The sequence below is a fragment of the Microtus oregoni genome, unplaced genomic scaffold, assembly GCF_018167655.1.
Source record: "Microtus oregoni isolate MIOR12 unplaced genomic scaffold, Mior012 000030F_ref0000283, whole genome shotgun sequence".
Lineage (NCBI taxonomy): Eukaryota > Metazoa > Chordata > Mammalia > Rodentia > Cricetidae > Microtus > Microtus oregoni.
Genome location: NW_024543089.1, coordinates 24,181,406 through 24,325,584, shown reverse-complemented (window position 1 = coordinate 24,325,584; position 144,179 = coordinate 24,181,406). Strand labels below are relative to the sequence as shown.

Below are 144,179 nucleotides of genomic sequence, written 5' to 3'. Positions count from 1 at the left end.
GTTGCTACACACAGAACGTAGGGACTTTTTTTTTTTAACAGAACTACTTTAAAGGGACAGCAGCCATGGGTTTTGAGAAAGAGAAACGGCACCATACAAATGTTCTTGATAAAGAACTTCAGTGCACCAAACGCCCAACTAATCTTGTTATCTGAGGGACCGGCTTTGTCATATGCTTGATAGGCTGGTAACTACCGTTGGAGAGAAAAGCAAATTAATTCCATAAGTTCAAAGGAAGCAGCTGTCGGTAAACATAGCAGTCATTTCGATCAGTAAACTCACTGGAGCAAGTCAGTCTGGAGACTTTGAGGATGCCTCTGTCGATGAAGAGCAAATGAAGCTAAACTGTTTCATCACGCTTCGTTTCTCCTGGAACTATTTCGAGAAACTTTTGGTTGGCAAATACCCAGGATGTTAGAACGTCCCTCAAAGAATGACAAATAGGAAGGGAAGTTTAAGACTTTCAGCAGACTGTAACGAAATGTCACAATTAATTAAAATAGCATTTAAACATGCATTTGTTTAAAACTAATTTACAAGCATACGTCATTATGGGTTTAACTGAAGTACTGCATGCTTGGATGTTCTAGTCAAACATTTTCAGTAGCCACAGTGGTGTATGAGTCATCAAAGCCAGTTCTAAAGCCTCATAATGCTCAGAGTGAGGGGGTGGCCATCTCCTTAGTACCTCTCTTAGAACTGGCTGTACAACACTCTATTTCAGCACTCCAAAAATAGCTAGTCCAGAAGATTCATTGCTCGCTAATATCTTCTATACTTGTGGGCTTGTTGTTATTGTTGTTTGTTTAAGTGAAGTCATAACTGCATGGTTTTAGACATCATCAAGGAGAAGGTTTATGGATCTTGGGAGACTGCCTGGTATCTCTGTAGGGAGTATGTCAAGTTCAGTGTGCCTCCAACTATATTCCTTATCTTCTTTGACAAGCATTTTACACTGATATTGATTTCTATTATGCCACAAAACCTTAAACCCTTAAACCTTGGAATTTGCCATCCCTCTTGCACACCTGTCCTCTGTTCTGCTCAGTTATACTCTGATCCTTCTCGCTCTTACCGCAACACCTTTTTTTCATGCCTAAATTTCCTGTTCCACTTCTCATGCCAGTGTCCCGGAAACGGGTGCTCTGCCATCATCTCTTGTACAAAGTATTGAAGTCATTTCCTAAGAATACCTCACATAGGAGAGCTGTTAGCTCTCTATCAAGGTCCCGCTTATTCTATGCCATTATTATATCTTTCTTTCTTTTTTTTTTTTTTTTTTTTTTTTGGTTTTCCGAGACAGGGTTTCTCTGTGGTTTTGGAGCCTGTCCTGGAACTAGCTCTGTAGACCAGGCTGGTCTCGAACTCACAGAGATCCGCCTGCCTCTGCCTCTGCCTCCCAAGTGCTGGGATTAAAGGCGTGTGCCACCACTGCCCGGCTATTATATCTTTCTTAATGAAAAAAATTGGGAGCATATCCATTTTAAATGTGATAAGTTTCATAAAGATGTGTCCTACTTGTGTATGTCTGTACGCGTTCATATGTATGCAGGGCCCTGTGTGCTCTTACGTGTGGACACTAAGGTTAGCATTAGATGTCTTTATCAGTTCCCATCATATTGTTTTACTAAACCTGGGCTTATAATTCAGCTAGCCTGGCACTGTATAGCAGTTTCCCCTGAGACTGGTACAGGCTTTGCTCACTAAGACAGTTTGCAACTCTCTCTGGTCAAGTGTTTCTGGGTGTGATTAGAAACTAAGTCAGTGGACCTCAGGTGATGGGCAGCCCTGCCGAGAGCAGATGGGCACTCTTGGACCTGCTGGGGGCCTGGATAGAATGAAAAACAAAGGGAGGAGGAACCCCCTCTTGTCCACTCCTCACCATTAGAGATGAAGTCCTCCTTACTCTGCCCTCAGACTGAGCGATAGAACTTTCTCTCTGAGGTCGTGTATGTGCAGGTGGCAGACCAAGAGGATCTCTGCACAGCTGTGTCATCTAATTTCTCCTAAGAAATTGTCCAGCCGTTCTGTCTCTCTGGAGACCTTTGACTCAAATCATAACTACGGTGCAACAGCAATTTCTGTCTTATTTTTTAGAGTGGCGTAATAATCAGTAAGATCTCTTCAAATTTTATACTGTATAATTACATGATGAAATGCATTATTTATATTAAATATTTTAATTAAAAACATTTCAATTGCAAAGGTAAATTGTCACTGAAATCACAAGTAGACTACAAACAAATACCGATTTGTGATCCACATAAAATATGAGTAGCACCATTAACTTATAAAATCTACTTATATAATTATATTAAAAATACAGTTTTAAGTTCTGAAGCCAAGTCTGAATGCAGTTACAATAATCACACAGAGGATTGTCTGCACTAATAATCATCTGCCATTTAAAAGATGCATTAAGCAGTGCTACATTACAAACCATTGGAAGGTCCACCCCATACTGATATAGCATAATAAAACCCATAACTGGAATACTTGACCACATTACTGAACTATAACCTTGACACTCAAGCACATGGTCCCTTTGTAGCTGACACTAGCCTTGAACTTCTGATCCTTTTCACTGGTAGCCCCTTTGAAGAAGAGACCAAGAAGACTTTCCATGAAGAACAGAAGACTTCCTGACCTGGGGCAATGGTTTGATGTTCTGTCTCCTTCTAATACCAATTAATTAGAAATGGTACCCAGAAAACAAACTCTCCATGTTCAGCAATATGTGTTCTCTCTCCCTTCCTCCTTCTCTCTCTCTCTCTCTCTCTCTCTCTCTCTCTCTCTCTCTCACACACACACACACACACACACACACACAAACACACACACGAAGACATCTGAGTCACTACAGGAATAAAAGTCAGAAGAGGTATTTGTATTTCAAATAGATATTTGCCAACCATAAACATTTATGTGTCCTAAAAATTCTTTGCCCCACACCTATCTTCTCTAGTTATAAAGTTATTCATATTTAACTTATTAGCAGCAAGGTTATTTTTGATGTGCAAAAATCCTGGTTGTCCTTATTGCATAACATAAAATGGTATTACAGAACTGCATTTCAGCAACATCTTTACCGTCACCAGCAACATATTAATGTGGAGGGAATGAGGCAAGTACAGAGAACAGTCATCAGAAAAGGGAAGTGCTGCTGCAGAAGAGTGCTTGCTTGCCCAATTGCCTGAGAGTTTAGTTTCAATATTTAACAGGAGAAAGAGGATAGGGTGGAGCAGTGGGGGTCAGGGAAACTAGACACATAGGGATAGAAAATGAATAGCCATTCAATAACCCTCCCCCGTGCATCCCACAGAAATCCTTTGACCTCTCCTTAGTGGTGATTAAAATACCCTTTTGAAGCCACAAGATCAACTATTAGCTTTCACTGTGGGTGTCACATGGGTCCTCCTTCCCAGTTCTCTTTCTGAACACACACAGCTCCTCCCTCTTCTGCCCCAGAATGGAAGCTTCATCATAACCATAGTTAACCCTTATCATGGACCTATCATTCAAAACAGACTGGGGTGGGGGAGTTGAGGGTGAATAGCATGAGGTCCTAGTAAGTAAAGACTTCTGCTGCCAGGTCTGAGGACCCAAGTTTGATCCCGGATATCACATTGGAAGGAGAGAAATCACTTTTAAAAGTTGTTCTCTGACCTACACACACACACACACACACACACAAATTATTAATTTTAAAACGGTTAAGAAAACAGAACTTGAGGTGTCTTGTGTTTTGTTTTGTGGTGCAATGCTGGGGTTGAACCATGGGCCTTGCTATACCAGCAAGAGCTCTGAAGCTAAGTGGCAAGCCGTTGAGACAGAATTTTGGAAACCATTACAATCTTCGGGAACTTTCAGAACTATGTATTTTCCCATTGGTTGACCACTAGGAAGCCAACCCTATGTCATGGACACAAAACACTCAGAGAACACTCTTGGCCACAAGATGTCAGTAAATTTCCACATTCTACTGTAAAATGTTGCCAGAGGGGGATCTTCCATCCAAAAGATCCTGAGAGGTATCAGGTTCTGAGCAAGCAAAGGAGAAAGGGCTTATGGTTCTTTTTACAAATAAATTTAAAAAAAGATGCGACCAACAAAGAAGGGATGTAAATGCAAAGGAGAAGCCATTTGCAATACCATTTTGTGCTATCTGGACCTTTGCAAATTGGTTTCCAGTAAAATGAAGTCTAGCCATGTTTAAATGAGATTAAAATTAATAATTTAAAGTTTATACTTGAAAGTAGAGGAACTAGAATTTTTATCAAAATCCTCAGAAAACTAATAACATATGAGTATGAATAAATCCAGCAATTGGAGCTAATTTACTTTAGATAATAAAACATGTCTGCTCAATCAAAAATGACTATGAAAACTCTATGTTAGTCAATCTTTAAACTTACCTTAATATTTAGTCTTTAATTTTACATATTGCTTAGCTAATCTATATTCATATTAAGCATTCGTACTATATTATATGCATCCTGAAAAACTATTTATTGGCATAATAAACTTCTATGTGAAATTTAAATGTTTACAAATTAAAATGAATAAAAATAACTGGAGTTTCTCCAAGTTTGAAATTGATAGCATATGCTGTATTATTTCAGGTAGATATCATTGTGCTAACAGCACTTCTTATTTCACTTTTTAGAGAATTTTTTTTTATTTCCAAGCACATTAGCATGCATCTTGGCATTTACAAAATCATCAATAACTCTGGCACCAGGAGGCATAAATTAAGGGTAAACATAATATTTTGGCAATGGCCACCAGGAAAGTATTATTTTACTTGAAACAATAAAATAGTGCTTGTTTTTTTCTACTTTTTTCTTTAATATTTTACTATTAGATTCCTTTTAAAAGGCAAGGTTGAAATGAGTGTCTATGCATTTACCACAAAACTCCTGCTGTGAACTATTTCAGAACACTTGTTTTATGATGCATCTCCCATAGAGCCTCACTGATGCCAAACATCAAGTCAATTGCAGATACTGGTAGATTTCTCTGAATAAAAACTATCAAAATAATTTCCTGGGGACAGTAGCTATATGTAGCTATTGCCCTAAATTTTTACAGAAGCAAAACAAATTCAACTCAACATAAGTGAATCTATGAGGAAAACATTAATTAGTCTTAATGAATCAGAGACTGCCAAATGACACTAACTGAAGACCGGGTGATCAGAAACTGCCAAATCTTCTGCAATTAGGAAATTTACTAACCAGAAAAGTCCCAACTAATTTTTCTGGTGACTTTAAAACTCCTGATATAGTTTAACCAGCCAAATATTTTTTTATCAGATTTCATGCATACCTCTGTTTTCTCTTTGAGCTCCTTCAGTGGACTCCAAGCCATCCGTATAGTTAGTGCTCCCTGATCCACAGATCTGTGGCCCCAACTAAATTCTATGCTGTCCAACATCATCTCTCTTATAATTAACTAGAATTCAACACTCATGTAAAATTTATAGACGCTACTTTGTTACTCATTTTTCCATAACTATGACAAGATACATGATACAACTAACTTGGGGAAGTGCTGCAGTTTCAGCAGTTAAAGCCACCATTTGGATGGCCTAGTGCACTGACCATGGGAGGGACAGAGCATTTATGATGGGAAGTAAATGACAAACCAAAGCTGTCACTGTGTGGACAGAGAAGAGAGAATTCACTTTTTTTTTCAATAGGACATCAAGCTTTACTGTGAAAATATACAACTGATGTCTGACTATTTACATTATTACATCTGTACAAGTTCGATGAAAAGGTTGCTTTGGATACACATATGAGGGATTCAACATTTCTTATATTCTCTTCTATTAAGCATTTTAACACTAACTTTGTGAAAATGTACTGACAAAACAGCAAACATTGGGGTACATCATCTACTCTTGGACTTACACTCAAAAGACCTACACATGACAAATATTAGTATAAATATATCCATAACCAATTATTGACATACAGGATAGGCTGGATAACAAGCAACATCTCAAGGGAATTTGAAAATATGAAAAACAAAACCAGCAACAACAATTGCTACCCTTTCACAGACACCCTTCCTCGAAAAGCATGATCACACACTGCATGATATTTAAATCAACAATGTAACACTTAGATGATGAGCATCTCATTCTCTATATTTCAGCATAAGAGTACCTATCACTAAGTAAAAGCACAATGGGAGAGGTAGAAGAGTCAGAGAAGGAACACAAAGACCACAAGATAAACTCTAATAACTTTTATAACAAAATCTTTCCTCTGAAACCCACTGAGCTGTGAATCCATACATGGATTAGCCCATTCGTGAGATCAAAGCTTTCTGAGGCCCTGAACTCTGGTCATTTTTTCATAGTAGATATTCGGAGATATTATTGAAGATCTAAGCCATAATATTCTGCCCCAGTTTAAAAATGCAAGGCACATTCAGTCCATCTCCAAGGGTTCTCATTGACTTAATAATTCCATCATTGCTCAAATTTCTGAAAGGAAACACGGGGCAACCTTTCCTTCCTTTAGTGTTTTTAACTTAAAAAGCCTTGCATTTTATTATAACATGTATACGTGTATGTCATTTCACTATGTTCTGTTTTTTTTTGGTTTTTTTTTTTTTTTGGTTTTTCGAGACAGGGTTTCTCTGTGGCTTTGGAGCCTGTCCTGGAACTAGCTCTGTAGACCAGGCTGGGCTCGAACTCACAGAGATCCGCCTGCCTCTGCCTCCCGAGTGCTGGGATTAAAGGCGTGCGCCACCATCGCCCGGCTCACTATGTTCTGTTTTAACCATCTCCAATGCCCCATATTCTGATATTCATTAAGTAGTCTCTACCTCCCACTAAGTAGTTTTACTCTCCTGTAATTTGCAACCCATTTATCTCCCGTCGTCTTTTATTCCCCTTCATCTTTCCTCCAGATCTTGAGATTTCTTCCCCATCTTATGGTCCCCTTTCTGCTCTTATGATATATACACACACTGAGGAATATGGAGAAAGATAAAAATAAAATGTAAATTGTGTATATGAAAGAAATTTTGGTATTTGTCTTTCTGAATATGGCTTACTTAACTTGATGTAATGATCTCCAGTTGCATCTGTTTTCCTGCAAATGTCATACATGATTTAATTTTTCTTTATGGCTGCATAACACTCCATTTTGTGTCTGCATACAAGTTTTCTTTATCCATTTATCTGTTTGTCAATATCGAAACCTATTCTGTTTCCTTAGTACTGTGAATAATGCAGAAATAAACATAGATAGGCAATATATCTGTGGTATGATGACTTAGAGTTTATTGGGTATTTATATCTAGGAGTAGAGTAACTTGGTCACGTAGTCATTATATTTTTAGTATTTTGAGGAATCTACACACTGACTTCCCTAATGACTTTATGAGTTTCCATTCCATAGTAATGTATGAGTTCCTCTTTCCTAACATATTTGTTAGAGCAACTTAACTATTAACTATGTAAATGTATAAAATAAAATAAAATAAAATAAAATAAAATAGAAGGTGGAGAAAAGGGTCAGAGGTTAAGAATACTGGCTGTTGTTCCAGAAGTCCTGAGATCAATTCCCAAAAACCAACCACATAGTGGCTCACAACTATCTGCAAAGAGATCTGGTGTCCCCTTCTGGCCTGCAGGTACATATATACATTCAGGCAGAACACTGTTTACATAAAAAATAAATAAATTTAAAAATAAAATAAAATAAAGAATTAACGATATAATGGCACTGGATAAACATCTCTGTTGGCGGAGTCTGTTTGTTCATTCCCAGCTGCTTAGATCTAAAATAACCACATAGAGGCACAGAGGCGGAGCGGCGGCGCGGCCGGACACACAGAGGCAGAGCGGCGGCGGCCAGACAAGGCGGAGCAGCGGCTGCCAGACACGGCGGAGCAACACCGCATACAGGAAGAGGCTTTCGGGGACCAGCGCAGCGGCAGACCCAAGCGGCTGGGACAGGCATGCAATAAGGAGAGCAGATCGCCCTACTACAATTGAATCAAAGAGGTAGGCCTTTGGTTGGCCAGGTCACTGGCACAAGGGGAGCCTGGTCTTGTCCTGAAGATCCTTCGGAGGGGTGAGAGGGTTCTTGGCCTGCAGCAGGAACCACGAAAGAGAGTGAGGGCATTTTGTAAGAGGAGCCCTTGGCCAGCAGGGAAACCTGATCCGGTTTTTAAAGGACCCATTGGATAGGATCAATAGGAGGAGATGGGCAGGCGCCAAGGCAAGAATTCACCCAATAATCCGAAAAACAACATGAAAACATCAGAACCCAATGATCTTACAACAGAAGTATTTGAACAACCTAACACAGAAGTGGAAAAAATTGACTTTATGAAGATAATAGAGTCCCTTAAACAACATGTAAAAAATGCCCTTATAGAAATGGATGAGAAGTATAACAAAAAGTTTGAAGAAATGAGTAAATACATACATGATACCCTGGGAAACCAAGAAAAAACCATCAAACAGGTAATGGAAACAGTTCAAGAATTGAAAACTGAAATGAAGGCAAAGAAGAAAATACAAACTGAGGACCAGCTGGATATGGAAAATCTAGGCCAATGAGCAGAGTCTACAGAAACAAGCATAATCAATAGAATACAAGAGCTAGAAGAAAGACTCTCAGATGCTGAGGACACCATAGAGAAAATAAACGAACAGATCAAAGAAAACAGCAAAGCCAACAAATTCTCAACACAAAACATTCAGGAACTATGGGACACAATAAAAAAACCAAACCTAAGAATAATAGGAATAGAAGAAGGAGAAGAGTCACAGCTCAAAGGCCCAGAAAATATTTTCAACAAAATTATGGAAGAAAACTTTCCCAAATTAAAGAAAGATATTCATTTAAATATTCAAGAAGCATACAGAACACCAAACAGACTGGATCAAAGAAAAACATCTCCTCCCCATATAATAATCAAAACACAAAATATACAGGTTAAAGAAAGAATATTAAGAGCTGCAAAAGAAAAAGGGCAAGTAACTTATAAAGGTAAACCGATCAGACTTACACCTGACTTCTCGATGGAAACTATGAAAGCCAGAAGGTCCTGGATAGAGGTTCTGCAGAAGCTAAGAGACCATGGATGCAAACCCAAACTACTATACCCAGCCAAGCTATCGTTCATTATCAATGGAGAAAACAAGACATTCCAGGATAAGAACAAATTTAAACAATACGTAGCCACAAATCCAGCCCTACAGAAAGTAATAGAAGGAAAATCGCAACCCAAGGAGTCCAACACTGCTAACACTGCCTACAATAACCCAGGCATCTAATGACCCTTCACGAGCACATCTCAAAGAAGGGAGACACACAATCTCTACTACCAAAAGCAATAAGAATAACCTGAGTAAACAACCACTGGTCATTAATATCACTTAATATTAATGGGCTCAATTCGCCTATAAAAAGGCACAGGCTAAAAGATTGGATACGAAAACAGGAACCAACATTCTGCTGTTTGCAAGAAACACATCTCAACCACAAAGACAGGCACCTACTCAGAGTAAAGGGTTGGGAAAGGGTGTTTCAAGCAAATGGTCCTAAGAAAAAAGCAGGTGTGGCCATACTAATTTCTAACAAAACTGACTTCAAACTAAAATCAATCAGAAGAGACCGAGACGGTCACTTTATACTCATAACAGGAACAATTCATCAGGAGGACGTCTCAATCCTGAATATATACACCCCCAATATAAAAGCACCTACATATGTAAAAGAAATATTACTAGAACTCAAGGCAGACATCAAACCACACACACTAGTAGTAGGAGACTTCAACACACCTCTCTCTCCAAGGGACAGGTCAATCAGACAGAAACCTAATAGAGAATTAAGAGAATTATTGGAGGTAATGAAGCAAATGGACTTAACAGACATCTATAGAACATTCCACCCAAATAGAAAAGAATATACCTTCTTCTCTGCAGCTCATGGAACCTTCTCAAAAATTGACCACATACTCGGAAACAAAGGAAACCTCCACAGATACAAAAAAATATCAGTGTCCACCTGTGTCTTATCAGATCATCACGGATTAAAGTTAGAAGGCAACAACCACGCTGCCCCCAAAAAACCGACAAACTCATGGAAACTGAAGAGTCAACTACTGAACCACACCTGGGTCAAGGAAGAAATCAAGAAAGAAATTAAAGTCTTCCTTGAATTTAATGAAAATAAAGGGACAACATACTCAAACCTATGGGACACAATGAAAGCAGTGCTAAGAGGAAAGTTCATAGCACTAAGTGCCCACTTAAAGAAAACGGAGAATGCATACATTGGGGACTTAAAAACACACCTGAAAGCTCTAGAAAAAAAAGAAGCAGACGCGCCCAGGAGAAGTAGAAGACTGGAAATAATAAAACTGAGGGCTGAAATCAACAAAATAGAAACACAGAAAACAGTCCAAAGAATCAATGAAACAAAAAGCTGGTTCTTGGAGAAAATCAACAAGATCGACAAACCCCTATCCAAACTAATTAAACGACAGAGAGAGAACACGCAAATAAATAAGATCAGAAATGAAAAGGGGGACATAACCACAGACACAGAGGAAATCCAGAGAATCATTAGATCTTACTACAAAAGGCTGTATGCCACAGAACTGGAAAATACAAAAGAAATGGACATTTTTTTAAATAAGTATCATATACCAAAGCTAAACCAAGACCAGGTGAATGATCTAAATAGACCGGTCTCTCGCGAAGAATTAGAAATGGTTATCAAAAATCTCCCTTCGAAAAAAAGCCCAGGACCAGATGGTTTCAATGCAGAATTCTACCAGAACATCCAAGAAGAACTAATACCTATACTCCTTAATGTATTTCACAATATAGAATCAGAAGAGTCATTGCCAAATTCCTTTTATGAAGCTACAGTTACCCTGATACCAAAACCACAAAAAGACCCAACCAAGAAAGAGAATTACAGACCGATCTCACTCATGAACATCGACGCAAAAATTTTCAATAAAATACTGGCAAACCGAATCCAAGAACACATAAGAAAAATTATCCATTATGATCAAGTAGGCTTCATCCCAGAGATGCAGGGCTGGTTCAACATACGCAAATCTATCAATGTAATCCACCATATAAATAAACTGAAAGAAAAAAACCATATGATCATTTCACTAGATGCTGAAAAAGCATTCGACAAAATTCAACACCCCTTTATGATAAAGGTCTTGGAGAGAATAGGGATACAAGGGTCCTACCTAAATATAATAAAAGCTATTTACAACAAGCCAACAGCTAACATTAAATTAAACGGAGAAAAACTCAAAGCCATCCCACTAAAATCAGGAACACGACAAGGATGTCCACTCTCTCCATACCTCTTCAATATAGTGCTTGAAATTCTAGCAATAGCAATAAGACAACATAAGGAGATCAAGGGGATTCGTATTGGAAATGAAGAAGTTAAGCTTTCGTTATTTGCAGATGATATGATAGTGTACATAAGCGACCCCAAAAATTCTACCAAAGAACTCCTACAGCTGATAAACAGCTTTAGTAATGTGGCAGGATACAAGATCAACTCCAAAAAATCAGTTGCCTTCCTATACACTAAGAGACAGATACTTCTGCTGTAGCCTGCCCAAACTTTGCCTGTAGACCACAACCTTGAGGTGATGCATAGATTAACAGAGATGGATTAGTTTAGGATATAAGAGCTAACTAGAAATTTGCTTATGCTATTGGCCAAACAGTATTGAAATTAATAAAGTTTCTATGTGGTTATTTTTTTTCTGCTTCATAATGAATTTTATTGGATCCAAAATATATTTAATGCAGATACCATATAATAAAATATAAACATCTAGATGAACTTATACATTTTTTTAAAAATTTATTTATTTATTAAGGATTTCTGCCTCGTCCCCACAACCGCTTCCCATTTCCCTCCCCCTCCCCCGATCAAGTCCCCCTCCCTCATCTGCTCGAAGAGCAATCAGGGTTCCCTGACCTGTGGGAAGCCCAAGGACTGTCCACCTCTATCCAGGTCTCGTAAGGTGAGCATTCAAACTGCCTAGGCTCCCACAAAGCCAGTACGTGCAGTAGGATCAAAAACCCACTGCAATTGTTCTTGAATTCTCAGTATTCCTCATTGTCTGCTATGTTCAGCTAGTCTGGATTTATCCCATGCTTTTTCAGACCTAGGCCAGCTGGACTTGGTGAGATCCCAATAGAACATCCCCATTGTCTTAGTGTGTGGGTGCACCCCTCGTGGTCCTGAGTTCCTTGCTCGTGCTCCGTCTCCTTCTGCTCCTGATTTGGACCTTGAGATTTCTGTCCGGTGCTCCCGTGTGGGTCTCTGTCTCTGTCTCCTTTCATCGCCTGATGAAGGTTAATATTCCTGAGGATGCCTATGTGTTTGTCTTTGGATTCACATTATTTAGCTTCTCTAGGAACATGAATTATAAGCTCAATGTCCTTTATTTATGGCTAGAAACCAAATATGAGTGAGTACATCCCATGTTCCTATTTTTGGGTCTGGCTTACCTCACTCAGGATAGTGTTTTCTATTTCCATCCATTTGTATGCAAAATTCAAGAAGTCCTTGTTTTTTACTGCTGAGTAATATTCTAATATGTATATATTCCATACTTTCTTCATCCATTCTTCCATTGAAGGGCATCTAGGTTGTTTCCACGTTCTGGCTATTACAAACAATGCTGCCATGAACATAGTTGAGCATATACTTTTGTTGTATGATAGGGCCTCTCTTGGGTATATTCCCAAGAGTGGTATTGCTGGATCCAGGGGTAGGTTGATCCCGAATTTCCCGAGAAACCGAAACACTGCTTTACAGAGTGGTTGCACAAGTTTGCATTCCCACCAGCAATGGGTGAATGTACCCCTTCCTCCAAAGCCTCTCCAGCAAAGGCTATCATTGGTGTTTTTAAATTTAGCCATTCTGACAGGTGTAAGATGATATCTCAAGGTTGTTTTGATTTGCATTTCCCTGGTTCCTAAGGAGGTTGAGCATGACCTTAATTGTCTTTTCGCCATTTGAACTTCTTCTGTTGAAAATTCTCTGTTCAGTTCAGTGCCCCATTTTTTAATTGGGTTAAAAAGCACTTTAAAGTCTAGTTTCTTGAGTTCTCTATATATTTTTAAGATCAGACCTTTGTCTGTTGCGGGGTTGGTGAAGATCTTCTCCCAGTCAGTAGGTTGCCTTTTTGTCTTAGTAACAGTGTCCTTTGCTTTACAGAAGCTACTCAGTTTTAGTAGGTCCCATTTATTCAATGTTGCCCTTAATGTCTATGCTGCTGGGGTTATACATAGGAAGCGATCTCCTGTGCCCATCTGTTGTAGGGTACTTCCCACTTTCTCTTCTATCAGGTTCAGTGTGTTTGGACTGATATTGAGGTCTTTAATCCATTTGGACTTGAGTTTTGTGCATGGTAATAGATATGTGTCTATTTTCATTCTTCTACAGGTTGGCATCCAGTTGTGCCAGCACCATTTGTTGAAGAAGCTCTCTTTTTCCATTTTATACTTTTCGCTCCTTTATCGAAAATGAGGTGTTCATAGGTTTGTGGGTTAAAATCTGGGTCTTCTATATGATTCCATTGGTCGACTTCTCTGTTTTTATGCCAGTACCACACTGTTTTCATTACTGTAACTCTGTAATAGAGTTTGAAGACAGGGATGGTAATGCCTCCAGAAGATTCTTTATTGTATAGGATTGTTTTCGCTATCCTGGGTTTTTTGTTATTCCATATAAAGTTGATTATTGTCCTCTCCAGATCTGTGAAGAATTTTGATGGGATCTTGATGCGGATTGCATTGAATCTATAAATTGTCTTTGGTAGAATTTCCATTTTTATTTTGTTGATCCTCCCAATCCAAGAGCAAGGGAGGTCTATCCATTTTCTGGTATCCTCTTCAGTTTCTTTCTTCAAAGACTTAAAGTTCTTGTCAAATAGATCTTTCACTTCCTTGGTTAGATTTACCCCAAGATACTTTATGCTGTTTGTGGCTATCGTGAATGGTGAAGCTTCTCTGATTTCCCTCTCTGCTTCCATATCCTTTGTGTATAAGAGGGCGACTGATTTTTTGGAGTTGATCTTGTATCCTGCCACATTACTAAAGGAGTTTGTCAGTTGTAAAAGTTCTTTGGTGGAGTTTTGGGGGTCGCTTATGTACACTATCATATCATCTGCAAATAACAAAAGTTTAACTTCTTCCTTTCCAATTCGAATCCCCTTGATCCCATTATGTTGTCTTATTGCTATTGCTAGAACTTCAAGCACTGTATTGAAGAGGTATGGAGAGAGTTGACAGCCTTGTCGTGTTCCTGAGTTTACTGGGATGGCTTTGAATTTCTCTCTGTTTAATTTGATGTTAGCTGTCGGCTTGCTGTATAAAGCTTTTATTATATTTAGGTATGACCCTTGTATCCCTAATCTCTCCAATACTTTTATCATAAATGGATGTTGAATTTTGTCAAATGATTTTCAGCATCTAATGAAATTATCATATGGTTCTTTTCTTTCAGTTTATTTATATGATGGATTACATTAATAGATTTTCATATGTTGAACCAGCCCTTCATCTCTGGAATGAAGCCTACTTGATCATAATGTATAATTTTTCAGATGTGTTCTTGGATTCAGTTTGCCAGTATATTGTTGAGGATTTTTGCATTGATATTCATGAGTGAGATTAGCCTGTAATTCTCTTTCCTGGTTGAGTCTTTATGTGGTTTTGGTATCGGTGTAACTGTAGCTTCATAAAATGAATTTGGCAATGTCTCTTCTGTTTCTATATTGTGAAATACATTAAAAAGTATAGGTATTAGCTCTTCTTGGAAGTTCTGGTAGAGTTCCACATTGAAACCATCTGGTCCTGGGCTTTTTTTGGGTAGGGAGGTTTTTGATAACAGCTTCTAATTCTTTGCGACTAACAGGTCTGTTTAGATTGTTCACCTGGTCCTTGTTTAAACTTGGTATATGGTATTTATCTAAAAAAGTGTCCATTTCCTTTACATTTTCCAGTTTTGTGGCATATAGGCTTTTGTAGTAAGATCTAATGATTCTCTGAATTTCCTCTGTGTCTGTGGTTATGTCCCCCTTTTCATTTCTGATCTTATTAATTTGCGTATTCTCTCGCTGCCATTTGATTAGTTTGGATAGGGGTTTATCAATCTTGTTGATTTTCTCCAGGAACCATTTTTTTTTTGATTCTTTGGATTGTTTTCTATGTTTCAATTTTGTTGATTTCAGCCCTCAGTTTGATTATTTCCAGTCTTCTACTCCTCCTAGGTGAGTCTGCTTCTTTTTTTTCAAAAGCTTTCATGTGGGCTGTTAAGTCTCCAATATGTGCTTTCTCTGTTTTCTTTAATCGGGCACTTAGTGCTATGAACTTTCCTATTAAGACTGCTTTCATAGTGTCCCATAAGTTCAAGTATGTTGTTTCTTTATTTTCATTGAATTCAAGGAAGACTTTAATTTCTTTCTTTATTTCTTCCTTAATCCAGGTATGGTTCAGTAGTTGACTGTTCAGTTTCCATGAGTTTGTAGGCTTTCTGGGGGTAGCATTGTTGTTGAATTCTAACTTTAATCCATGGTGATCTGATAAGACACAGGTGGTTACTAATATTTTTTGTAACTGTGGAAGTTAGCTTTGTTACCGAGTATGTGGTCAATTTTCGAGAAGATTCCATGAGCTGCAGAGAAGAAAGTATATTCTTTCCTCTTTGGATGGAATAATCTATAGATGTCTGTTAAGTCCATTTGCTTCATTACCACCATTAATTCTCTAATTTCTCTGTTAGGTTTCTGTCTGATTGACCTGTCCATTGGTGAGAGAGGAGTGTTGAAGTCTCCTAATATTAGTGTGTGTGGTTTGATGGCTGCCTTGAGTTTTAGTAATGTTTCTTTAATGTACGTGGGTGCTTTTATATTAGGGGCATAGATATTCAGGATTGAGACTTCATCCTGATGGATTGTTCCTGTTATGAGTATAAAATGTCCCTCTCCATCTCTTCTTATTGATTTAAGTTTGAAGTCAACTTTGTTAGAAATTAGTATGGCCACACCTGCTTGTTTCTTAGGTCCATTTGCTTGATAAGCCTTTTCCCAGCCCTTTACTCTGAGTAGGTGCCTGTCTTTGTGGTTGAGGTGTGTTTCTTGTAAACAGCAGAATGTTGGATTCTGTTTTCGTATCCAATCTCTTAGCCTGTGCCTTTTTATAGGTGAGTTGAGTCCATTGACATTAAGTGATATTAATGACCAGTGGTTGTCTACTCCGGTCACTTTTTTAGTAGTAGGTTTTGTGTGTTTCCCTTCTTTGAGTTGCGTGGGTGAAGGGTCTCTAGTTGTCTGAGTTATTGTGCTCATTGTTGGACTACTTGGTTAATGATTTTCCTTCTATTATTTTCTGTAAGGCTGGATTTGTGGCCACGTATTGTTTAAATTTGTTTTTATCCTGGAAAATTTTGTTTTCTCCATTTATAGTGAACTAAAGCCTGGCTGGGTCTAGTAGTCTGGGCTTGCATCCATGGTCTCTTTGTTTTTGCAGTACATCTATCCAAGACCTTCTGGCTTTCATGGTTTCCATGGAGAAGTCAGGTGTAAGTCTGATAGGTTTACCTTTATAAGTAACTTGGCCTTTTTCCTTTGCGGCTCTTAATATTCCTTCTTTATTCTTTATGCTTTGTGTTTTGGTGGCAAGGGGATTTTTTTTTTTTTTGATCCAGCCTATTCGGTGTTCTGTATGCTTCTTGAACCTTCATAGGTACATCTTTCTTCAGGTTGGGAAAGTTTTCTGCTATAATTTTATTAAGTATATTTTCTGGACCATTGAGCTGCACTTCTTCTCCTTCTTCTACTCCAATTATTCTTAGGTTTGGTCTTTTTATTGTGTCCCATATTTCCTGAATGTTTTGTGATGAGAGTTTGTTGGACTTGCTGTTTTCTTTGATCAGTGCATTTATTTTCTCTATGTTATCTTCAGAAATTGAGATTCTTTCTTCTATCTATTGTATTCTGCTGGTTATGCTTGCTTCTGTAGTCTCTATTCGTTTACCCACATTTTCCATGTCCAGCCGGCCCTCTGTTTGTGTTTTCTTCTTTGCCTCCATTTCAGTTTTCAAGTCTTGAACTGTTTCCATTATCTGCTTGATTGTTTTTCCTTGGTTTCCTAGGGTATCATTCACTGATTTACTGAAATCCTCAAACTTTCTGTTATACTTCTCATCCATTTCTATAAGGGCGTTTTTTATATGTTGTTTAAGGGCCTCTATCACTTTCATAAAGTCAGTTTTTTCTACTGCTTCTTGATTAAGGTGTTCATGTCCTCCTGTTGTGAGGTCGCTGGGTTCTGGTGGTTTCATGTTGTTTTTCAGATTGTTGGGTGATTTCTTGCATTGGTGCCTGCCCAACTTTTCCTCCGAATGCTCCCATATGGATCTTCGTTTACAGGATCAGGTCTTCTTTCCCACTGATGTACCTTCCCAGTGATTTCACTCCCCAGTGATGGTTCTCCTGGTGTCCAGATTGGATCTCTGTGCTGCTTGGGTTCCTCCAAACCAAGAGCCCACCCTGCTTGCTGCAGGCAGGCTATGGAGACAAAGGAACTACCGCCCCCCCCATGCCCTCCCGGTTCGGGTTCAATCTCAGTGCCCGATCAGGCTGAGGTGGAGGTGCTATGCCGCCAAAGAGGGGAGGGAGGGAGGAAGGGAGACAGGGGGTGGGGGGTTCTGGATGTAAGCTGGTCTGGGATAGGAAGAGAGAGGAGGTATCAGGCAGTACAGCCCCTGCAGGATGACCAGGAATTGTAGGAGGGATGAGGAACGTCTGAGTTCCCTGTTCCCGGCTGTCGCTGCACTCACTCACCCCAGTGATGTCTCTCCCGGTGCCCAGATTGAAACTCTGTGCTGCTTGGGTAGCTCGCAAACAAAGGGCTCACCCTGCTTGCTGCAGGCAGGCTATGGAGACAAAGGAACTACCACCCTCCCCTATGGCCATTTGAAATTCTTATGTTGAGAATTCTCTGTTTAGTTCAGTACACCATTTTTATTAGGTTATTTAGAATTGTAATGTCTAATTTTTCGAGTTGTTTGTATATTTTGGAGATCAGTTCTTTGTCTGATATGGTATTGTTGAAGATCTTTTCCCATTCATTAGGCTGCCTTTTTGTCTAATTGACTGTGTCCTTTGCTTTACAGAAGCTTCTCAGTTTCAGGAGGTCCCATTTATTTATTATTGCTGTTATTGTCTGTGGTACTGGGGTTATATTTAGGAAGTGGTCTCCTGGGCCTATGCATTGAAGACTACTTCCCATTTTCTCTTCTATCAGATTCAATGTGGTCATATTTATATTGAGGTCTTTAATCCATTTAGACTTGAGTTTTGTGCATGGTGATAGATATGGATCTATTTTCATTCTTCTACAGGATGATGTCCAGTTATGCCAGCACCATTTGTTAAAGATGCTTTCTTTTTTTCCACTTATAATTTTAGCTTCTTTGTCAAAAATCGGGTGTTCATAGGTGTGTGATTAATATCCAAATCTTCACTTTGAATCCTTTCATCACTGTCTCTGTTTTTATGCTAATACCAAGCTGTTGTCATTACTGTAGCTCTGTAATAAAGCTTGATGTCAGGGATGGTAATGCCACTGGAAGTTCCTTTATTGTATAGGATTGTTTTGGCTATCCTGGGCTTTTTGTTTTCCTTTTGAAATTGAATATTGTTCTTTAATCCATGGTAATCTGATAATACACAGGTGGTTACTAATATTTTTTTGTAACTGTGGAAGTTTGCTTTGTTACCGAGTATGCGGTCAATTTTCGAGAAGGTTCCATGAGCTGCAGAGAAGAAGGTATATTCTTTGCTATTTGGGTGGAATATTTTATAGATGTCTGTTAAGTTCAATTGATTCATTACCTCCATTAATTCTCTAATTTCTCTGTTAGGTTTCTGTCTGATTGACCTGTCCATTGGTGAGAGAGGAGTGTTAAAGTCTCCTACTATTAGTGTGTGCAGTTTGATGGCTGCCTTGAGTTTTAGTAATGTTTCTTTTACGTACGTGGGTGCTTTTATATTAGGGGCATAGATATTCAGGATTGAGACTTCATCCTGATGGATTGTTCCTGTTATGAGTATAAAATGTCCCTCTCCATCTCTTCTTATTGATTTAAGTTTGAAGTCAACTTTGTTAGAAATTAGTATGGCCACACCTGCTTGTTTCTTAGGTCCATTTGCTTGATAAGCCTTTTCCCAGCCCTTTACTCTGAGTAGGTGCCTGTCTTTGTGGTTGAGGTGTGTTTCTTGTAAACAGCAGAATGTTGGATCCTGTTTTCGTATCCAATCTCTTAGCCTGTGCCTTTTTATAGGTGAGTTGAGTCCATTGACATTAAGTGATATTAATGACCAGTGGTTGTCTACTCCGGTCACTTTTTTAGTAGTAGGTTTTGTGTGTTTCCCATCTTTGAGTTGCGCTGGTAAAGGGTCTCTAGATGTCTGAGTTATTGTGGTCATTGTTGGACTCCTTGATTAGTGATTTTCCTTCTATTACTTTCTGTAAGGCTGAATTTGTGGCTACGTATTGTTTATAAGTAACTTGGCCTTTTTCTTTTGCAGCTCTTAATATTCTTTCTTTATTCTGTATGCTTTGTGTTTTGATTATTATATGGCGAGAGGATTTTTTTTTTGATCCAGCCTATTCGGTGTTCTGTATGCTTCTTGAACCTTCATAGGTACATCTTTCTTCAGGTTGGGAAAGTTTCCTTCTATAATTTTATTAAATATATTTTCTGGACCGTTGAGCTGCACTTCTTCTCCTTCTTCTACTCCAATTATTCTTAGGTTTGGTCTTTTTATTGTGTCCCATATTTCCTGAATGTTTTGTGATGAGAGTTTGTTGGACTTGCTGTTTTCTTTGATCAGTGCATTTATTTTCTCTATGTTATCTTCAGAAATTGAGATTCTTTCTTCTATCTCTCATATTCTGCAGGTTATGCTTGTTTCTGTAGTCTCTATTTGTTTACCTAGATTTTCCATGTCCAGCCGGCCCTCTGTTTGTGTTTTCTTCTTTGCCTCCATTTCAGTTTTCAAGTCTTGAACCTTTTCAATTATCTGTTTGATTGTTTTTCCTTGGTTTCCTAAGTATCATTCACTGATTTATTCAATTCTTCAAACTTTCTGTTATACTTCTCATCCATTTCTATAAGGGCATTTTTTACATGCTGGTTAAGGGTGTCAATCACTTTCATAAAGTCAATTTTTTCTACTTCTTCTTGATTAAGCTGTTCATGTCCTCCTGATGTGAGGTCGTTGGGTTCTGGTGGTTTCATGTTGTTTTTCAGATTGTTGGGTGAATTCTTGCATTGGTGCCTGCCCATTTCTTCTTCTGAATGCTTCCCTATGGATCTTCTTTTACAGGATCAGGTTTCCTTGCCTACTGATGTACCTTCCCAATGATGGCTCTCCCCAGTGATGTCTCTCCTGGTGCCGAGATCAGATCTCTGTGCTGGTATAGGGAGGATGAGTAATGTCTGAGTCCCCTGTCCCAGGCTGCTGCCCGGGTCCCTAACTCACCCCAATGATGGCTCTCCTGGTGCCGAAATCAGATCTCCACTAGGTGGCCCTTGGAATTCGGCCCCAGCATCCCGAAGAGGGAAGGGAGGCAGAAAGGGGGAGGGTTCTGGATGCAAGCTGGGTGGGATAGGCAGAGAGAGGCACTATGCTGGGAGTATAGGCCCAGTAGTAAGCCCAGGAAGTATAGGGAGGATGAGTAACGTCTGAGTTCCCTGTCCTGGGCTGCTGTCGCGGGTCCCAAACTCACCCCAATGATGGCTCTCCTGGTGCTGAGATCAGATCTCCTCTGTTAGTTCTTTTATTTCTCTATTAAGTTTCTCTCTGGTTGACCTGTCCATTGGTGAGAGAGGAGTGTTGAAATCTACTACTATTAGAGTATGGGGTTTGTTGTATGATTTAAGTTTTAGTAATATTTCATTTACATGTGTGAGTGCTCTTGTATTAGGGGCATAGATATGCAACATTGAGACTTTATCTTGATGAATTGTTCTTGCAGTGAGTATAAAGTGTCCTTCTCCTTCTCTTTTGATTGATTTTAGTTTGAAATCAATTTTGTTAGATATTAGGATAGCCACACCTGCTTGTTTCTTAGGTCCATTTGATTGGAAAACCTTTTACCAACACTTTACTCTGAGGTAGTGTCTGTCTTTGAGGTTGAGGTGTGTTTCTTGTAAACAACAGAAGGATCCTGTTATCGTATGCATTCTCTTAGTCTGTGTCTTTTTATAGATAAATTGAGTCCATTGATATTAAGTGATGTTAATATCCAGTGGTTGTTACCTCTGGTTATTTTTCAGTAGTAGTGTTTGTGTGTTTCCTTTCTTTGGGTTATGGTGGTCAGGGGTTATCAGATGTTTGCATTATTGTGGGTGTAGTTAGCTTCCTTGGGTTGAGGTTTTCCTTAAACTACTTTCTGTAATGCTGGGTTTGTTGATACATATTGTTTAAATCTGTTTTTGTCATGGAATAGCTTGTTTTTTCCATCGATGGCAAATGAAAGCTTTGCTGGATATAGTAGTCTAGGCTTGCATCCATGGTCTTTTAGTGCCTTCAGCATATCTGTCCAGGACCTCCTCGTTTTAGTGGTTTCCATTGAGAAGTCAGGTGTAATTCTGTTAGGTTTACCTTTATATGTTACATGACCTTTTTCCTTTGCAGCTCTTAATATTCTTTCTTTGTTCTGTATGTTTTATGTTTTGATTATTATGACAAGGGGATGTTTTTATCCAGTCTATTTGGTTTTCTGTAATCTTCTTGTCCATTCATAGGGATATCCTTCTTTAGGTTGGGAAAGTTTTCTTCTATAATTTTGTTGAATATATTTTCTGTGCCTTTGAGATGGAGTCCTTCTCCTTCTTCTACCCCTATTATTCTTAGGTTTGGTCTTTTCATGGTGTCCCAGATTTCCTCAATGTTTTGTGTTGATTTAATGTTTTCTTTGACCAATCAGTCTATTTCCTCAAAAGTATCTTCAGTGCCTGAGATTCTTTCTTCTATCTCTTGTATTGGTTATACTTGTCTCTATAGTTCCTGTTCATTTACCCAGATTCCATATGCAGAGTTCCCTCAGTTTGTGTTTTCTTTATTAACTCTATTCAGCCTTCAAGTCTTGAATTGTTTTTTTCACCTGTTTGATTACGTTTTCTTGGCTTTCTTGGGTTTCTTTGAGGGATTTATTAATTTCTCCCAACTTTTTGTTTGTCTTCTCTTCCATTTCTTTAACGGAGTTTTTCACTTCCTCTTTAAAGGTCTCCATCATATTCATAAAGTTACATTTAAAGTTGTTTTCTTCTACTTCTTCTGGGTTAGGATGATCAAGTCTTCCTGTTGTGTGTCCGCTGGGTTTGGTGTTACCATGTTGCTTTTTAGGATGTTGGAGGAATTCTTGCATTGGCACCAACCCATCTCGTCCTTCAAATGAGGCTGGCAGTGTCTTGGCATCTTGGTCCAATCCTTGCTGTGGCTGTCTGAGTATTTAGGGGTTTTTCTTGGTGTACCTTCTTAGGTTCTTTCAGTATTGGAGCAAGATGTGTTTCAGGGTTCCATGGAGCTCACAGGTGAAAAGTCGTGTTTGGGGTGGAATGGGTTGCAGAATGGCCTAGACTCAGGAAAATTCCATGCTGGCTGGCTAGAAAAGCCATGTGAGTTGGGGTGGTACCCCTGGGTTTTGTCACACTGGGGAGATCATAGAGAGTGGGGCATCCAATTGTCCAGCCCTGTGGCTGCAGACTCACCTCTTAGGTCTCCTCGGTATTGGAGCAAGCTGTTTCAGGGTTCCAGGAAGTTCACAGGCAAACAAGCAGGTTTGGGAGTGTGGTGAGTTGGGGGATAGCCCAGCCACAGGAAAACTCCCTGATGGCTGTCTAGAAAAGCCAGCCAATGGAGTTGGGGAGGGACCTTTTGGTTTGGTCCCACTGTGGATGTCCCAGAAAGTGGGGCATCTAGCTGTCTGGCCCTGTGACTAAAAACTCACCTCTTAGGTCCCCTTAGTATTGGAGCAAGCTGTGTTCCAGGGTTCCGTGGCGTTTGCAAGCAAGCAGGCGGGCTTGGGGATGGGATGGGTTGGGGGATAGCCTAGCCACAGCTGTAATTATTTTCTGACCAGGAGTACTTTTAAAATGCTAAGAAACTTGGTTACAGTGATTTTAGATGCTGGATCCACTTCTCTCCACCTTTCAATATGGTGGAGGTACCATTACAGCCAGTTCTGGGACTGTCGGGTAGGAGCTGAACTCACTACTTCAACTCTGAGAAGATGCATGCAGCACATAAACCCTTGATATTTGAGTAATAGCTAAATCTGCTATGCAGTGCACTACACTTACTGGAAATATCTTTATGTAGGATGGCAGAAATCCACCATTCTATCCTGCCTATGCTCTTATAGCAGACTCCATCCCGCAGCCTGCCCAGGAGGGGAATGCTGAGCCACAGGCATGGTCTCAGCTCTTTTTCCAACCTTGATTGGGCATAAAAGTATCCAGACCTGAAGTGGGTGGCAAGCATCAGTCCCAAATGTTTCAGACCATGTTAGTGTGCCAATCTGTTGCAGGAGGCTGTTCGTTTGGTCCCACCTGCCCTGACCCAAAATATTCACATAGAAACTGTATTAATTACAACACTTCTTGGCAAATGACTTAAGCATATTTCTAGCTAGCTCTTATATCCTAAACTAACCCATCTCCATTAATCTGTGCATCGCCACAAGGTCATGGGCTACAGCAGAGGTGTCTGTCTTCTGTGGTAGCTACATAGCCTCTCCCTGACTCCACCTCCTCTCTCTTTACATTTCTGTTTGGATGTCCTGCCTGGTTTTATCCTGTTAAGCCATTGGACAAAAGCAGCTTCTTATTCATTAACCAATGAAAGCAACACATATACAAAAGGACTTCCCACATCATATCTCCATTTTCAAAGGGATGAATATGGGAATAGATTAGATCCAAACCCAGGAGAGGAAATACTAAATCCTGTCCCATATTGCATTCAAGTCACACCAGAGTATGACTGTTTAAAGAAGACTCAAGCAGCATTTTGTGAGTGCAACATACTTGTTCCTGAGTCTTAATCTGTATCTGGCCTTTATTGATGTGAAAGGGCTTGACTCCAGCTATGGATCTGGAAGATAGTAAAAATGGTAGATATAGACATTGAGAGAATGACAGTTTCTATTGATAACTGACTCAATGGAGAATGTTAGCATTTCCTTAGGCAAGGTGGCATTAATCTTTCAGACAACAGTAGAAATGGCTCATCAACAACAAGGGAGAGGCTAGTGCACTGAGAACAGGGATGCTGCTGCCACTAGAGGTAAAACCATTACCTATGCTGGCATAAGAGATTTATCAGACATGCTGGGGAAAGACAGTATATTATTAATTTCCCCATAGCCATACTAGCAAAAGTAATGATAATAAAATAGAGATAAAATATCTATAATCCAAATAGTCATAAACCTGGAAGCTCTGGGTCCAAGCGTGAGTCTGGGACCTCTGAGGGAGTAAGCCTGAGCCAGGTCTACTGTGGTTCTGGGCACACCCAAGCCTGGGAACTCTGATGCAGTAAACTGGAGCAAGAAACCTTTGCAGGTCCAACTCCAAGCCAGAGACTTCTGCAGGAGGGGATCCATAGGGATTTACAGAAACAGGTCAAAGCCAATAACCTAGACCAAAGTAGAACTGAGGCAAGGAACTCCACCTTGAGCAACAAATTACACAGGAGTAGGACTGAACCAGCTACGTAGGACCAAGAGGGCCTGAGGAAGCAAGCTCCACTAGGAACAGAATCCAGGAGCAAATCCAGTCCCAGGAGCCAACCCAATCCTGGGACACTGGCAGATCAGGATTGAGCTAGCAACCTGACTCAGAGTCAGTGATCTCCACCTGAACAGGAGTGAGAATGAACCAGCTACCTAAGACAGAGAGGGCCCGAGGAAGCATGTTCCACCAGGAGCAGAAACCAGGAACAAATCCAGTCCCAGGAGCCAATCCAGTCCCAGGACACTGGCTGATCAATATTGAGTGAGCAACCAGATCCAGAGTCAGAGATCTCCACAGGAACAGGTCCAACTCCAAGCCAAGGACTTCTTCAGGAGGGAATCCAGACAAGTATTTGCAAAAACAGGACAAAGCCAGCAACCTAAGCCAAAGTAGGCCTGAGATAGCAAACTCCAAGGAAGCAGAGCAAAGCACAGGAGCACTGAGCTATCTCCAGGAACACAGAGTAACCAACCTGGTAACTAGAACTATGGCACTGACTGTACCATGAGGAACAATCATCTGAGCTTTGGATTCACTGGCACACAGAAGATTATTCAACAGAATCTCAGACAGCACCAACCATACCTATTAGAGGAAAAGATGAAAAGGTAAGAAAACACATAACACCACAAAGAGTAACACAACACCAGTAAAACCAAAAGACCCTGAACAGAAAGACCTGAACAACCAAATATGGATGAAGCAGAAGAGAATTACCTAAAAAGTAACTTCAAGAAAATGAAACTCTTACAGAGGAAATGAGAATTGAAACTCTTAAAGAGGAAATGAGAAATTCCCTTAAAGAAATGGAGAAAAAGACAAAAAAATTGGAAGACATCAGCAAATCACTTAAAGAAAACCAAGAAAAAGAAATCAAACATATGAAAGAAACTATTCAGGACTTGAAAACTGAAATAGACACAATAAATAAAACACAAGACGAGGCAATGATAGAAACAGAAATCATGAGAAAACGATCAGGAACTACAAACGCAAGCATGAACAGTAGACTACAAGAGATGGAAGAGAGAAATCTCAAGTACTGAAGATACAATAGAGAAAATAGATTCATCAGCTAAAGAAAACATTAAATCTAACAAAAGCTTAACTCAAAATATTCAGGAAATATGGGACACCATTAAAATGCCAAATCTGAGAATAAGAGAAGGAATTCAACTCAAAAACACAGAAAATATATTTAACAAAACCATAGAAGAAAACTTTCCCAATCTAAAAAATATTTGCCTATGAAGATACAAGAAGCTTACAGAACACCAAATAGACTGGATCCAAAAAAAATCCTCTTGCCACATAATAAACAAAACACTAAACATACAGAGATACAGAGGAAAGAAAGAATATTAAGAGCTGCAAAGAAAATGGCCAAGTGACATATAAAGGTAGACCTATCAGAATTACACCTGACTTCTCATTGGAGACAATGAAAGCCAGAAGGTTGTGGTCAAGCATTACTTAGACATTAAGAGACCATGGATGCCAGGCCAGACTAATGTACCCAGAAAAACTTTCAATCACCATAGAAGGACAAAACAAGATATTCCATGACAAAACTAGATTTCACCAATACCTAGCCACAAACCCAGCCATATACAAAATACTACAAGGAAAACTCCAACCCAAGGAAGTTGGCTACACCAACAAAAACACAGACAATTGATGGTCTCATAGCAGCAAATCTTAAAGAAGGGAAAAGCACACAAATTAACATCACCAACAATAAAAACTAAATTAACAGGAGATAGGAATCACTGGTCATTAATACCCCTTAATGTAAATGGATTTAACTCACCTATAAAATGACACAGGCTAACAGATTGGATACGAGAAGAGAATCCATCCTTCTGCTGCATGCAAGAAACACAACTCAACCTTAAAGACAAGACATCATCTCAGAGTAAAGGGTTGGGGAAAAATATCTCCAAACAAATGGACCTAGGAAACAAGCTGATATAGCTACCTGAATATCTAACAAAATAGACTTCAAACTAAAATCAACCAAAAGAGACAAATAAGGTCATTTCATATTAGTCAGGAAAAATCCATCAAGAGGAAATCTCAATACTGAACATCTATGCCCCAAATACAAGGTCACTCTCATATGTAAAAGAAACACTTCCAAAGCTTAAATCATACATTAAACCCCACACAGTAATAGTGGGAGACTTCAACACTCCAATATCACCACTGGACAGTCCAACCAGAAAACAAATGAACAGAGAAATAAGAGAACTAACAGATATTATGACTCAAACAGACTTAATAGACATCTATAGAATATTCCATCTGAACAGAAAAGAATATACCTTCTTCTCAGCACCTCATGGAACCTTCTCAGAAATTGACCACATACTTGGTAACAAAACAAACTTCACCAAATATAAAAAAAAATGGAATAACCCAATGTACCTTATCAAATCACCATGATTTAAAACTAGAAGTCATCAGCAATACTAACTCCAGAAAACCCACAAAAACATGAGAATGAAACAATACTCAGCTGAAACATCAATGGGTCAAGGAAAAAAACAAAGGGAGAAATTAAAGACTTCCTAAAATTCAATGAAAATAACCACACAACATACCCAAATTTATGAGACACCATGAAAGCACTGTTAAGAGGAAAGTTCATAGCACTAAACACCTACATAAGAAGCTGGAAAAATCCAACAACAGTGAATTAACAGAATATTTGAAAACTTTAGAACAAAAAGAAGGAAACTCACCAAAGAGAACTAGATGGCAGGAATAATCAAATTGTGAGCTGAAATCAGCAAAATAGAAACAAAGAAAACAATACAAAGAATGAAACAAAGAGTTGGTTTTTGGAGAAAAATCAACAAAATAGAAAAACCTTTATCCAAACTCACCAAAGGAAAAGAGAGAATATCAAAATTTTAAAAATCAGAAATGAAAAGGGGGACATAACAACAGACATGGAGGAAATACAGAGAATCATCAGGTCATATTTCAAAACTTGTATTCCACAAAATTTGAAAGCTTAAAGGAAATAGACAACTTTCTGGATAAACATCACTTAAGAAAATTAAATCAAGACCAGATAAGCAAATTAAACAGACCTATAACTGCTGGTCATCAGGACCAGATGGTTTCAGCTCAGAATTCTACAAGCCTTTCAAAGAAGAACTAATACCAATACTCCTCAAATTATTCCACCCATTAGAAACAGAAGGAACATTGCCAAACTCTGTTTATGAGGCTACAATTACCCTGATACCCAAACCATAGAAGAAAGAGAATTACAAACCAATCTTACTCATGAACACTGATGCAAAAATACTAAATAAAATACTGGCAAATTGAATCCAAGAACACATCAGAACCATCATCCACCATGATCAAGTCAGCTTCATCTCAGAGATGCAGAGATGGTATAACATACAAAAATCTGTCAACATAATCCACCATATAAACAAACTGAAAAATAAAAACCACATGATCATCTCATTAGATGCTGAAAAAGCTTTCAACAAAATACAACATCCCTTCATGAAAAAGGTCTTGGAGAGAGCAAGGATACAAGGAACATACCTAAACATAATAAAGGTAATATACATCAAGCCAAAAGCCAACATCAAACTGAATGGAGAGAAACTCTCAGCTATTCCACTGAAATCAGGAACAAAACAGGTTTCCACTCTCTCCATATCTATTCAATATAGTTCTTGAGGTCCTAGCTAGAGCAATAAGATACCAAAAGGAGATCAGGGGGATACAAATCAGAAAAGAAGTTAAACTCTCACTGTTTGCTGATGATATGATAGTTTACATAATTGATCCAAAAAATTCTACCAAGGAACATCTACAACTCATAAACACTTTCAGTGATGTAGCAAGATACAGGGGTTAACTAAAAAAAAAAATCAGTAGCCCTCCAGTACACAGATGAGAAAAGAGCTGGGAATTAAATCAAAGAAACAACCCCCTTCACAGTAGCCACAAATAGCATAAAATATCTCGTAGTAACTCTAACCAAACAAGTAAAAGACTTGTATGAACTTTAAATCTTTGAAGAAAAAAATTGAAGAAAATGCCACAAAGTGGAAAGATCTCTCATGCTCTTGGGTAGGCAGAATTAATATAGTAAAAATTGCAATTTTACCAAAAGCAATCTACAGATTCAATGCAATGCCCATCAAAATCCCAGCAATATTCTTCATAGACCTCAAAAGAAGAATACTCAACTTCATATGGAAAAGCAAAAAAACCCCAGATAGCCAAAACAATACTGTACAATAAAAGAACTTCGGGAGGAATCCCAACCCCTGACTTCAAACTCTACTACAGAGCTACAGTACTGAAAACAGCCTGTTATTGTCATAAGAAGAGACAGGAGGACTAATGGAACTGAATCGAAGACCTGGATATTAATCCACACTCCTTCGAACACCTGATTTTTGACAAAAAAAAAAAGCAAAACTTATCAAATGGAAAAAATAAAGCATATTTAACAAATGGAGTTGGAATAACTGGATATTAACATGTAGAAGAATGAAAATAGACCCATATCTATCACCATGCAGAAAACTCAAGTCCAAATGAATCAAAGACTTCAACATAAAGCCAGACACACTGAACCTTATAGAAGGGAAATTGGGAAGTACATTTAAAAGCATTGGCACAGGGAATCACTTCCTAAATATAACCCCAGCAGCACAGACACTGGGAGAAATAATTAATAAATGGGACCTCCTGAAACTGAAAAGCCTCTATAAAAGCAAAGGACACAGTCAACAAGACAAAATGACAACCTACAGAATGGGAAAAGATCTTCACTAATACCACATCAGACAGAGGTCTGATCTCCAAAATATACAAAGAACTCAAGAAATTAGTCACCAAAGGAACAAATAAGCCAATAATGAAAATGGAGTACAGACCTAAACAGAGAACTCTCAACGGAGGAATCTAAAATGACTGAAAGATACATAAGGAAATGTTCAACATCCTTAGTCATCAGAGAAATATAAACCAAAACAACTCTGAGATTCCATCTAATCCAGTAAGAATGGCCAAGATAAAAAACACTGATGACAACTTATGCTGGAAAGGTTGTGGGGAAAAGGGAACACTCCTGCATTTCTGGTTGGAGTGCAAGCTGGTAAAACTCCTTTGGATATCAGTGGGGTGATTTCTCAGAAAATTCGGAAACAACCTTTCTCAGGACCCAGCAATACCACTTTTGGGTATATATCCAAAGGATGCTCAATCGTGCCACAAGGACATGTGCTCAACTATGTTCATAGCAGCTTTGTTTGTCACAGCCAAAACCTAGAAACAACCTAAATGCCCCTCGACCGAAGAATGGATAAGGAAATGTGGTACATTTACACGTTGAAGTACTACACAGCAGAAAAAAAAATAACATCTTGAATTTTGCAGGAAAATGGAGTTAGAAAACATTATTTTGAGTGAGGTAATCCAGATACAGAAATACAATTATCACATGTATTCACTAATAGGTGGTTTTTAAACATAAAGCAAAAAAAAAAAAAAACAGCCTACAAATCACAACCCCAGAGAACTTAGACAACAATGAGGACACTAAGAAAGACTTACATAGATCTAATCTACATGGGAAGTAGAAAAAGACAGTATCTTCTGAGTGAATTGGGAGCATGGGGACTTTGGGGGAGGGTTGAAGGGGGAGGGGGAAAGCAGGGAGAGGAGCAGAGAAAAATGTAGAACTCAATAAAAAAATATCTATAATCTATTTTTTGGGAACATGGGCATAATTTTCTAGGCTACTTCCTGCTGATTGGGTGCACTGATAATCTTATGGGACCTAAAGAAAATTTAGGATTATGGTCAAGTCCTGACTAGGATAATCTCTGAGGCTTGATCATCTCAGCCAGCAGTTTTAAAGCTGTTCTTGATATAGAACTCAGAGGAAACTCCAACAGAGATCTTCTGAAATGTTTGATCATCTGGGCCATCCACTCCTATCAAATATTTTTAATGGGGTCATCCTTGATCAAACCTAAATTTTCTTAACAAAGAATGAACCTACAGCCTTTCATTTCCTGTGAAAACAAAACCTCTTCTCCAAAATAACATATCCTTTGACTTAAAGTTTGAATTCTGGGCATTTCCAAAATATATATGTTGTATTAATCCAGCAGCATTGATAATCAAATGTCTTTTGGCAGCTGTTGCTCCTTCCTCAGCCATCAAACAATCAAAGAGAACACAATAACATACAGTATCTCTGTGTATTTTCCATCTTCATGTGGCTTTATTTTAAACTAAATTTCTTTTATTTTTACTTTTAATTTTTGGTTTGTTGAGACAAAGTTTCTCTGTGTATCTTTGATTTTCCTGGAAATCACTCTATAGACCAGGCTGTCATTGAACTCACAGAGATCTGCCTGCTTCTGCTTCCCAAGTGCTGGAATTAAAGGTGTGTGCCACCACACCCAACTATTCTCTCCTTTTTTTAAAGGACTTTATCCTTTTTTCTCTCTCTCCCAAATCTACATATATTTTCAAACATACTGTAAACTGTTAAGGTTTTCTTCATCTGAATATGTCTTTACCATATATCTTCTTTTCTGCCCATATGAATCTTTAAGTTGCTAAATGATACAGCTAAGATTAAAGCCATGACTTTGACGGCTAGATCCACCCCATTCCTTAGCTTTCTGAAAGTCTAGCTTCATAATGGAGATACAGGTGGGATATGTGTTTACTGCCACAACTCTATGGAGTTTCAAGGTCCCTGCCACCACCAAAAAGCATGCTATTGGCTATTCATAAACATCATTTAAGTGTTTTGTGATGGGGCCTCTTAAAATTTTTGCAAGGCTTTTGCAGCTAAAGCTGAGTCAGGAAGCCTAGCTTAAATGAGGCACATGTGTCTCTAGCAAACAGAGCACACCTGAGAAAACGCTGCTACCAAAAAGCCATGTTTAACTGTTCTTTGTGTCTAGAATTACTTTCCAAGCTCTCTCAGGTTTTATGTGGATGCAGTTGTCCACGTTGGCACCATTTGCTGACAGAAGTTTCTGTCCTGCCTGATTCCACAGTCATTCTGCCCCAAAGAAACACACGGAGGCCTATGTTAATTATAAATTGGTTGGTCTATTAGCTCAGGATTCTTATTAACTAACTCTTAAATCTTAAAATAGTCCATAATTCTTGTTTGTGTTAGCCACGTGGCTTGGTACCTTTTACCAGTGAGGCATTTTCATATTGCTTCCTCTTAGTCTGGGTGACCACTGCAGACTGAGCCTTTTCCTCATCCCAGAATTCTCCTGTTATGTTAGCCCCACCTATACTTCCTGCCTGGCTACTGGCCAATCAGCATTTTATTAAACCAGTACAAGTGACAAATCTTTACAGGGTACAAGACCATTGTCTCACAGCATAAAGGAGAAAGAGGAATGATATTAATAAAGGACAAACGATAGTCAAAATATGGAGAGGGAAAGGGTAAGGAAGATGACACAGAGAAAAGTAGGAAGTGGCCACTGATATTTGTCTATGTCTCAGTGGATGGCACACAACCATGAACTCTGCTAGCTGGACAAGAGGGGTTATTAATAACAATTCAAAAGGAAGAGGACTTGAAAGTTGGAGACAGATGTGGTGGGAGTTCTAGGGAGGAGGTGGTGGTGGTGGGATGTGATCACATACATTGTAGAAATATATGGAACTTTCAAAGAACAAAATGTGTTCTTTAAAAAAAAATAATTTATAACTCCAATTCTCATTCGTTAGGTAGAGAACTATTCAGCTCCAAGAGCTTCCTCATTCCATGTGTGGTTTGCCTAGAATTCTGAGGTGTGGGCCACTCAGTGTCTAAAGCCTCCTTTCTATATGAAGTAGCTCAGTGATGGAAAGGAGTGGCACTGGCTGGCAGAGTTTTGGTTCACTCCGTTTGCATGTTCAGCTTTAGAATTAAGGTCCTTTTTGCTTTTCCAACTCTGATGCACTCAGAGACAGCCTCAGCTAGATGTGCCACACATGGGTGAATACATATAGCCTATGGAATCAGTGGAAACACGCCTATCCCAAGATCCCAGAAGTCTTTAGAGTCAACAGTTATTCCTGGAATGCAAAGAAGAAAAGCTTCTAAAGCAAATCCTGTCTCTGACAACATACTTTAAAAAGAAATTATTGCTGTGTTATTGTGTGTGTGTGTGTGTGTGTGTGTGTGTGTGTGTGTGTGTGTTTGGAGGCCAGAAGTGGACAACAGAATCCCTGGAACTAGAGCTTTGATGTGCCCAGTATGCATGCTGAGAAACAAACTCTGGTCCTACTCAAGGGCCTCTAGTGTTCTTAACCTTAACCACTTCCTCTCTGGTCCTTCCTTTCTCATTTCTATTCAGTCCAAGACCCTAGTCATGGTAGAAAGTCCAATTATTAGCTAAATGGTCAGACCATCAAGTCTATTTCTTAGAAAGGGAAACAAGATGCACTAAAAGCTGCTGCCAGGCAGGTGACTTCAGTTAATCACTTGTGTGAAAAGGTAACCACTGATTTGTGGCAGCATACAGTTTTGTACAGCTTTCGATGACAGACTGCTGGATGTTCAGAAGAGTTCTGGAAGCAGGGTTTTTAGGTATCCCTAGAAGGCTTGGTTTTCTTAACAACCAATCTATATAAATATTTTCAACTATAAACCTTCTCATTCAATAATCTTGTCACCTAAGTACAAGAAAAGAAACAAATCTGCCCATGGATGATCTCAGACGGGCTTGCAATCTGCCTTTCAGTCAACTCCAGAAAGAAAGGCTTTCATAGCAGCCACAGTGTTTGGATGTGGTTTGTGTTAAGCCCCACCCACCAGTTTCTGCAGTATGCAAAACACGAAGATGACGGTGAAGAGATAAGCAGTCTGTAGAACTGAACCATTTGTACAGTCACATGACTTCACAATCTTAAAATAACCAGCCCTTCAAGGCAATGCTTTGTGCATATGCCATATATTCAAGGTACCTAATAGTACATAAAAATCCTTCACTAAACAGACTATCTCAAAGAAAGGTTTTCTGATCCCCAAACCTCATGTGAACCCCTTCTCTGTAAATAGGCTGTGTAGGAGAGGAAAGAAGTGTGACTTCCTCCCCATTTTTTTCTCCAGCATTATACCATAATTCGAGAAATCCAAATTTCCATCTACTTCCTTCAACAATGAGCTGCCAGGCTGACCTTACATATTCAGTTAATCACTCTTCAAAAAGTGTTGGTTGGGGAGGGGGAGGGAAAAGTGAGGCGGGAAGGAGGTGGAAATTTTTAATAAAAAAAATTTTAATAAAAAAAAGTGTTGGTTGGTTTGTCTGTAGTGTGCTTATTTACCTGCCACCTTCAAGGTGGCTGCAGTTTGCATTACATCATCACAATGAATGGCATGGTCTAAGCATCATGGGCTACTTTAGTCCACACCAAACTTATTTTCTAGTATAGTCATTTTCTGTATTTCTGGGTTTTCAGAGAAAAGTAGAACAGGAAATTAAGGCCTTCTTATTGATACATGTAATACACTATGGCAAATAATGTTTCATGTCATGAATTTTGTTTGAAAATTGATTAGCTTCAAAAACACAAGTCAGGACTGCTCTTCCACAGTCACCCAGGCTATTTTTAAAGTTTATTTTTATGTGTATGAATGCTTGTCTGCATGTATGTCTGTGTACCACATGCATGCCTTGTGCCCATGGAGGCCATCAGATCCCCCAAAACTACCTATAGATGGTTGTGAACTACCACGAGAATGAACCCTCAGTCCCATGAGAGAGGCAAGAACTCTAATGTTGAGTCACATTTAGCCTCAGCTATTCACTTGCTAACAAAACATTTCCAAGAGTTTCTGCTTTCCCTCGTATTTGAACTGTGTAAGCTTCTAGCAAGTATCTTATGATTTACTAAAATTCTATAATATGCTTCGAACTTTTGTTTCATCTACCTGGCATGGTGAACCAAGTATTATCTAACACAGGAAACAATTATCTAATGAAATTCATGTACCAAAGAAGTCAATGTGCTTTAAACAAAACATTACTGGAGGATGGGGAAGAATGATGTCAAATGTCATCTAGATGTGACATGGTCAGTTTGCTCATGAACTCACTGCAGCTATAGCTGCCTGCACAAGATCAAGCCAACGAGATCAGCCAACATTCCAACAGACACCCCTAGCTGGGCTATGACTTACAAAAAGGGTGGGGGGAAGTAGGGAACATTGTGGGAGAAGGATATATATTGGGATTGCCTGGGGGGAGGCATAGGAGAGGAGCTTAGGGGAGGAGAGTTGGGGTGGACATCATTAAGATTCTTTGCTTACATGTATGAAATTGCCAAAAAAGATTCTACTTAAAAAAAACAAAATGATAATATGAATTTCTAGTGACATAATATAGCCATTTGACATGCTTTATACTTTGGATAAATAATAAAGGAATTTCAGGCCCTAATCATTTCAGATTAGTAATCAATGTCCTCCTTTGTTTCAGTTGATTGAAAACACTGTACTTAGAATCTCTGGCATGGCACACACAGTTGTTCTGAATTCACACAAATCCTCCCACCACTTACAGGATGGCACTTACAGGAACGAGTTACACAATGCAATGCTCCCAGAGTATATATGAATCTAGCGCAGTGGAACTGAGTCACTTCCGTGGATTGCTTTCACACATTAAAGGGTTCTAGGTCAAACCAGCAGAAGTAGAGAATTTCCTGCAACTGTTTTGCATTTGGTTTCTGTCAAACCACTTTGCACTTTTCTTGATGAAAAACACAGAAATATAAGCATATTCAAAAGCATGAAAAAGAGCTTAGCAAAACACTTTCAGCATTTACAATGATTAGAGAACATTACATATATTGTTTATAGATTTAATACATTTTTGTTAAACATTAAAGACAACACATTTTTCTTTTTCTGGTTCTAGTATAAAACTTTTCATATTTTCTGGGTATTAGCCACTGCAAATAAAAATTCAAATACCAGTTGGGCACACACCTTTAGTCCAAGCTTGGGAGGTAGAGGTATGTAGATCTGTGAGTTGAAGCCCCAGGTCAGCCTGGTCTATAAAGCAAGTTCCAGGATAGCCAGAGCTACACAGGAAACCCTGTCCTGGAAAATAACAACAACACAAACAAAAAAAAGCCCAAATCAAAATACCAACACAAAAGAATATTAATCACATTTAAGAGTATACATAATTTTTTAAGATCTATTTTTATTTTTCACTTGTGTGAGTTTTGCCTACATATATGTATACCACGTACATAGGCCAGAAGATATCAGAGCCCCTGGAACTGTAGTTCCAGATGTTTGTGAGCTGCCATGTGGGTGCTGGGAATCGAATACAGGTTCTATGCAACAACAGGTGATGTTCTCCCGCCTATGCACATATGTGCTTCAAGAACCAATTCTGTTTTCTGTAAATACAATTTGTGAAGAAGGAAGGTGGGTATTATATTATATAACTTATTTTTTAAATTTTTTTTTCAAGACAGGGTCTCACTATGTAGTTCTGGCTGTCTTGAAACTCATTATGTAGACCAGGCTAGCCTCAAACTCAGAGATCCATCCACCTGCCTCTGTCTCCTGAATGCTAGGATTCATTGGGTATACCATTACACCCAATTCAGTTATTAAAATTATTAAAGTTCTAAACAGTAAAGTTTTATGGAAACCCTTTTCATTAAAAATTTGAAAAATATTAATTACATGCAAAATCTGTAAACTACATGTAAATGGGTTGGGAAGCATTCTCTGCATTTGTTCCTGTGGAATTTCCAAACTAACAGACCAGAGGATCACCATTCCTCCAGCAGCACTGAAGGAGTCCTGGCTAGGACTCAACCCAGTTTCAGATAAGTATAAAATATAGTTTAGGTAGTAAGAGCATCAAGGAGACATCACAAGAATCACTCTGTGGTAACATAAACTATTAATATAGCAAAAATTACCTTCCATAAGAAATTAGAAGAAAGCTTACATCTACCAAGTGTTCAACAAATACTTATCAAATCAAATCAAAAGGTTTAAGAGCAAACACTGGTGTGTTAAGATCAATGTTTTTCTTCTTTCTTTGTATTTCCTTATTGAGGTACAGTCTCTGTATATAGCCCTGGCTGTCCTGGGACTTCTTTCTTTGTATTTCCTTATTGAGATACAGTCTCTGTATATAGCCCTGGCTGTCATGGGGCTCACTATCCTTCTTTGTAGTTCCTTATTGAGATACAGTCTCTGTATACAGCCCTGGCTGTCCTGGGACTTCTTTCTTTGTATTTCCTTTTTGAGGTACAGTCTCTGTGTACAGCCCTGGCTGTCCTGGGACTTCTTTCTTTGTATTTCCTTATTGAGATACAGTCTCTGTATATAGCCCTGGCTGTCATGGGGCTCACTATCCTTCTTTGTATTTCCTTATTGAGGTACAGTCTCTGTATACAGCCCTGGCTGTCCTGGGACTTCTTTCTTTGTATTTCCTTATTGAGGTACAGTCTCTGTATACAGCCCTGGCTGTCCTGGGACTTCTTTCTTTGTATTTCCTTATTGAGGTACAGTCTCTGTATACAGCCCTGGCTGTCCTGGGACTTCTTTCTTTGTATTTCCTTATTGAGGTACAGTCTCTGTATACAGCCCTGGCTGTCCTGGGACTTCTTTCTTTGTATTTCCTTATTGAGATACAGTCTCTGTATACAGCCCTGGCTGTCCTGGGACTCACTATCCAGATGAGCTGGACTGAAACTCACAGAAATCCAACAGCCCACGCTTCCCAAGTTCTGGGGTGGAAGGCATGCACCATCACACTTAGCTGCCGATATTTTTCTTTTTCCTGAACTCTTGTCTTTTACAAACTTCTTTAAAAGTATGGCATATGCTACAATAAAACTCTGAATTCCTAGTATCAAAATATTTTCAGGCTTTTCCCATCTGTATAAAGAAATAAATTACTACCCACACATATACTTAAAACTGTATATCTGAGTTTTGTTTGAAGAAAGAATTGTGTTTCCAATGAGCAGGACTTGTGAGGAAGTGAGGGAACTGAATTTCCACACCTATGCAGTCACAGCGCCATGCAGTGTCAAAAGCATGGGAAAGAGAAGCTGTTTTACCGAGTTTATCTTCCCATGAGAAGTCACAGCACCATGCAGTGTCAAAAGCATGGGAAAGAGAAGCTGTTTTACCGAGTTTATCTTCCCATGAGAAGTTGTTCCAGATTAGAGTTTAAATAAACTACTTCAAACCAATGGTCCAGCGAGATGGCTCTGCAGCTGTAGGTGCTTATTATGCAGCCTTGACAACCTGATTCCAATCCCTAGAATCCAAGACAGAAGGAGAGAACCAAGAACACTCAACTCTCAATTCTCACAAGTTTTCCCGTGACTCCCACACATACTGTATCATGTGCATGCACATGCACGAATACACACACACAATGAATTCACATACTCGTCACACACTAATAATAATAAAAATATAAACAAAATATTTCAAGGTAAGGTAGTAGATTGAAAATGACAAAAAATGAACATTTGCTTTATAGTTTAAAACCAAAACTAAAAAAATGGCCAAATAATGACCTCCATAACAATAAAATGAAATGAAAATTTGAATGTTATTTAAATACTGAAGCTTCAATTTCTTAAGCCTTTTATAATGTGCAATTATGACCTTAACTATTCTAGCAATCAAGAGTATTGTTCCTTGGCTCCAGTGGCAAGCATGTGCAACATCATCACTGGGAAGAAACAAACTGGAAGACAAGGAGGTTGGCCTAGAATATGTGAAGATTATTCTCAAAATAAACAAACTAAGCAATTAATAAATTGAATAAGTATAGTTCACTGGATAACTTTACCTTTATCCATTTAGAAAATATAAATACATTTGCACACACACACTAGGCCGTCTTGAACGGACAGGCAAAGTCTGGAAATGCATTAGAGTCTAAATAAAACATAGTACAAAATTACTTACTTCTAATTTTAACAAGAATCTTTTGTAACAAACACTATGGTACAAACCATATAAAATCAGCTACCCAAAGAGGTTGAAGAAGGTGGCCAGCCTCCAACTGTCTCAAAATAAATTTTGAAAGGGAGGTAGGTGCAGGGGGAGCTCAGTGGTGATATGTTTACCTAGTGTCCCTGAGACTCTGGGTTCAATCACCACTTCCAGGAATTCAAAAAGCAAAAACTGTTAAAACACTAGTCTCTGTACAAATAACAGAAACAGAATGTAAAAGAAACAACTGTAATCCCAACTTAACATCCTGTAGAAAGGATATTGGGAATTGCTCATACTAAGCGAAAAAGATGTGCTGATGAAAGCCACTGGAGGATCTCCATGGAAGAGAGAAAATGCATCTAAGCCAAGTACTCAAAGACAAAAATGAACCAGCCATGCAAAACACATGAGAGTGTTTCCATGTACCCATAACGCCTAAAACAAGTTTAAGAAATCGATACAGAAAAACCAGGAGCTGGAAAGGTGGTTTAGCGGGTAAAGGCACAAGCAGAGAACTCATTTCCACAAGCTGCCTGATCTCTCTGCATGCCAAGCATGCTGCACAAACACCCACGCATACACATACATAAAATGCACAAATACATGAATGCTGTAGAATAGTATTATTCTTATGTGTTAAATCGGCTTACGTTATGGAATATTTGTTTAATGTTGCAAAGATGTATTACATTCTTTTATGTTGCATTTGTTTAACTCTGTGAAGCTGTGTTACTTTGCCTGTTAAAACACCTTATTGGTAGCCGGGCGGTGGTGGCGCACGCCTTTAATCCCAGCACTCGGGAGGCAGAGGCAGTCGGATCTCTGTGAGTTCGAGGCCAGTCGGGTCTACAAGAGCTAGTTCTAGGACAGGAACCAAAAAGCTACAGAGAAACCCTGTCTCGAAAAACCAAAAAACACCTTACTGGTCTAATAAAGAGCTGAACAGCCAATTGCAAGGCAGGAGAAAGAACAGGTGGGGCTGGCAGGCAGAGAGAATAAAAGAGGAGGTGAAATCTGTGAAGAGATCAAGGAATGGAAAAGGAAGAGGCAAGCCACCCAGTCAGACACAGAATAATAAGAGATATACAGAAATAAACAAAGGGAAAAGTCTAGAGACAAAAGGTAGACAGGATAATTTAAATTAAGAAAAGCTGGCAAAACAAAAAACAAAAAAACATACAGGCCAAGCTAAGGCCAGGCATTCATAAGAAAGAATAAGACTCTGTGTGTATTTATTTGGGAGCTGGGTGGGCCCTTGAAAAGTAAGGAGCAAAAAGAGTAAAAACAAGCAACACATGAAAAACATCCTTTAAAATATAAAGGCATCTTTGCTTTCGAAAGAAGACAATAAGCTAATGGCAATGTTCATTCTGAGGATGACTAGTCTAAAAGGGTTAGACATTAACCTTCTATACACAATATAAAGATGCAATGGTTACCTTACAGCTCTTCTCTTTGAATGTCTGAGTTTATATCCAGATTCTAGGCAGGTGCAGTGGCACATACCTTTAATATCAGGACTCAGGAGGCAGATCTCTTAAGATGAGGCTAGCACAGTCTGCACAGTGAGTTTCAGGACAGTCAGGCCCAAACAGACCATGACTCAAAGAAAAAAAAAAACCTAGGTTGTAAGATCATCTATTGCTACTACAATAATGGTGGTCAGCCAGAGTAAATTAATACATCCAGTGTACACAGGAAGGCAAACTGTCATATAATTAGTACTCTGAATTTATCTAATGCTTATCTTGTACAAGAAACTGTGGGAAGAGGATTGATTGCAAAGTAAAACAGCTCTAGCAACGTACAACTTAGGGAGACAAAAGCAACTTAATATAAGACTATGAATTATGTAAGAGTAACCATTAATAGAGATGAAGATAAGAACCAGAGGAAAGTGTACAAATTTATAAACTAAAGGTTTCAACAATAACCTTCCTCAGTAATTTTTCCTTGGGGAGGGGTACCTCATGTATGCCAGGCTGGCATCCAACTCCTATATAGACCAAGATGACCATGAGCAATCTGGTCTTCGTACTGCCTCCCTGGTGCTGGCATTACAGGTGGTCACAGCCATACAAGGTTAATACTTGATGGCGATCACCCAACGACTCCTGCATGCGAGGCAAGAACTCATTCAACTGAGCTACACCCCGAGCTCTCCTCCCCAGTACACTGTTAGTAGAGCTGCTCACCAGACAGCTGGTGAACTTGGTAGTGGGCACTTTGTCTTTCAGTCTTGAAGCTGAACAAGTCAAATATAATTTCAACCTTGTTTAGTGTCTACAAACTGAAGATGAAAATTAGCACAGAGCCTTACTGAATGTCTAAAAGGACAATAAGAGAGATACAATATTGATGGAAAACTGAAAATTCTAGGCCAGTAATTTCATGATGTAACATACATAACACTGGAATTCTGGCTTCAAAAATCACAGTAAACTTGAGATAAATATGGCAATTTTAACATATAATTGAAGTACTAAAGGCTACTAGAAAGGTTCACTAACAAAATGAGGCTAACATATTTGACAAATTCTCATAATTTGGAAATTTTCCTTTAAAATATAAACGATGTCAAATTAGCATATTTCTATATTTATATTTAACCTATATTGCATATGTCCTTATGAGTATTCAAATTTTCAATTAATTTTTTATGATTATATGAGTCTATCAAAATCTTTCAACCTAAAGAAACTCACTCAAAGGCAATCTAAACTTCAATAGTGAGATTTAAACTCAACATCCTTACCCAAACAAGCTATTGACATTTTACACTTGACCCAGTAACTTATAAATGATAGACAATTAATATATATTAAACTTACTTGAAGAGAACCCAGATCCAATTTTCCAGCACTGCAACTATGCTATCTCCATCCAAAGTGAGTAGAAACTAAGGTTACAGGAAGGGTTGTAGAAGTAGAGGAAGGGAACAGTGTGAGTGTTCCTGGAAACCATTCATTAGAATTCCCCAAATATACTCACTGATAATCAACATCATCTTAGGATTGATGAAGGAAGGTCATTGGTTAATTAATAAAGAAACTGCTTGGCCTGATAGGTTAGAACATAGGTGAGTGGAGTAAACAGAACAGAATGCTGGAAGAGGAAGTGAGCTCAGACACCATGCCACTCCCTCTCCAGAGCAGATGCCATGAAGCTCCGACCCAGGATGGACGTAGGCTAGAATCTTCCGGTAAACACACCTCATGGTGCTACACAGATTAATAGAAATGGACCAAGCAGTGTTTATATGAATACAGTTTGGGGCATAAGCTAGCCAGGCGGCCGGGTGCTGGGTGGCAGGAAGTACCCCGCAGTTCCTTCAGCTTGAGATTCTAATTCCAAAGCATGCTGTCTATCATTTCATCAGAGTGGTACAACCTGTAAATATTTTTATGACCTACTTGACAGTATTTCAGTAGATCTAATCCTAACATCTTTTGAAAATAAAGTTTATAAGTTAAAATATATTTCCTAGAGATAACACTTTCATTCATTAGGTTTGGTCCACTGACTTAAGAACTAGATAATGTCTGAAATTTGAACACTGAGGGGCAATCAGAAAAATAGTATTCTAGAAAAGTTTCCTAATGTGGAATATCTACAGGACTCACATGTACTTCGGAAAGATTCAGGAATACATCAAAAGGCAGGAAAAAATCCAACTTTGGAAAAACTGCACCCTCCCCTTCTGCTATAAAAGGCTAATGTCAATCACTGCAATAGCTGTTGCTGTGGTAGGGGGTGTGTTCAGTACATTACACGTATGAGTCTGAGCTCAGTCCCTAGCACCAAAAAAGTAAAGAAAATGTCACCTACACGTGTAAAAGACTAATATGGTATGGTTTTCATTCATTTTGATGACCTACTCAAGCCCAGAGCTATTATGTCAATGCACATTTTCTAACTACTTAATTACTGTTGTTTTATTTCAGTTTCTGGAGACAGGCTATCTCTACATAGTCCTGGCTGGCCTGGAACTAAGTAGACCAGGAACTCACAGATCCTCCTACCTCTGCCTTCCAACTGTGGGGATTAAATGCATCAGGCTATAATTATATGTTAAAGCAGGCCTTTACATTCTCTTCCATAATTTAGTAACATCAGGTAAACAGCCTTCCTCTGGCAGAAAAACATCACCTTGGGAAGGCCACAGAATATCTCCTGACCTGCTTTGCTCACAAAGTGGCTTAATAAATTGCACATGTTTTTTTTTCCCCCTGTAGTTTGGCATTTTAGTTTTTAAGACACATGAAATATGAATTTTTAGATACTAATAGAATATCTTAATGTAACACTGCTTACAATTTAGTGGACTACTTAAACATTTTTATTTAGTCATTTTAACAAAAAGGAGTTTTTAATTAAAAAAAGTCCAGAAGATCCCTGAAAGCCCAATTGTCTTAATTGTCTTAGTCAGGGCAACTATTGTAATAAAAATCCCATGATCAAAGCAACTCGTGTCAGCCTGGCTGACACATCCACATCACTATTCATCATGAAAGAAGTCAGAAAAGGAACTCAAGCAGGGCAGGAACCTGGAGGCAGAACCTGATGCAGAGGCCATGAAGAAGTGCTGCTGCTGGCCTGCTCAACCTGCTTTCTTATAGAACCCATTAGCACCAGCCCAGGGGTGGCTCCCTCACAATAGGTTGAGCCCCTCCCCATCAATCACTGATTAAGAAAATGCTCTACAGACCGGTCTATAACCCGATCTTATCAGGCATTTTCTCAATGGAGGTTCCTCCTCTTGGAAGACTCTAGCTGTCTCAACTTAATATAAAACGAAGCAGTATGCCAATCAGTCCATAGTCCATGAGAAGCATTGCATGTGCCAGATCTTCCACGTGTTAGCTAGGTAGAATATAGCAAAAAGAACCTACAGCTTGCTTCAACTGCTGCCATGGTGGTGGGCCAAGGAAGTCAATGTTTGCACTTTCTTTTGGTTCCAAGCTTCTTCAACAAATTTCAGTCTAGATTTCTTTCTCTGGCCATTTTCTTCATATTAGTTCCCTATATATTTGTTATATTGTCTCAGTCACCAATATTTCCACCAACCCAAATACAACTCTCTTAAATCTGAGTAATAAGGAGGCCTACGTTTTTGTACATCTACATATTAAATCAATGTGACCAAAAAATCTGGGGGTGGAAGACCAAACTTGAAACCTCCCCACCTAGTGTTTTGCTCATTTATTACTTCCCTGCAATATGAGGATCTACTTTGAGCCCAGATGCAGAGATAACCCCCAAAAGCAGCCAATCCTCTCAATCAAGAATATATCAAATTTTTTAAGTTGACTTAAAACTATGTGTAGAAATCTGAGCCTTTCTTAGTGTTTTTATACATTCAAAGGTTCAATAGTGAAGATAAGTGAAGATTTCCACAGTACTGACACAAATAGAACAAGGATAGTTTTCCATCTCATGCTTTTCTCAGGATATTTAACTTGATCCTTAAAACCCAAATGAGTATAAAATCAAACTAAGTTTTCAAACCCGAGGAGAGGCAGAGTGACCTAGTTGCCTTACCTTGTGAACACACAGTAACTGTTCTGTAGGCTGCTGTTTCTTTATAATATGCTGACAATATACATAAAGGAAAAGCAGCTTTGTGGTGTTAAACTGCCTAAAGCTCTCCTTAAGAACTGTGGGCTGGAACCAGTTTACTATTCTAATACAGAAAAAAAGGATTTCGCATCTTTATTAACTTATGTTAGAACACACTGATTTGTACTCTTCATAGAGACATGCCCCTAAAACAAAAGGGGAGGTGTGAATGAATGCTTACCTCTTCCAATACTCATAACCAATCACCCTAAATTATCAGAGTTCAATAAAAAAATTAACAAGTATAATAAACCATAACATTTTCCAGATATTTTTCCAAATAGTAATTTAAAAACTAAAATTTTTAACCAAATCTAGGATAAGCAAATAGTTACCAGGTGATGAGAAATATAAACTCTAACCTGGCAAATCAACTTTGGATCTCAAATCTAGTAACACAGAGGTGAAAACCGTTTTTAGGCTACATGTATGCATATTTCCACAGCCATGTAAGTAAGTTCTAAAGGGGCTCTGTTTCTATTTTGAGGAGAATCACCTCTGCCACAATCAGTAGGGAAGAACAGTAACTTGATTCCTAGGAATGGTGCACACCTTTCAATGTTCAAAGCACAGTTTCCATCTTTAGGGTATCATAGTCAATGTTCTATAAAACTGTTGGCTGAAGCCTAAGTAGTAATAAGGTCTGTGTTGAAAACAACATCTGCTGCCCAAAATAGTTGAGCAAAGTAGATTTTGAGATAATTTGCTTGGACTAGAACAGATAATTTGAAAGAGACGCTTCAAAAAGAAGTATAAGCTTTTCTTCCCAGGATAAATTATTGGACTCTTTGCACAAGTATATTATTCATATTTTATATAATTAGTAACACTATACTAAACATCTCTAAAATGTTACTTTTGGTTTGTTCTTATTTTTCAGAAGCACTTTAGTAAGACCCATTTGTAAGATATCCAATAAGCATGACTACTACTAATTGCTGCCACTTGGAGGTTCAGAGATTGTAAGCTTTCACTAAATAAATTCAAATACCACCTATGGTTTCTAAGACACACAGTTATCCACATCTCAAGTAGGATTTATTTGATGGACTGCAATAAGTTCTCACAACATTTGCTGTAACTCGGGTAGAAATAGCAAATATCCACATTAGTCTGGAGTCCAGAAAGGTATTTCAGCTAAAATACGTCAATCCTCACGTCGGCAATCACTTAGAGATGATCAGCGTTGTGCTGGGAAGGGATTCTGCAGCGACTTCCAGCTGATGCACAGTGCTCAATGCTTCAGAGGGTTAGGCAAATTCAGTTCCTTTTTGTTCAACAACGCCTCGTCTCCACTACCTAAAACCTGGTCTCCAGTTCCACTATCCAATGTCTGCTTTACATTAGGTCTTCCTTCAGTGCTATTACACAAGGTGACTACATTATAAAAGGCCTCCAGATCACTCTGTTCAAATGTAACAGCTGGTTTCAGTGATGTTCCGAGAGCAAGGGAACCTTCTCCAATAATTCTCAGGTTGATAAATTTGATTTTCCAAGTATTTTCCACAAAAGGGCTACGGATAAGTCCAAAAATTTGCTCAAATATGCCCAAACAAGTATTTGCTCTGTGGACAGTCCCTGCAACTCCAACCATAACTACTCCATAAGGAGAAGAAGCACATTTTAGTCCTTGAGAATCGAAGTTGGGACTTAGAAAAAGAAATTCCTCTTTCACTAAAGACAGTAAACGAAGGCTCACGATTTCTGCTCCATGGTAGTCTATCACGTTTTGTTCTGAGGTACTGTAATAAAACCTAAGCTTGACATCATGAAAGAAGTGCTGCGGGCCCCATCCGTCCTGAGGTGGCCCCATAAAAGGATTCTGAGAATTAAGAAGTTCAAAGAACCAGTGACAGAATTCTTCTCCCAAGCGACGAAAATCGATCTTTTCAGTTTTTTTATCTTCTTTTGCCTGCTGGTTAAGACAAACACAAAGTGAAGTGAAGGGTTACCGCTCACAGCCAAGTCTCCACAAACCCATTTCCTAGTGAAGGCTTACCTCTCACAGTCAAGTCTCCACAAACCATTTCCTAGTGAAGGCTTACCTCTCACAGTCAAGTCTAGCTAAATGCGAACATACCAGTTAGAGCAAAGGGAACTGAACCATATCATACACTGAAAAATTTATTTCAAAAAGGAAGAAAATATTTTAAATTTAAATTTTAGCTCAGTAAAATTTAACAAGGCCACAGCTGGGTTCAGTGGCACACAGCTGCCATACCAGCTACTCAGGAAGCTGAGGTAGAAGGATGGCTTGAACACAGGAATCCAAGACCAATCCCAGCATGCTCTCATTCATTCATTCATTCTCATTCTCTCCCTCTCCTTTCCCCTCCCCACCCCCTCTCATTTCCTTATCTCTCATATGTTGGGAATCAAACCTCACAGATACCCAAGATTTTTTGTGTTTTCCCTTCCTTTAAGAAAGGGTCTTATTCTGTCCAACACTGACCTGGAGCTTGCAATCAAGTCTCCCTCCTGCATGTGACAGTCCTCCTAGTCTCATATCCTGTCTCCTCAAAACCAATTATAACACAGTAAGATAGGAATGTCATATGCAGTTTCCATGATTTGGTCTTAGAAAAAGTTTTAAAAAATCAAAAATGAACAAAACCCTTTAAAATATCAATGTCAGCATGAACAGTCAATGATAATGGTTTGTGTATAATTTTCCCTTGACTATACACATCTCTCAAAATTTAAAACAAATTGCTTCAAATGGATCCTTTATTGACTAAACTAAATGTCAATAAAGGTGATTATGAAAAAAAGACATTGCAATAATTATTAAAACTCATTTTGCACTTTTCTAACTATTGAAAAGTAAGCTCTTGGTATCTGCTCTAACACAAAATGACTTTTTTTTTTTAATCAGGAGAGGTTTGTCACAATGTTTTTTTGTTTTTGTATTTTTTTTTTTAAAAAATTCCCTTCTACCTTCTTTAAAGAGATAATTCTAAAGGTGATTGAAATGGGTAATTTTCCATGACTGGAATTAATACTATTTTTTTTAATTAAAAGTGAATATTACTATAAAAACATGCTCTATAAACGACTTCATACATCTATGTATGCCAGAACATAGTACTCACCAAGAATAAGATATTATATCTTATTCTATACTAATGGAGTACCTGCTATTCAATATATTTAACAAAGAATATGATATTTAAGTACATTTTCCCAGTCTTCGCAATAAGCTTGATAACATTGCTATGAGCATTTTTTTCTCTTTTCTGTATACTAAGCAAATGAGACCTTAACACATCATTTCCTAAGTAGTACTATGAAAGTATAGTAACTCCCCAGAGTTCAATCTATCAACATTAAGCAATCAGTATCTAATGCACACACAAACCAGAGCAGCCAGGATCAACTGAAGAAAAGTGGAAATCATTTTTTGACGCTTCCTAAATAAAATTTTGACATGACTACCAAAGGCAGTATTACAAAATGGCAAAGGAAATTGACGATTAGCTTTCTTTTAAACTACAAAACCATGAGAAGTAGAGCTAAAATGAAATGATTCTTATGTTTCTAAACATACACTAGCTCTCATCTGTGGGAAGAGGACTATACTCCCACGCCCCCCACACCCAATCCAACAGATTCCATGCACACCCCATCTGAGAAGGATCTGGCATCTAAGTGGCTTCAGAGGTCTTAAAGAACATAAAGGAGGTAAAGACTAGATAACACATACTAAGAACCACTCGCCTCAGTTCTATGATTATTTGCACAGTTTCAGACAGAACAGGGATTCAGAGCAGAAGTACAAATCTAGTGTACCTGTTGAAAGAGCTGGATATCCTCTGTCTTTGTAACTGGTTCTGCTGTCTCCTTCAGTTTTGGTGACTGTTTTTCCCAGTAACCTTTTGCATACTGAATAAGATTGTGTTTTTCAGTAGTTGGAGGTACAACCACCCCTTGTGTTGCCAAATATCTAAATATGACTTCTCGGTGGACTTTTTTGCGCCTCAGAAGTTCTTCTACATTTTGGCTATAAACTAATATTGCATGAATAGCATCTAGAAAAAAATAACAGTAATTAACAGACAATCATGAGGCATTTGTAAATTTGCCCAACGTCAGCAAAAACTCTACTAGAATATATTTACGATCTTGTGATACTTGCTATTGCATAAGACAGCTATGCTTTGAAAAGGGAGACGTGGCTTATCCATTTGTTTCCTTTTCAAACTGTTCACACTTTAAACCTACTTTATCTTACTGGTGGTGGTAATGGTGGCAAAGACTTTTGTCCCAGCACTAGGGAGACAGAGGCAGGCAGTTCTTAGAGTTCCAAGCTAGCCTGGTCTGCAAAGCCAAGTCCAGGACAGTCCGGGCTATATAATGAAATCCTGCCCCCCCAAACCAAAATAAAAAAAAAAATAAAAGTTGTTTTAATAAAAATATTTGACCCCAAACACCTAAAGTCTATGAACCTTGAAAAAGTGATTAAAATGACAATATTTGAGATGTCAAAGAATGTTGTCAAACTCCTGATTCTACAGATAATCAAAGTTGGTTAAGTGGCAGAATCTGGAAGTTTTTTTTTAAATTTAAAAAGTTGTGCTGAAAAAAAAAAATTTAAAAAAAAGTTGTGCTGAAAACACAGGCTAAAATCTATCTTTCAGACACACGACAGGTGCAAAACAGCAAAACTCAATTTTAAAAAATGCACATACACCTTCCAAAGACCTTATTCCACGGAACACACAACATCTTTGAAGCCCCAAGTTCAAACTTCCCTAATGCTATCCTCTTTTTCTACCCAGCTCAGGGTACCACTACATTCGAGTGTTTCTGTTTGTTCTTTTTTTAAAAATTTTTTTTTTGGGGGGGGGGGGGTATTGTTATCCCTTTCTTTACAGCAACATACATATCAATAGTCTATATTTAGTAAGGATATTTTTTAATGTTTTATAAATTCAACGTACATATATATCTTTTGTGTATTACATACAACTTTTTTTAATTAAAAAAAAAAAACAACTTGTGATTTTGCCACTGCTGAACTTTAACTGCAGGACGAAGAGACTGAGCATTCCATGACATATATGGATTAAAGACACCGGCCTTTTGTCGGCTGCAACAGGTTATGTCCCACAAGAGGTGTTTATGTTCTTCCTTTTCGGTGGAAAGCAAACAGCCAGAGCAGCAACCGCTCATTCCCCGGATGATAGAAACTTAAAACTAAATCCCACTCTGGGGCTTTCTGGAACTGCTGAAAAACGGCGGACTCCTGAAATTTTCCTGAAATTCGGGTCCTCGTGTCACCTACACTGTACCCGGTCGGCTCCGGAAGCTGCAGAGCCCCGCACAGCCGCGGCCGGAGCGGCGTCCCCGCGAGTTCGGGCCCCGGACGGCCCAGCAGCGTCTCCGGCCCGCCCGTCCCCTCGGCCGGAGGCTGCCGCCCGCCGGCGCGCCTACCTTGGCGGTCCACAGGCTGCACCAGGCGGTTGGTGACGGTGTCGCACAGGGACTTGATCTCGTCATTGTCCAGCAGGCCGAGCAGGTTCCGGCAGCCCTCCGTCTCCAGGTGGCTGAGCCCCGACATCTCGGCCCCGGGAAACGGGGCAGAGGGCGACGCCACTAAAGCCGCCCTCTCCGCCCGGGGCCGGCCGGCGCCTTGGCAACAGACACCGGAAGTGCTTTTCCAGCCGCTCTCGCCGGAACCGTATCGGATATTCCAGTCCCCGACCCCTCGAGTGGGGGGGCGGGGGGGGGGGGCGGAAGTGATTTCTCAGAAAGTCCGCGAGGAAACGCTAGGCATCCCGACTTATGGTTCCGGGCTGTCTGGGAGTAGCGTTCCACCGATCGCGCTTAAAAGAGGCCTCGTGACCATTCACCTTCCACTCGAGGGTTGGTTAGAAACGAACCTTTAAAGTCACCAGCACCGACTCCTCCGGAAGCGTTACTTAAAGTGCAGCTCCTGCGCGGGCGGCAGCGTGGGGCGGAGAGCGCAAGCGCGCTCCCGTCCTACCGCGGGGCTTGCAGGTGAACTCTCTCCTCCCTCCCCTCCCGTGGCCCGGGAGCTTTTGAATGTCTGTCGTGTGTGGCCGATTTTGAGTTAGGTGAGCCTCGATATTCCTAGCTCCACAAGTGAAAATACACTTTTAAACACTATGCTTGGAAAATGTTTACGAAGAACTATAACTTGCTTAGCCGTGATTCCACGCTTTCCCACCTTGTGGATGACTTTATAAGTCGAGCCCATGGAGGAGGTAGTGGAACCTGAGTTTGCAGCTGGTTGATCACGGGTACAACTGAAACAACCTGAGGCTTCAGATTTGCATCAAGGTGCAGCTGAAGGGGCGAGGTGCCACACCGTATTGGGACTGTGCCTCTAGCTGCATATGCTGACGCCTTTAGATTTGAATAAGTGGCTGGCATTCCCCACTGTAGTAATAGTTACTTGGTTGATGTGGGAGAAATATACACAGACGACACACCCACCTTGGGCAGAAAGTGATTTGTGTTGTGAGTATAAGCAGGAGAAACTGAATTTCGGTTAGACTGTTTCCTAAATACAAAACAATTAATATTTGCAGCAGGATAATTTATTGTGGGAGAGGTTGAGTTCTGCATTGTAGGATGCTTAGTACCTTCGCTACATTTCCACAAGTAGTAGTGTGTCCTTCTCTAGCTTGCTGCACGTGAACATACCTCCAGACTACCAAATGTTCCCCTAGAAAGAAAATCATCCCCTGGGGAACCACCGATTCACTTTCCCTAGGGGTTTCTGAGATAGTGAAAAATACTTTTTGCATTGCACAGGACTAACCACTGTCCACTTCTGGGGTTTGAAATTTTGCAGTGTGGTAGTAAAACTGAGTATTTCAAGTTTTCCTTAACTTTGACCCAAGTTTTAATATCCACGCGTGGCTAGTGGCTACTGAATTGGATCATGCACATCTATAGATTTGTAGTCCATTCCGTAGATCTGTATCTTTTATGTTTGACCTCTGACTTCAATCCTTTTTATTTCCTTTTTTTCCTTTTCTTTTTTTTTAAATTTATTTATTTATTAAGGATTTCTGCCTCCTCCCCACCACCGCCTCCCATTTCCTTCCCTCTCCCCAATCAAGTCCCCCTAACTCATCAGCTCCAAGAGAAATCAGGGTTCTCTGCCCTGTGGGAAGTCCAAGGACCGCCCACCTCCATCCAGGTTTAGTAAGGTGAGCATCCAAACTGCCTAGGCTCCCCCAAAGTCAGTACGTGCAGCAGGATCAAAATCCCATTGCCATTGTTCTTGAGTTCTCAGTACTCCTCATTGTCCGCTATGTTCAGCAAGTCAGGTTTTATCCCATGCTCTTTCAGACCCAGGCCAGCGGGCCTTGGTGAGTTCCCGATAGAACATCCCCATTGTCTCAGTGTGTGGATACACCCCTCGCGGTCCTGAGTTCCTTGCTCATGCTCCCTCTCCTTCTGCTCCTGATTTGGACCTTGAGATTTCTGTCTGGTGCTCCAATGTGGGTCTCTGTCTCTGTCTCCTTTCATCGCCTGATGAAGGTTAATATTCAGGAGGATGCCTATGTGTTTGTCGTTGGATTCACCTTCTTATTTAGCTTCTCTAGGAACATGAATTATAAGCTCAATGTCCTTTATTTATGGCTAGAAACCAAATATGAGTGAGTACATCCCATGTTCCTCTTTTTGGGTCTGGCTTACCTCACTCAGGATAGTGTTTCCTATTTCCATCCATTTGTATGCAAAATTCAAGAAGTCTTGCTTTTTACTGCTGAGTAATAATCTAATGTGTATATATTCCATACTTTCTTCATCCATTCTTCCATTGAAGGGCATCTAGGTTGTTTCCAGGTTCTGGCTATTACAAACAATGCTGCTATGAACGTAGTTGAGCATATACTTTTGTTGTATGATAGGGCCTCTCTTGGGTATATTCCCGAAAGTGGTATTGCTGGGTCCAGGGGTAGGTTGATCCCGAATTTCCTGAGAAACCGCCACACTGCTTTCCAAAGTGGTTTCACAAGTTTGCATTCCCACCAGCAATGGGTGAGTGTACCCCTTTCTCCACAACCTCTCCAGCAAAGGCTATCATTAGTGTTTTTTATTTTAGCCATTCTGACAGGTGTAAGATGGTATCTTAAAGTTGTCTTGATTTGCATTTCCCTGATTGCTAAGGAAGTTGAGCATGACCTTAAGTGTCTTTTGGCCATTTGAACTTCTTCTGTTGAGAATTCTCTGTTCAGTTCAGTGCCCCATTTTTTAATTGGGTTGATTAGCCTTTTACGGTCTAGTTTCTTGAGTTCTTTATATATTTTGGAGATCAGACCTTTGTCAGTTGCAAGGTTGGTGAAGATCTTCTCCCAGTCAGTGGTTTGCCTTTGTGTCTTAGTGACAGTGTCCTTTGCTTTACAGAAGCTTCTCAGTTTCAGGAGGTCCCATTTATTCAAGGTTGCCCTTAATGTCTGTGCTGCTGGGGTTATACGTAGGAAGTGGTCTCCTGTGCCCATGTGTTGTAGAGTACTTCCCACTTTCTTGTCTATCAGGTTCAGTGTGTTCGGACTGATATTGAGGTCTTTAATCCATTTGGACTTGAGTTTTGTGCATGGTGATAGATATGAATCTATTTTCATTCTTCTACAGATTGACATCCAGTTGTGCCAGCACCATTTGTTGAAGATGCTCTCTTTTGTCCATTGTATACTTTTAGCTTCTTTATCGAAAATGAGGTGTTCATGGGTTTGTGGGTTAAAGTCAGGGTCTTCTATTCGATTCCATTGGTCGACTTCTCTGTTTTTATGCCAATGCCAAGCTTTTTTCAATACTGTAGCTCTGTAATAGAGTTTGAAGTCAGGGATGGTAATGCCTCCAGACAATCCTTTATTGTATAAGATTGTTTTGGCTATCCTGGGTTTTTTGGTTTTCCATATAAAGTTGATTATTATCTTCTCCAGATCTGTGAAGAATTTTGATGGGATTATGATAGGGATTGCATTGAATCTATAGATTGCTTTTGGTAGAATTGCTATTTTTACTATGTTGATCCTCCCAATCCAAGAGCAAGGGAGGTCCTTCCATTTTCTGGTGTCCTCTTCAATTTCTTTCTTCAAAGACTTAAAGTTCTTGTCAAATAGATCTTTCACTTCCTTGGTTGGAGTTACCCCAAGATATTTTAAGCTATTTGTGGCTATCGTGAATGGTGATGCTTCTCTGATTTCCCTCTCTGCTTCCATATCCTTTGTGTATAGGAGGGCAATTGATTTTTTGGAGTTGATCTTGTATCCTGCCACATTACTAAAGCTGATTATCAGCTGTAAAAATTCTTTGGTGGAGTTTTTGGGGTCGCTTATGTACACTATCATATCATCTGCAAATAAGGAAAGTTTAACTTCTTCCTTTCCAATTCAAATCCCCTTGATCCCCTTATGTTGTCTTATTTCTATTGCTAAAAGTTCAAGCACTATATTTAAGAGGTATGGAGAGAGTGGACATCCATGTCGTGTTCCTGATTTTAGTGGGATGGCTTTGAGTTTCTCTCTGTTTAATTTGATGTTAGCTGTCAGCTTCCTGTAAATAGCTTTTATTATATTTAGGTGTGACCCTTGTGTCCCTAATCTCTACAAGACCTTTATCATAAAGGGGTGTTGAATTTTGTCGAATGCTTTTTCAGCGTCTAATGAAATAATCGTATGTTTTTTTTTTCTTTCAGTTAATTTATGTGGTGGATTACATTGATAGATTTGCGTATGTTGAACCAGCCCTGCATCTCTGGGATGAAGCCTACTTGATCATAATGGATAATTTTTCTAATGTGTTCTTGGATTCACTTTGCCAGTATTTTATTGAGAATTTTTGCGTCGATATTCATGAGTGAGATAGGCCTGTAATTCTCTTTCTTGTTTGGGTCTTTGTGTGGTTTTGGTATCAGGGTATCTGTAGCTTGATAAAAGGAATTTGGCAATGACTCTTCTGTTTCTATATTGCGAAATACATTAAGGAGTATAGGTATTAGTTCTTCTTGGAAGTTCTAGTAGAATTCTGCATTGAAACCATCTGGTTCTGGGCTTTTTTTCGAAGGGAGATTTTTGATAACAGCTTCTAATTCTTCGCGACTAACAGGTCTATTTAGATCATTCACCTGGTCTTGGTTTAGCTTTGGTATATGGTACTTATTTTAAAAAAAATGTCCATTTCTTTTGTATTTTCCAGTTCTGTGGCATACAGGCTTTTGTAGTAAGATCTAATGATTCTCTGAATTTCCTCTGTGTCTGTGGTTATGTCCCCCTTTTCATTTCTGATCTTATTTATTTGCGTGTTCTCTCTCTGTCGTTTAATTAGTTTGGATAGGGGTTTGTCGATCTTGTTGATTTTCTCCAAGAACCAACTTTTTGTTTCATTGATTCTTTGGACTGTTTTCTGTGTTTCTATTTTGTTGATTTCAGCCCTCAGTTTTATTATTTCCAGGCTTATACTACTCCTGTGCGCGTCTGCTTCTTTTTTTTCTAGAGCTTTCAGGTGTGTTGTTAAGTCCCCAATGTATGCATTCTCCGTTTACTAAAAGTGAGCACTTAGTGCTATAAACTTTCCTCTTAGCACTGCTTTCATAGTGTCCCATAGGTTTGAGTATGTTTTCTCTTTATTTTCATTAAATTCAAGGAAGACTTTAATTTCTTTCTTTCTTTCTTTCTATTTAATTTGGAAAAGGAAAAAAAAGTTTTTCCCTCCTCCCAGCCTCCCATTTCCCTCCCCCTCCTTCCACCCTTCTCCCCCTCCCCCCACTCCTCTCCCCCTCCCTCTCCAGTCCAAAGAGCAGTCAGGGTTCCCTTCCCTGTAGAAAGTCCAAGGTCCTCCCCCCTCCGGCCATGTCTAGGAATGTGAACATCCAAACTGGCTAGGCTCCCACAAAGCCGAAACATGAAGTAGAGTCAAAACCCCATGCCATTGTCCTTGGCTTCTCATCAGCCATCATTGTTCACCAAGTTCAGAGAGTCTGGTTTTATCCCATGCTTTTTCAGTCACAGTCCAGCTGGCCCTGGTGTGCTCTCAATAGATCAGCCCGACTGTCTCAGTGGGTGGGTGCACCCCTCGTGGTCCTGACTTCCTTGCTCATGTTCTCCCTCCTTCTGCTCCTCATTGGGACCTTGGGAGCTCAGTCCAGTGCTCAAGTGTGGGTCTCTGTCTCTATCTCCATCCATCACCAGATGAAGGTTCTATGATGATATGCAAGATATTCGTCAGTATTGATATAGGATAGGGTCGTTTCAGGTTCCCTATCCTCAGCTGCCCAAAGAACTAACTGGGGACCTCGGCTTGGGCTCCTGGGAGCCACTCTAGGTTCAAGTCTCTTGCCCACCCTAAGGTGGCTCCCTTAACTAAGAATTGTGCTTCCGTGCTCCCCTATCCAACCTTCCTTTATCCCAATTCTCCTGATTCCCCAAGTCCCCCCTCCTTCCCTTCTACCTTTTCTCTCCCCATCTCCCCTTACCCCCATCCCACCCCACCCCCAAGATCCCACTTTCCTCCCCGGCAATTTTGTCTACTTCCCATAGCCAAGAGGATAACTGTATGTTTTTCCTTGGGTTCACCTTCGTATTTAGCTTCTTTAGGTTCACCAATTATAGACTCTATGACCATTATTTATGGCTAGAAACCCATTATGAGTGAGTACATCCCATGTTCATCTTTTTGGGTCTGGGATACCTCACTCAGGATAGTGTTTTCTATTTCCATCCAATTGCATGCAAAATTCGAGAAGTCATTGTTTTTTACCGCAGCATAGTACTCTAATGTGTATATATTCCACACTTTCTTCATTCATTCTTCCATTGAAGCGCATCTAGGTTGTTTCCAGGTTCTGGCTATTACAAATATTACTGCTAGGAACATAGTTGAACAAAGGTTTTTGTCATATGATAGGGCATCTCTTGGGTATATTCCCAAGAGTGGTATTGCTGGATCCAGGGGTAGGTTGATCCCGAATTTCCTGAGAAACCAAAACACTGATTTCCAAAGTGGTTGCACAAGATTGCATTCCCACCTGCAATGGGTGAGTGTACCCCTTTCTCCACAACCTCTCCAGCAAAGGCTATCATTGGTGTTTTTTATTTTAGCCATTCTGACAGGTGTAAGATGATATCTCAAAGTTGTTTTGATTTGCATTTCCCTGATTGCTAAGGAGGTTGAGCATGACCTTAAGTGTCTTTTAGCCATTTGAACTTCTTCTGTTGAGAATTCTCTGTTCAGTTCAGTGCCCCATTTTTTAATTGGGTTAATTAGCATTTTAAAGTCTAGTTTCCTGAGTTCTCTATATATTTTGGAGATCAGACCTTTGTCTGTTGCGGGGTTGGTGAAGATCTTCTCCCAGTCAGTAGGTTGCCTTTTTGTCTTACAGACAGTGTCCTTTGCTTTACAGAAGCTTCTCAGTTTTAGTAGGTCCCATTTATTCAATGTTGCCCTTAAAGTCTGTGCTGCTGGGGTTATACCTAGGATGCGATCTCCTGTGCCCATCTATTGTAGGGTACTTCCCACTTTCTCTTCTATAAGGTTCAGTGTGTTCGGACTGATATTGAGGTATTTGATCCATTTGGACTTGAATTTTGTGCATGGTAATAGATATGGGTCTATTTTCATTGTTCTACAGGTTGACATCCAGTTGTGCCAGCACCATTTGTTGAAGATGCTCTCTTTTGTCCATTGTATACTTTTAGCTTCTTTATCGAAAATGAGGTGTTCATAGGTTTGTGGGTTAAAGTCAGGGTCTTCTATTCGATTCCATTGGTCGACTTCTTTGTTTTTATGCCAGTACCACACTGTTTTCATTACTGTAGCTCTGTAATAGAGTTTGAAGTCAGGGATGGTAATGCCTCCAGACGATCCTTTGTTGTATAAGATTGTTTTGGCTATCCTGGGTTTTTCTGTATTTCCATATAAAGTTGTTTATTTTCCTCTCAAGATCTGTGAAGAAATTTGATGGAACCTTGATGGGGATTGCATTGAATCTATAAATTGTCTTTGGTAGAATTGCCATTTTTACAATGTTGATCCTCCCAATCCAAGAGCAAGGGAGGTCGTTCCATTTTCTGGTATCCTCTTCAGTTTCTTTCTTCAATGCCTTAAAGTTCTTGTCAAATAGATATTTTACTTCCTTGGTTAGAGTTACCCCAAGATTTTTATGCTGTTTGTGGCTTTCGTGAAAAGTGAAGCTTCTCTGATTTCCCTCTCTGCTTCCATATCCTTTGTGTATAAGAGGGCGACTGATTTTTTGGAGTTCATCTTGTATCCTGCCACATTACTAAAGCTGTTTATCAGCTGTAAAAGTTCTTTGGTGGAGTTTTGAGGGTCGCTTATGTACACTATCATATCATCTGCAAATAACGAAAGTTTAACTTCTTCCTTTCCAATTCGAATCCCCTTGATCCCATTATGTTGTCTTATTGCTATTGCTAGAACTTCAAGCACTATATTGAAGAGGTATGGCGAGAGTGGACAGCCTTGTTGTGTTCCTGATTTTAGTGGGATGGCTTTGAGTTTCTCTCTGTTTAATTTGATGTTAGCTGTCGGCTTGCTGTATATAGCTTTTATTATATTTAGGTATGACCCTTGTATCCCTAATCTCTCCAAGACTTTTAACATAAATGGATGTTGAATTTTGTCAAATGCTTTTTCAGCATCTAATGAAATGATCATATGTTTTTTTTTCTTTCAGTTTATTTATATGCTGGATTACATTGAAAGATTTTCATATGTTGTACCAGCCCTGCATCTGAGGAATGAAGCCTACTTGATCATAATGGATAATTTTTCGGATGTGTTCTTAGATTCGGTTTGCCAGTATTTCGTTGAGGATTTTTGCATCGATATTCATGAGTGAGATTGGCCTGTAATTCTCTTTCCTGGTTGAGTCTTTGTGTGGTTTTGGTATCAGAGTAACTGTAGCTTCATAAAAGGAATTTGGTAATGATTCTTCTGTTTCTATATTGTGGAAGACTTTAAGGAGTATAGGTATTAGGTCTTCTTGGAAGTGCTGGTAGAATTCTGCATTGAAACCATCTGGTCCTGGGCTTTTTTTTGGTAGGGAGGTTTTTTGTAGTGAGCCGGACAGGATCGCCATTACAAGATGGCGCCGACATCCTGTCTTGTTGGTTAAAAACAACTCCATATTTAGCTATGGCTTTGAGAACTGGACGTCCCCGCTTCCCGCATGCATGGTGGATGAGGATCCTTGAGCCTATCCCGATGTGGTCTGGTGTCAGCTGTTGGTGGCAGCCAATCACAGGGCGACCCGTGTGCCAATTCCCTATTTAAGCAGCTGCTCTCCCTGCCCTTCCCTTACTGCCCCTTGTTTTCCTGCTCCCCCCTTGTTTCATGCTCCCCATCAATCAAGGGTACGCCAGTAAAGCATGATCTGAGTGGAATCCTGATGTGGTGGTCATTCTTCGTCGCCGGTCGAGAGGTCCGCCACAGTTTTTGATGACAGCTTCTAATTCTTCGAGACCAACAGGTATGTTTAGATTGTTCACCTCGTCCTGGTTTAATTTTGGTAAATGGTATTTATCTAAAAAAGTGTCCATTTCTTTTAAATTTTCCAGTTTTGTGGCATACAGGCTTTTGTAGTAAGATCTAATGATTCTCTGAATTTCCTCTGTGTCTGTGGTTATGTCCCCCTTTTCATTTCTGATCTTATTAATTTGCGTATTCTCTCTCTGCCGTTTGATTAGTTTGGATAGGGGTTTATCAATCTTGTTGATTTTCTCCAGGAACCAGCTTTTTGTTTCATTGATTCTTTGGATTGTTTTCTGTGTTTCTATTTTGTTGATTTCAGCCCTCAGTTTGATTATTTCCAATCTTATACTCCTCCTAGGTGAGTCTGCTTCTTTTTTTTCTAGAGCTTTCACGTGGGCTGTTAAGTCTCCAATATGTGCTTTCTCTGTTTTCTTTAAGTGGGCACTTAGTGCTATGAACTTTCCTCTTAGGACTGCTTTCATAGTGTCCCATAAGTTCGAGTATGTTGTTTCTTTATTTTCATTGAATTCAAGGAAGACTTTATGAGGGAGGAAGGTCATTGGCTAATAAAGGAACTGCCCTGGCCCATTTTATTGGTTAGAAGATAGGTGGGAGGAGTAAACAGAACAGAACGCTGGGAGGAAGAGGAAGTGAGGTCAGAGACTCCACAGCTCTCTCGGGGGCAGACGCCTCAGAGAGAGACGCCATGCCCCGCTCCCGGGATGAAGCTCCGACCCAGGATGGACTAGGCTAGAATCTCCCTGGTAAGCGCACCTTGGGGTGCTACACACAGATGATTATAAATGGGCTAAATTAATATGTGAGAATTAGCCTAGAAGAGAATGGGCCAGGCAGTGTTTAAATGAATACAGTTTGTGTGTTGTTATTTCGGGCATAAGCTAGCCGAGCGGGCGGCTGGGGTGCTGGGGTGCTGGGGAAGAGGCCCCGCCACTCTTATTACTTCATATGGCGCCCACGTGGACAACTGCTTCCACATAAAGCCTGAGACAGCTTGGGAAGTAATTCTAGAACAAAATGAAAGCATTGTGCCTGGTTTCTTGGTAGCAGCAATTTCTCAGTTCTACTCTGCTTGCTAGAGGCAAGCAAGCGCCTCATCTAAGAGAGGCTTCCTGACTCAGCTTTAGCTGCAAAGCCTGTAGCTCATTAAGAGGTCCTGCCACGAAACACTTAAACGGTGTTGACGAAAAGCTGAACACATGCTTTTCGGTTTTCAGCCATAGCAGGAAAAAAGCTGCGCCGTTTAAAAATGCCGGCTTTCTGGGCCATCCTGCCAGGGCAAACTCTGACTGTTTGAGGCAGGAGGGCCGGCTACCGAGAGAGGACTTGAGTGTTGTCTGTTGTAGCTCACTTGCTGGCAGGGACCTTGAAATGCCATACAGTTGTGGCAGTAAACACGGCTACAGCCTGTATATCCGCCATGAGGCTGGAAAGCTAAGGAATGGCCTGGATCTAGCTGGCAAAGCCACACCTTTAGTCCTACTGAGATTGCTTGGTAAATTAAAGATTCATGTGGTCAGAAAAAGAGAGATATACAGTAAAGAGAGATTCAAAGACAAAGAAAATTTTTAAATGGTTTACAGTGTGTTAAAAATATATGCAGACTAAAAGCTGAAGTTCTTAAAGTAAAAAACAAAAAAAGGAAGAGAGTTGTTATGTGTGGTAGCACACGCCATTAATCCCAGTGCCTAGAAGGCAGAGACAAAGAGATCTCTGTGAGTTCAAGGTGTAGTAGTGTACACCTTTAATCCTGAATGCCTGGGAGGCAGAGACAGGCGGATCTCTGAGAGTTCAAAGACAGCCTGGTCTACAGAGTTACTTCAGGTCAAAGATACAGAGAACCTGTCTCAAAAAGCAAAGAGTTAAAAGTAAAAATAAACAAAATAGAGGTTAAAACAAAGCTGCACAAAGATGGAAAATACACAGAGAATCTTGATACTGTATGCTATTATGCTCTCTTTAAATTATTTAAATGCTGAGGAAGGAGCAACAGATGCTAAAAAATATTTATTTATAAATGCTGCTAAACTAATCCAACATAGATATTATGAATTTGGATCTAAGGATATGATACTTTGGAAAAGAGATTCTTCTTTTGTTTTCACAGAGGGTCAGACCTTGTGGATTGCATTTATCCCGATTTGGTATGATGGACCACGCCCTCCTGAAGGGTTGCTGTGAACATCTTCAGAAAATTGCTTCGCTCAACTGCCAACTGAGATGAAACTAGCACACAGGTTATACCAAGAAAGACCTAATTAACGACGCCCCCATTCAGCAGGAAGCAGTTTGGAGAGAAAAAACTGCGCCCATGTTCCCAAATATGGTTTATAAATGTTCTTTTACATTTAAAGGGGGATATGATATAGGTATGAATAATTTGCATTAGTATAGATTTTGCTTTATTGATAGAGATTTAAGGTCAATTTTGTTATATGTATATGTATTTCTGATATTGATTAAGGTGTTGTGATTGTGTAGTTCATTTAAAAATGTAATATATATAGGTTGTTAATGGATAATCATCGATAATAGTAAAGCTTGTAGTCATGTTAGTTAGATTTTCTAGATATATAGAGATATATTTTAGATAGACATTCTTCATGTCTTTCAAAGATTACAGAATAGGACATTTGATGTTTTAATAGTTGAGGACTTTTCATGACAATGAGACACTCTGCTCCTGGCAGCACCAATCTACTTCAAGAGGAAGATGGGCATCGAAGAGGATCCTTATGGAGTTTGATAGCCATTTGGGCAAGAAACTGCTCTTGCCTGGACTATTGCATAAACTGGACACAGAGAACCCGCAGAGAGAGGACTACTGAACTTGCCTAAGGTGAGATGATCTTTCGGGGTTCCTGATTCATTTTGAAAGAGTCTGCGAGACATTCTGCAGGACACAACAGATAGGGACTGAACTGACTTTGAATTTTCCTGCTTTATGGAAATGTCTGCTGGATACCATGGGCCTGAAGGCTGAAGATGGATGCCCCAATGGTACAGAGGAACTTTGGGTGACTGTCCAGGCAGCGAGATGTCTTTGTCATTTCTAGAGTTTGAAGTTTCTTAGTTCTTGTTTACTTAGGTAATATTATATCTTTCTGGAGTCTTTGATGGAGTTAAGAATAGTTAGTTATAGTTATAGTTTTCCTCAGTTATGATAAAGATTATTGTAACTTTTACTTGATAACTGTTTTGTTATATGTAATTTTGCTATGTTAAAGCCTTTTTTTTTGTTTAAACCGAAAAAGGGGAAATGAGGGAGGAAGGTCATTGGCTAATAAAGGAACTGCCCTGGCCCATTTTATTGGTTAGAAGATAGGTGGGAGGAGTAAACAGAACAGAACGCTGGGAGGAAGAGGAAGTGAGGTCAGAGACTCCACAGCTCTCTCGGGGGCAGACGCCTCAGAGAGAGACGCCATGCCCCGCTCCCGGGATGAAGCTCCGACCCAGGATGGACTAGGCTAGAATCTCCCTGGTAAGCGCACCTTGGGGTGCTACACACAGATGATTATAAATGGGCTAAATTAATATGTGAGAATTAGCCTAGAAGAGAATGGGCCAGGCAGTGTTTAAATGAATACAGTTTGTGTGTTGTTATTTCGGGCATAAGCTAGCCGAGCGGGCGGCTGGGGTGCTGGGGTGCTGGGGAAGAGGCCCCGCCACTCTTATTACTTCAACTTTAATTTCTTTCTTTATTTCTTCCTTAATCCAGGTATGGTTCAGTAGTTGACTGTTCAGTTTCCATGAGTTTGTAGGCTTTCTGGGGGTAGCATTGTTGTTGAATTCTAACTTTAATCCATGGTGATCTGATAAGACACAGGTGGTTACTAATATTTTTTTGTAACTGTGGAAGTTTGCTTTGTTACCCAGTATGTGGTCAATTTTCGAGAAGGTTTCATGAGCTGCAGAGAAGAAGGTATATTCTTTCCTATTTGGGTGGAATATTCTATAGATGTGTGTTAAGTCCTTTTGATTCATTACCTCCATTAATTCTCTTATTTCTCTGTTAGGTTTCTGTCTGATTGACCTGTCCATTGGTGAGAGAGGAGTGTTAAAGTCTCCTACTATTAGTGTGTGCGGTTTGATGACAGCCTTAAGTTTTAGTAATGTTTCTTTTACGTACGTGGGTGCTTTTATATTAGGGGCATAGATATTCAGGATTGAGACTTCATCCTGATTAACTGTTCCTGTTATGAGTATAAAATGTCCCTCTCCATCTCTTCTGATTGATTTGAGTTTGAAGTCAACTTTGTTAGAAATTAGTATGGCCACACCTGCTTGTTTCTTAGGTCCATTTGCTTGATAAGCCTTTTCCCAGCCCTTTACTCTGAGTAGGTGCCTGTCTTTGTGGTTAAGGTGTGTTTCTTGTAAACAGCAGAATGTTGGATCCTGTTTTCGTATCCAATCTCTTAGCCTGTGCCTTTTTATAGGTGAGTTGAGCCCATTGACATTAAGTGATATTAATGACCAGTGGTTGTTAATTCCGGTCACTTTTTTAGTAGTAGAGTTTGTGTGTTTCCTTTCTTTGAGTTGTGCTGGTGAAGGGTCTCTAGGTGTTTGAGTTATCGTGGTTATTGTTGGACTCCTTGGTTTGTGATTTTCCTTCTATTACTTTCTGTAAGCCTGGATTTATGGCTACGTATTTTTTAAATTTGTTTTTATCCTGGAAAATTTTGTTTTCTCCATTTATAGTGAATGAAAGCTTGGCTGGGTATAGTAGTCTGGGTTTGCATCCATGGTCTCTCAGTTTCTGCTGTACATCTATCCAGGACCTTCTGGCTTTCATTGTTTCCATAGAGAAATCAGGTGTAAATCTGATAGGTTTACCTTTATAAGTAACTTGGCCTTTTTCCTTTGCAGCTCTTAATATTCTTTCTTTAACCTGTATGTTTTGTGTTTTGATTATTATATGGCGAGGAGATGTTTTATTTTTGGTCCAGTCTATTCGGTTTTCTGTATGCTTCTTGAACCTTCAAAGGAATATCCTTCTTTATGTTGGGAAAGTTTTCTTCTATAATTTTATTAAATATATTTTCTGGACCATTGAGCTGTACTTCTTCTCTTTCTTCTATCCCAATTATTCTTAGGTTTGGTCTTTTTATTGTGTCCCAGATTTCCTGAATGTTTTGTGATGAGAATTTGTTGGCTTTGCTGTTTTCTTTGATCAGTGTGCTTATTTTCTCTAAGGTATCTTCAGTGTCTGAAATTCTTTCTTCTATCTCTTGTAATCTGTTGTTAGTACTTGTCTCTGTATTTACTGTTTATTTACCCATATTTTCCATCTCCATCCTTCCCTCGGTTTCTGTTTTCTTCATTACTTCCATTTTATTCTTCATGTCTTGTACCACTTCCCTTACCTGTTTGATTGCTTTTTCTTTTTTCTCTTGGTTTTCTTGGGTATCTTTGAGCACTTTATTCATTTCCTCTACCTTTTTATTTGTGATCTCTAATTGTTTATGGCAGTTTTTCACCCCCTGTTTAAGGTCTTCTATTATTTTCATATAATTCACTTTTGAGTCGATTTCTTCTAATTCTTCTAGAGTAGGGTGTACAATTCTTCTTATTTCTGGATCTCTGGATTCTGGTGATGTCATATTGCCTTTCAGGTTGTTGGAGGAATTCTTGCCTTGGTGCCTTCCCATCTCTTCCTTCAAATGGAGCCAGGAGAGGCCTGGTGTCTTGGTCCAGTCTTTGCTGTGACTGACTCTCTGGTTGTACCTCTTCAGTGTAGAAGCAGGAAATGTCCAGTCCAGATGGAACTTCTCAGCACCGAAACAGATGTCTGGTAATCCAATGACCCGTGGACAAAAGGGAGAACTTCGGGGGCAGGGCGGGGACAAGTAGAACACAGGACACCCTGCCGCAAAAGCTGAAGGTATGCATGCTCCTTTTCGGGGGGGGGGGTCCTTGAGGCCTGCCCCGTAGGCAGGCACTCACCTCTCTGGGTGGGTAGCCTTAGTGTAGGAGCAGAAAACTGTTCCTGAGCAAAGGACCTAGCAGATAATGCAGGCTTGTGGGGGGGGGGGGGTCGGGTGTAAGAAAGACAGCCCTGCAGAAGGAGCTGGGGGAGGGGAGGGTTGTGGTCTCTTCCGGGTCAATCCGCCCCTGGATTGCACATACTCACCCATCCAGATGGAACTCCTCAGTACCTAAACAGGGCCACCTGGTAGCCCGTTGATCCGGGGACAAAAGGAAGAAACTGGGCAGGCGGGATGAGATCCAGGAGTGCCTTTAATTTCTTTCTTAATTTCTTCCTTGACCCAGGTGTGGTTCAGTAGTTGACTGTTCAGTTTCCAGGAGTTTGTCGGCTTTTTGTGGGTAGCATTGTTGTTGCCTTCTAACTTTAATCCGTGGTGATCAGATAGGACACAGGTGGACACTGATATTTTTTTGTATCTGTGGAGGTTTCCTTTGTTTCCAAGTATGTGGTCAATTTTCGTGAAGGTTCCATGAGCTGCAGAGAAGAAGGTATATTCTTTCCTATTTGGGTGGAGTTTTCTATAGATGTCTGTTAAGTCCATTTGCTTCATTACCTCCAATAATTCTCTTAATTCTCTATTAGGTTTCTGTCTGATTAACCTGTCCCTTGGAGAGAGAGGTGTGTTGAAGTCTCCTACTACTAGTGTGTGTGGTTTGATGTCTGCCTTGAGTTCTAGTAACATTTCTTTTACATAAGTGGGTGCTTTTATATTAGGGGCATAGATATTCAGGATTGAGACGTCATCCTGATGGATTGTTCCTGTTATGAGTATAAAGTGATCATCTCTATCTCTTCTGATTGATTTTAGTTTGAAGTCAGTTTTGTTAGAAATTAGTATGGCCACACCTGCTTTTTTCTTAGGACCATTTGCTTGAAACACCTTTTCCCAACCCTTTACTCTGAGTAGATGCCTGTCCTTGTGGTTGAGATGTGTTTCTTGCAAACAGCAGAATGTTGGATCCTGTTTTCGTATCCAATCTCTTAGCCTGTGCCTTTTTATTGGTGAATTAAGCCCATTAATATTAAGTGATATTAATGACCAGTGGTTGTTTACTCCGGTTATTCTTATTGTTTTTGGTAGTAGAGTTTGTGTGTCTCCCTTCTTTGAGATGTGCTGGTGAAAGGTCGCTAGATGCCTGAGCTATTGTAGGCAGTGTTGGAAATGTTGGATTCCCTGGGTTGTGATTTTCCTTCTATTACTTTCTGTAGGGCTCGATTTGTGGCTACGTATTGTTTAAATTTTTTCTTATCCTGGAAAATTTTGTTTTCTTCATTGATGGTGAACGATAGCTTGGCTGGGTATAGTAGTTTGGGTTTGCATCCATGGTCTCTTAGCTTCTGCAGTACATCTATCCAGGACCTTCTGGCTTTCATAGTTTCCATAGAGAAATCAGGTGTAAGTCTGATCGGTTTACCTTTATAAGTAACTTGGCCTTTTTCCTTTGCAGCTCTTAATGTTCTTTCTTTAACCTGTATGTTTTGTGTTTTGATTATTATATGGTGAGGAGATGTTTTCTTTGATCCAGTCTGTTTGGTGTTCTGAATGCTTCTTGAATATTTAAATGAATATCTTTCTTTATGTTGGGAAAGTTTTCTTCCATAATTTTGTTAAAAATATTTTCTGGGCCTTTGAGCTCTTCTCCTTCTTCTATTCCTATTATTCTTAGGTTTGGTCTTTTTATTGTGTCCCATATTTCCTGAATGTTTTGTGTTGAGAATTTCTTGGCTTTGCTGTTTTCTTTGATCTGTGCGTTTATTTTCTCTATGGTGTCCTCAGAATCTGAGATTCTTTCTTCTATCTTTTGTATTCTATTGATTATGTTCGTTTCTGTAGACTCTGCTCGTTGACCTAGGTTTTCCATATCCAGCTGGTCCTCAGTTTGTGATTTCTTCCTTGCCTTCATTTCAGTTTTCAATTCTTGAACTGTTTCCATTACCTGTTTGATGGTTTTTTCTTGGTTTCCCAGGGTATCATGTATGTATTTACTCATTTCTTCAAACTTTTTGTTATACTTCTCATCCATTTCTATAAGGGCGTTTTCTACATGTTGTTTAACGGACTCTATTGCTTTCATAAAGTCAATTTTTTCCACTTCTTCTGTGTTAAGGTGTTCAAATACTTCTGTTGTAAGATCATTGGGTTCTAGTGTTTTCATGTTGTTTTTCAGATTATTGGCTGAATTCTTGCCTTGGCCCCTGCCCATCTCCTCCTATTGATCCTATCTAATGGGTCTTTTAAAACCGGATCAGGTTTCCCTGCTGGCCAAGAGCTCCACTTACATAATGCCCTCGCTCTGTTTCCTGGTTCCTGCCGCAGGCCAAGAACCCTCTCACCCCTCTGAAGCGTCTTCAGGATAGGACCACACTCCCCATTTGCCGGTGACATCGCCAACAAAAGGCCTACCTCTTTGATTTAATTGTAGTGGGGCAATCTGCTCTCATTATTGCACGCCAGTCCCCACCGCTCCCCCCCCCCCCCGCCGCTTGTGTCTGCCTCCACGCAGGTCCCCCAAAGCCTATTCCTGATTGCCGAGCCTCTCCGCCGTGTCTGGACTCCATGCCTCTCCGCTGGGTCTGGATGCCGCACCTCTCGGCCACGTCTGGACGCCTCTCCGCTGCGTCTGAACCTCTCTGCCCTCCTTTTTATTTTCTAAATCCATTCGTGCAGATAAGTCACAAGGGTTGCTTTCTTGGACTTGAATTCCAGGTTTCTGCTTCAAAGCCTTTGTTCTCACTTTGTTACCTGAGATGGCCTTCCCTTCAGATATCTCAACTGCTCATTTCCCCTACTATTTATTCAGGTCCCGGCTTCAAAATATTGCTAGGAAAGCCTCACTTCATTAGCCTATTCAAAGTCACCATCAACACCCTACTTATGTTTCCTACCCATTTTGCTTATCTCCAAAGTGTTTATATAATTTAGTATACTATATTGTTTATTGCTCTCATTCCACCCCCATCCCATTATAAGGTGAGTTCTGTGAGGCAAGCAATTTTTGTTTCATTATTTTTACAAAGTCTGGCACATAATAGAAAAGTTATTTTAACAGCAATTTTTAATAAATAAATACACCATGAATCCTGGAAGGTTTTCAATAAGGATGGAATGATCCAGCTTGTTTCAAACAGGATGACTTTGAGTCGTGGTATGAAAGGTAGGCTGAAGTGAGGAAAGAGGAAAGAGAGCCCAATTAGGAGGCTACTAATATTAGTCTGTGTGACAGAATATGGCAAGCTGAGGTCGAGTGGAACAGCCGGTAGTCTTGGATAGCTGCATGTTTTGGTTTGGGCCACCAGATTTGCCATTTACTGAGAAAAAGAACACTTGGTAAAGTAGGTTTTAATGGAGAATATAAGAGGCAAGAGCTGACTTTCTAGAGCAAGTGATGAAATCTAAAAAAGAGTAAATCAAAGGAAGAAGGTTGGAACAGAGAGAGGGTCCTGAATTAATTGTGATCCAATAGAATAGTATGAAGGCAGGTAGAATTTTCAATATGACTATAAGGCCAGAGACATAATAGTAATCCTAACTAATTTAGTAAGAGCATAACAAGAAGGGCTTGGTGTCAGGGCCTTCAATTACTAAATTCTTATAACCTTGCACCAATAGTTGTCCCATTTTACAGAAATATAAAGTCAGTTGGATATTCTTTTTTAAATAGTTTATTAGTTATTTGAGCATTTTGTATTTTAACAACACAACTCCCTTCCTGATACTTTCCCCAGATACACCCTTACTCCCCTACCTTGTGTCTTTATATTTTTGAGACCTGTCAAAATCAGTTTGTGTTGCCAAGTATTTTTGGACATGTGATCTTCAACTGGAACATGATAATCTTACCAGGGGCTAATTAAACTCTTAGAGAAAACTAACTTGCCCTCTCTGGGGGCTAACAATTGCTGTTCCTCAGCTAGAGCAGGACTGTGTGCCTAGCTTTCCTGTCCGTGTTGTATTTGGCCTGGCTTGGCCTTGCACATGTCTTATGTATGTTGGGATTTCCTATTTGCTGTTGCCTGGCTGTGTCCAGAAGACAGTTTCCTTGTCTTCTATTGCCTCTGGCTCTTTCAGTCTTTCCATCTCCTATTCTGACGTGGTCCCTGAGCCTTTGGTGGGAGAATACTGAGTGCGTGTGTGGCAGGGGCGGGTGGTATGCTGAGGATTCAGTTTCTTATTCTCTACACCTTGGCCAATTTGGTGTCTCTGTGTTATTAACCATTTGCTATAGAGATAGAATTGTCTCTGATGATGGTTGGGAGATGCATTAATCCATGGGTATAATGATAAGTCATTATATACACTTAGTGGTATATTACCACTTACATTTCCAGAATAAAACTACCATTCTAGAATTTGAGCACAATCTTACTTATCTACATACCCGTTTTAACTGTTTCTAATAACTATGTGTAGTGAGCCGGACAGGATCGCCATTACAAGATGGTGCCGACATCCTGTCTTGTTGGTTATAAACAACTTCATATTTGGCTATGGCTTTGAGAGCTGCACGTCCCCGCTTCCCGCATGCACGGTGGATGTGGATCCTTGAGCCTATCCCGATGCGGTCTGGTGTCAGCTGTTGGTGGCAGCCAATCACAGGGCAACCCGTGTGCCAATTCCCTATTTAAGCGGCTGCCTAAGTGCCCCCTGGCCCCTTCGCTTCCTGCTGCCTCTCCCCTTAGCTCCCTGCCCCTTAGCTCCCTGCCCCTTCGCTTCATGCTCTCCCTGCCCTTCCCTTCTTGCCCCTTGTTCTCCTGCCCCCCTCGTTCCCTGCTCCCCATCAATCAAGGGCACTCCAGAAAAGCGTGTTCTGAGTGGAATCCTGGTGTGGTGGTCATTCTTTCTCGCCGGTCGAGAAGTCCGCCACAACTATGAGCTGAATACTTTTTATAAGAGGTGTAAGACATACACATTGTAAAGAGACATCAGAGTATACTCAATATATTTTTTGAGAAGAAAATAAAATTTTCTCAGGGGTTAAGCCATTTCAGGTATCAGTTCTTAATCTATTCACTAAGTTGTGGGAGAGTTTTTGAGGAGTTAAGAGTTTACCATATAGGGATATATGGTACACTGTTGATTTTATTAGTTCCAAACCTTAGTTTGTGTAAGAGTTCCCCGAGATTTGTGATAGATATACTGGGTACTAGCTCATAGATAAGCACTAAGGAAACCAGGAATAGTAATCACACAGGCTTATCTCTTCAGTGGCAGAGATGTATACCTGTTTTTACCCCACCTGGAAGGCTGGAAGTGGTTAATAACCTGGTGACCATTGCTATCTGTAGGACTAGGCCTCACCCAAATCTCCCAATTGCTTATTTCAGAGTCTTTCTCCCTAGACTTTTATCGTCAGCTATGTTTCTCAGTCAGTAGGACCTATCCTTATGGGAGATGTCCCATGTACTTTATAGACTGAGGACCCCTACACTACCTCAGAGACCACACCAGATCCTAGGCCAGTAAGCTATAGAGCCTATCTTCATGTACTTTGTAGAAGAGTTTCACTGTTGTTATGAATTGTTTTATTATACACATTAAATTGAGATAATTGTTACCAGAAAACTTTTTTTTCCCAAAATTAAACCACACTTAAATGTGTCTACAATAAACTACATGGTGTCAGACTCTAGAAGTTTGAACCAGCCTAGCTAAGGTTTCCTTCTTAAATATTATGGTTTCTCTTTCTGCTAGCAGTAGAGCTTGAAGGGACCCTCCCCCCTCCACACAAAATAGACATAAATTGTTATTTAACCTAATAGTTAACAAGCTTCCTTGTGATACTGTTGTTCTGCTACAGGGACCACACTTTTTAAGAACCATTAGAAGATATTAAACTGTCAACTATGTCCACTGGACTACAGCCTGTCCTTTAAATCGCTGATTCTCAGATAAGGTTGTCTCTGTTTGAACGCATCTTCATTCATGTTTGTAGGGACCATGGCAGACTGGAAAAGTTTGATTATTCAATTGGGTAACCCTTCTAACTCTTAGGCATCTGACAGTGCTCACCCTTGAATTATTAGAGGTGACATGTGGTGGGCACATGGTAAGACAGTAAAATGAGAAGCCATTTTTCTTCCGTATGTAGCACTCCTCAATGAAATGAACTGTTTTCTTTATGAAAATAACATTGAATGGCCATTTTAAAATGTGATATATAACCTGAACTTATGTCCTAATTAAACACTGATTCTTCAAATTAATATGGATTTTTTGCTGTTTGAATATAGCATGTTTGATTTCAACATGTACACAAGTTCATACTAAGATATCATGAAGAACATTAATTATCAGATCATGAAATCATCCTTGACAGTATTAACTTTTGAAGGACTATGCTGGCTCCTGTGAGTTTGTTCCAGCACAGCATGACTCCTCCTCATTCCTGCTTCTTGGCACATACCTTTTCTGCATGCTGCCTCTGCTTTTCTAACCCAGCTGTGATGTAGACAGAGTTGGTAGTGTGCTTTTTCAGCTTTCCAGCACCCAACCTTGGGTTGAGAAAACTATGCTTATACATTATCTAGTGTTGAGTGTAATGGCAATACCAAAAGATGGGAAAACTATGAATGAAACTTAACTTGATTATAAGAGAACTTAGTACTATCTCCCCCAGATTCTTCCAGTTCCAAAAAAGAAAAATGGAAAGTTACCTAAGCAACAACTTATTTAAATATCATAATAGATTCATTGTTCTGAAAACAGATCACGTTTAGTCCAAGATAACCTTCAGTCAGAAAATTCTGCACTTCAGTGCTAGAATATTTCATGAACATTTTCATGTGTCAAACTGTTGTTTGTAATGTATGCAAATCCCTTTAACACATCTATTCATTCATTTGCAGTGCTACCTCATTACTTTAAAATATTTTCTACTTATAAACCATTTTCCAAATTTTTAATTTATAGCTAATTGGACAGGGTTATTTTGGCATTTTTGTTGTTTTTTTGTTCCTGTTACTGAACTAAAAATGGAGCCCTTATGTTCAAGATCACTTTTGTAATCAAATAATAACTTTCATGATTTTTAAAAAAAAAATATTGGCATTAAAACCAGGGCCTCAAGCATGCCAAACATGCTTTCACTGCTGAATCATACCTCTAATCCTTTTTAAAATAAGGATGAAAATCATGAGCATGACAGGGAATAAGGTATATCCCAGGGAATAAGCTGTACCCTGACATCCAGTGACTCCCTCATTTAAGGTACAGGAAGCACTTCATCCTTGAAGGCACTAATGTTGACATATGCATTAGAGCACTACTCAGCAGTAAAAAACTATGACATCTTGAATTTTGCATGCAAATGGATGGAAATAGAAAACACTATCCTGAGTGAGATAACCTAGACCCAAAAAGATGAATATGGTATGTACTCACACGTTTGTGGACTCTAGCCATAAACCAAGGACATTAAGCCTATAGTTCACAAGGCTAGAGAAGCCAAATAACAAGGTGAACCCAAAGAAAAACATATATAGATCCTTCTGGAAATTGGAAGCAAACAAGATTGCCAGGCAAAAGTTGTGAGCATGGGGGTGGGGGCAGGGGTGGGAGTGAGGTTGGGGAAAGGGGAGAGGGAAGGGAGAAGAAAAGGACTGGCAAGAGCTTGGGGGAGTGGGAGGGTGGAGATGGAGGAAGGGCAGATATAGGAGTAGAAGATACCTACATTAAGGGATCGATTTTAGGGTTGGCAAGAGACTTGGCTCTAGAGGGGATCCCAGGTGTCCACGGAGATGTCCCCAGCTAGGTCCTTGGGCAGCAGAGTAGAGGGTGCCTGAACTGGCCTTTCCCCACTATCACACTGATGATTATCTTGAATATCACCATAGAATCTTCGTCCGGCAACGGATGGAGATAGAGAAAGAGACCCTCATCAGAGCAACGGACTGAGTTCCCAAGGTCCACTTGAAGGGTAGAAGGTGGGAGATGAGCGAGGAAGTCGGGACCAGAAGGGGTTGTTCCACCAACTGAGGCAGTGTGCCTGTTCTAATGGGAGCTCACCAAATCCAGATGGACCGGGTCTGAACAAGCATGTGATCAAACTGGACTCTCTGATTGTGGCTGACAATGGGGGCTTGATGGAGGAAGGTCATTGGTTAAATGAAAAGAAACTGCTTGGCCCTCATTGGTTAGAAGATAGGTGGGAGGAATAAACAGAACAGAATGCTGGGAGAAAGAAGCTGAGTCAGGGAGTCACCATGATTCTCCCACTCCAGGCAGATGCAGGTTAAGATCATTCCTGGTAAGCCAGCTCGTGGACTACAGCAGATTATTAGAAATGGGCTAGTCCAGGTGCGAGAGCTAGCCTAGAAGAGGCTAGATAGAAATGGGCCAAGTGGTGTTTAAAAGAATACAGTTTGTGTGTAATTATTTCGGGTAAAGCTAGCCGGGTGGCGGGATGCAGCCTGACCAGCCACTCTTAGCCATGCGGGCGGCCGGGTGCCGGGAAAGTAGCCCGCTGTTCATATTACTACAAATGGCGCCCGACGTGATGGACTAAACCCACTTAAAAAACCTGAGAAGGCTTAAAAATAAGGGAGAGAGAGTTTAACACAGATTTTTGCTGTTTGTTGGTGGCATGCTGTAGAGAGATTTCATGATTCGGCAACAGCAGCAGAAAAAACGCTGTGTCATTTTAAAGCGCAGCTTCTTGGAGCTATGCTGCCAGCGTGAACTCTGGCTTTAAAGCATTTCAATGGATTTTATGAGTCTGGATGTTTGTGTTCCTGCTTGGGATCAGAAGGAGAGTGCTCTGAGACGGTGCCAATGGCTCAGCGCTCCCCGACTGCACCTGGGCAGAAGGCAGAATCAGGCTTTGGCAGGCGGAAGAGCATGGCGGATTCCTGCCGACAGAGACGTGTTTTCAGACTGTGCAGTGCTCTGCTTGTCAGATTTGGATGTAACTTGGATGAAAAGAATTTCTGTGCTGCATGCTCAGTCTCAGAATTAAAGTGCTGAGTGCTGCTCCTACCTGGCGACCCCAGAGCCAGCACAGAATGGTACGTCCTCCATTTTGAAATTTTCCTGACTCAGCAGCAGGATAAAACTGGCTGTTTTAAAATGCTGGCTTTCTGGACTGTGCCGCCATTGCAATCTCTGTCTGGCTCCTGCGGGAGACAGAGCTTTTGAATGGAGCATTTGGAGTAAAGTGCTACGATTTGTTTGATGGCAACTAGACTGCTATGTGCCTAAAAGGGGGACATTGCATGCTGCAGCTCAGAGGCACAAGCAGCTCCGCCATGCTAGTGGTGCAATGTGCAAGGATCAGAGGCACGAGCGCTCCGCCATGTTGGACTGGGCGGGGCCAGCAGGCAGTACCTGTTTTTGACCTAGGAATGTCACAGCTTAGATTCTTAAGCGCCTAATGATTTAAAGGTGCAAATCAAAAGTGCTCCTGGATAGTAAAAAATTGCAGATTCACAATAGGACAGATTCAGACCACTAAATGAGTTACACTGTTGGATGAATGTACGTAGGCTTGAGAGAGAGAAGAAAGAGAATATAGAAAATAAAATTAATGGTTAAAAAAAGGGTAAAGTCTTTAAAGAGACAGAGTACAGATAGTTACAGATTAAAAGGAATAAAGAAAAATAAGCCACATAAAAATGGAAAATTCACAGAGAGTCTGGATTCTATGTGTCATTGTGTTTTCTTTAAAATTTTTGACTGTAAAGGAGCTAAGTACAAAGAGACATTTCATTATATGGGCTGCCAAGCTAAACCAGAATGGATATAAGGGTATTACGATTTCAAAATTTGGGTCTAAGGATATGATGCTTTGGAGAGGGTCTTCTTTTGTTTTCACAGAGGATGAGACCCTGTTCGTTTCTTCTATTCCGGTATGGTATGATAGACCACGACCTCCCGAAAAGATCCTGTGAACACCCTCAAAAAATTACTTCACTCAACTGCCAACTGAGATAAACCTGGCACACAGGTTATACCATGAAAGACCTAATTAATGATGCCCCCATTCAGCAGGAAGCAGTTTGGAGAGAAAAAACTGAGCCCATGTTCCCAAAATATTGTTTATAAATGTTCTTTTACATTTAAAGGGGGAAATGATATAGGTATGAATAATTTGCATTGGTATGGATTTTAAGGTCAATTTTGTTATATGTATATGTATTTCTTGATCTTGATTAAGGTGTTGTGATTGTGTAGTTCATTTTTAAAATGTAATGTATAATTAGGAAATATAGTTTGTTGATGGATAATCATAAATAATAGTCAAGTTTGTAGTCATGTTACTTAGGTTTTCTAGATATATAGAGGTATATTTCAGATAGGCATTCTTCATATCTCTCAAAGGCTACAGAATATGGCATTTAAAATATTTTAATAACTTAGGACTTTTCATGACAATGAGACATTTCTGCTCCTGGCGGCACCAATCTACCTCGAGAGGAAGATGGGCATCGAAGAGGATCTTTATGGAGTTTGATAGCCATTTGGGCAAGAAACTGCTCTTGCCTGGACTGTTGCATAAAATGGACACAGAGAACCCGCAGAGAGAGGACTGCTGAACTTGCCTAAAGGTGAGACAGTCTTTCAGGGTTCCTAACTCATGAAAGAGTCTGCGAGACATTCTGCAGGACACAGCAGAACGTGACTGAACTGTCTTTGGAATTTCCTGCTTGATGAAAATGTCTGCTGGATACCATGGGCCTGAAGGCTGAAGATGGATGCCCCAACGGTACAGAGGAACTTTAGTTGGCTGTACAGGCAGCGAGATGTCTCTGTCATTTCTAGAATTTTATAAGCTACTTACATCTTGTTTGCTTAGGTAGTATTGTATCTTTCTGGAGTCTTTGATGGAGTTAAGAATAGTTATAGCTTTCCTTAGTTATGATAAAGATTATTGTAACTTTTACTTGATAACTGTTTTGTTATATGTAATTTTGCTATGTTAAAGTTAAAGCCTTTTTTTTGTTGTTGTTTAAACCAAAAAAGGGGAAATGATGGAGGAAGGTCATTGGTTAAATAAAAAGAAACTGCTTGGCCCTCATTGGTTAGAAGATAGGTGGGAGGAATAAACAGAACAGAATGCTGGGAGAAAGAAGCTGAGTCAGGGAGTCACCATGATTCTCCCACTCCAGGCAGATGCAGGTTAAGATCATTCCTGGTAAGCCAGCTCGTGGACTACAGCAGATTATTAGAAATGGGCTAGTCCAGGTGTGAGACCTAGCCTAGAAGAGGCTAGATAGAAATGGGCCAAGCGGTGTTTAAAAGAATACAGTTTGTGTGTAATTATTTCGGGTAAAGCTAGCCGGGTGGCGGGATGCAGCCTGACCAGCCACTCTTAGCCATGCGGGCGGCCGGGTGCCGGGAAAGTAGCCTGCTGCTCATATTACTACAGTGGCTGACTGAGAAGCCATTGTTAAAAGGCACTGGGACTTGTTTTTACGGCATGTTCTGGTTTTTTGGGACCCTAGTCTATATGGATGCACAGCTCCCTAAGCCTGGATGTAGGGGCGGGGAGGGCCTTGGACTTCCCACAGGGTAGGGTTCCCAGCCCTCTCTCAAGCAGAGAGGGGAAGGGAGGAGAATGTGTAGGGGAGAGAAGAAGGGATTGGGAGGAGGGAAGTGTAAATATTTGAATGGAAAAAATAAAATGTTGACATATGACATTGCCTGGCATCTGCTGAGCGCTGATACTTCCTTTTGCCCCAAGTCTACAGTCTTTAGTTATCCTTTACTAAAGTCTACTGAAGTAACTTCAACAGCCATCATTTTATGTGTGATGTTTGTCTGTGAATATGTTTATGTGCACCATGTGTACATATGCCTGGTGCCCATGGAAGACAGAAATGGAACTGTTGTGAGCTGTCATGTGATGCTATGAACTGACCCAGGTCCTTTAGAGAGCAGTAAGCACTCTAAACCTCCAAATCACCTTTTCAGCTCCCTCTATGAACTGTTACCCCCATCCAGCCTTAAAATATAAACAAAACCCTACTTCCAGCATTTTCTATGAGGTTTCAAAAAATTTTCAATAACCTGAATGTGATACATTAACTGAAATATTTCACTTTTAGGAGACATAAAAATTTCTTTCATATAGGCTGAATTCTTCTTGAAATCAGTATACTACATAAAACTGAACACTTGCATTATCAACAAGGACAATGTTTTATTGAACAAATCTATGTACAATACAAAAAGTTTCTTGAAATGAGACACTATTGTTGATTTATTGCAGTTCAATGGCTCAGTTTTAATTTGTACTTTTATAAAATGCAAAGTAAAATAATTTAATATTCAACAAGGAAGCACAAATTTCCCTTCTTGCTGAATCTGTAATATCTTTCACATAATAACAATTCCAAAATGCATATGCAGCATTTGCTCATTCTGAAAAGGTGTTTGACAGTACCAAATAAATTAAAAAATAAACACTATCATCCCTTTTAGGCTTTTCATTCATACAACATTAAACCAAACATGGAATTACAGCTAAACGTTCAGTGTGATTTGAAAAGAATCACAAGATCAATGATATAAATTATGTATTCATTATATATTGGTGGTTTTTAAAAAATGAATATGGCTAGTGCCCAAAGTACCAGTGTCCTTGTCCATGGAGACTCCCTCCTGTGCGTCTTCTGTGTCTAGCAGCAAGGGTTCAGGTATGCACTTTTCCTGACCTCACTGACACATAGAAGAATTTTAAAACAAAGATTTGAAACTTGGTCCATGTATCCTCAACATAAAAGTAGAAAAAAAGAAAGGAGATGGAAAAGAGTGTAAGTAGGACAAAAGCTTCCTTTCTAAATCCCAAACGAGATCTGCTGGAAGTTCACACAAAAGCGAAGTGTTTTGGAGTAAAATCATAAAATGCACTCATTCTTTCAAGAGGTAAAAGTGAGAAGTATATAAAGAGGTAAGAAAAATGTGGTCAAACAGAATGTTACATGACATTTTGATTTGATTAAATATGAACCATTTTTATCTATATGAAAAATTTCTCCTAGCAACACAAAAGAAAACCTTTAAATTAAACTTAAAGTCAAAATAGCAGATGGAATTTGTTTAAGACATCTTCACACAAACTTCAAAATTCATGAAAATAACATTTTATGTATTTATATTTATCAGTGGTTACAGTTTGTAAAAAGTAAAGAAATGGTAAAATGTTATTAAGTGGAAAATGTACAAAGCAGAAATTATGTTTCAAAAAAAACTTCATTGTGCAAATGAACCAGTTTCCAAACAATTTTTATTACAAGATATACTTTTAAGATGAACTAAAAATCAATTATTACATTTTTTTAGTGTCAGGAAATATGGAAAACAGTTTGAGTTGAATTTGATGGATTTAGAACTTTTGAGTTGTACGTATCTATTTTCTGCATGTAAATTCCACAGCCTAATGTAGGCTATATAACAAAACTAAAACAAACTTAAATCTGATTGGAATGGACTAACGACCATCATTGCATAGTTGCAAATGCCCATGGTAAATAATAAAATACAGAACTTTAAAAAAAAAATCCTCTGGTATAGCATTCCTGGAAAAAAAATTTTAACGTCTGGATGCCACCCTAAAAGTAATGTCTCATTTCTATAACCTCATTCAAGTAGTCATAATGTTCCTAAAATCTGTAGTATGTGTGATGAGATTGTCTGATTTATATAAAACCATGCTGGAATAACTGGAACACACTCAGTTGTATGTCTAAAGAATTCACCTGTTTGTATTCTCTTTATCGCACTTCTGAGTAATATAGGAGTAGGTAGATAGGTGTAAAATATCTAGAGGATTTTTTTAATCTGTAAAACATTTGTTTTAATAATTTAATAAGTTAAAATCTTTCTTAGGAAAATTAATGGTCACCAAAGACAATAATGCATTAATATATCTTATGTGTTCCTGTTGTGCAAATTTTGGTGTAAATACTTTCTTAAATACAAAAATTAGTTTGCAGGCCAAATTCATCACTGTTGAAGAAAGTACATTAGTATGGCTTACTTTGGAATTAATTCTCCTAACTCAATAAAGTAAACTCTTCATCTGATTCTTAACAGACATACTTTTAAGCCAATTGTTTTCATAGGATCATACTTAGATAACTCACACTAATGTCTAAAGGACTTTACTATGAATCATCAAGCAATGTCCTAATACTATGTACAGATAGAAATAGCCCAGTGTGCTTTTACCATTATTCACATTCAAGAATTTTCAATTCAGTGTTTTCCTTCAATTGTCTACCATGCGATGGACTTAGATTCTTGCATCCTCCCAAAGAAACTGACACTTTTCTTACTTTTCTACTTAAAACTGCTGCATTTTAAACACAACGAACTGACTTTACAGAAGTGGTATGCTCAATGTTCTGATCAAGAGCTTAACCAAGCACTGTTTTTGTTTGGATTTTTATTTTTCAATTGTGGCATGCCATTCACTCAACTCTGACCTGCCTACTTAGTCATTTGAAAACAAGTTACAATCTTTAGTAGATAGCATGGTGATAAATCAAGCTTCATTTCTATGTATCAGCTTCTAAATTATATCACAAACTAAAAAGCAATTAATGGTTCTTTAAAATATGCTTGACCAGAGGGAAGACATAATGAATATGCATGACAAGAAAACAAATCAAATCCCATTTTCAGAATGTTTAACATCGTTTATTGTAAACCAGCTCCCCCTCCACCTTATTATAATGAATCAACTTTTTCCTTTCTACAGTAAGGCCATAGCTGGTTTTTATTTCTGACTAGTTACCCAAATGTGTTTTCACATAAGCAAAACTGAACATGCTGCTATTAATCACCATAAACTTTTAAAAAGTGTGATTTCATGGATAACTGGTACTTTGGGAATTTTATAACCCTTTTGGAGTCTTAGCCGGCACATCTCCTCTGCAAGTTCATTCCAGAAAATGTGCTTTGTCTTTTCTTTAGTAATCTGAGACCACTCTAAAATTAAGGCCATCAGGGAAATAGCAAACTGGATGATGCATTTTCTTGTAGTGTTTTTTGTTTGTTTGTTTTACACTACAGCATGATCAAAAGATCTTTCTGAGACATTATCAGGCACCTGTAAAATAAAACATGTGTTAATGCAAGTTTTATGGATTATAGTAGAAAAGCAAAGCTTATATTTCTGGTATCCATGTGTGCATGTGTTTTGTGGTGTAAATGTATGTGTATGCATGCCTGTGTGTGAGCACATGTGTACAGGTACATGTGGAGACTGGAGGCTGATGTTGGGTTATCTTTCTTGATCATTTTCTACCTTATTTAAGCAGGTTCTCTCACTGGAATCCAAAGCTCACAGATTCTGCTAGTCTAGCTAGCCAGCTTGCTTGGTGATCTTAGCTGAGCCTCCTACATGTTAGAATTAGAGGCAAGGCATTAGGCCAGCCCAGCATTTACATGGGTGCTAGCAATCGGAAGTCTAGTCCTCAGCACTGCACACGAAATATTTTATCTGCTGAGCCATCTCCCCAGGCTCTTATATTTATGACACCAATTTAATTTCACTTGCTTCCTATTCTACCATGCTGATGAAATTTACTGTCTCTATTATATGAAACTTGGAATGAAGAAAAGCCACTAGTAGTAGAAAGAGTACAGAATAGTAAGAAAAGCAGGAGAAAAGAGTGAAAAATCTTGAATCCCAGCTTCCAAGGTTCACAAGCCTATGCAAACTACCTGTGAGATTGTTGCTTAATCTAAAACAAGGATATTAATTTCATAAAATCATACTGGTTGTGGACTGAAAGGAAATATGTGAAACAGTGCTTTATCATCTGGGCTACATAGATGTTAGATGTTTATGGTCCTAGCAGTACAAAGGTACATTTTGGCTACATTGATCATGTCTTTCTCTCTATAGATAGAGCTACTGAAAAGAGAAGACTTACTTTCATCATCTGAATCAAATCCAAAGAGTGTCTGACATTTCTTTTGTGCAAGGTGAGCCTCAAGTGCTTCTGCATTACAGTAGGTGGTCAGGCATTTGCCACATCGTAATCTTTCCACTGGTTTTTTACATATGTTATCTTGATCAGAACAGGCATCTACTCGATCAGTCAGAAATTTTCTGCGTTTTGGCATACTAAGGTATCGTTCATCAAGGTAACTGGGAGGCAAAGGTCTAACGTATGGCTTTGTTAAAATTAAGCCATATGAAGTATGTTCACTTGAAAGATTTGGTTTAGATGGTGCCTGAGATACTGACAGGACACTGTGTTCTTGTGATACAACATTGGTTAAAACAGAACCATTTTCTGTCCTGTTTCTGTTTATATCTGATTTCAGAGAAGGATCTGACGCAACTAACAGTGTTTGCTCTATTTCACTGTGTCCATTGACTAAGTCACTGGTACTATGACTATTTTCAGGATTTGGCTCTATGGCAGGCATCTTTTGGTCTATCAAGCTTATATTTGAAACAGTATCATCAGAATGTTCATTTCCATTCTGAAATAAATTGTCTGTTTTCTTTTCCATAGTGTCTATATATGTCTTTGGTTCTGTAGAATCTTTCCTTGATTTACTAGTAGAAACTGGCTGATAAACCGTTTGGTTCTCATCACTAGAAGAAGGGTGTATTTCCTGATGATTAAGAACTGCTTCACTCAGTTGTACAGATGATTCTGGTGTTTTGCTTAAGTAATGCTGGGCTTCATGTTCATATAACAGAGGAAGATCTTCAAAAAGCTCATGGCATTCTGGAAAACTACACTGAGCTTGAAATATCCGGTGACTTTTTGTATGCTGGGCAAGCTGGAATGGCAGCTTAAATGACTCATTACAATTAAAATGCAAACAAAAGTACACATTTGGATAGCTGTGTCTATTAAGGTGATCTATAAAATGTTGAGAATCTTCAAACTGCCTTTGGCAAAATTTGCATTTTCCTTTGCTCCACTTCATTACTGTTTGCCGCACATTTAAATCAGTTGGATGTACAGTCCTTGCATGCATATTTAGAAATCCAATTCTTTTAAATATCCTTACACAGCCAATAGCAGGGCACTTGAAATTACCTTCTTGGTCTGTAGCATATACATCTTTTGGATGGCAAACAGTTCCATTGATTTTATGAAGTACTGATGTTTCTTGATTCAGGTCATAATCATCTTCACAATCATCTTCATTCTCTTCCTCTTCATAGTCATCATCACATTGAGGTAAAGACTCTGAGATATTATTGAAAGAAGTGTCTGGTTTGCCATTTTCAATAGCATTCTCTGCTATACCAATAGGAATTTTAATAAATTCAGCCATGTGTTCACGGATGACCTCTTTGTTTCCATCAGTGGAAGCAGTCAATGTCTCTATTTCCAAACCCTTAGTATTTGAATTCCCATTTTCAAAAGAAATGGAAGTTTTAGAACAATTTATTTCTTCCAGAGTGATGACTTCTGGATCATCCTGTTGTGCTGTAGCAATCTGTTGCCTCTGGATCTTCTTAACATGGTTTTTTAAATGCTTCTGCATAAGTCCTCTGTTCCTAAATTTTCTACCACAGATCACACATGAAAAACTGCCTTTTTTCTGATGAGCCTGAGCATGTCTTACAATGTGGCCACCAAGGAATTCCTTGTTACATAACATGCACCGATGCCTTGGGACACTGTGATCCACTTTGGAAGTATTAAGAGCACTGAGGCTTCTCTTTGCATTAACGTGGCCTTTAGACGGCACTCCAGACACATCATCAAGATCCGTCTCTCCAGTGCTCTGATCAGTCAGTGTGTCAAGCCCTTCACCCACACTCTGCTGCTCCACTGTCTTTCTTAGACTACCTGCACAATTCTCCAGTGTATTTTCATTCACAAGTCTCACTGCTGTCTTATCACGCAGTAATGCCACACAGTTTTTCTTAATCATTACAAAGTTCCAAAACTCAGGATCAAAAAATAATCCTTTTTTCAAAATTGGAAGTAATTCAAAACGAACACGATTTTGAACAGTACTTGCACCTTCACTGTACTCTTCATCAGGGCGTCTGTAAAGCTCTTCAACAGTGTGGTAGGCCTCTACGGATCGCTCAAGAAAAAATACTGACAGAGCACAAACCCTGACGATTTCTAGATCATTTGGCAAAAAATGTGCGATGGTCTTATAAATAAGACATTTAGTTTCAGGATCATCATGAAGATCAAGCTGAAGGGCACAACCACATATTTCAACACAAATTTGTAAGCCTTCTTCTTCAACCTAGAAAAACAAAAATAGTTCTACTAAATATAACTTAAAAATCATTATTCAAACGGCTTTCATGTTTAAATACAACTCCAAAAAGAAAGCTTTATGAAAGTGTTCCGAAGTATGGGAAAGATTCCTAGTGTACATCTCTTCAATAATTATGTTTTTACCCTTATGTAGCACATATCTTTTATTAAATGGTAATAACCTGATAGGGTTTTATATTTAATTTTCAAGAGTGACAAGACCAATAACCACAATATAAAATACTTACAAACTTTATTTAGACTTTCTTTCAATTCTGGGCTCATTTGGAGGATCATTCTCATTCTCTGACAGAAAGCTCAATGCATACTATTTCAAATAGATGCCAAGAAGTAATTAAATTATTTTTAATACCTGTGCAAATTTTGTCATTCTAAATAGTACTTATAATATTGGTATATTGTTATTACTATACAGACTAGGCAATTTCTTCATATTTATACAAATATGAAAGGGGCATCATACAAATCTAATAAAGTAGAATAATAAGCCTACTAGAAATTGTATGAAAATAAGTCAACCTTTACTTCTGCTAATGATAATTATATTAGCTTTCACTACAGAATATTTTGTTGATCTACTGCAGTCAAGTTTATTCCTGTAATGGTTAAAATAATGAATACTTATTTGAATAGGACAAGAAATCACAATGTATTTATGTTATAAGGTATCTGTGTATGTTGCATGTCATACTGCCTACATATGGTTATGGATTAAAGGAAAGAGTAACCATTTGTAAATCTTCTTAGTCTCTTATATTCTGGTAATCCCACTTAACTACATACAGGTTTACCATCAACTAAGATTTTTTCTGAGACAGTTAAGGGGTATTATCAGATCATTTGTAAATTAATGTTCAAAACCAGAACTTATTATGGTAAAAATGATAAATTTGCTTAAGTCGTAAGAAAAGCATTTCATATGGAAGCAATTGTTGTTAAATTAAGTAACAATAAACTAGCTTTCCCCTCTTTATTTCATGTACCATGCTGAATGTTTGAAGCTGGATAGAAAAGATTATGGCATACAGAGAATGCAGCCTTAAAATCTAAAAACTAAAAGGATAAATATCATATGTACCTCATCTTTAATGATTTTCATGAAAGGAAATATGACTCTCACATTAGTTGCTGTTCTTAAAAGTTGGTAACATTGATCTACAAACACTTGTTTTGAAGGATTAGATTTAAGCTGTAGTTTACTCCATATGAAAATCAACTCCCTGCAAATGAGAAAAAGACATACATCAAAAAATAGTTTATTCAAGGATAGACATTAGTTCCTTTCCCCGATTCTAGACGGTCCTATTTAGAATATACGTCAAGTAGTTATAAAAGTGCAAGCTACATGTCCTACCTTTGAGATTAACAGAAGTTAAAAGAGAAAAATAAAAAATTATAATTTTGAATTGATAGTAATGATTTCCAACAAAAGGCTGGCATGCCTAAGAAATATATAGTATTGAGTCAATACAGTTCTAATTTTAATGTACTAATACTGATGTTATAACTTTAAAACACACACTTTGACTTTTAGTGTACTACTGTCAGAACACCAGCCAAGAATGGAGTCTTGTGACCTCAGTTTCTTCAAAAACATAGAATTGTTCTGGGAATGTCTTTTCGTGTCCCTCCCATGTGTAGTGAATAGGAATGAGTTTACTTCGGATTGGCTACTGTTATTTGCTTATATGCTTCTATGGAAAAACATGGTTTTGACACGTGTGACTTGCCCCTGTGATTGTAATCTTCTTCATGTGACTCTTCTTAACCCTCAGAGTATAAAATGTCGGATGTTCTGAATAAAACTGGGGGTTGCTTGAGGCTTTAACCCAACTCATTTATTGGATTCATTCTCCCAGGTTCCAGTGCCAACTAGAGCAATAATTCTGCTAAAATACTAAAAGTAATTTTAAAATTTAAGCATATTCTAGTACGAAATTGTATCCTTTAGATCATCTTTAGATTATGTACTTTTCTGGAATATTTTTGAACAAACTATAGAGCACTTACAATATTTCACAGAAATGATTTTCCAATACATGGCCAAAGATGAACAAAAGACAAATAGGCAGGAGAATCGGAGGTAAAGGCAATGTATAAGGATTTAACTCATATTAGCATTCTTTAAAATCTGTCCTAATAGTTATACAAAGCACTGTGATTTGAAACTACTAAACTAGTGGGTGGAGAGTTTCCCTGTTTTCAAATGTTATTTACTGTGTATGTCTTGTGAGCACAGAACATGCAAGCAGACTTGGGCTCACCAAACACAGGCCCTCCTACACAAGAGGGCGTTATCCTGTAAGTAAGACCACGTAAATGTTAATTCCACTAGAAAAAATGTAACAAATCTGGTATCAAAAAGTTCTTTGGGTCAAAACAGAATAACAAACATTTTTCAGTTAAAAATTCAATACTCCATTTTTCTGTATTATGAATTTTTAAAAATGACTACTACTACTCTAGGAAGAAGTAACATTGTGTTTGCTACTCAGAGATTTTGATTTCAAATCTCCTGAAGCACCGGCTTGTGAGATGTTGGATGGGCTTGTTTATGAATCATATTTCCCAGCTACTAATGCATGTAAATCTCCTCAGTAACAATGTATGATGAAGATAATAACTGATGTTTAAAAAAATAAAAATATCCAATGTCCACTTACCTTTATTATTTAAAGACATCCCTAGTGAACTGCCTGGTATGTATTGAAGTTTCATAGTTACTAGCTTCCTACATACATTCAATATAACCTTCAAGATACCAAGAAATAACATTTGTTCAATAAATTTGTATTGGCTGATAATCTGGGGTATTTCATTTTATTTTTCTTCTGTTACTATTGTTTCACAGATGCCAAGCAGCTAACTATTCTATAATTAAGCTATTGCCTCATCCATATAATCTGGCAACTTTATATTCCTAAATGCTGAAACTTCTTAAGGAATAGTAAGATAAAAGTGTATACATGAAATGAGATTAAAGATGATGGTAAACATTTTAAATAAAGTGTTTTAATAAAATGGAGATTAAAAAAGAAAGCATGCAGATTAATTTGAATTATATTTAAAAGTATACATGGCTTAACTCTGCAACAGATTTTTAAGACAAAATGATAGCTAGAAACCAGAAAAAAAAGAAAGAAAAAGATAAATGATCCATTTAGTATTTTACAAAAGAACTTATTACAAATATATACATAGTTATTTCCCAACTTATTCCAATAATAACATTCATTGAACACAAAAGATTTGGTTTTTAATTCTTAGGTGACAAAAGTTTAATTTCCCTTTTGTCTTTATAAAATCAGGAGAGGGGTGGTCAGACTTGGTAAACAAAATTCCTGCCCTTGCTCCCCGCCCCCCCCCCCCCGAAATGGGCCTGGAGAGATGGTTTGGTGGTTAAGAGCTTGTACTGCTGTTGTAGAGAACTCTAATTTAGTTCCTAGCACCCATGGTTCATGGCTCACAAACACTAGTCAACTCCAGCTCCAGAAGATATGATGCCATCTTCTGGTCTCCAAGGGCATCTGCACTCACATGTACATGCCCATATACATACAAACACAGTTGAAAAAATAATAAAACTAAACCTTTTTATTTTAAATAGTTAAATACTTTCCTACAACCATAAGGAAAATATTAGTGCAAACTCCACTAATCAATCCTTCTGTTCATAATTTCCTCATTTCATCTTCTGCATGAGAAACACTTACCATATATAGTACATGTCCCCATTCTGGAGCTGTGGAATAAGAAAGGATTCACAGAGTTGCAAGGCTAGCAAAGTCTTTCCTTCCTTTTCAGTGTTACAGATGATATCAATCCCACTCTTGCAGTCAGTTTTCAATAAATGCTATAAGAAGAAAAGAAGAATCAGTTCCTGCCATTAACAATGTATAAAAATCTAGTTGCAGTTACTGTTCAAATACTTGCAAGTACTGGTAGATTTCTAGTTTCTTTTAGAATTATACACTATAGCAATTTCATGGTCTCACATGGTCTAGCACATGTGTTTCACAAGTACTTGTAATGTCATCAATGCCTATGGGTAAGATTCAGATTAGGAAATAATTCCTTCTTTTATTGTGAAAAGCAAAATAAATATAAGCATTTAGCTTCTTAGCACTTTAAGAGGAAAAACATGTTTCTAAGTTTCTGTCTGTATCATACCAAATATTTAGTAAGTATATTGTATTAATTCAATCTGTTATTATCAGATTCTGACTAATTCACATGAGCTTGAAGAATGGTCACCAGAGAAGACATTTAGATAATGTGATCTCTAAATCTTCGGTATTACTGCACATGAAATGCAATAACAATGGGCTTTTGTTTTAATTTAGTAAGGTCAATAAAATGTAATAGGGAAAAAGGATACCTCCCGGAACAGCTGATCTTCTACAGGTGACATAAACAGACAGGTGAAGAGTGCTTGATGGAAGTACAAGTCTTTACCGATTTCTGGGTGATTTATACAAGATTTAATAAGAGCCATTGCTTCAGGGATGCGTTCACAGGCTATTAGGTATCTGGCACGCAGTTCAAAGAACAGTGGATTTTCAGAACTTAAGTATTTGTTCACTATATTAAAAAAGAAAACATTATTACTCTTAGAAAGTATTCAGACTTTCTTGTTTAAAACTTTACAACTAAAACATCCTATCTAATTAATTGCTTAAGTAACATGTTCCATAGTAAAACTTTTTTTGAATAGTCACTTAATAAAGCTGTTAAAATGAGAATAAAACATCAAAACAGTACTCAAGAAACACTAATTGATTTCTTCTTAGTCTAAAAAAGGGGGTAAAAACAGAATTAAAACTGTATAAAGGGGGAAAATCAAATGTCCTTCTTTTAGTTCATCAATACATTAGAATGTTTAAGTGTAAAATACTCCTCCAGCCTAAGATTACACTCTTTATTCTTATATTCCCATATTCTCATTATAAAAGATTGAATGCTAAATTAGTACATTAAAACCACATTAAATCAGATTAACTGTACAGAAATGTAAGCTAAGTTAAAGAAAAATCTAATTCATGAATAATTAAATATTAAATAAAATTAGTGCAAAGTTGTACCAAAGAGGTCTATTAATGTGTTCATGTATCCCCAAGGATAACTACTAACTTATGTTTACTTTCATTTTACAAATACAAACACACTTAACTGTGTAAGTTATTTAAGCCTAACAACAACCTTAGGACAAGTACTATGCTATTCATTTTAGAGATTAAATGACTTTTCCAATGACAAAGAAATTGTAAGTGGCAGAGAATGAAGTGGAACCATATTTTATGATTTTTAAATCTAAACATTTCACAGTTATTTAAGTTTCATCAAAAGCTACTAAAGTGTTTATGGACTATATTTTATTTTGACTTAAATAATTTACTTATACTTCAGTTTAAAATGTATAAGTAAATGCTGACTTGGAATTAATGCAAAAATAAATTAGTGTCTGAAATTCACCACAAGGATTACATCCAAAAGAAGAGTCATCTATATCAATGAGGCGGTAGTGAACCTTTGCACAAAGTATTGAATGCTAGTTAGTTATAAAAGGAATGTTCATTATTTTAATGTGATTCCCACCTGAAGATCCATCAGCCTTCACACCAGCTAACCACAGGTCTAGCGCTTCCTCATAGAAGCCTAAAAGCTCCCTTAAAAGCCTAATAAACTTTCTTCTCTCCTGCACTCTTCAAAAGAATATATAAAAAATATTGTTTTATGTGTATTGTACTCAGGTTAAAAAACTAGTAAATGGAGATTATATTCAGATTAACAAACATGTAACAGCAAGTTCCTTTCCCTTCTGCTTTCTAGCATTTGTGGTTTCTTCTTGCTATCCTCTATCTTCTCTGGCCACATTTCCTAGTTTATTTTCATTATGCCCCTTATCTTTTCTATATTTTACTTTTTATATGTTTCCTCAATAAGCAAGCCTTTCCTGCCAGTTCCAACTGTCTCCCGCTGATTTTCTCTAAGTGCTTGCCAAGATCCAAACATCAAGCAGCAGCTTCCCTTGCTCCCCTTGGGTTCTTCACACTTAGCATTAAGCCCAGCATTATTGTCCCTTCACCACACACTCTACCTCATAATCTGGTACAAATATCCCAACATGTTCATCACATGTTGGTGTAAACTGTTCCCAAGTTGGAGACCTTGTCTGTTCTCTTGGGCTTTCTTATAACTGTACTTCATAAACTCCAAGATTTCAAAATATTTTCTACATTTTTGTGCTTATGCACTATGGTTTATTCATACATCTTAAGTTTTGGTGATCCAACGTATCTTAGAACTCACATTTTAATACTATGGGAAACTAAAGAATTAACAAGTAGGAGTAGAGAAGTGAACCTCCTCCTTCACTTCAAAGTAAGAAACTTTGGCTCACAAGAGTCCACTGTGGATCTGTATGGCTAAGAAGGATGTAAGTAATGAGAGGATAAGACAAAATTTTATTAGTTTAGGAAATACTATCCTATTTGAAATTTAATTGATTAATTCATTCATCATGTGATCATTCACCCAATATGTGTCAGTATTAAGTAATTGCTGTGCACTGGGTACTTGACTAACTATAGAATAAGATACAAGAATGTGTTGCCATAGTAACAGGGATAATAAATTCAGAGTTCCAAGCTTTACAAAAGAACTCCTATGCAATGAATATTCTGCATGCTATTTTTATGAAAGAAAGTTTAGGGTTTGGGCTTTAAGCAACAACAACAATAAAAAGCATTCCTAGTTAAACAGATTTTAAAAATGTAACTGTAGGGATAAAAACAAACAACCTGTATTACCCAGTAAATATGTCAACAGTCTTAGTACCATTACTAGAAAGAAATGTAACAAAGCTGGTGTCAAGAAGCACTTTGGGCCAAGTTAGAAAAGAAATGGTTTTGGTTTTGACTCTCCTCAAGTACCTATCTCCTGAGATGCCGGTTGGGCTTTAAGAATAGCTTGCAACACTGGATCCTCCCATGGGCCACCATCTCTAATGATTCGAGTCACCAGTTCCAGATTCACATTTCCATATCTGCGGAGGTGATTCTGGCATTCCTACGAGAGAAAAGTCATTTTGGCTTTGTGAATTTAAAGGGGTTAAAAACTACTTGATTATCATTGTCCGTAAAGTGGCTGATGGCCACATGACAGCTACTTTATTATAAGAGAAAATGGCACCACTGTAAACTAAGTAGGGTGGCAAAACTCGATTAGTAACAAAGAGGCTTAATGCCAAAGGTTACACAGATAAACATAATCAGTCCTAGAAAACTCACGTTAAAAGAGGGATAAAATGTAATAAAAGAGGAAAACTTACAGGTGAATCACTTGTAGTGAAAGAGCCAGGTTGCAAAAAGCTGAAAATTAAATGCTGTTAAACTTACATATGGATTCAGAAAGTCCCTGCAAACAAAGGCAGGCAAGAGCCTAAGGGGAGGTGCTAAGAATGTACACTCTACGCACAGGAAACAAAGGTCCCTTGCTCTGACCTGAACTAATGCCAAATCTTCCATTTCCCTTTGTTTGGAATTAGCAGATGAATAAACAACAGACTGAGGAAAGAAATCAAACCTGTAATATGAGCAGTTTACATCAGGTTTTAGATAAAGGTAAGTTAATAAAATGTGTAGTATTAAGTACTCTCTATCTTCTATATTTTTTTAAAGGGGTGAACAAGTGTCTCCTTAGGATATAAACATTCATGTTGTAATAGGAGCGGCGGGGCTGCATCCCCGGCACCCGGCTGCCCACATGGCTAGCTTATGCCCCGAAATAACACACAAACTGTATTCATTTAAACACTATTTGGCCCATTTTTATCTAGCCTCTTCTAGGCTAATTCTCGCACCTGGACTAGCCCATTTCTAATCATCTGTGTTGCACCGCTAGGTGCGCTTACCGGGAAGATTCTAGCCTATGTCCATCCTGGGTCGGAGCTTCATCGAGTGTGCCTCAGAGAGCAGAGCTATCCCCGCATTTGCCCAGGAGAGGGGAGCATGGTGTCTCTCTCGGAGACGTCTGCTCCAGAGAAGAGAGCTGTCGAGTCTGAGCTCACTTCCTCTTCCTCCCAGCATTCTGTTCTGTTTACTCCTCCCACCTATGTTTTAACCTATGAGGGCCAAGCAGTTTCTTTACTGCTTAACCAATGAAATCAACAGATTGATATATGACACTCCCACATCACATTTATTTATTTATTTATTTATTTTTGATTGATGTGCACTGGTGTTTTGCTGTGGTGTCGAGTCCCCTGAAACTGCAATTACAGACAGTTGTGAGCTGCCATGTTGGTGCTGGGAATTGAACTCGGGTCCTCTGGAAGAGCAGTCAATGCTCTTAACCACTGAACCATCTCTCCAGCCCCTATCTTCTGTATTTTTTAGATATGCACAATGCTTTTAAATATCTTTCAACATATTGTGAAATCTGTAAAGGAGATTAATTTGGTTTACTTAATCTTACTGAGTGTGATGCACTGTCTTTAAATATAGATCCTTTTTTCTTTACTTGTTCTGTTCTTTCTGGATATTAAAAGCTGTTCAGGAAACTTAGAATTTTGAAAAATGGACAAAAACAGTAAATTTACTTTTAAAAATTAAGCTGAGCTTGAACCTTTAAGAAAAAAAAGATGACAATCCAGGCAGCAGTCTATGAATACAGTTGAATACTATCTGCACAGCAATTAAAGCACAACTGCAAAAAGTTTATTCTGTACTTACAAACTACCTCAGGCAGATACCTTAGCATTAAAGAAATATTGCTTCAGTATTTTTTTAAAAGGTGTTAAAATTTAATAACAAGGGCTGGAGAGATGGCTCAGTTGTTAAGAGCACCGCCTGCTCTTCCAAAGGTCCTGAGTTCAATTCCCAGCAACCACATGGTGGCTCACAACCATCTGTAATGAAGTCTGTGCCCTCTTCTGGCCTTCAGGCAGAGTACTGAGAATACTGTATACAAAATATATAAATCTTTAAAATTAACAAATTCATGGTGGCAGATACTTTTTTGTATTAACCTATCATGTTTTATATTATTTGAATATTACATTTTAAGCTAAACATTATTAAAAGCTAAAAGTACTATTTTCACTTTCTGGTAAGGAAAAAGGAGGTTTTATTTATTTTATTAAAGAACAAGATGGGAAAAACTGAAAAACAAAAGTTTCAATTGGGGTAACCCTGTTCTTTGGGCTCAATCTGTTCAGGCTGTTGGGCTCAATCCATCCTCCCACCTCAGGCTTCCAGGTAGTAGGAACTAGGAGGGCACCACACTATAGAACTCAAAGATTTTAAGTTTTGGTTTGTTTGGTATTTTTTTATAACAAAAAAATGTATATCATCAAGTATGTCAAAAGATAATTAAGTTCAGACATTAGGAAATAAGTTAACTCCTAAATGTTATTTAAGGGTGTTCCCAAATTAATACAAGTAAAAAAGAAAATACTAGAGTCAGCAAATTAGTGAACCTCACTGTGCTCTATCAATTCATCTGTCTACTAAAATAACCTCCTATGTCATAAGATTGTTGTGAGGATTAAATAATACTATACAGTACGAAAGGGTTCTTGGGATATTATCTCACACACAGTAAGCACTCACTATAGCTTTCATTTCTTACAGCATTTTATCACTTTGAAAAAAAGTGTGTGTACATGTGTAAAATATATTTTAGGATACCTACTTGCCTGAGCATTAAAAAAATGCATTTTCTCATCAGCATGTTAGAACATTTATTATTAAGAGTTATGTCAAGGGAGGTGGAGTTTGTGTAATGGCAGATGAATGAATTACCAGCCATAATGTCAACTATGCTGAGGTATTTAGAACTGGACTGAAGTCTGTTAGTGTATATGTGAGTTTCCTAAGAAACAAGTGAAAGTTAAGCTTAAACCCTATAAAAACAGAAGTTTCAAAGCCCCCTATTTAGAGCACTGAAAGTTCTTCAGAAAAAGCTGTAACAATCTTTATATATCTTACAGCTATCACCCCCAAGAAAATTTAAGTAGCTGTAGTTCTGTGGTGTGTGTGTGTGTGTGTGTGTGTGTGTGTGTGTGTGTGTGTGTGTAAGGGATGAGGAAACTCTGTTTCCCAGACTTCTCCCAAACTCTTATGCCAAACAAACCCATCTCAGCTTCTGTTCTGACCAGGATTACAGTACTTTTGTAAACAGATCCAAAGAGTTTTATAGACACATGCAGACTTTAAAATGGCAACCCGTTTAGGATGGAAAAAATAAATCTTACTTCAGAACATTAATCCCATTTTACAATCAATTCTGAAGGAAAAGTGCATCCTGTAAGATACTTTTTAAACTACCCATCCTCATCTAATTGTATGGTCTATCAGTGTTATTTTCCTGGTATGTTTGTGTGTATGTGTGTGTTTGTATGTTTGTGTCAGTGTGCTAAATTCTGGAGAGCATTGCTATGGTAAATAAACAAAGATGAAACATTACAGTGGAGTGTAAGTTTCAAAAGACAGAATGAAAGAGAATAAATGAATCTGAGCATAGTTCCCTTCTTTAAGTAGTACAAACGGTGTTTTGCATGATATTCAATCCAACACATACAGAGTTGCGAAGAAAGCACGTACAGCACCATAGAATTGCTTTCTCCCCTAAAGCAGGGTATATTTTTATATATACCTCATTTCAGAAATAACACATGGATGTACAAACACCCTCCTCTACCTTAAACTATTTACTATTACTACTTAATGCAGCAGGCTTATTATAATTCTTTAGATATTTTCTTTCAATCTTGTGCCTTTGCCAGGTATAGGAGAAAATACAACTCTTCACTTTTCTTTGAGAATCGATTGTAAAATGGGATTAACATTGTTCTGAAGTAAGATTTTTTTTTTCCATCCTAAAGTCCACATGTGTGTAGAAAACTGTATTTCAGTGTTTGGGTCTGTTTACAAGCTGGTTTGACCCCTTCATCAACTTATAATTAAAAATGTAAGGCCCACCTGCATCTTCTTCTCCATTCCTTGTCTACAATAAATTCCAAGCTCACACTGTATTTGCCTGTGCCTTTTTCTCATATCATTACTCAACAAATTCCACAATGCTATCTAAAACTAACCTATTAAGTCGAATAATTAATTGATGTATTATCTTTCACATTTCCACTTTTTTTTGTTAATATTTATTTATTATGTATACAATGTTCTGTCTGTATGCCTGCAGGCCAGAAGAGGGCACCAGACCCCATTACAGATGGTTGTGAGCCACCATGTGGTTGCTGGGAATTGAACTCAGGACCTTTGGAAGAGCAGGCAATGCTCTTAACCACTGAGCCATCTCTCCAGCCCCTCACATTTCCACTTTTAAGAAGTCTTTACTTCTTAACTTTACTTTCAATCCACAATGATGTAATTATTATCTTTTCAGTATTAAAAATCTATTCTAATCCACGCTTAATTATCATATTAAGAAGAGAGTCTTGAGTGTTAGTATCTTACTTTTTAAAGATAATTAGGAGTTTATTCAAGTCTGGGGCAATGACTCAACGGGTTACAGCACTTGCTATGTAAATAACAGGACCTGGGTTTGAATCCCAAGCACCGCCATAAAAAAAATCTGGCATATACTGATTAATATCTTGCATATCACCATAGAACCTTCATCTGGCGATGGATGAAGATAGAGACAGGGACCCACATTGGAGCACTGGACTGAGCTCCCAAGGTCCAAATGAGGAGCGGAAGGAGGGAGAACATGAGCAACGATATCAGGACTGCGAGGGGTGCACACACCCACTGTAACAGTGGGGCTGATCTATTGGGAGCTCACCAAGGCCAGCTGGACTATGACTGAAAAAGCATGAGATAAAACCGAACTCTTTGAACATGGCGGACAATGAGGGCTGCTGAGAAGCCAAGGACAATGGTACTATGAGGGCGTAAGTCATAAACAATGCCACACCAGTTTGGAATTATGATTAATAGGATGGTATTTATTTAAAGGGGAAAAAACTTACAGATCGCGATAAGCCCTCTGCGCAACCAGGAAGGGAGTCTAGTCTCAGGCGGAGCAGGAAGTGAAGAGAGAGAGGAGAGGGAAGTGGCCTCTTGTTTAAAGGGAGAGAGACCACGCCCCAATGGGCTGGTATCTCAGCAGCTATAGGTTGGAGGAGCGGGAGGACCTCCCGCAACACCTCCCCCTTTTGTTTAAATAAGAGAGTTCTAAACCTACTATGAAATTATATACAATAAGTACAAATATCCTATTCTAACTAGCTTAGGTCTTGTATAATAAATAACTTGGCCAAGTCATGAGAGAAAGTAACTACATTTATATAGTCTTCAATCCCATCAAAGATCTGAGAAGGGAAATAATGTTACCTGGGTAATTAGGAAGTTCAGTAAAAGAACTTCCAAAACATGCAACAAATCACAGAAACAACTAGCTACCTGGGCAATCACCCAAAGTCACGTTAGCAGCGTTGGAGCAACCAACTTTGGCTAAGGCCTAACATAACTGACATACTATTGTCAAAGGCAAGCAACTTTTCAAAACTATCTTACTCTGTCTTGGCAGGATACGACAGTCCTGTTTTATCCATTGATGCACGCTCTGTATCTCCATCAGTGGTTGAGGTATGGGCATTTCTTTGCCCAAAGGCCAGTTCTGCCAAAAAGAAAGGCTCCAGGTGGAGTGTCTTTGGTGCTCAACATTCTATCGGGAATAGAGCAGTGTTGCCAGGAGCAACTGTGTCTCACTATCACAAAACACTGAGTTAGGTTAAAGGCCATTTTCTACAGCTCTTTGAAGAAGTTGAAGATTATCTAGCTATACTGAGTATAATCTCTATATATCTAAGGAACCTGATTAGTCTAATTATAAATGACAAACTTAGATGACTATTAATCTAAATAATTCTCAATATCTATCTAACTTAAAGACTAAGAAAATAAACGACTGTGAAACAAATGAGGACAATGACCTCCAAATATAAACAATGTACAAATATACATTGCAGTAGGTAAATATATATCAATATACAAATATTGTATAAGTATCTTAATCAAAGGTAGAAATGTACACTGCAATATGGTAAATATATACAATATATATATATATCAATACAATATATGTCAATACATAAAAAAATGTTTTAAACAGAGGTAGAAACATGCATGCGTAAAATAGTCAATATAACTTTGTATCAATATACAAGAATCTATACCAATATATTTGTCTAAAAACAGTAACTCACAATTACAAATCTATTATCCCATCATCCCTCTTTTTTTTTTTTCAAAATGATCGCTGAGCTTATAAAATTCCTCCCCCAACCCTCAATCGTATACTAATTATAATCAACCCCTAAATGATGTCCCTAAACCCAAGGGCAAACTTTACTGGGAGAGGGGACATCGTCCTCTAGAATTACTTCCAGCTGTTATATGGGCGACGTTCTTTCTGGGGGATCCCATGAAAGTAAAATGATGGTTAAATTTCAAGATCAATGTCTTTTAAAATTGCAAATAGTCTCTGAGTATTTTGTGCAGGTCTGGCCAAAACGTTGTATAAGATGTGCACCATTTCAGCTAACCAAGTTGGAACTGTCTTGTACAGCTGGTACCCAAAGCAGGTCTTGTAGTAGCGCTATCAGTATCATGACGTCATATCAACCAGGTAGAGTTGTTGTTGTAGGGCCCCATCTTCTTCCTGGAAACTTCAAATGTCACTTCAGGAAAAACTCATTGTTCATTATGAAAAACTGAAACATTAATCATATAGATATATTCAATGAAAGACATGATAGATATAGTCAATGAAAAGTATGATAGATATGAAGAAAAGCAAAGATGTTTTCTAAACTCATATTTCTTTCTGTCCCATATCATGGCTCTTGACATGAGACAGAAACTCCAGAAACTCTGGGTTTTTCTCTTACAACAGGCTTGGAATTGGAGAGGGACTGAGCCAGAGTCCAACTTCAAAACCACCTTTATAAATTTAGAAATATGGTTTAATATATTTTACGTACACAACCCATTCAGTTTTCTTAATATTTCCTATTGGGCAGGTATTTTTCCATCTGTCAGTATCCAAACATCCAGGGTCCCTTGAATTTTTCAAAGATGAGTGTTTTTTCTGTGGAGATAAGAACAGAACCCTGCCCCCATTCTACATGTTTTTCTTACCACCTGTATGAATATCATCATTGTGGATGAGTTGTCATTTCTCCTTTCCAAGAGGTTTCTCCTCTTCAAATCGAAACTTTATTAATTTTGATGGTATCCACAATTTTTCTTCTCCTGTGGAAACAAGAGCAAAACCCCTTCCCCAACGTAGCACATCTCCTGGCTTCCATTGAGAGGTCAGCACATCTTTGAAATAAATCGGTTGATTTAGTTCAGCAGACTTTTCCATTATCCAATGTCTTTCTGCTGCTGCCGTTCCTTTCTCATTAGCGTTAAGAAAATTCAAGGTTAATAAAGCATTATGTAATCTATTTCTGGGGGTATTTTCAGTCCCTTTCTGTTTGTTCAGCATATCCTTTATAGTACGATTTGATCTTTCTATAACTGCCTGACCTGTAGGATTATTTGGTATACCTGTAATATGTTTTATATTATAATAATCAAAAAAGTGTTTCATTTTCTTAGATACATATGCTGGACCATTATCTGTCTTTATTTGTGCAGGTATACCCATGATGGCCAAAACTTCCAATAAATGTGTGATTACTGAATCAGTCTTTTTCTGAGCTCAGGGCAGTAGCCCATTGAAAACCTGAATATGTGTCTATGGTGTGGTGTACATGTTTTAATTTACCAAATTCCATAAAGTGGAACATATCCATCTGCCAGATTTCATTTCTCTTAGTACCCTTTGGGTTACTCCCTACAGGCAACGGTGTTTGATTATAGAAAGAACAAGTAGGACATCTCTTTATAATGTCCATAGCTTGTTGTCAAGTAATGGAAAATTCTTTCTTTAGGCCTTTACTATTGACATGATGCTTCTTATGAAATTCTGAGGCCTGCAACACACTTCCAATCAATAATTGATCAATCTCAGCGTTGCCTTGGGCTAGAGGACCAGGCAGACCTGTATGGGACCGGATGTGTGTTATGTACATCGGACAAAGCCTGTTCCTGATTATGTCTTGTACCTGGATAAACAATGAAGTCAACTCTGTGTCATCTGGTATAAATTCAGCGGTTTCAATATGCAAGATAACTCTTTCTGCATATTGTGAATCTGTAACTATATTAAGAGGTTCTTTAAAATCCCTTAGCACCATAAGAATGGCATATAATTCTGCCTTCTGGACAGAATTATAAGGGCTTTGTTCCACCTTACTCAATTCATCTGACTTGAAACCTGCTTTCCCTGATTTGATTGCATCAGTATAGAACGTACGGGATCCAGTTATTGGAGCATCACGTACAATTCTAGGAAGAATCCAAGAAGTTCTTTTTATGAGGTTAAGTCTACCACTTTTGGGATAGTTGCTATTAATTTCTCCCAAAAAATTAGCACAAGCTCTTTGCCAGGGTTCATTGTCTTCCCATAACTTTTTTATTTCTTCAGTAGTAAAAGGCACTATAATTTCTGCTGGGTCTATACCTGCTACTTGACGAAGTCTCAGCTTACCTTTTATAATTAATTCAGAGACTTTTTCCACATAAGTTTTTAATTTTTTACTTGGTTTATTAGGTATACATATCCACTCTAAAATAATATCTTCCCTCTGCATTAGAATCCCTGTAGGAGAAATTCTGGAAGGCAATAATATGACTAGGATGCAGCTAAGATTTAGGTTCACCCTATCCACATGTGCCTCCTGTAATTTTTCCTCAATCATTGTCAGTTCCTTTTCTGTTCCAGCTGTCAGTTTTCTTGGACTATTCAAATCTTTATCACCATCTAAGGTTTTGTTTAAATGAACTATTAGATCAGGTGTTATCCCAACAGCTGGTCGTAGACTGGAAATGTTTCCTAACAATCTTTGGAAGTCATTAAGAGTCTTTAAGCGGTCTCTCCTAATTTGTGCCTTTTGCATTTTAATTTTCTCTAACCCTATTCTGTAACCTAGATAATTAATAGAATTTCCTCTTTGAATCTTTTCAAGGGCAATTTGTAATCCCCACCTAGGCAAGACTTTCTTTACTTCTTCAAACATCCTTTCTAAAGTATCTTTATTTGAATCAGATAACAAGATGTCATCCATGTAATGATAAGTTATGGACTTGGGGAATTGTTTACGAATTATTCCAATGGCTTACTTACAAAATATTGGCACAATGTAGGACTATTGAGCATACCCTGTGGGAGGACAGTCCATTGATATCTCCTATTAGGCTGAGAATTATTATAAGTAGGCACTGTGAAGGCAAATTTTTCTCTATCCTTTTCTTGTAACGGTATAGTGAAAAAACAATCTTTCAAATCAATAATTATAAGAGGCCATCCTTTTGGTAATAGAGAAGGCAAAGGAAATCCAGATTGTAGTGGGCGCATAGGTTGAATTACTTTGTTGACAGCTCTTAGATCTGTCACCATTCTCCATTTACCAGATTTCTTTTTTACAACAAACACAGGAGAATTCCAAGGGCTGGTCGATTCTTCAATATGGTGAGCATCTAGTTGCTCTTGCACCAGCTGTTCCAATGCCTGTAGTTTATCTTCAGCTAGAGGCCACTGTTTGATCCATATTGGCTTCTCAGTTAGCCATTTTAAAGGTAGGGCTGTTGGTACCTCTAAAGGTTTGGTATTTGCTGTATGTTCTTGTACAGCCTGAATGGCTGGTGACCTTTTTCCACAATACCTCATCATATCCTTCCCAGAATTATGAGTTCCTGGAACTACAGGAATGTTAATCTGGGTATTCCATTGCTGTAGCAGGTCACGGCCCCAAAATTTATGGCAATATTGGCTATATATGGCCTTAGTCTTCCTATTTGTCCTTCGGGCCCTATGCATTCAACCCATCTTGTGCTTTGTTTTACAAGAGATAGGGTTCCAATTCCCAGGAACTGAACATCTACCTCTTGAAGAGGCCAATTCGGATGCCAAGATTCTGGAGTAATGATACTTACATCCGCACCTGTGTCTAATAAGCCTTCAATAAAAGTGCCATTTACACAGACTCTTAGCTTTGGTCTTTGATCATTAATAGAAGTCTGCCAAAATATACGTTTACTCTGTCCTACTGGGTTTTTTGACTCATCCTCCACACGTAATTCATCATTTAGATCAGTATTACTTTTTACAGCAGAAATTGGAGCTTTTAATTTTCTTGGTGAGGCACGTTCTCCACTGTGACTGGGAATGACTGGGCCACTGTTGGTTTGGGGCCTGCGAGAGGCCCCTCAAGGAGTTTCCCGACAGTATCGGGTTGCCTTGTTTGTCTGTTGTGACCTGCATTCGTTGGACCAATGTCAGCCTTTACCACATATCCTACATATACCTGAAGGCCTAGGTCTCCTAATTTTGTCATTCCCAGAGGAGATATTATTCCTAGAAATTCTGTGCCTGCAATCCCATTTCAGATGTCCTAATTTACCAAAATTAAAACACCTGGCAGTTTGATGTCTCCTCATTGCTGTGGAAATCGCTTCTCCTACCCAAGATTCATCGTTATAATTAAATGTCTCAACATTCATCGTATGCTGAATCCATTCATCCATAGGTGCTGATCTAGACTTTAAAGGCCCAATTATCTTTTTGCATTCTATGTTTGCATTCTCAAAAGCTAGAGATTCAAGAAGTATTCGTCTAGCTTCTGGGTCTGTTACCCCTATGTCCAGAGCCTTAATTAATCTTTGCAAAAAGTCAGTAAAGGGTTCTCTCTGTCCCTGCCTAATTCTAGTATATGATTCAACACTTTTTGCTGGATCTTGTATCCTATTCCAAGCATTTAAAGCTGCTTGGTGACATAGACATAGTACTTCATCGTCATAAAGAGCTTGGACCTGTGGATCAGCATATTCTCCTGCACCAAGAATTTGATCTTGGGAAACCGCGACACATTTTGCTCTTCCTTGCTGTTCCATATGTATGGATTCTTCTCTGAAATAAATTCCAAACATCAACGAAGGTCCATTATCTAAAACTGCAGACACTAACTGATGGAAATCATGGAGGGTAGCTCTAGCATTAGAAGCCCAAGTCCTTATCATTTCCTTTACATATGCAGAGTGCAAGCCAAAATTAACAATAGCTTGCTTAATTTCTTTTAGATCATTCATTGCTATTGGTGTCCATCTAGCTTCTCTGATTCCCTTTGAGCCTTTAGAAGTTGATGCTTTGTCAGAATTAAGTATAGGGTATGCCGCTAAAACCTTGGGTAAGCCAGTTCTAATAGCTGGTGTTGGCATTGTATCCTGTCCTTGTGCCTTATTACTCTGTTCACCAGCTCCAATCATTTCTTCAATCATTTCAAGTCTTTTTATTATTGTCTTTATTATTGCCTCTTTTGAATCCTGAATCTCCTGATCTGCATGAGTTTCTAGTAAAGATTGTATGGTTCTTAGGAGTGCCATATTCTTCCTAAATGTTAGAATATGCAAAAGAATACTGAAACCTAGTAACCAGTAAATTAAGTTATCCCCATAGTCATATAAACCTTGCATGATATAACCCATTGTATTGGTAACCAGAACAGTAAAATTCGCGTTGGAAACGAAAACTGCCATATTACCTATTATCCAGCAGGTGGCACTGTTGCCAAGTCACAACGAAAACAGAGTCCTGTTTCAGAGTCCGCCTAGTATTTGTTAAAAACTGGAAAATGTAAGTTGCTCAACAAAGTAAATGTAATTAAATCAATTCCAGAGACGGAACCAGAAACCCAGAATCCAGGGGTAGAGAAGAGCAACCTGGAAGCCGCTTATGCCTCCACGTGACAGAGTCACCCTGAGGGGTTGCAGCTTTCAGCAACCGCGTGCTCTGGTTCGTGCCACTTAAGAGCTGTGCTTGCAAGGGAGATTTAAAAACGACTCAGAAAAGAGCAAACCACGCGGCAGAGACTACGCGGGCCAGTGGAGTTTAAATCCACGTGCGGAGGCAGACGATAGGTGCGTGGGGACTGGAAGTCAATCTGAGGTGTCTAAAGAGAAAATATAAAGAACTGCAGCAATAAAAGCCAGTGCCTGATGATTTATATTAAGCTGCTGGCTCCACGCACAAGACACAGGCCACAAGTGCGCCTGCCGGCCACGGCAGCTGAGGAAGGAAGGCTCGCGCCAAGTCGAACTCGCGGCTGGCAGCCGAGCGGGGGAAGGAGAGGTCCTAAAACCAAACGTTGGGTGCCAACTGAGGGCGTAAGTCATAAACAATGCCACACCAGTTTGGAATTATGATTAATAGGGTGGTATTATTAATATGGTCAACTGAGGTTTAATCAAAGACCCTGTTTCAAACAATAAGATGGAGAGTGATAAAGGACACCTAATATCCTCTCTGTCCTTTTCATATGAGCACATGAGTGTGAGCACCAATGTACTCATTTGTGCATACACCACACAACATGCTTGCACAAACACAAACTTTTTGATTTTAAAGGTTTTTGGGCCAGGTAGTGACAGCACATGTCTTTAATCCCAGTACTCAGGAGGCAGAGATAGGTGGTCTACAAGAGTAAGTTCCAGGACAGTCAGGACTGTTACACAAAGAAACCCTGTCTTGAAGAACCAAAATCTTTTTCATAGTCAGGAAACGTATGCCAAAGAAGCTGCTTGGTTTTTTTTTTTGTTGTTGTTTGTTTGTTTTATTTTTGATGTTTTACCTGCATGTATATTTATGTGTGTACAGTGCCTATGGAAGTCAACAGATGATGTCAGATTCCCTGGAATTGGAGTCACAGATGGTTGTGAGCTGTCATGTAGGTACTAAGAATCAAACCTTGGTCTTCTGAAAGGGCAGCAAGTACTCTTAACCGCTGAGCCATCTCTCCAGACCCAGATGTAATAGGGAGGCCACTTGTTCGTTCCCAACTGCTCAGCCCCAAAATAATCACACAGAAACTGTATTAATTAAATTGCTGCTTGGCCCATTGGTTCTAGCTTCTTATTGGCTAACTCTTACATATAAATTTAACCCATTTCTAGTAATCTGTGTATGGCCATGTGGCTATGGCTTACCAGCTAAAGTTCTAGCATCTGTCTCTGGTAGGGCATCTCTCTCTCCACCTTCTTTCTCCCAACATTTAGTCCAGTTTTCCCCCACTTACCTAAGTTCTGCCCTATCAACAGGCCAAGGCAGTTTCTTTATTCATTAACCAATAAAAGCAACACATAGACAGAAGGACCTTCTACACCATTTCCCCTTTTCTGATTAAATAAAAGAGGAAGGTTTTAACTTTAACATAGTAAAATTACATACAAAACAGGTATCAAGCAAGAATTACAGTTACAATATTTATATCTACTTTATCTTTTATCATATCTAAGGAAAAGTATAACTATAAATTCTTCAATTCCATCAAAGCCTCCAGAAGGATACAATATTACCTAAGTTAATAGGAAGTGCATTGTAAGCAACTTCCAAAAGTCTAGAATTGACAGAGACATCTTGCTACCTGGACAATCACCCAAAGTTCTTCTGTACTACTGGGGCATCCATCTTCAGACTACAGGCCCATAGTATCCAGCAAACTTCTCCACGAAGCAGGAAGTTTCAAAGGCAGTTCCACTTATACTGGCAGTTTGTCCATCACATTTTTCTGTGTCCTGCAGAATGCCTAGCAGACTCTTTTATGAAGCAGGAACCCCAAAGGATCATCTCACCTTTAGGCAAGTTCAGCAGTCATTTTTCTGTGGGTCCTGCATGATGTCCAGTCAAGCAGTCCAGGCAAGAGCAGTTTCTTGCCCAAATGGCTAGCCAACTCCATAAGGAGGTTCTTCAATGCTCACCACCCTCTTGAAGTAGTTTGGTGCTGCCAGGAGCAGATGTGTCTCACTGTCATGAAAATTCTTAAGTTCTTAAACATTTTAAATGCCATATTCTGAAGGTCTCTGAAAGATTTGAAGAATACCTATCTAACTGAAATATATCTTTATACATCTAGAAAATCTAACTAACATGATTAAAAGCTTGACTATTATAGATGATTATCTATTAACCTATATTTCTTAATTACATTACATTACATTACATTTACAAATGAACTGTACAAATGAAATACCTTAATCAAGAGTAGAAATATACATATAACAAAACTGACCTAAAACTTGTATCAATAAACCAAGATCCATACCAATGCAAAGTATCCATCTCTATAGCATATCCCTCTTTAAATGTAAAGAAACATTTATAAACAATATTTGGGAATATAGGCATAGTTCTATCCAAACTTCTTCCTGCTGTTTGGGGACACTGCTAATGAGGTCTTTCATGTTGTATTCTGTGTGCTAGGTTCATCTCAGTCAGCAGTTGGGCAAAGTAATTTTTGGGGGTGTTCATGGCAACCTTTCAAGGAATTTTGGTCTATCAAACCATATTAGTCTGGAAGCAATCCACAGGTTCTCATCCTCTGTGGAAACAAAAGAACCTCTTTTCCAAAGCAACATATACTTACATTCAAATTTTAAAGTCAAGATACCTTTACGTTGGTTTAGTCTAGCAGCCTGTACAATGCAATGTCTCTCTGTACATAGCTCCTTCACAGTCAAAAAATTTAAAGAAAACACAATAGTATACATAAACCAGACTCTCTGTGTATATTCCATCTTTAATGGCTCATTCTTTTCTTTACCCCTTTTAATCTATGACTATCTGTACTCTGTCTCTTTAAAGACTTTACCTTTTCTTTTTAAAACATTAACTTCCTTTTATGACTCTCTACACTTTTCCTTCTCTCTCCCGAGCCTATGTACATTTATTCAACACTGAGACTCATTCAGAGTTCTTTTATGTCTGAATCTGCCCTATTATGAATCTGTTAATTCTTTATTGTCCAGAAGTACTTCTTAAAATCTTAAGCTGTGGCATTACTGTGGTATATACGGTACTTCCTGCTTGCTCCACACAGTCCAGCATGGCAGAGCTGTTTGTGCCTCTGAGCTATGTGCACTGCCCCACTGTCTAGGCACACAGCCAGTCCATGCTGCCATTAAGCAAGCAAGGTGCAGCAGTCTGCTCACAAACCATACTCAAATGCTCTGTAGCTGGACCTGCCTGAAAGAGCCAGGGTTTGCTCTGGCAGCACAGCCCAGAAAGGCAGCATTTCAAAGCAGCATGGCGTTCTCCTGCTACACTGCATCAAGAAAGACTCTCTTAAAGGAGCTGCGGGAAGCCACCAGCTGAAAAAAAAATGCAGGTAAACTTTGGTTTTTTGTGTTTGTTTCTAGAGTTCCTTTCCAAGTCCTCTCAGGTTTTTCATGGATTTAGTCCATCATTGCTGGTGCCAGTTTGTTGGAGAAGGTTGCTTGAGCGCCAATTTGTAGTAGGGAAGCCGCTTGTTCGTTCCTGACTGCTCAGCCCCGAAATAATCACACAGAAACTGTATTAATTAAATCACTGCTTGGCCCATTGATTCTAGCTTCTTACTGGCTAACTCTTACATCTTAATTTAACCCATTTCTAGGAATCTGTGTATGGCCACATGGCTGTGGCTTACCAATCCAGTGTCTGTCCCCGGTAGGGCTACATGGCATATCTCTCCTCGCCTTCCTTCTCCCAGCATTCAGTCCAGTTTTCCCCACCTAGCTAAGTTCTTCCCTATTGATGTGGGAGTCCCCTCTGTGTGTTACTTATATTGGTTAATGAATAAGAAACTGCCTGGGCCTGATAGGGAAGAACTTAGGTAGGCAGAGAAGGCAAAACTGAATTCTGGGAGGAAGAAAGCAAAGTAGGAGAGAGACACCATGGAACTGCCAGAGACAGACACTGGGAATTTTACCCAGAAAGCCACAGCCACCAGATATAGTGATTAGTATCATCAACATAACCTACGAGCTTGTTAGAAAGCAGACCATCAGGTCCTACTTTACACAACTGAATCATGATGTAAATTTTAACAAGTTCCTCGGATACTTTAGCATATATTAAAATTCTAGCAGCATTGAGTTTGTCCCAGTTAATAAGAATGAGAAAGAATACAACCTTAAGCCTATCATATGACTCTACAGATGGACAGAGGTGATATGCTCAGAGATATATTTTTACTGATAGTATATTAAAAACAGTTCAAAAGTCTACACTAGATTAAAACTGTAAAATATCAATAATCACTCAAACACTTTGAAACTTTCCAAGCTTTGCGAATGCAAACTTTTAGAGAGATGTACAGGATAAGACTGTATGTTGACCTTTGCTAGATCCTAAAGGTAAGAAGCCTCGAAAATAACCAATAGCAGTAACTCTCAGATCAGAAGATGAAAACAGATTCCCCAGGTAAAGCTAAAATGGAAGTCAAAAGTTTCAAAGCTTCAATGAGTTAAAAAAGCTCAAGTAAGCTGTATAGTGACCTATACCTGTAATCCTAATATTTGGGAGACTGGGGCAAAGAGGTTACCCCAAACTCAAGGTAAACTTGGACTACATAGTAAATTCTAAGCTAGCCAGTCCTACACACCGCAAAACTACACAAAGAAGGCTCAGACTAGAAAGAAGCCATAATCACAAAAGTAGAAGGAAAGATTTTTAAGTTGTGGAGGTTAAGGGGATGGGCTTTCTAATTCAGTCAAAATTAGAGATATTGAAGAGATTATAGAAGATCACACCCACACCCACACACCCAACCCCCCCCCCACACACACAAACCCTACATAAAAACAAAGGCATAAAGCCAAACTTTCCATTAAGGGTTTTTTGGTGTGTGTGGGGGGTGTGGGGGGTAGGAGTGGATTGTGGATTTTCAAAAACTGATTATATTCTGCTCACAAAAGAATAAAATACAGGATATATCATTTTTTTCACAGATATGTTTACATATATATTAAGTAGAAAATAACCTTAGATGGAACTGGAAAAAATATGCATGCAGAAAAAACATCCATATACATAAAAAATTTTATATATGTATATGTCTGTATATAAAAAAAGAAATAAAAACTTTTCAATGTCTCCAGACACTTAGATGGTTCCCAGTATCAGTGCACAGCATGACATATTTGCTGAGCCCCTCATTTAACACTAAAATGTCCTTCTCTAAAATCATTGTGCACATATTCTCTAGTTCCTACCTGGCTTAACTGTAATGTATCTGCTGCTTTCCAAAATATTCACTTTGAAAGTTTTGATTTATTGTCTTTCTGCCACAATTTCAGGAGTTCACTGTTCTGCTTAATGTTGTTTTTCATGGAGCTTAGTGTCGAGAACAGTGTACAGACTCAATAAATAAACATCTGCCAAGCAAAGACGTTCAAGAGTACATTACCAAGAGCAAGTGTCAAACACAAAGTGAAATGGAAAAATTAATAAATATTAAAAACTTGAATATATAATCTAAGTAGATTATGACTATCATGAAAACAGTTTCACTTTGATTTTTGTTATTTTCTATTTGCATATTTCTGAAACAGGGTTTCACTATGTAGCTTTGGCTGACTTGGAAATCACTATGAAGACAAGGATGCTCTTGAACTCACAGAAATCTGCCTGCTTCTGCCTACCAAGGGCTGATATTAGGAAAGCAAGTATTTTGTTCTATTTAGGAAAGCAAATATTTTGTTCTATTTTGTTGAATTAAGAATGGACATAGTAGAATGCCAAATATAATTTTCATAATACAGCCAAACTCCTGATTGGCCATAAGCCTTTAACACTATAATAATATTATGTATGACGGGTTCCAGATCAGCCCCTGGAGGTGCTTCAAGTATGCTGTGTTTTATTCCAACCCCAGAGAAGTGCTGATAAGATAATAGTGAAAACACATGGATGCACAGAGTACTATGTGTTTGTGGTATGGTTTGAAATAAATGATACCCAAAGGGAGTAACACTCTCAGGAGGTGGGGCCTTGTTGGAGTAGCTGTGTTCTTGTTAGAAGTCTGCCACTGCTGTGAAGGCAGGCTTTGAGGTCTCATATATGCTCAAGATACTGCCCAGTATCTAGCTCTATCTCCTGTTCCCTGCATATCAACATGTAGCAGCTCCTTCTCTAGCACCTTGTCTGCCTATATGTCCCTATGCTCACCACCATGATGATAATGAAATAAACCTCTAAAACTGTAAGCCCCCCACCCCAATTGAGTGTTTTCCTTTATAAGAGTTACTGTGGTCATGTCTCTTTACAGTAATAGAAACACTAAATTAGGCAGATATTTAATCTGTCTAAACCAAGTTAACTAAGTTGGTACCAGGAGTGGGGTACAGCTATGCTAGGCCTGACCATGCTTTTGTTTGGGGAAATGTAGACCTTGGTATTGCAAATGAGAAAAGCAGTTGAACACTTCAAATGCTACTTAATGGGACATAGTAATAGGAGTACGGTAAATAGTGTTGCTAGTTATTTGACTGTGGGAGGCTAGTTCAAGAGGTTTTTTGAGGAGAAAAATTTTAGTATGTTGCCTAGAAATTGTTCTTGTGATATTTTGGTGAAGAAACTGACTGCCTTTGCCATTGCTCAGAGTCTGGTTTAGGTTAAGTGAAGCTTTGGGTTAATTCTGTTAGCAGAGGAAATTTCAAACAGCCTAGTATAGACTCTGTCGTGTGGATTATTAGTGTTAACTCAATTGAAGATATATAATAAAAAGAAAAAGCTGACCAAAGTAGATTACAAAATATAAAATTTAAAGAGAAAAGGAGCACCAGGAAGTGGAATGGAGCTAAGTTCTGTTTTCATGGAGATAAACAGAATAAGAAATGGAATAGAGGCAGTGATGATCTGCTCAGAGCAAGATTACAACCAGTTGAATTTCCAGTTTGTGAAAAGGAATAAAGAAAAGCTTAGATTAGGCTGTGGTGGTGAACAACCTTTAATCTCAGCACTGGGAAGGTAGAGAGTGGTAGGTAGATCTCTGAGCTAACTTGGTCTACAGAGCAAGTTCCAGAACAGCTAAGCTTAGGCAGTGAAGGAAATCATCAAAAACAGAAAGCTGGTAAAGATGTAATTTGAAAGCTCTCTGAGTTCAAGGTCAGCCTGGTCTACAGAACAAGTTTCAGGATAGCCAATTTTAAGCAGTGAAGGGAACTATCAGCAGCAGAAAGCTAGTGAAGATGTAATTCAACAAGGGGCTCATGTTCCAGCCCCAGCAAGCAGAATTTGGCACCTCAGCCAACTGGTTGTGGCTTCAAGGATAGAAGAAAGGTATTATGAACCCCTTTTCTGAGGAAAGCTGCTGTGGCTAGGCATATGCCAGGGATATCCCTGGGTGAAGGCTTAAAGAGGCCATTGCATGAAGCTGTGAAGGACAAACCTGGATTGCCTTGGAGATCCAAAGATGGAGATTCCAAAGTTGTGGGATACCTGCCAAGAAGAGCCGCTAACAGGAAGTCAAATCAGCCAAAGAGAAAGAAGTGTGTTGCAGTCAACAAAGCTGAAAGTAATTGGAGATCTGAAGAGCATTTTGACATCACACATGGACATGCAATGTTTGGAGTTTGTCCAGCTGGTTTTCTGTCCTACATTGGTCCAGTAATTCCTCACTATGCTCCTTTCCCTACATTTTGGAATGGTAATGTATGTCTTAAGCCATTATATGTTGGAAATGTGTGATCTGCTGTTTGATTTTGATTTTACCGGTGATTACAGTTAAAAGACTATATGAATCTCAGAAGAAACTTTGAACTTTAGACTTTTAAGTAAGTTTGGGATTGTTATGAACTATGAAGAATTTTGAAGTTGAACTGAATGATATGGCTACAAGCCTTTGTGGACCAAGAGTAGAATGTGTTGATTTGAAAGAAAATGGTCCCCAAAGGAAGTGGTACTATTAGGAGGTGTGGCCAAAGTGTGTTATTGTGGAGGCAGGCTTTGAGAGTCTCATATATGTTTAAGATACTGTCCAGTGCCTCAGTTTACTTCCTGTTGCTTGTATATCAACATGTAGCAGTACCTCTTGAGCTCCATGTCTGCCTGCACACCATCATGATCCCCACAATGATAATGGACTAAAGCTCTGAAACTGTAAGCCCCCACCTGAATTATAGGTTTTACTTTATTCTGGTGGCATACGTCTTTAATCCCAGCACTTGAGAGGCAGAGGCAGGCGGATCTCTGTGAATTCAAGACTAGCCTGGTCTACAAGAGCTAGTTCCAGGACAGGCTCCAAAGCTACAGAGAAACCCTGTCTTGAAACCCCCCCCAAAAAAAGAAAATAAAAAGTTTTCCTTTATAAGAGTTTCCATGGGTCATGATCCCTTTACAGCAACAGAAACCCTAACTAAGACTGTTGTTTCCCAAATACATGGCTAAAAGAACCAAAATATTTTAGGTGTATAGAAATGGTCTTGAAATATTTCAGCAGTTTATGTTTGTGCACTGTGTGTAGAGGCCAGAGATTGATGGTGGATGTCTTCCTCAATTGCTCTCCACCTTGTCTTGAGAGAGTCAACTGAACCTGAAGCTTCTGAGTTAAGCTAGACTGGATAGCCAGTAAGCTACTAGTACCTGCACTGTGATTACAGAAGTGTACAGCTATTTCTAGCACTTTTTCAACAATATTCTGTGTATATGGGTGGACACCTACATGCCAAACCACACATGAGACATTCAGAGAGCAACCCCTTGGGAGTCTGTTCTTCTTCCACCAAATGAGATCCAGAAATTAAACTCAAGTCACTCAGTTTGGCAGCAATCACCTTACTCATAAGTCATTTATCCAGCCCCTAACTTTTTGTATGGGTGTTGGAAGCCAAATTCAGATCCTGACGTTTTTGAGGGCAGGCATTTTACCAAATGGGCCATCTCACTTCATTTGTCATTCTTGTCTAGATTTATTTCTTTCCTTCTCACACATTAAATGCCAAAAAACAACCTGCAGAGGTTACTATGTGATAGAATATCAGATAGGCAAAGGAAAACAACATAGGGCAAGTAGTTTGCATCTGAAATCAGCAAGACTGCTTCTTCATCAGGGGAAAGTTCTAGACAGGGGGAAATGTCACTATATTCCCAAATGTGCTTAGTTTAAGCATGGAAACCACTTTGGCCTACTAAATGTAGAGTTAATGATATAAGCTGCCTGGGAATGAGTTAAAATTGACTTCATGATTTTTCTTCACCTGCCAGTAGAGGCAAAACTTTAAAACTGTCGCTGTAGTGACTATAAACTTTTAAGCAAAAATTTAATAAAAAAAAAAGTATTTTTAGGGAATAAAACTGATGCATGTGTATATAAAATGTAAAAGAGTAAACTGTCTTACCTGGAATGAGCCAAGAATATCCTTTAAGGGTTCTTCATAAAACTCATCTCTTCCAAAGAACAGGAGCAACTCAAAGAAACTCCTGAAAAAAAAATGTAATTTTCACTGCTTTGTGGGTTTATTCTAGTTTAAAAGACTACCAAGTTGCAACATTTATCAAGTAGCAAATAATTTACTTATAAATACTTAGTTTTAAAAAACTCAATAAAGGGCTTTTGTTAACATACACAATGTTCCTACTTCAATCCACAGGAAAGCATATAAAGAGGTGTATTGGTACATGTCTTTAGTACCAGCACTTGGCAAATGAAAACAACATCAGAAGTTCAAAGTCATCCTCAGTCACACACCAAGTGTGAAATCACCCTGCAATACAGAAAATACTGTTACAAAATAAAAAATTAAAAAAAAAAAACCTCTACAAAGCACAAAAGTAACAATGAACAATAAGCAAGAAGATATAAAACATTAAGTCAGAATAGGTTTGGCACTATGTGATAATATGTAGAAGGAAAAGTTGATTGTAGAATTGCTTACTACCTGAGGTTTTAGACATCTACTGGAAATCCTAGAATGTGCCCTTCAAACATCAAGGAAGAACTACTGTGCATTGCCTTTTTACATGCACCAATATATTGTGTTTTAATAAATAAAGCTTGCCTGAGGATCAGAGTGCTAAGCAGCCATACTAGTCAGCCATACACGCCAAGGAGTAGTGGCACACACCTTTAATCCCAGGACTCCGAGGAGACAGAGATGGATCTCTGTGAATTCAAGGTCACCCTGGAGTATGCAAGATTGAATCTTTCTAAAAGAGAAACGGAGCTTATACAAAGGTGGTCCCAGCACTTGGAATCACATGCCATTATTCCAAGCACTAGGGAGGTGGAGACAGAAGGGATATGGCTGGGAAGAGAGAGGAATACAATGGGGGAAGAGACAGGAACTCAGTGTAGTGTGGAGTTTGAGAATTCATGGAAACAGGATCTCTCTTCACCCCTTCAGTCTGAAGATTTGATAGAGGTAAAAGGTCTCTCTAGTAGCTGGCTGCTTTGCTCTTATGATCTTCAAGTTAGACCCCAGTATCTATTTCTGGATTTTTATTATTCATGCTACAATAGAATATTTATATTTTTGTAGATTGCCTAAGGAGACCAAAAACTAATAAAAGCAGTTATCTCTCTTGAAGGCAGAAGGCAAAGATGAACCAGAAAAGGAAAGGGAGTAGGCCTCTGCCAGGACCTCTTCAAGTCCTGGCGTTGGTCTGGGAACTCCTAGGGAGTAGGCAGGAACTAGAAACTGCTACAGGTCAAGGCATGAGGCTGGGACCTCTGAGGGAGTAGACCTGAGTCAGGTCCTCTGCAGATCTGGGTATACCAGGTCTGGGACCTCCAAGGGAGAAGATCAGAGCCAGAGATCTTTGGAGAACCAACCCCAACCTAGAGACCTCTGCAGGAGCAGATCCAGACCAGGGGCATTTACAGGAACAGGTCTGAGTCAGAAACCTAGACCAGAGCAGGCCTGAGACAGCAAACTCCACAGGAAAAGAGCAAACCCCATGGGTGCTGATCAATGGAACCAAATAGAAGACCCAGATATCAATCTACACATCTTCGAACACCTGATTTTTGACAAAGAAGCAAAAAATATCAAATGGAAGAAAGAAAGCATATTAAACAAATGGTGCTGGTATAACTGGATATCAACATGTAGACAAATGAAAATAGATCCATATCTATCTGTCACTATGCACAAAACTCAAGTCCAAATAGATAAAAGACCTCAACATAAAGCCAGCCACCCTGAACATCAGAAGAGAAAGTGGGAAGTATACTTGTACATGCTAACACAGGAAACCACTTCCTGAATATAACCCCAATAGCACAGACACTGAGAGAAACAATAAATGGGACCTCCACACGCAAGGGCAACCCTCCACACACACATGCATAGACTCAACAAACAAAATAAATAATCTGCCCTTTTTTAAGTTGAAAATTTTCAAGTATTCTATTATACTAGAGTAAAAAAATGTTTTCTTATAGCCACTTTCAGGGAAGAAGAAACGCGGGGTCGTCAGTCTGGTATAGGAGTTCCTTCTGTTTGTGTGTTGCTTCCATTGATTAATGAATAAAGAAACTGCTTTGGCCTGATAGGGCAGAACTTAGGTAGGCGGCGAAAACAGAACTGAATGCTGGAAGAAGGGCAGAGTAATAGAAGCCATGGATGCTCTGCCTGGGATGGATGCTGGTTAGAATCTCTGGTAAACCATTGCCACATGGAGATACACAGATTAATGGAGATGGGTTAAACTAATATGTAAGAGTTAGCCAATAAGAAGTTAGAGCTAATGGCCAAGTGTAAAAGACTTACCACGAAACATAATGACCTGAGTTCAATCCCTAGGACCCACACGGTAGGAGAGAACAGACTCCCTCAGGTGTCCTCTGACCCCAAACAAGTAAACACACACATACTCACAAACACACTATATTTTAAAAAGAAGCCAAATGTACTGTCATAATTATTCTTTCTTCTTTTGATTTCTAAATAATTATTCTTTCTTCCTTTGATTTCCAAATTGGTTGATACTTGTATCTACATTACTATATATTATCAATGAATCAAATGAACCTTGGTTGCAATACAGTAGAAAATCAAGTTTGAAATACAGTACAATAAAGATAATCAAAAAAGTAATCTACCATTACACATGTGGTACAGCCACAAATATCAGGTGTACTGAATAAGAAGCTAATCATACATGCTACAACTTGACATATTAAGATATACATAAGCATAAGCTTTTTTGTCCACTGCACATATGAATGCTACTAGTCTAACAAGTCCACGCCTCTGATAATATCTGGGAACCTGATATCTATCAGGCAAATACTTAGTTTCCTATTTGCTCATCTCAGTCTGGTATGCTAAAATCCATGAACAGTTTCCTTGTTTAAAAAAAAAAGCTGGTAAAGCAACATTAATATCTGAATTCATATAAAAATGATAGCTATCTTGGTTTTCAGTTTCATACACCAGTGTTTTGTAATCTATGAACGCTAGAAATTACTGATACACTCATAGATCTGTGTCTTGTCTCGTCATCATCAAAGAGGCTTCCTCCAACAGCAGATGGGGAGTGGGTGCAAGAGACTCAGAACTACATATTATGTAGGGAAAGTCTAAATCAGGTCCCTACCCTCGAAGACCAGGGAAGAGGAGGAGTAAAGACTGTAAGAGTGGGATAGACAGCACCAGAACATGGCTCACAGAGACTAAAGCAGCAAGCTTGGGGCCTACAAGGATCTGCACCACGTTCACTACATATATGTTATGGTTGTTGGCTTAGTGTTTTTTTATGGGACTCCTAACAGTAGGAGCAGGTGTATATTTGACTCCTTTTGCCTGCTCTTGAGACTTCCTCCTATTGGGTTGCCATGTCCAGCCTCAATGAGTGGGCTTTCACCTTATTTTATTGTATCTTGTTTTGTCCTGTTTGGCTGTTGTCTTTTGGAGGCCTGCTCTTTTCTAAAGGGAAATAAAGGGGAAGTGGATCTGAGGGAGAAGAGAGGTGAAGAGGGGGCTAGGAGAAGTGTAGCAAGGGGAAACTGTGATTGGGATGTACTGTATAAGAGAAGAATCTATTTTCAATAAAGGAAGGAAAAAAGGGAGGGAAGGAGGGAGGGAGGAAGGGAGGGAGGGAGGGAAGGAGGGGGAGGGAGAAAGGAGTGTTTATTAATTTACAGGAGAAGAGACAAAGACTAGCTAGCTAGTTATAACTAGCTACTTGGAATTTACAAGTCTCCAAACTTCTCAATCCTCAGTTTCCTTTTCTACAAGAATGAATATTTGAGAGGTATACTTTAATTCAAATATATGTGTATACACACACACACACAGAGAAAGAAAACTTTTATTTCTGTATTAAATATAGTTTACAAAAGAAGTAAACCCTAGTAAAGACAGACATATTGTGGTTAGTGATTTAAAATATGTTCCTAAATGGCTCTTCATTTCTAAAACATTTGAAAAATCCTCAGATGAATAAAAACAGAATTCATTTTCATTCTCTGAAAAGATCCCCTCAATAACCATAGTTCAACTGTCCAGCCTGGAGAAGGCCTGTCTTCCTGCATAATTACATTAGTAAAGAATTTTGTAAAGAGGGGCATATATAAATTACATTAGCTTATATTTACATATAGCATATATATGCATATAATTACATGAATATAAAACAGGCTCTTAAAACACATAGCTCAGACATATATATGTTTTTTCAACTGAATAAAAGTTACTCATACATGATATAAACTATGAAAGAGAAGTCTTCAAACAGAAACTAAACATTTTATAATGACTTCTGTGAATATTCTGACTTCTTGTACAGGTACCATTATGTGCTGCTTACTTAAGTTATTCCTTGCATGTTTTCAGAAATCAGTAAGTGTTAACTCAACCAGAAGATTTCCCATAGCATCCAAGGCCAGGTAAAGCCTTTGCTATGCCCCCTCATTATCTCACTGCATTTATCTCAAAATTGCAATTACATAAAGGTATAACTGGTGATTTAGTATCTCGAAACTCTGCAAGAATTTTAAGAATAAGACTTATTTGTTTTCTACTTTGACCTAAGAACAAAGCACAAAGCTTTACAGAAAATAAAGAATAGTTATGCACTTCTGTGATTTTCTGATTAGTTTAGAAAAATAAAATACCATCATCACAAACTTATTACTACTTTAATGGAACAATCATTTTGCTGTTTCTCTATTTTTTCTTCTAGAATTGAAAGTACAATTCTCTTTTCTATTATAGTAAATTCCAGTAATAAACTTTTCCTTTTAAAAAACAGCAATACTTAACAAGCAGTTCGAATAACTAATTCTTTCACCTAGCACTCTATCTTACATAACATTTGATTCTTATTTTTTGAGAGAGGGTTTCACGTAACTATGTTGGCCTCAAACTCCATATATAGACAGGAATGACCCTCAACTTCTGATTCTCCTGCGTCTACAAGATACATACCTGCTGGGATTTCAGACTAGTGTAATCATACCCAGGGCACATAGTGATTCTTAAACTATTGTATTTTATATGGGCAGCAGTACATAAGCTATCAAACAAAAAAATAAAATCATTATATGACATTTTAAATAATGGGAACGGAGGCCCTAAATAGGGAGTGGGATAAATACAGGAGGGAGGATATAATGACAATAAGGATGCTTACAAGAAATCATACTATTAACTATCTAAGAAAAACTATAATATGCTTAATTTTGTATATAAATGTACATAGTTTAAATGAAATTTTCTTATCTGGACTAACAATGCCTCCTCCTCGAACCAAAAAAAATCACCTAATACCAGGAAATGAGAATATATAACTATTCTAGTTAGGAAAGTTAAAGCTGACTGACTCCTTTTCTATATGCGAGTATGAATTGTTGGCAAGGGCTGTTCAAGAGACTCCCAAAACATTAGAGACTATTGCTATTGTCCTTGGTTGTCCCAGAAGTAGAAGGTAAGTTTTTATTTCTGAAGACCACCATGGACATCAGACACATGGCCCAAAAGCTCCCTAAGCTTGAAATTATTTGACAGTTTCTTCCCTGAGGACCAGTTTTCATAGTAATAGAAGGTGACACTCACGCTTTCAAGTTGTTGTAGGAGGTTCTTCTGTCTATGTGTTGTTTTCATTGGTTGAATAAAGAAACTGCCTTGGCCTTTGGATAGGGCAGCACTTAGGTAGGCAGAGTAGATAGAACTGGATGCTGGGAAGGGCAGACAGAGAGCCACCATGGAGATGCCAGGTCAGACATGCTGAATGTTTCCCAGTAAGCCATGACCTCGTGGTGACACACAGATTATTAGAAATGGGTTGAATAAAGATGTGAGAGTTAGCCAATAAGAGGCTAGAACTAATGGGCCAGGCAGTGTTTAAATGAATACAGTTTCTGTGTGGGTATTTTGGGGGTTAAGCTAGCTGGGCAGGACGGAACAAGGGGCCCCGCTCCCTTTAACATTAAATGAGGCAACTCAACCAACAGTCCTAACCCAGCTATGATGCTTATGAACTACATCAATGACCAGGATGGCATAACTCTGGGGTGCAGTAGCAGCACACATACCTCAGTGGTAACTAACAGTTCTCTAATTGGTCTTATGACCAACTCAACAAGAGGGAAATCATGCCTAGTAATGAACACCTATCCACAAGTCAGGGTAAGTGAAATCATGGATCTTGAAGGAGAACCTTCAACTACTACAATACTAAAGCAGCTAATTCTTAACAAAAAGCCCGGTGTGTAATTTTAACTCAATTCTACCTACACGCGATTTTTAAGATTGGGAGTTTCTGGACCTCTTTCTAGAAAGTTTTAAGATCCCTCTCTGCTTATTACCACAGCCTCAATGATCATATGCTGAGATTTACCCTTAGAATTTTCTAAGGTCACCAGGAAAATTAAAACCCAATGCAGTGACAAGAAAATGTGTATATCACAAATCCACTTCAACCCAATAAAAGTTAAAATTGTTCTTAAATGTTGCAAGTTAAAACAAAATATCTGAAGTAAAGAAATGACAATTTCTTATTGGGGTAAGAAATTAGGAAAGGTTTTATCCTCAGACGAAAGAACAAAAGCTATTATATCAAAACAAAAAAATAAATGTGTTGTTGATAAGAAAAAAGTATACTTACACAGCAAGACTACTCAAAACATATTGTACGTGCTCACATTCATCTGGGAACGATGAGCTGGCTGACGTGAAACAGCAAAGTGCAGTCTGAAGAACCTGAAGCTGTGGCAAAGGGACCTGCCATCGTCCAGCATAATCTTCAACCACCTTATAGAGAAATGAGTTAAAAAGCACATTACTATGGAAAATGTTACCAACTTTACATTTTAAAAGGCAGGTAAAACTTAAAGGATATGTGAAAACATTAGCTCTGTATGAATGCACATGACTGACATAAAACGTCCTATACTGTTTTATCAGGGTAGAAATCTGATATGGGATTCCCCTCTGTTTGCTGCGAATACCATTGGTTAATAAAGAAATAAGCTTGGCCTGATAGGGCAGAGTAGAGCTAGGTGGGGAAAACTAAAATGAATGCTGGGAGAAAGGAAGCAGAGTCAGAAAGAAGCCATGTAGCCCCACAGGAGACAGACGCCAGAAGGTTACGAGGTAAGCCACAGCCCTGTGGCCATACAGATTAATAGAAATGGGTTAAATTAAGATGTAAGAGCTAACCAAAAAGAAGTTAGGGTTAATAAGCCAATCAGTGACTTAATTAATACACTTTCTGAGTGATTATTTTAAAAAGCCTGGGGGGCTTGGGAAACGAACAAACAGCATCTTACAACAAATTGGCATCTTACAACAAATTGGCACCCAACGTGAAGTACTACATCCACATAAAAACCTGAGAGAGCTTAAAAGGTATTCTAGACAAAAAACCAGTTCAACACAGCTTCTTGCTTTTGGCTAGCAGCATGTCGAAACTCCTTTAAGAGAAATTTTCCTGATTCAGCTGTAGTGGGGGGGAAGGGGGAGCTGCGCAGTTTTGAAACAGCGGCTTTCTGGGCCTTGCTGAACTCTGGCTCTTTCAAGAGGTGAAGGCCAGCTTGGTCTGCAAGAGCTAGTTCCGGGAAGACTCCAAAGCTACTGAGAAACCCCGTCTCAAAAAAAAAAAAAAAAAAAAAAAGACTATAGTATAAATTGTCATGTCTCTCTCTGTTTCTATAATTGAACTGTTGTACGGTAGTAATTGGGGATAGTCAGCAGAAATGTCACACCTTTCCTACACATAGATCGCTCTGAAGCGGTCCTGATCTCACAGTGTTCACTCTTCCCACTCACACTGCCAGCCCAAATAACCCGGTATGCAAAACCGGTATATCAGCATTTACTTCCTGTTCATGTCACCTGAAAACATGCACACTTTTTTCATGTCATCATCAAGGTCATATCCAAAAAATAACTCAGACACAGACCTGTAACAAGAACATGTTCAGAACATCTTTTTGGCAAGGCTATTAAATCAGCTACTAAGTCTCTCCTATTTCTCTACCTGAGAAAATTCATTTAGAAAAAGGAAAATAGACTGAAATCTACATATGCTGAGTCTGTCAGATACCCCATAACTATTATCAATAATCCTATTTTTAAGCAGAAACCATTTAAATTATCTGGTGGCACAGAGATACAGATAATCTTCTCTTCCTACTGTCAACCATTTTTTCAATAAACAAGTCATCAGATTTACTCACTAAAAAACTACCTGTCATGCTCAGTGGTTCCCATAATTCACCTATTTGAAAACACAATACTTGCCCATATCTGTCTAAATTAACAGCAACTCTTCAGTTCTGGTTTCTATAAATATGATTGTTTGTAGAACATCCCCAAATATCCATCACAATGTGATTTGGGAAATTTCACTTTACTTAAGGCTTCCTGTACCAGCTTTCATTTGTAAGCTTTGGTTCTTTTAGCTATAAACAGTTCCTAACATGGAAAAAAAAAAATCATTTGCCTTAGATGACATGCTTTGTAATGAAGTAGTTGTATCTTTTCTACCCAAACCTTTGACATCCCCTTCATTTATATTCATTAGCTTAACAAAAGATAATAAATTTTCATAAGAAAGAAGAAAATTAAGTAAAATCATAGGAATGTACTCCACTCAAAAGAAAGAAAAGACATTAAACCTAGTTTCTCACAGAAATCAACCAACTATACATAAAAGTTTGAAACAAACTCCAGATTCTATCATTATCAAGTATATTTCTTAAAACCTAAAAAATAATTTTTATATGAAAATATTCAACTAAAATCTAATATATGAAATAAATGCACTCTGGCGAATCATGAAATAAATAATAAAATAAACTTAAAATACTGATTAGATATTAGCCTGTTTCACAGGAAGGACGTTTATACCTGGTACTGTAAACCTGGTCAAAAACCCATGACTAAGAAGTGCATAGGCCTTAGGGGGGAAAAGCTACTGTTTTTTTTTTTTTAGGGGGGGGTGTATACCCAAAAAACAGAAGCACAAAAGTGATTGAGCACTTAGCTATGGATCGATTGTCTATATCAGCCTCCCAGTCCACAGCTCAGGACCCTGAAAGAAGAGGGGGAAGAAAGCAATGAAATATTGATTTCTGAAGATGACATGGATGTTACACACAGCAGCTATGGCTTCCAACACAAGACCTATGCATGACCCAGCATGGATAGGAGAGGGGCTCCCAAGGTTCCTAGTGGAAGACCTATTGGCAACTGCTGATTGCTGATGGATGGGGAGTCACCCTTTTTGAGTATTTGGGTACTGAGAGGTTGTCCATGCCCCAGTGATGATCCCATTATCATACATGCAGGAATCACTAATTGGACACAGGGAGTTACTAATAATGATTTTTAAAGATGACGCAACAGTGAGAAGGACACTAGGTGGAATGCACTAGAAGAAGCTGAAGGTGGAGAGTGGTAGATATATATAATCACATTGTATAAATGTATGAACTTCTCAAAACACAAAAAAGCTTTTTTTAAAAAGTAAAAACAAAGTAGTGCGGTGATGGTGTATACCTTTAAACCCAGCTCCTGGAAGGCAGAGGCAGGCAGCTCTCTATGAGTTCAAAGCCAGCCTGGCCTACAGAGTGAGTTCCAGGACAGTCAGGGCTACACAGAGAAACTGTGTCATTAAAAAAAAAAAAAAAAGGAGGGAGGGAGGGAGGGAAGAAAAAAAGAAGAGAAAGAGGAGGAGAAGAAGAAAGAAAAAGTAAAAACAAGAAGACTGCATAACATTATCTCCATCCTAACAATCAACCTTGGTTTGAGCCAAATGCCACTAAAACACTGTAAATAACTCTTTGAACTAAGATATATGTAATATTTAGAATCAGTTGTGACTTTATATTTTAAATATTCTGTTAAACTGCATTCTGCTAGCTTATACAAACATGCAGCATTTTCTACTTTGGTCTTTTTTTTTTTTATTTTTAAAAGGTCTTTATCCAGATGCAACCTGTTTTTCTTATATTCCCATAATACAAAAAGTATTATAATTTTATCTATATTTTGTATAAAAATAAGGACCAACTTTCTTCTTTCCCACTTCTACAACTAATATTTTCTATATACTCAGGAAAGAGGCAAAAGGCTTATACTGAAAGCCATAGATACTAGAAAGCTAATGAAAAGAGAAGGGTAGACACCAAAACATCACTCAGGATTCTCTTACTCTATTTTTATCCTCTTCCTAAACTCTAGACAGTATAATTCTTTTCTACTACAATCTTACCTATAAAATATGAACTTAGTCCTTCTCAAAATATACCATAGTGAAGACAAATTCCACCCTCACAAAAAAATCACTTAGTCCATGGGTTGATGTTTGCAATGATTAGTGAGAGCCTACCAGCTGTAGGCCAAGGTTATTTGAACAGGATTGTTCTATCTTCTTCCTCAAGTTCTCTACATTTATTGTATGTGAGGAAGATCAGAACACCTCGGCATGGAGGTAAGCCTAAAGATCTGGCTTTCCTACTATAAATAGTAAAAGTTTTACATCAATTGTGATGTCAATTTTCATTTGTTACCAAAAGGTAAGGAGAGAGTAATTACTTTCTTTACCAAAGGAGAGACTGTTTTCTTCATAAATTCTCAAATTGGTGCCTGAAATACAATTACATGCACAATATAAGATTAAATTAAAATGAAACCTAAAATAAAAATAAATCCTCTCAATATGAGGTTTTCTCAGTTTCCAAATGAAATTAAATTTTACAAGAGATGATACGCTTATATTCATAGTGAAAAAACTAAAGAAAAGAAGGCATGCTGAATAAGATGGAGAAAAACCTAGACTTCCTTACTCAGTATATTCTTAAAATCCAGGGTGTGTGTGTGTGTGTGTGTGTGTGTGTGTGTGTGTGTGTGTGAGAGAGAGAGAGAGAGAGAGAGAGAGAGAGAGAGAGAGAGAGAAAGGATATGTTCTTAACACACACACACACACCATTCCAGAACTGTTCTCAAAGATGGAATTAGAAGCCGGGTGGTGGTGGCGCACGCCTTTAATCCCAGCACTCGGGAGGCAGAGGCAGGCGGATCTCTGTGAGTTCGAGGCAAGCCTGGTCTACAAAAGCTAGTTCCAGGACAGGCTCCAAAACCACAGAGAAACCCTGTCTCGAAAAACCAAAAAAAAAAAAAAAATCAAAGATGGAATTAGGGAGGAACAAAACACTAGTTGTTACCCAGTAGAAAGATGATTTCAAAGGTACCTAATAATTCAGTGATGATTTCACTGATGATTTATGGATGTTTTCAAAGGTACCTAGCTGAGGGATAGAAGCTAACTATAGAACAGAAATCTCAAAACTGAACCAGTGTGGAAATCCAACTATGAAAAAGTGGTGTTTAAAAAATTGATGGAAATTTGATAATAAAAAAATATAGAAAACTTCTCCTTGAACACTGAGAAATCTATTCGAAATATCATGAAATTTGTATAGATCTTAAAGGCAGCAAAAAAGAGAGAGATTATTTTAAATCACTGAAGCATTTCAGGCACACTTTGAGTTAATAGCTAATACAGATGGCAATTATATAAAGGAAAGGCCTGGGGAGAAGAAAAGCAACAATGAAGAGAAAATAGGAGAGCTGCTTTAAGCCAGTAAGATTTTCATAAGTGAAGAAGGAAGAATGGGTAAATTTTGTTTGATACTGAAGATGTTTTGATTCAAACTCCTTGACAATTTTAGTCTCTTGGCATCACAGAAGTGAAGCATCCTATACCCTACTACCGTTCATAGAAAAATGACAAAACATGTTTATCCTACCAATAAAAGTTAATTGTGACTTGGAACAATAAAAGAAAAGTTAAGCAAAAGATTGAAAGGAACATAGAATAGACAAGGTCAGCACACTGCTCTTGCAAGGACCCAAATTAGGTTTCAGAACCCACCTTGGGTAGCTCACAACCTGTAACTCCAGTTCCAGGAGATCCTACAGCCTCCTCTGGCTTCTGTGGGCACTTGCACTAACATGCACATACCCACAAACAGAAACACAATTAAAAGTAGTACATTTTGTTGTTTGCTTCTTAAAGAGGTACTCCTTCACTGGGTTCCAAAGAGAAAAACATATTTCAAAAACTTCTAAAAGAACTTCCTTTTTCGTTATTATGTAAGTGATGTGAACATAGAGCAGGAGTGTTTTTATGATTTTGTTCAGGAAGTTTTAAAACGTCAGGAAGCAGCAACAGCCCAGGTATCAAAGTGCTAAAAGTATCTTAGCACAAGGCTGAAAACAGAAAGAAGAACACACACTGGACTGTAAAGGCTGGCGCTCAGCAGCTGCACTTGAGCTTCTTCAGACAGAACCCTACAGATTCCAACTTACTCTAGCAAAAAGTACCAAGACCCCACAGAAAAAATTATGATCAAAAGTCCTTAGTATGCCCTACTGCTAATGTAGGAAACGTCAATTAAGATCTCATACCTGTGGTTGTAAAACACTGAGTTCATGAAATTTGTAAACGAAAAATTCAAACCACCTGCAAGAATGTGAAAATGTTTAGTGGTAAGAAAGACATTTCTTATCCCAAATATTTGCATATATATGCACATATACATTTTACACACGTACATATGCATATATTATGCAAATACATATTTATATTATATTGTTTTATATTATATATACACACACACATACATGCACACATATAATATATAATGTCACAGAGGCACAAACCACTTGGTGAAGCTTTCCAGTAAAATGTAAATGCAGGTAGAGGAGAGAGAGAGAGCTTAATCAGTAAAAAGTCTACCACACAAGCAGGAGGCCGAGTTCATATTCCTAAACTCACATGAAAGCTGGGCAAGGCAGTATGAGTCTGTAGCCCTAGTGGGTGACAAATGTGTTTCCAGTGCTCTCTACCCAGCCAGTCTGAGCCCCAGGTTCAATAAGATCCCATTTCAAAAATTAAGGTGTATCTGGGCACAATGGTGCACACTTTTAATCCCAGCACTCAGGAGGGAGACATGGTCTAATTTCTGTGAGTTCTGAGGCCAGTCTGATCTACAGAGTTCTGTAGGCTACAGGGCAGAGCTATATAAAGAGAACTTGTGTTTTAAAAGAAAAATTAAAGGGGAGAGAGATTAAGACAGCTAAAGTTGACCTCTGCCCTCCTTCCCCCATGTATGTGCACATACATGCAGTAAATAAATAAATACTGTGGATTCAAATAGTTGATAATAATGACTGCTAAAGCTGGAAACAATCATACACTTTCATGTATTACTTCATATAGTTTTTGATATGTTATGATTTGGATATAAGGTTATCTCCAAAATCCTCCTGTGCTGAAATTATAAGAGTCTTGACCTAATAAATGGATTAATTCACTAATAGTTTCATAATTTTATGGCATTATTGGAGGTGATCAATTTTTTCAGGGATGGGGCCTAGGTAGGGAAAATAGGTCACTGGAGGCATGTTGTTAATGACTGTAGCTTGTCATTGGCTCCTCCCTGGTGTGGGAGGTCCTTCTGTCTATGTGTTGCTTTTATTGGTTAATGAATAAAGAACTGGTTTGGTCTATAGCATGGTGGTATAGGAGTTCCTTCTGTTTGTGTGCTGCTTTCATTGGTTAATGAATAAAGAAACTGCCTTGGCCTAGTTGATAGGGCAGAACTTAGGTAGGCAGAGAAAACAGAACTGAATGCTGGGAGGAAGAAAGCAGAGTCAGAGAGACACCATGGAGTTGCCAAAGACAGACGTGCCAAAATCTTTCCCGGTAGGCCACAGCCACGTGGCGATATACAGATTAATAGAAATGGGTTAAATTCATATGTAAGAATTAGCCAATAAGAAGTTAGAGCTAATGGCCAAGCAGTGTTCTAATTAATACAGTTTCTGTGTGGTTATTTCAGGTGTTATTACTTAGTTCAAGGCCAGCCTGGTCTACAGAGTAAGGTTCCAGGACAGCCAGGGTTGCTATACAGAGAAACCCTCTCAAAATACACATGCGCAGTCACACACACACACACACACACACACACACACACAACCACACAAACCTAAAAGAAAATTTTAAATTTTAAAAATGATCATAGTAGACAGTGATAAGCTTAGCAGGGGAACTTAAAAGCTCAGTAAACACAGGGCCTGGGTTTAATCCTTAGTGCCATAAAGGGACAAAGACAGCATCCAAAAGGAAAATGCAACAAATTTTAATGGGTATATGTTAACTCCCATATAGCCTCTACTAAGATCTAGCCTGAAGCACTAGTAAAAAGAAAAAAAAACAAGTTCTGTACTTCAATAAACACATCAGCTACTTTAAAATTCATTGTTCTTACACCAGGAAGAACATCCTCAAATTAATATACATGATACATTCTCACTAGATGATAAACAATTTGTTTGTTCTTTATAAAAATAATATACTAATAGTTGAAACATGAATATGTTAACTCTTTGAGCCAGCAAATCATTCAGTTCATTAGATTCCTTAATTGTTTCTTCTACCATTTATTAACAGCACACCCCCAGATATTCAGATTAGAACCCGATGGAATATCAAGGAACTGTTCTGGACATTCACACAATGCCTTACATCCTTAAAATTTCTAGCAACTGACCTCTCCATTCTCTCTCACTAATCTGTCAGGACTTCAATCAATCATTTTCTGGCTACTCAACAATGGCATTCTTTTTAGTGTGGTCTTTCATACTTTACCTTCCCTGACATATCTTAAAACATTTAAGATTTACAAAAATACAGCTTTGCTTTAATCTCTACACATACTGTTCCTTAAAATTCAAACTCCTAAGCCAAGATCTAGATGAATCCATCTTTTGCTGTAAGTCTTAGAGTCCATTGAGGACAGACTCCTCGCTCAAAGTAAGCTTTGCATTGTACTTCCAGTTTCCCTGGTAACTCTACAAAGGTAAACATATCAGCTTTGCCACTCTTGGGCCTCCTGGTCAAAGGAATAAAATACCTCTGGCCCTGGGTGGAGACCATGACATTCTGATCTGTTCTAAAGATTAGAACATTATATAGAATTGTCTCCTTTAAGAGGCAATCCAGCTAAGCCTGTCAATCACCTGGCCAGGAGTCCATGCCACAGGAAATTTGATTTCTTGGAAAAAAGAAGGCTAAGGAGAGGGGAGGAAAAAGCATCTATTCCCTTTTCTTCTCTTTTTCTTTCAGATAGTGATCAAACCTTAGACGTGTTAACCCTAAATCTCTGGGCTTTTTTCACTATCTCTGCAGTTTCTCCCTTCTGCCAGGTAGCTGCGTACCAACCTTTATGACTGAACATGCCAGCTTTCAGACTCTTTAACTCAAGCAACATGCCGTTCTTCTTCCTCTTCTCCATCTCCAATTTCCAGAAACTGCTGGGATTTACAGCTAGTCTATGTTAGGTATTTCCCTAGTCAAAACTGCTAAACTGTTCTTAAGATTTTTCAGTCCATAGCTGAATTCTTTGACTATCAAGACTCAGTTCACAGTAATATCAACATAGGAATATGGACATCTTATCATAAAAAGCATGGGTGTCTAGACTCTGTTTCGAGTTTCAAGTTAGGTACTGAAATGTAAAGTAAGGAATGCATATCTACTCTTTTTATAAACACAGTATGGCACATAAAATTATTACCAAAGTAATAATTTTAAAGAATAACTTTTAATATTTCATAATTCTTGTCTAATTTTTAGACCTTGCTACTATATTGATTACAAGTTATACATATTGCTTTAATTAATATGAACAACGATTGAGAAAAAAATTTATTCAGCATTAATTTCCCTACCTATAACCACTACTAACACTTTGCTACACTTCTATATAGCATCTTAAGATACCTGTGTCTCTTAAGGCTAAGTGTTTACTCAGGCATGGTGTAGCACACCCTAATCTCAGCACTCAAAAAGCAGGCAGGCAGATCTCTCTGAATTTGAGGACAGCCTGGTCTACACAGTGAGCTATATAATAAAATAGTGTTTAATATTATTGCAAATAGTAACTAAGAATCTAGGACAGAGAGTGATACATTTAAAAAAAAAAAAGCAGTGGCTTAAAGGCTCCATTCATTCTCTATCCTAGCTCCTCACCTTGCTGAGGAAATGGAAGGCACCCATGCTGTTTCAAACAGGAAGTATGGCTGTGCCACTCCTGCAGCAGAGAATCACAACTGTGGGGGTCTGGATTAGAGCTGGGATATATTTGTTTGTAAGGCAAGCTATGAAGTTCTCAAAGATTATGAAGATTCAAAAGAATCTCATTTTAAAACTTAAAGTAGCTCATAAAGGAAATGGAATTATAACATTTAAATTCCGAAAAGCTTAGGCTTCAAGATATCCTCTTTCTAGTGAAATGTCATCTCAATATTGTTTCAAATACTCCCTTTGTCCCTAAATTCCAGATGTAAGTACAATAGGGATGAGTTGACTTACAGTCAAACTGTGAAATCCCACTGCAAATGAATTGTTTTTTTTTATTTTATTTTTTTAGTTATGGTATGTTCTAGGTTGCTATGTATTAATTAAAACATTTTTTACTGGATAAAAACATTTAGACCATGAGAGTTGAAAGAAAGTTAAAATGTACAAATTATTTTGCACATGTCTTAAGATTATGGTGATTTTGGTTCCTTCAGAGGACAATAAGAAACAATTTCACCACCATTATATGCATAAAATATGTACAAATTCTAGAAATTTACAAATAACATCTTTAATCTAGAAGATTGCAGGCAACAGTTTTAAAGGCTGCTAAATTGAAAGATGGTAAAGTAAGAAAATGCGTATCCACTTTATTTAATGTTGGTAGGAACTTCTAAATTATTTAAAATAGCATGGACAGATTAAAACTTTAATCAGTTATTAACATTTAACATATCTCCCGTATTTTCGTCTTTTAAAAAGACAAGATGATAATAAACATCATTTCTAGTGCTCTGAAATCAAAACAAAGTTTACATTGAGACTAACAGCGACCATAAGCCACCCTTTTGAGATAAATGGATCTTCGCATAGGTGCATAGCAGACATGGAATAAGAGTTAAGAATTAAGGAATAATTTTTATAAGAAACTTCAGAAAGTTTAAGTTCTTTGTTTGGAAGTTTTTGAAGGTTTTTCTTGTTTTCCTTTTCTTTTCTTTCTTTCTTTCTTTTTCCTTTTTGCTCCCCTTTCCCTTTTTTCTCATCCACATCTAAGCGGTTGGAATGAAAATGTCTCCCATAGGCTCAGATATTTGAAAACTTGGTCCCCAACTGTTGGTGCTGTCGGGGAGGTTGAGGAGCATGGCCTGCTGGAGGAAGAATGTCACCGCAAGAGGTCTCTGAGAGTTAAAAGCCTTGTGCCATTTCCAGCTAGCTCCTGCTTGGGTCTGAAGATATGATCTCTCAGCTTCCTGCTCCTGTCCTCATGTGTGTTGCTTGCTGCTATGCCTTCCCAGCCATGATGGAGTCTTGTTCCTCTGAAACTGCAAGCCAAAATAAACTGTCTTCCATGGATTGCTTCGGGTCATTTTTTTTATCACAGCCAACAGGTAGGTAAGTAATACACACATTGATGAACATCTGTAGTTTTCTTTTCTTGCATTATTTTTAAAATTGTTGTCTATGACACTACTTCTACTCAACAATGAATTTTACATGCCATAACATAAATCACATACTTGTCTCAGATAGAATACAGTTTATATGTCTACCATAGTAGCTAAAATATACAGGCTGGTTATTAGGAGTAAGACTAGCCAGGCTACAGTCTTATTATCACATATTAGAACATAACTTAGCCAAATCATCTGCTCTCTCAATCTTAGTTATATTATCTTTAAAATGAAAATAGTGGCACATACCATGAAGGGTAGCAATTTAAATGCATTACCATAGGCAAAGAAATTATCCAATCTCCGATACATGGATAACATTGAAAATAGGAGTAATATGTATACGTACATAGAGTACAATCTAAAAAAAAATGTTCTGGATATTTAAAACTGTTATAGTTTGAATATATCTTCTAAAGTTTGTGTTCTTGAAACTTAATTTACTTTCTGATGGTGTTTGGAATTGAGGTTTTTTCCAAGAAATATACTTTGTACTAGATCACATCACAAGATTGAGGCAATCATGATAGCATTAGTGGTTTTACCACAAAAAGAGAAACCTAATATAGATGTTCCCTTGCTCTTGACACATGATGATTTTCACCAAGTTTTGATTCAGTAAGAAGGCCCTAACCAGATGCTGCAGCTACGAGTCTTATAATTCTTAGCTTCCAGAACTATATGAAATCTTTTGTCTTTATAAATTATTTAAGTCAATGATATTCTATTTTAGCAACAGAAACTATACTAAAATATTAAGCTTTTGTTATCATAGGTATTCTTTTAAAAATATCATTGTCCATGCCAATCAATACAATATTAAATAGAGACTATTTAAAACATTTAAACCTTCTAATAGTAAAAATACCCTGGTAACATCAACTTTAGTAGTAGAAATATATATTAGCAAACAGAGTATTCAGATAGTGTTGAGCAATTTCCTCATAATTAAAGATTCCTTCCGAGGCTCAGGAAGTAAACCTAGTTTGTATTTTCTCCCTATGTGAACTCATATCTGGCATCAAATACCATCCACATAGAAATCACATTGCTAAGCTGTGATTTCTAGAAGCACAGCTATCTTCCAACTCGATTTAAATGGGACACTGTATCTTAAATTGCATGCTTAAACAAAAAAACTTCAGCAGGGCTTAGCTTGTGCAAGAATCCAAGAACACATAAGTCCATTAGACCATGTATATAACTGTATACCTTCTCCTCACAGAGCCTTTAAAACACGCACCAGCATTTGCATCAATAGTTTGCTGCATGAAGGAAGACTTCTCTGCTCTCTTCTGAGTCGCTGCTGGCTTGCAGTTGATGGTACAGAGTATTAATGTAGTCAACGTTGAATCTTATACAACACATTCTATTTTTCTATTGAAAAATCATATTTTTCATATTTATGTTGCTATTACTTACTACTTAATCATCTACTCAGTCCCTTACCATTACATATTAATATGTACCTAAGCGGTATTCAATAAACTAGATTGTATTGGCTACCAATTCACTCCACACTAATTTCACTGGATCTTGCCCCCCCCCCATACTGATAATCTGTCAGTTCTCTACAGCTAAGCTACAGTTATAGCCTTTTTTTTTTCTTTCTCACTTTTTATTTTCAGACAAGGTCTCACTAAATTGCCTGGGCTGGCTTTTCAACTCCTTCTGTAGTACAAACAGGCCTTGAACTTGCAATCCATCTACTTTAGTTGATAGTGTCTATATCACCAGACTTAGCTACACAGATTTCTTAACCTTGATTTAAAGTATGAGTGTGTGTGTGTGTGTGTGTGTGTGTGTGTGTGTGTTTCTTAATGGTTATGGTATAATTTAGCACATTTTGGTAATAAAAAATTATGCCAAAAACAAGAGTACAACTAATAACCTTCTTTTGACAGGACTACAAAAATCATCTTAAAACATAAAGCAATAAACTTCCTTAAAAGCATTTATTTGTACCATATTATTTATAAAATTAAAATTGGTGTTCAAACCAAGAACTACAAGTATTCTAAACAAAGGTTGTATCACACAGCTGCAACCCCAGTCGGAGATAGCTTTTCAAGGTAAGGAAAATAGTGATTATTTAGAAAACAGTGGTAAATATATGAAAAACTGTCAATAAATTACTTACATATAGGATTTCACTGGTAAATGTAAAAAATAACCTTTACTAAATTCACTTAATCAAATTAGCATTTCTCCACACCCCCTCCAAAGTGGGGGTATTTCAGTCATCTTTGGGGATAAGAAAAAAAATTCATTATGCAAAATGACTGTACTTGAAAATAATCTAAGCAAGAAAATAAATTTTATCCTGTATTTTTCCATCATTAAAAAAAAATAGGTTTCAAAATCTGGGCATGGCAATGCAGACCTTTAATCCCAGCATTCAGGAGGGAGAGGCAGGTGGATCTCTGAGCTCAAGGCCAGCTTGGTCTCACAGTGAGTTCCAGGACAGCGAGAGCTGCTATACAGAGAAACCCTCTCTCTAAAAATACTACTACTACTACTAATAATAATAATAACAACAACAATAATAATAATAATAATAATTCAGCCATAAACATAGCACCAAGAGATTCCACACTTATCTGCATGTAGGGTGCAAAGTAAACTGCTATACACACTGAAAAGAGACATGCAGCTGCCTTCAGCTTATGAATAAGGTGTATGGGAAGCAAATGGATTTGGGGTTTGGATCTAGGTCGCATCCACAGTGTATCTGTCTGAGTGTATGCAAGTCCTCTAAAATCTGGAGAGTGGGAGGGACCACTAAATTGGACTGAGTGGGATAGTGTGAGTCTTTAGCTCTAGCAACCAGGAGATATAGGCAGGCCTATCTCTAAATTCAAAACACAACTTGTTCTACATAGTTTCAGGCCAACCAAGACTACATGTTGAGACCCTGTCTCTAATAAATAAACAAATAAAAGTAAAATCCTAAATGAAAAACACTTCTGTCTGGTCTTAAGCATCTTGAATAAGGGATAGTCAGCAGGCTAAAAAAACAGTTTTACATGTGAATAAATGTTACTTATAAGCATGACTTGGGGAAGGGGACATGGATTGCCATGCCATTTATCACTGAAGGTGGTGTTCTCAGTAATTGCTGTTATACTATCAGCAACAATTAGATTTCACTGTGAAAGTCAACCTAAAAGAGGTATTAAAGAACATGAGACTAATTGATTTTGTTTTGTGCTCCCTAGTTATTAATAAATAAGTAAATAGCCTTTCATGAAATTCACCTTCTATGAACACTGGAAACGTCTCTAACATCAGATTTTTGAAAACCATTTTTTAAAGCCCATTGTCTTAAAAAGACTAAAAAGTACATATGCATCATATAAAGTGATACAATAAATTGATTTGTAGCTCTGACCACTCTACCTGCAGAAGTAAGTAAATCAGTGCAAATTATCATCAATACTTGCCTTCATCTTTTATGTTTATTCTTTTATTTTTACTGTTTGTTTGAGGTTTTTTTTTTTTTTGAGACAGGGTTTCTCTGTATAACTCATTCTGTAAATCAGGCTGCCTTCAACTCAGAGATCTGACTGCCTCTGCCTCCCATGTGCTGGGGTTAAAGGTGGGAACCACCATGCTCAACCTTATATTTATTCTTTATTGAGCCAATTTTCAACATTTACTTAGATGTGGCACAATAAACATACATTTACTTCTGATCTCACTTGCAAACTCAACTACTTCTTTTAAAAGCCTTAACGCACACAAAGATGTCAAAACACAGTATTTATGACTACATTTTGGGAGCTAGAAAATAGCTAGATGAAGCTGTTCCTAGCTTGAGACCTGGGGAGCTAAAATCCAAACCATCAGTGGAAGAGGTTCAGGGTTCAGAACAAACCCATCTGTGCTTTAAGGACTTCAGAATGTGGAGGGGAGGGGGAGTGGGGAGCGACGGACGGGATGGGGGTTACAGGAAAGTGAATGTGGAGGGGAGGGGAGTGGGGAGTGACGGAGGGGACGAGGTTACAGGAAAGTGAGGAACTACGGACATTCTTGTAAAAGTGGAACTGAAAAGAGAGTGAAAAAAATCGCAAAAATGGGAGAGAAATTTCCCCCAGGTCTTTTTTCCCAAAATGAAACCTATTCCGTAGTTGTTTCTCTGGAGAGAACTGTAAGAGATCCAAAATAATCGGAGAAAAGGTTTCCTAGAGACTGTGAAGAAAATGAGTATACACAAGAGCCCATGCTGGGTGGACCCAATAACAAGAGGGTGAGGAGGTCCCTACTTTCTCCCTCAACTAGGCCAACTGATCACACCAAAAATTAAAGGGGAAAGTCACAAGTAGGTAATTGGGGAATGTGGGGTGTGTGTTGTGTGTGTGTGTGTGTTGTGTGTGTGAGTGTGTGTGTGTGTGTGTGAGTGTGTGTGTGTGTGTGTGTGTGTGTGTGTGTAAGTTGGAAGTGATTGTCTCTGGGGAAAAGAAAGAAATAAAATGTTTTTTTAAAAAGTTACATGCCTCCCCCCAAATAAAAAGCTAGTTGCTTCTATAACTCAAAAGTTCTTTTCTCCCTTCCTTACTGAATAGAATCCTAAGCATGAATTAGTCATTTTTAATAAGTTCTAATATTCTTTGTGGATGGGGATGACTAAACAAGCTGGAATATGCCAATCAACAAGATTTAAGAAAAGATATTTTTCCAACTACCCCACAAAAGTACCCTTGTCTTGTCATATAGAAGTCAGATGTGATAGTTGGAATTCTAACATGTACGTTGGCTTATGAAATAAACCAGAGAGAGAGAAGAATAACTAAGAGAGAATAGAAACTGTACAATTGTAAACGTCTACAGTGCCTTCCCTGTACCATCTAGTCAAGACTTTTTCCATGAGTAGTCCACATCTCCATATTTAAGTCACTTAAATCAGGTCTGAACTTTGAGCGAAAAGGAATTCCTCATACGTAGGCCTCATATATGACTTTTGAAGTATATAAATTGGTTAAAGACGAAAAGGTTATCCCAATTAATAGTAAGAACTAATGAAAAAAACAAAAATAACAACAGTACATTATACACCCTCAGAATCTTTCACAAAAAATAACAACAACAGTACATTATACACCCTCAGAAATAACAACAGTACATTATACACCCTCAGAAATAACAACAACAGTACATTATACACCCTCAGAATCTTTCACAAAAGTGCAAGTGTTGTATACATTTTTGCAACAAGACCAAAGGGCTGTTTTCTAAGACAATTTGAATTTCTTTGAAGAGAAATTAAATACATATTTTTAAAAAAGAATAATGAGGCAAACAAGCCCTTTTTCTGTTAAGACCATCTCTTAAGGTGTCTTACATTGGCCATAATTACTGTTAAAATTACTGCAGAATTATTAATACCTTTTGCTAAGAACCACCCAAATAAAAAACCACTTAGCTATGAAGTCAAAATTAAGGGTATGTCAGATTCCTTCTGTAGGTACCACTGACAGTAAACACCTTGTTTACTGTTGGGCTGTCCTACCCTATGTGATGGAAGGCTGGACAGCGTTTCTAGCCCCATCCCACTGGTTTGCCTGCCAGGACAATCTATTCTGAATCTGCCAAATCCCCTTGGAGGAAAAGAAAAAAATCCTGAAAACCCACCCGAAAGAAAATACAGTTGCTTTGAAAGTCATTGGGCTTTAATCATCCCGAGCATCTATCTATGACAATATTTACAAACACTAAAATTTAAAGATAGTAACATTTTAAAATGGTGTCTGAAGTTCATTATGAGATAGAAGCTATCAACTCCAAAGATAAGATTATCTTTAATTCCCCTCTTAAACCCACAGAGGATTTTGCATCACAGAAATATTAATAGCTTCTATCTATTTACTCCTACCTATGTGCTAGGTACAAACATAAGAGCTTTATGTTCATGATGTCCATTCTCTAATTTATACACTTGTCATCTTCCTTAGGTGGCTACCAAGCCCACTGTAGTACAAAATAATTTTATAGTCTACTTTAACCTATCAGATTTCCAGATATGTGTCTCATTATAATCATTCTGGTACTAAAATTAAGAATGAAGCATTTTAACTTGTTTACTTTACAATGTATGACCAAAGTTAAATCATTTTAGGTTTTAGAAACTGAGTGTTTCCTACACCTAACAAGTCAAGGGAAACAACAATGATGTTTGTTGAAATTAATTTTACTACTATGTCATGATAAAGCATCCTTTTTAAACTTTTTTTTTTAATTTTAGGTGGGTTTTGTTTTGGTTTGATTTTGGGTGTTTTGTTTTTTTTTTTCTGTTTGTTTTTAGAGACAGAGTCTGTCTACATAGCCCTGAGGATCCTGGAACTCACTATGTAAACAGACTGGCCTCTAACTCAGAGATCCATCTTCCTCAGCATCCTGGATGCAGGAATCATAGGCCTGCACCACCACACCACACCTGGCTCTCTTTTAAACTTTACATCTGTGCTTCCTTGAGTACTGTTACTAACTGCCTGTACTGTTATAACTGTACTGTAATCCCCTGCCTGTTACTAACTTTCCACCACTGTATCCCATCCACAGCACACAATTCAAGGTAAGTGATTGATTATTTGCCTTTCAGCAGATACTGAGGTCTGAATTCAAATCCCAGCTTGCCCTTCCTTTGGAACCCAAGGAAAGTTAACTTGTTTAGGCTTCACAGTCTGCTATGTAACTCCTTGTCTGAAGGTTAACCGTTAAAAGGCTTTTGCCTTCCCCTCCCTTTCATATCAAAGCAAATTAAGTAAGGGTTAAGTACCCATTCTCCTGAAGCATTTCTTGTGCAAATAACATAGCTCAAAAGTAATCAGAGGCAATTTACTTTTTCTGAAAAGAACTGTTCCATTCCATTCTAGCTCCTACTGCCAAGAAATTTTATTCATATTTCCCTCCAAAAAGGAGATAAATTATAGATTTTCTTCTCAATATACCTAAGCTGTATATTTAAGCCATATATTCAGTTTACTGTCAGTAGTTAAGAGTAAATTATCTATTTTAAGAATTACTAATGATTAGGTAATTTGCTAAAAAATTAAAGTTATTTAATATCACTACTAGTAAATAATAGAACCTTAATTGTTTAAAAGAATTGATCTTTGCGAATACAGTTATATAAGCCACTGTTTCCTTACTGGAAAAATTAAACAATTAATATACTACTATTTTATTAAGTAGGGGATGAATGTAATTTATTAAATGTGATTCTTTCATTACATTTAAAATATGTAAAATTAATATATATATAAATATCACTTGCAAAATAAAACAGAAAATGAACTCAGAAGGAGATCTATCAGTGATGTATAAAATAGGTAATGAATTTTCAGGAAAAACTTGGCAATCTGAAAGTATGTTTATATAACATAATTTAGCTATATAAAAATTCATTGCATTTTTCCTGTTCAGTTTTAGTCTTGGTTATTCATAATTTTAAAAAATAGTCAACCTCATCTGTTCTTAAAACATTTTAAAGACAACTATTAGAATCTGATGTTGTTGTTTATTGATGAGGGTCTCACTATATAGACCAGGTAACCCTTGAGCTTGCGGTCCTGGCATCCTACCCCAGGTGCAGTCATGGTTTTCGTGAGCTAAATCTGCTCATTTGCTCTTAAAACTTAGCTTCAAGAGGAAATTTAAAGGTGGGCAAAGTTCTCCAAAAATGCTTGGCACTCAAAATTTTCAGCAATGAGGAGCCACTGGACAAGTAAATTAATATCACCAAGCTGGGGGTGGAACACATTGGGAGATCTAGCCTTGGTTTCAATGCCCAGTGTGTGCGTACACACACACACACACACACACACACACACACACCACGAGAGGGAGGGGCAGAAATGCAGAGAAAAGCTGTTCTTTTAAAAAGTAAAAAAGAGCCAGGCGGTGGTGGCACACGCCTTTAATCCCAGCACTCGGGAGGCAGAGGCAGGCGGATCTCTGTGAGTTAGAGGCCAGACTGGTCTACAAGAGCTAGTTCCAGGACGGGAACCAAAAAGCTACGGAGAAACCCTGTCTCGAAAATCCAAAAAAAGGAAAAAAGTGCAATGCCATTATGTCTCATAATATATTTAAAATAGCAAATGCCTATTCGAAGTTCCTAGGTACATAGTCTAAAACCTAACGGTTGCTAAACAAGAAACACGTGTTATAAGACAGAGGCTCTAAAGACACTGAACTTCAGTGAGCATCAATTGTCAAGAAGAAAAGACATTTTCAAGAAACTCATTAACTACAGAAAAAATGTTAAAGCTATACATTGTCCATACCCAGACTGTTTTGACCTTCAAACCAATTTATCTATGACATTGGCAAAAATTTGCCAAAAGAAAATTTATATTCAATCATTAGCAACTTATTGAAAATATCAACTTTACCCCTTTTTTTTTTAACTTGAATGCTTGGCAGGACATAAATGAAATGTTAACCAATATAATGCCCACTCACTGTTCGCTTTATTTGTCACCTGTGACCTGAAAGTAAGGGCTAACTGATGCAAACCGTTCATGTATTTACCCAGCAAGCAACTATCTCACTTGACAAAAAAGGAAACTGAGGCACAGAGGTGAAGTAACTTGTACAGGTACACAGGGAAGAAATGATAGACCCAGGACCTGAACCCCATGTGCACAATAAGAAGCATTTTAAAGGTAATATGATAAAGTATCTTTTTTTAAGAAGCAAGCGTTGCGAATGCAAAAAAAAAAGCTCTATTACAAATGTATGCGGATGAGAATGCAGATTATACTAACTTTATTCCTAAACACGTAATTGTTTCTATATTTGCTTACAATTCAATGCAAAACTACATTCAATCCTAACAGCATTCGGCAGAGTGAAAGAAATAATTTACCGTCACTTTTCCGAAGCCGAAATTAACAGACGAACCAAAAAAAAAAAAAACGTGTAACTTAAAAGATGGGGGATGGGGGAGGGGTGGTGTAACCAGGGCAATAGTTTCAGGAAAACGACTTTCTCTGTGTGCAGTTAATTAGGAAACTGTGTGTCTGTCAGAGAAGGGGGTCAAAAAAGGGAAAGATGGCAATCACTCCATCAACGTCCCACGCCCAAAGCGCCCCCCACCCGGGAGGGAAAAGTAGCTAACGGTGGGTCAGTGCCAGTGCCAACTGAAGAACTGGCCCACGGGGACCTAGGAGGGAATGACAGGAGACCCTAGCAGAGGGGGAGGGGTGGCGATGACAGGAGGGCAGGCAGTGGGGATGAGCGCCTGCCTGGCGACTCCAAAAAACCGAGAAAGCCGGGGACGTGGGTCTTAGAGAAAGGCAGGGGAGCTCAGCACAAGTGAGGGGGGCCGGGCAGGGAACGTGCGTGAGAACGACGGGACCCTCGGGCGCCGAGGGGGTCTCCGGGAGGCAGAGCCAGGTCAGGACGCAGTTCTCCCCTGCTGACCGTCCTGCTCCCAGCCCCTCCACCACGACAAACTCACTTTCTCCTCACCCCGAAGTCCGCAAGTCACCCCCAACCTGCTCCCCGTGCCCCTTCGCCAAGCCGGAAAGCTCCGGAGAGGGAACCGGGGCTTCCCGGACTCGCTCCCCGTCCGGCTGGCGGCTGAGCCCCGGACCCAGCCCAGAGAGGTGGCCCACGAGGCCAGCAGCCGCGCCGAGGCCCAGGAGCCGGGTGACAAGTCGGAGCGGCCGACGGGCGCCTCACCTGACAGAAGCGTCGGCAGTAATCCCGGCTGCTGATCCCGACGCCGCCGCCACAGCCGTCGCCGCCGCCGGCGTCCTCTCTGCCGTCGTCCGCAGCCCTGAGCCCCACAGGGCCCGGCGGGGACTCCACAATGGCCACGAGCTCTTCTCCGAGGCGTTCGGCCTCTTGATCGCTCTCTTCCTCCGCCATGAGGCTCTCGCCGCCCAGCGCGTACCCAGCCCCTGCGCCGCCGCCGCCGCCGCTGCCTTGGTTAACCTCCTCCTCCTCCTCCTTTAGTCCCCTCCTCCTTTCCCTCCGCCCCAGCCGGACAGGGGCCGCTCGGCTGGGCTCTACTTCCGGCTCCGCCCACCCACGCCCCCAGTTTTCACTGGAGGAAGGCGGCCGCCAATCATAGGCGTACCCGCCCTACACCCCTATTGGTTCCGGGAGCCGTCCGTCTGCCAGGCCCGCCGTCTGTTGGTCGCCGACGCTCGGCGGTTGCTGAGGACCGCCTACGAGCTCTGCCATAGGGCGCGCCCGAGGACGGGGCGCGGCGGGGGACACGGCGGCCGCGGCGGGGTTAGCTCGGGCGGCGGCGGCAGAGGCGGCGGTAGCAGCAGCGGCGGCGGAGGCGGCGGCCGCAACGGGACCTCCTTCATCCCGTTGCTCTGCCTTCCCCCCCTCCTCTCTTCCTTCCCGCCGAGGGCTCGTGCACTTCCCCTAACGGCGGCCGGATCCTACGGTCCCGAAGAGCTGGGGAGACGGAAGGTGGGCTTGGCCGTTGGAGCGGGCGGCGGGCCGGGGCCTTGGGCCCGTGCGAGGGAGCCGGGGGCGGGGCCGACGGCCGCCGACGGAGGAGGAGGGAGGAGACAGGCGACCTGACAGCCGCGGCCTGGGCCGCCGCCCGCCGCCCCCTCCCCGGGGACAGCCACCGAGTCGGCCGCCGACTCCGACAGCCACCGAGTCGGCCGCCGACTCCGCGGGCCCTCGGACGGTGGCTGGGACGCGGCCCGGGGCGGCAGGCGGCGTCGGGGCGCTGGGGCGCCGCCTCGGCCGGCGCGGCGGGAGGAGGCTGTCTAGACGTCGGCCGGCCCGCGCCCGCCTTCCCCGCCCCCACCGGAGCCTCGGGCCTGCGGAGCGCGCGGGCCGCAGGGGCACCCGCCCGGGCCGTGCGAACCGAGCGGCCTTCGAAGTCGGTGCTCGCCGATCGCGCAGCGAGGGCGGACACACCAGGGCCGTGCGTGCCCTAGACGCTCCGCCGCCGTCCTGCGGTCTGCCTTTCCCGCCCCTCCACCATCTTTCCTTTCTGTTTGTTTTTGTGTCTTACAGTAAAGGCATGACTTCCCGGCGCCGCAGGGAGAATAGGGTGCAAGCCCAGAAACTCTTTCCCCACCACCACCTGTTGAAAAACTGATTTTCGAAGGCATCTCCGGGTCCGAACAAACGGAAAGTTGCTAGGATTGGATGCATCCCTAGTTCTGAAGTTTTGCACCGGAAAACCCTTACTACTTAATATCAAGGAAAAAAAAAACTGGAAATTAAGCCGGTAAACATTTCTACTTTAAGACTTCTGAGTTTAGTTTTGCTTTAGTAAATTGCTGTTTCGCTTTTGTTAGCTAGTTCTTGCTTTTAGCTCAACTTCCTCATTTGTTTAAAATATTTCTGACTTCGGAAACTACTTTTACTTGTAACGAAGATCATCGCGTCTCTACGAGGCAATATCAGGAGCAAACCTTTCAACTTAAAAGACCAGAGAAGCTCAGGCCTCACATTAGTACCAAAATTACAGATTCGCACTTCGCTTCTGTGGTGCTAATAGTCTGTGTTCCTGCTTGTGCTCTGGCTCTTCTCGTCATAATTTGCAAAATTAATAGGTGCAATAAAGATATTTTCTGCCAGGGGAAAAAAAAATTACAGATTTGTCCAGCGGTGGTTGCCCACATCTTTAATCCCAATACCCAGGAAGCAGAGGCGGGTGGATTTCTGTGAGTTTAAGGCCAGCCTGGTCTACAGGGCAAGTTCAGGACAGCCTCCAAAGCTATACAGAGAAACCCTGTCTCGAAAAACCAAAAAAGAATTACAGATTAATTTTTTTCAAAGTTTGCAGTCCAGGTACTTTAATTCCATTGAGAAAAAAAGGTTAAGTGGTAACCCAGAACAAGAATTCGGGTTTTTTCATGACTTAATTAATTATGTCTTATAGCCATTAATTATTACTAGAACAGGTTGGTTTCAGAGGTATAGAATACATGTAGAAATTTCAAATATTTACACTGATAGTTGTTCACTGAATATTAGGTAGGATTCCTTGACCTGTCTTTTGCCATGGAAAACCTATAGCCTAACACAGTATCTGTCAGGACTTGTGTCAAAGATGTAATGGGGCAGAAATCTACAAAAATTAAGCATATTCTAGGCTTGTTGTGCCTTACAGAATTTTCATGAATTGCTAAGTCCTCTAACTTAGATTTGCTGACACATTGACAAGACTGAAAAGAATTTGGATGTTGCCCAGCAAGTAGATTAACACAGTGCGGTGCTCCATGGTTTGTAATTATACTTAAAAAACTAATTTTTCAGAACATATCTGGGCATATTTCTCCAACATGTCTATAACAAAATTATGTGAATTTTTATCATTCATTTTAGTGTCTTTAAATTTTGATTATTATGAAATTAGCTCGGAGGTATGGTCCCAGGGGAGTAAAACTTATTAATCATTTGTTACCAGAGTGTATTCATTGTCTTGGGTTTTCAGTACTGTAATTTTACAAAGCTCATAGTCAGGTGATCATTTTAAGAAGTTTGTGGGACTGGTAAAATAACTCAGAGGAAAGATGCTTGCTGCCAAGCCTGACAGCCATGAGTTCAGTCCCTGGAAGCACTGGGTGGAAAGGGAGATCCAGCTCCCTCTAGTTGTCCTCTGAACTCCACACATTCATACATACATGTAAACATAGGAAGTAAAAAGCAGCCAGGTATGCTGGCATATACCTGTAATCCCAACTTCTCTGTACAATGAGGCAGGAGGATTTCACATTGAAAACCAGCCTGGACCACAGTTGGTTTTTGTTTTTGGTTTTTTTTTTTTTTTCAGGGGGAAGGGGGATGAAGGTGGTGTTTTAGATTTTTAAAGTTTGATATCTGGGTAGAATTTGTTATTAAGCTGCTTCTAAATTATATATTTGTGTAAATGGTTACTCGGGGTTTTTTGTTCATTTGGTTTGGGCATTTTTCTGTTGTGTTTCAGTTTTTGTTTTATTTTGGTTTTTGTTTGTTTGTTAATTGCTGGACTCAAACCCAGGACTTACCTCATGCTGCACAATTGCACTGCCACTGCCACTGAATTGTACACTGACATTCATTTACTCTTTGAAACATCAAGCTTTGCTTGACTCCCTGTCACATATTGCTCTGCCACTGCCACTGAATTGTACACTGACATTCATTTACTCTTTGAAACATCAAGCTTTGGTTGACTCCCTGTCACATATTGGGCACCATATTAAGAGAAATAAAAATTAGTCTTCAATCGAAATAAAACCAAGAGCATGTTTTATTATCACCCTTTAAAAATACTTAGAGATATACATGTATTAAAAATAACTTTTCCAGACGTAATGTCATATACTTACATTCTTAAGCACTCAGGAGGCAGATCGATCTCTATGTCTACAGAGTAAGACCCTTTGTTTTGTTTTTTTTTTTGTTGTTGTTGCTGCTGCTGCTGTTGTTTCTTGAAACAGGACTTTTCTTTGTAGCCCTGGCTGTTCTGGACCTCTGTATCTGTAGACCAGGCTGACTGACCTCAAATTTAGAGATCCACCTGCCTCTGCCTCCACAGTGCTGGGATTAAAGGCATGAGCCTCCACTGCCTAGCAATAAGACCCTGCCTTAAGTCTCAAGGTTTAGTGCCATTGTGTATAGTTGCACTTGCTTTGTGTTCTTTGTTGTTACTTGTTCTCTTTAAACAAGTTTTGCTATCAAGTGTGTACATACTTGAGTTCTCAAAATCAATTTCCAGCGAGAAACTAACTTGAATATGTCTAACTTGGGCAAGATTAGTATTATTGTTCTGAATGTTTATTGTGTTTGGGATTTTTCTAACAGAAATATCTAGAGTAATTTGAGTATTCATAAATCTAGTTTATTTTTTGTAAAGGTCATTGTATTGGAAAGTTGGCTTAGTAGGTATAGTGCTTCTTGTGCAAGCATGTGGCCTTGAGTTCAGATCCCCATCATCTGTGTAAAAGCTGGTCTCAGCAGAGTCCGTAATCCCAGTTCTGGGTTCAGCTAGAGAAGTAATTCAAAAACTAAGGTGTCCTCATGGGCATATATACCACATACACAAATGGCAAGGAATGAGCCTAGCTGTCTGCTGCTAATTTGATTTAGTTTTGCTGTTCTTGAATATTTCAGATAAAGATTTATAACACATACAACCTTCCAAATTAAGTTTTAGGTTTTTGGTTGAGGGAGGGGTTGGCTTTCTTAAATCTTTATTTACTCCTAAAAAAGCACTTTAACCCTATCATTGTTAAATCACTTCTAGAATGAACTATTGTCATGATACTTACGTCTTTCTCTTGTCTTAGAAGAACCTTACTCAGTCAAAATGGAACGGTTTGTAGTAACAGCACCACCTGCTCGGAACCGTTCTAAGACTGCTTTGTATGTGACCCCTCTGGATCGAGTCACTGAATTTGGAGGTGAGCTTCATGAAGATGGAGGAAAACTCTTCTGCACTTCTTGCAATGTGGTTCTGAATCATGTTCGCAAGTCTGCCATTAGTGACCACCTCAAGTCAAAGACACACACTAAGAGGAAGGCAGAATTTGAAGAGCAGAATGTGAGAAAGAAGCAGAGGCCCCTGACTGCATCTCTTCAGTGCAACAGTACTGCGCAAACAGAGAAAGTCAGTGTTATCCAGGACTTTGTGAAAATGTGCCTGGAAGCCAACATCCCCTTGGAGAAGGCTGATCATCCAGCAGTCCGAGCATTCCTGTCTCGACATGTGAAAAACGGAGGGTCCATACCTAAGTCAGACCAGCTGAGAAGAGCGTATCTGCCTGATGGATATGAGAATGAAAATCAGCTCCTCAACTCACAAGATTGTTGACAAGGCAGTTATGACCATTGTGATCAAGATTAATAATGTGGAGTATTAAAGTTAATGTGTTGATTGTGTGCTTCATTTTTATATTTATTTCATTTCAGATCATGTGATACAGAATAGTTTTGCAATGTGTATATAGTTGCAGGCAAAAGGAAAAAACCTCACTGCAAAACTTATGCTAATGTTAGTCACCAATGGTATAAAGCAAAACTTAGCTATAGAGTATATTAGGATATCTGAAACCTGATGGTTATCTTTAAAACTGATGGGTTTTCTTCTGAAATGTTTGTCCATG

The 144,179-nt window shown here is 38.9% G+C and overlaps 3 protein-coding genes across 5 annotated transcripts; 1 reads left to right on the top strand and 2 right to left on the bottom strand.

The window, feature by feature from the left end:
- Nucleotides 1-45,495: 45,495 nt before the first annotated feature.
- On the bottom strand, nt 45,496-50,180 carry CUNH3orf38 (chromosome unknown C3orf38 homolog). The gene is made up of 3 exons (XM_041678651.1): nt 49,906-50,180; nt 48,262-48,500; nt 45,496-46,387 (listed from the first exon to the last, which is right to left on the bottom strand). The coding sequence occupies exons 1-3, from the start codon at nt 50,030-50,032 to the stop codon at nt 45,707-45,709; spliced, it is 1,047 nt and encodes a 348-aa protein (XP_041534585.1). The 5' UTR covers nt 50,033-50,180; the 3' UTR covers nt 45,496-45,706.
- A 27,973-nt stretch (nt 50,181-78,153) lies between these two features.
- Znf654 (zinc finger protein 654) lies at nt 78,154-139,128 on the bottom strand. 2 transcript variants are annotated; one of them, XM_041678574.1, is made up of 9 exons: nt 138,790-139,128; nt 118,166-118,311; nt 111,454-111,535; nt 90,100-90,235; nt 87,546-87,748; nt 86,881-87,020; nt 84,288-84,387; nt 80,828-83,132; nt 78,154-79,998 (listed from the first exon to the last, which is right to left on the bottom strand). In XM_041678574.1, exons 1-9 carry the CDS (start codon nt 138,976-138,978, stop codon nt 79,991-79,993), a joined length of 3,309 nt encoding a protein of 1,102 aa, XP_041534508.1. In that variant the 5' UTR covers nt 138,979-139,128; the 3' UTR covers nt 78,154-79,990. The 2 variants fall into 2 exon arrangements, with proteins under 2 accessions (XP_041534508.1, XP_041534507.1); XM_041678573.1 differs by having other exon boundaries at nt 84,246-84,387; nt 138,790-139,127.
- Nucleotides 139,129-139,306: 178 nt separating this feature from the next.
- Cggbp1 (CGG triplet repeat binding protein 1) lies at nt 139,307-143,957 on the top strand. Of its 2 annotated transcripts, none has more exons than XM_041678663.1 (3): nt 139,307-139,536; nt 140,098-140,314; nt 143,367-143,957. In XM_041678663.1, exon 3 carries the CDS (start codon nt 143,384-143,386, stop codon nt 143,885-143,887), a length of 504 nt encoding a protein of 167 aa, XP_041534597.1. In that variant the 5' UTR covers nt 139,307-139,536; nt 140,098-140,314; nt 143,367-143,383; the 3' UTR covers nt 143,888-143,957. The 2 variants fall into 2 exon arrangements, with proteins under 2 accessions (XP_041534597.1, XP_041534596.1); XM_041678662.1 differs by having other exon boundaries at nt 139,308-139,536; nt 143,364-143,957.
- The last annotated feature ends 222 nt before the right edge of the window (nt 143,958-144,179 follow it).

Bases quoted from the DNA above. Each gene is read 5' to 3' on its own strand.
- CUNH3orf38 (XM_041678651.1), bottom strand. From the start codon at position 50,032: ATGTCGGGGCTCAGCCACCTGGAGACGGAGGGCTGCCGGAACCTGCTC. The intron at 48,501-49,905 runs GTAGGCGCGCCG...ATTTTTTTCTAG, and splicing joins GCAGCCTGTGGACCGCCAAG to ATGCTATTCATGCAATATTA. The intron at 46,388-48,261 runs GTACACTAGATT...TGTCTTAACCAG, and splicing joins ATATCCAGCTCTTTCAACAG to CAGGCAAAAGAAGATAAAAA.
- Znf654 (XM_041678573.1), bottom strand. From the start codon at position 138,978: ATGGCGGAGGAAGAGAGCGATCAAGAGGCCGAACGCCTCGGAGAAGAG. The intron at 118,312-138,789 runs GTGAGGCGCCCG...TTTCTCTATAAG, and splicing joins ACTGCCGACGCTTCTGTCAG to GTGGTTGAAGATTATGCTGG. The intron at 87,749-90,099 runs GTACTTGAGGAG...TTTTTAATATAG, and splicing joins ACCGGCATCTCAGGAGATAG to TGAACAAATACTTAAGTTCT.
- Cggbp1 (XM_041678663.1), top strand. From the start codon at position 143,384: ATGGAACGGTTTGTAGTAACAGCACCACCTGCTCGGAACCGTTCTAAG.